Source organism: Mastacembelus armatus, chromosome 15 (genome assembly GCF_900324485.2).
Source record: "Mastacembelus armatus chromosome 15, fMasArm1.2, whole genome shotgun sequence".
Classification (NCBI taxonomy): domain Eukaryota; kingdom Metazoa; phylum Chordata; class Actinopteri; order Synbranchiformes; family Mastacembelidae; genus Mastacembelus; species Mastacembelus armatus.
In genome coordinates, this window is record NC_046647.1 from 19,831,051 (window position 1) to 19,966,141 (window position 135,091).

The window sequence follows — 135,091 nt, forward strand, 5'->3', positions numbered from 1 at the left end:
GAGATATTCATTATTTGACATAGGCAAGACAAGAAGACTGATGGCAAAATGAAAAGAGAGTAATAATATATTTTAAAAAGATAATACATAACGATTTCTGTGGGTTACAAAAATAATTTAATTTTAATGGCATTTACGTATAGGCCTGCTGATTAACTTTCTGAGTTTTTTTTAAACAGATGTTTTAAAATATTTGTGATAAATGGCAGATTTTAGAAAAGCATGTTGGTTTTATCACCTCCACCTTACAGATGGTGGAGATGGAGACATGAGAAATGAGATTCAGGCATAAACATCACTCTAATCTTTAGAATATTATCTGTCCTTTTGCACTTTCTACAAACAGCAGTGATTCATGCTGATTCCGACATCTGCGGTTCCAAACAACCGGATGCTTGATCCTTTTCTGGGAAAAATTCTCTGGCAAATTGAGACATTTCAGATTTTGTCAATAACAAATGAATTGGGATAAACTAAAGGAAGATTGTGTAATGAGTGAGGTAAAAGCAAAAGATAGGACTTGTAGAAATTTTAGCATCAGAAAACCTAAACGAGCTGAAACTGCCTTTGGCACAGCACTGACTGTCCAGGAATCCTGGAGCTTTCTTAGAATTTTTTCCTGCATTTTGACAAAAGCAGCCAGACTCTAAATTTTGGTTGGTGGTCTGTAATTCCATGTACAATATTTTCCAATTTCTCAGGGACTACTGGGGTTGAATTTTCAGTGCTCAATGTTGCTGATTTTCCAAATAGACTAGGAGGCTGCGACATGTCCTGCACAGTGTTTGTCCACACAGTAACCAGGTGTTAGTTAGTAGTAATATTAGTTTTAACACTTGAGAGAGTCATTTTCTCAGCATGTTATTGATATTCAAAAAAGACTTTTCAACTGCTGTAACAAAGTCCGAGATAAACAGAGAGAGTGAGTAAGAGAACAAATAAGTTTATTTATTTATTTATTTATTATTACTTACAAGCTAAAAAAGAAAAATCACCAGAATTTAAAAACAGGAGGTTCTTACGATCACAGGAAGGAGTGTTTTGTGCCCGATTTAATTTCCTCAGGTTTGTTCATTTCTGAGGACTGTCTGGACACATTTGGCTGGAAGTGAGGGTACCAGTCGCAGTGCAGAAATAGTGATTTTAGTGTTATTCACTTTTGGCTTTGGCAGCTTGTGTGTTTTTGCATCGAAGCTTTGAGAGCAGATAAAATCCACTACATTTACACTTGAACAAAAAGTAACATCTGGCTGCTTCTTAGTGTTTTCCATTTTGTGTTATGTTGCATTTTTCTTCTCTAACTGTGAAAAAAATCTAACCCTGAATGCCAGATGTTTTCCAAAAGTTGTTTGTAAGTGCCCTTTAATTTACACACGTGTTGGGAATCTGACAAACAGCTGGAGAAAATGATGAGAGCTAAACAAAACAAGGCTTGAACCATGTTCAAATGTTTTGTCATGAATGCACTTCCATAAAACTGGGCAGAGTCCAAAAACTACCCATGACCCCTTATCACCATGGATCTCACCAAAATAAAAAGGAAACAATCTCTCAGGTTATTACAAGTTTATGCAGTGGGCGATTAAAGGGGAAGCCCACTTTCATTTACAGCAACAGTTTGACTGAGATGTTTCCAGACAAGGCGAACACTGGTTCATGGAAAGTTGCCCAGTACAACCACAGTCTTCTGCTAAACACTCAGTAGCAATTTGGTTTTAAAGTGCCTTGCTTACAAATACCCCAAAGGTAGTTCTAAAGGAAGAGTATATTGTTAGGGCTTCAACCCAGATGCTTTGAGGGGAAAATACAGTGAGACAGAAGGAAAAAAAGACATTTTGGCCAGGAAACAGAAACAGGAGTGTGGTTTTAGGGAACTTGGCCTGGGTCCCCTCCCCTACAGGGACAAATTGATGTCAAGTCTCTGTATCCAGGAGGATTAAGTTTGTGTTTGCTTTGCGTTCAGACATGGTGCTGAGGACAAAACAGCTTGAGTCCCCACAGGTCTTCACAACTCACAAAGACCTGTTTAAACCCGAACAGTGAGGACACGGCTAATCTTTTCATCTATTCTCTGTCTACAAACAAACGCACACAGTGTTTTAAATGACCTAAAGCCAGAGCTACCGTCCTCACACTGCAGTTAGAAATGCTGCCGGTGGTTTGATGATCACCATAATGCCAACAAAACAACATACAGCCCTGTAGTTGTAGTTGAACCTTTTCAGCAAAATGTGTAATTTGCCATTAAATGTCCAGGTACATTGATCACAACAGTGTGATAAAGCTATAAATTATTGTGCAGGATGTGTCCAGGATTTCTAGTCCACCTTCACTCTGCTCTTCCTCACTAACATACAGTAGTTTCATAGTGTCAGTCCACAAAGTAACGTCCACATGTGATTTTACTTTTGAAATACTGGAGACAAATCAAATCAAATATTTTATGAGTATGTGGTTACATAACTGTTGCATATCTTTCCTCAACAAGTTTTACTCCCTTCTAATCTCCTGCACGACTGATATGAAAATACTTCACCAACTCCCTCAAGTCTTTTATTTTGCCTCACTGCTTCTTTTTTCCAGGTTTAAGTTGTGTCCAGATGGTCAAACACAAACTTAAACCAGTTTTCTTTTCAACCTTTCAACTCTGATGCTTCATTTTTCTCTGATGCTCAACGGACCATAAACCCCTCGTCTTGGACTGCATTCCTCCAGCCTGCGTGTTTTTTTTTTTAGAGCGCCTCCCTGTCCATAATGCCATATAACATAAACACATTGCGTTTGATTGGTAGACATAAACATTGACTGTGGCTGGAGCACAGTTTAACGCCAGGCCACAACTCACGGCCGCTGTTAACAGGCTCGCTGGCATAACGGAGAGAAGCCAAGGTCGATTACTCAGGGTCACAGAGAAAGATGAGAGAAGAACACTAGAAAAAGCATGTTGAAAAAAATGACACCTGCTTTTTAAAGATGAATAGATGGACAGGCAGAATGGATGGGTCAGGAGACGACAAAGTATAGACTGTTTTCAGATAATATGAGGCTTGTGAGGAACGGTGTGTATGCATAGAGAATTGACTGTGTCATGTTAAAAAGTATAACCTATAAGGTGCAGATCAGGGCCCATTCCTCCAAACTCTCAAAGTCTCTCCTTTGAGTACTTTTGCACAATGTATACATGCTCATTGACATTACTGTATTCTGTTGACAGTTAAGATAGTATGCGTTTTAAGTATTCTGTGCTGCAGCGATTGCAAAGCAGCCTCAAACTTGTTCTCATTCTCCCAGGATCAAATATTGACTCTTTGCCAGGCGCAGGGTTTTCAGTGGGGAAGAGTGTTACAACAGTTGCATCTCTGCCCAAACATAACCTTTGTTTTGGGGCTAGTACCCTATTGCATTTCAAACCAGTGCTAAAGGGTACCCTTACTCTGGGACGAGAACGCGTTGACAATTTGTAGTAGCAGTCTCAGAATTCAGTCTTAGTAGCACCATTACTGTGCACATTTATGGAAGAGCTGTATCTCGGTGTTAGTAGATTATACTTGGTCACCTGCAGAAGCAGAATGGGCTTTATTTGTCATAAACCTACAAAGTAATTAATGGATGCATCATTTACCACAGTGTGTAGGTAAATGCATAGCCAGATACGATGCTTTGTCAGGATGTGTTTAGAATATATTAGTTTATTTGTTTTACAAAGCCTTGAGTGTCGGGATTTCTTCAGCTTGATAAAATTCAACATCAGTCCATGTTGTCTCTTTCTAACATGACAGTGTGTTGTTGTCTGTTTGCAAATTTTCAGTGTCATATTCTAATGAGAATAAACCAACAAGAATAGATTGGACACACATTCCAGAGAGTTGTGCGATTTAAAAGTTAAGAAATCTGATTGCCTTCAGTTCATAGTCATGCTCAACTGTAATGTACTTGTCCCTTCTTTAAATGGTGGATATCATGTTTGGAAACTTTGAATGCAAGTTCAGTTTTCAGCATCACGTGCTGGCTCACACTCCAACACATGTACAGACAGTCCATTTCCGGGTTGCCACTCAGGTTACCCACAGTACTCACACAAGTGCTTCTTATGTACCTTGAAATTGTGTTTGGCTCATTGGTATTCCATTTGGAGGTGATGACCCTGCTTACCAGAGCCTAATAAATTCAGCTGTGCTTTAGTCAGTCAAGACTCACATACTTTGGCTTCATCCATCACAGAGCTTAACAATAGACATGTCTTCAGCTGCATGTGCACTTCTAAAAGCTTTTCATGTGAAAACTGCAGACCTGCTGGGTGTGTGTTAGGGAGCGTATTCGTGTGTGTGTGTGTGTGTGTGTGTGTGTGAGTGCGCTGAGGCTTGGGAGCATGTGTGCATGTGTTTTGTGTGTCCTCGGGCCGGCGGCTCTTTTAAATCTCTTATCAGATGGATGTGTTTGATAACTCTGCTGCCAAGGATTTCCCACATATACATAAACAACCATTGGCAGGTTGCACTGACAGAGGCACGTTGTTGAAACTCTTGCATGTGTAGGAGTTCTGTTTCAGTGCTCTTATGTCACCCGCTTTCTAGTTCAGTCTTTCAGTCATAGGCTCAGCTGATGAAAAATGGTTTCATAATCAATTTTTCTCTCTCGCTGACACCACTGCTGGTTTATTGAAAAGCCACATGACAGTTGAAGGAGGGGCGTGTGAGCTGCAATGCTCCATCCAGATAGACCAGTGATGTCTTCATTGGTGTCAAGCTAGCTCGCAGTTTGGCTGGTCAGTGTCTCATGGGGCTGCATCAAACCATTTGCATAACAAGCGTTTGTCCTAAGACCAACGCCTCGACAGATGTCAGGCTTGTGAGCGAAGTTGTCCACATCTTTCCATCATTTCTACACTCCTGTCCCTTTTTGTCGTGACTCTTTCTCTGCTTTTGCAACAAACGTTGTTTTGAGGCGCACCAAGGCTTTGCTGGAGTCTCGTGTTTGAGTAGTCCATTGATAGTCATAAACCTCATGTGAGGACATAATAAAAGTGGATCATTTTTCAGGGGGGATCATATAAGATTTCATACTAGATTTTATTGGAATGAAACAATTCTTTTATTTTGGTCTCAGCTAACAAGTCACTGGGGGTATTATAAATTAAATATGACATATTATGAAGTGTAATAACCATGTCCCTTTTCCTGTCTGTAAAGCTCACTGTAGCTCTAAAAAGTGTTATCTAGGTAAAGCTTGCTCTTGGATTAGTGTTACTGGTACAGTGCTTGATCTGAGTGATCAGGTACAGAGCTTGTCCAGTAGACATCGAAATGCTGCAAGATTTTTAGAGAATTTAGATGACTGCACTAGAAAAGCAGAATAAAACATAAATTTACAAAATACAAGTTCAAATCTTTAACCTTCATGAATATTTTTTTTTTAAATGTTGCAGTTCTTACAATACAAATAAATGTCAAGGTGTAATGGTATTAAATAGAGCAGGCAACAATAATGGTAGTATTTTTATGGCCAAACTGGCATTTTATCCAGCCTATGTGTATACACACAACAACTTCTGAAAACTGGACTGTGGACAGCAGCAGCAGCCACAAGCACCACAGTCTCAACATTTCACACAAGGCAGACATTAGAAAAAAAGTATGGCAGCTCCAAGACTCTGCTTCATATTTGGTTGGAATAGTAAGTGGCCGTTGGTGCTCCCTGCTGTTTTACGTCACAAGGGAAACATCTTTATCACAGCGTATATTATTCCAAAACACAGCTTCCTGCATGGAAACGATCTCCCCTGTCCTCAATTCGCCTGTCTCTCTGATAGACTACATTGCTTCTTATAAACTGTCCATGGTCCATAAATTGTGCAGTGCAGAGCATAACACTGCACAGTGTCGGCCTGCAGGGACACGCACATTCACAGCCCCCACCTCTTCTCACTCTCCTGGCTGAGATTTGCTTAGTAAATTGTGCGATGAAATCCCTGGGTTTAGAGAAAAGACGAGGAAAAATTGGCATGAAGGAAAGTTTTGAACATGCCATCTTTGTGAGTGAGTGTGACAGTTTTTCAATTTTTGAAAAACATATCTATGATGTTGGTAAAGCTGGGAAAACGATACTGTAGCTAATGTAGACAGAAATCCTCTTTACTTTCTGTATTGTAAAATGCCTTATTTAAAATAGATTACTTACCATATTTTACATAGATTAGATCAGATAAGTGTTCATTCCAGCTATACATTGGGTGGGCAACTCCTGTTTACATGCAGACATTCTGAATAAACAATAACCCATAGCATTAATGTGACAGGTGGCTTAAATGTAAATGCTAACATGGCCACTGTCTTGATCCTGTGAATAAAATGCTTTAAATGATTAGGTAAGGCCTTTACTGGGAGGAATGTTTATGATTAGTAGTAGCAGCAAAAAACACTTTCCATTCTTTGTCCAACAACATATAACCTGCAGCAGTTATCAGAAGGGTTATGTGAGAGTTAATAATATAATACGTGCAATCATTTTAAAGGTGCTAGGGGCTTTAACCTGGATTGTTGGTGTGGCATGTATGGCTCATTTTATTAATGGATGTCTACTAGTACTATCTGAGGCTCAGAATTGTTTTTGGCTTTGGGCACAGGAAATAAACCCAGAACAGGAATTATTATAGTGCTCTGTTATTATTGTGCTCTATCACTGTTATTATAGTGCTCTAATTCTGTAGTACCACTGAGGACCACAAGGACGCTTTATGACTAAAAGTCCCTTTAAAAGCGACAAAACAGAATGTGCACTCAGTAATTAGTTAACCTGAGAGCAAAAAATAATGTGTATTACAGTTTTAGCTGCAGCACTTTCCTTAGATTCACAAAGGCAGAGCTGGCAAAACTGGGTATAAAAGACAGAATCACAACCTGGTCCACAATTACATCACAACTTGTTGAAACATTCACAGTAATCAAACTATTACTTAATTAAAGAAGAGTGTAAAGAAAGTTGAATCACAAGGGATGGACTGAAAATAGCCTGAGAGCAGTGCATGTTTTACTGAATTCATTAGTTAGTCCTATTACTTTGTCCACCTCCATACCTCTGAACTAAGGTTACAGTTAAATGACAAGGTCAAAGCTCCTTTCATTGTTACAGCTGACCCTGCTCACACACACACACACACACACACGCACACACACACACACACACACACACACTCCAGGCTGCATTTCTAGCTGCGTACAGAAGCTGAGACAAAACAACAGCAGAGATGAAGACGCACATTGTCACGGTTGGAGGGTGGAAACCGGCTGACAGGGTGAGAGCGCGTGGAGCTGACATTTTTCTTTTCCCATCACTGTTGTGAGGCTGATGAATATGCGATGGGTAGCACATTCGCGGTCTTGGCTCTATCAATTACTACAGTGAGTGTGTAGAGGGGAGATTTTTCACAAGCTATTTCACTTTCCATCTTTGTTTAGACTGAATTCCACATGCAGATGTGATTCCAGCTATAAAAATATGTCTCCAGTGTTAAGATACAAGATTATTTTTAATGAAAAGCACCCCTTGTCTTGCTTTTGGAATTGTGACAAATATGTTAGAGGTCTTTGCCAGTTCTGACTGACATAGAAACATTTGAAAAATGTCAAATATTTTGTCTTTTGTTCCTTCATTGAGCTTTTTATCTTATTATAGTAAGATAAAAAGTTTAGTGCCCTACCTGCTCAGTATATTGTGTTGCACTTTTCAATCAGCTGCTGCAGTGAATGAAATCTAACCATATCCTTATTTATAAATAATAAACCGTATTAATTTGCTCACTTACGGCCCAGTGAGTCTCTAAAAAACGCTCCCAGTCACCAACACCTCCACCCAAAACGCATTTTGAGATGAGAGCATAGATTGGACTGTGATGGATGGTGAAGTAGCCTCAATATATAAATAAACTAATGACAGATGTGGCTCGGGGCCAACACGTTATTAGTATTGTGCTGTAGCTGGAGCTCAGCCCCTCTGTCCTGTCCCGACTTGTTTCCTCGCTGTTTGTTTTTGAGGCCAGGCAGTCGGTCCCTGCAAGCCGCTCAATGGCGCGACTGTGCAGAGTGAAGGCGGCACTTCGAGTCGAGCGCCACACAGCAGAATTAAAACTCACCCATGCAGTTAAATAGCTAATTAATGAGGCATCATCAGGATTTCAATTGGTCAACAAAACAATAATAACAATCAAAAGTCTTTTTAATGTCAACGGAGGAAGTGAAAAGCATGCGTTAATCCCTGATTTTCAGATTAAATGCGTGGGATTGGTGAAGACCTTTTTTTTACTCGCATACAATAGCGCTATTATGTTGTCACCCTGGTCTCATATCTTAGCAACGAGACTGAAGGTTTTTACTGGATCCAGAGTTCTTCCTGGACTCGAACCGCCGGCTCTGGACAGCTGAGTCACTGTCTCAGATTTCACTGGATCCCACCGCTGGGAGAAATTATGAATGAGTGAAATTAATTCTTGTAGAGGAAAATGCGGGAAACGATGATTGTAAAAAAAACAAAACACTAAGTATCTAGAAGCTGCACGATTATGGTACTCGGTGCCAAAGCTGCCATTACTCTATCCACTAGCGGGGGGGTAGGTGGCAACGCAGAAGGCTGTGGTGCGTGCGTGCGTGCGTGTTCGTGTGTGTGTGTTTCTGTGTGTGTGTTTGGGAGAAGGGGCAGGTCGCTATTATTGGATATCACCAGGTGAGCTGAGGAGCCGAAATCCCCCCTACTCCTCCGGCTCTCCTGCCCTGCCAGGCGCTGCCAAGGTGACCTTCCAGAGAGGTAGAAAGTGAGACGGGTGGGGGAAGAGGAAGAGAGGGGAGGATATTCAGGAAGGTGCTGACAGAAATATCTCTAGGCACGAACCAGCCGCGGTTTGCTTCTCTGCTGGAAAGGTGCGCTGCCAATGGCGTCTCCCTCCCAACAGCAGGAGCAGCTATTGCAGGGAAAACACCGAGGCCAAAACATGTTATCCCAAGCACCGGATGTCTCTGGTCGTAAGCCGTGCCCAAAAGCATCCCGAGCTAAGATTCCTGCTCTAAATGAGCTGTGCGTAATTTCTCCACAAACCAGTGGCACCAGGCTGTTTACCTGCTCCTAGCTCTCTGTGAGCCGGGCTCTCTGTCACTGCCTGTGTCTGGCACACACTAGTACGCATGTCTGCAGTCGCTGGCCCACATGTCCGCACTTATACCTGCTGACAGCCACCCCTTGTGCGCTGTGACGCGCAGCGCGTTCACTGAAGGATTGCTGAACGTCGCCCAGCAGCCTCAGTGTTGCTCCCCCCAACTAAATAAGAAGCTTTACGCGCGCCTGAAAAGGCCTTTTTTATTATTCCAGTTTGGTTTTAGTGTTGAAAAGAAGCGTATAAATGTTCCAAAGCAGCAAACGTTTAAATCCAAATGCTTACATACGTCTTTAACAGAATATAGAATTTACATATCTTCCATGTGCCATTTCTTTCTGTGCATATTATTCCTTTTTAGGTCATCAGAAGAAATCCCTTAAATTTGGCCTGTCGGGTCAAATATAAAAACTTTGGCCCCAACAGAGTTTATTTCACAGATGACTTTAATGTTAAATTTAATTTTGCCTCTCCATCCCAAAAGACGCAATTGTGCATGACAGAAATACTTGTGGTAGGAGATTTGCTAAGTGTGTCTGTGTGGCTGTGGGGGGGACTAGAAGTTACTCATGTCACATTAATTACATCGGTATTCCTTGTGCTCTTTGGAAGGAGAGTATCGCATTTAGTTTGACGCGGGGCCTCTGTCGGGCTCTGAAACTGGACCTCATAACTTCACCCCCCAACATGAAACTCTCTAAACAGCGTTGCGTTGCCCTGATGCGCCATATCTTAGAACTCAAAACATAGACTCAGTTTCTGCGCATGGAAACAGCAAAAGTACCTGAATCATAAAGTTTAAAATATTTTCTCGTCATATTGTCCTGTTTGTCCTTCTTCCTGCCCATAAGCTCAATTTGAACCTCTATGTTAGGTAGCTCCTTGTTATAGATATGTTTAATCACAAGAAGTTGTCTGACGTCTGTCAGATGTTCAAGAGCCTAAATCTGCGGCTTTAGTTCAGAATAACATTTTCAGACCCAATGGAACAAATAGCACACCACTTAATCACGTTACTTTCACTTTCTCCCTTTCTCTGCTTCCTTTGCGTTTCATTTTTTATCTGCAGTGGCTTGAGGTTAAAAAAAATGAAACGAGCGGTTCCCCACCTCCTCCTCTTCTTCATCTCCTCTCTGAAACCTCAGAGGAAAGCGGACCAAACCTTACTTAGCCTGAACGCAGAGGCTGCAGATAATGAGAGCCTGGTTGCATTAAATGGACAAACAGCAATCCGGCATCTCCTGACCCCTCGATGCTCCTCTCGGCTCCATTGATCATCCTCCCTTATGAGATAATGCAATTACAAACATCAATAAGGAGCTGCGAGGGGAATCATTATGTGGTGACAGTGATAAATGATGCTGCAGAAAATAGCGGGCTCCTCTCAAACAATCCGTGCGCCCAAGGGGCTTTTGAGGGCCGGGGCCCCGTCGCCAAGGAGACAGATGACATCCAAAATGGCCCCCGCTCAACAGTCCTTCTCTCCTCTATTTCTCTTTCTCCCCACCAACAGATTTTTGTTTTTCTCTCCCTCCCTTTCCCTCCTTTTGTTTCAAAACCAGCTGCTGCGCGACCTTTGAAGGTGGAGTTTGGGGGGTTAGGAAAGTTGGTGCTTTGAGGCGTCTGGAGCCTGTAGTTCAGTTTGTGTTTGTGTCGATATTGATTTCATAGTAACTCAGATATTGGCATGTCATCTCGGCCATGTGTATATTTCCTGTGTAATCAGTTTCTCTTTGGAAATTTGATTGGCAGAGTGTCGTCGAGTCAAATCTTTACTTCTTTTTCCCTCGACTTGGACCTTTTAGTTATGAAGCCTGAAGGTTATAGAGGCCGGTTTATTTTACATAATGTGCACATTTTATGACCAACATTTAACTCCTGGCTCTCTGGAGGAGAATAAAAGACGAATAATAATTTATAGCGCTTCCACTTGTGTCCAGTCAGTTTTAGTCTTGATTTTCAAATCTAATCTGCGATTTTAATTTGATTTTTAAAAAAGCTAATTAACTTTAATGTCTTTCAGCACATCAAAAAATGAAAAGATAAAAATGTCCGAGGCAGAATGCTGTGCGGTTGCGTTTGCGTTTCGATTGCGGAGAAATGAGCATGAAATGAAGATAAAAATCTGTTACTGCTCGAAAGTTTCCTGTTTCAGACATAAAGGCGGATAAATATGTGCGTTGTTGTGGGAGGAAGACAGGCCTGTCCGGGCACCTCCACTGCTCTGGAACAGATTTCTGCTCCATTCATTACTCTGACAGTTCACTCCGTGGTCAGTGTGCGCGCCTGTGTATAAGAGTGAGCCTCCCCTCATTACTAACTTCAAATTACGTTTTTACGTTCAGCTTTTAAAATTAGCACAAGTCAAACTTCACATAGTTTCGCGCATAAAAAGAGTTTTAAACTACACCAGACAGAAACGGTCAAAAGGCGACGCGTTTTTACATCTCAGCGGTTTGAAATGTAGGTCAGCTGTGACCAAAATGCTCCTGAACACTGGAAACGAAGGTTTTTACAAGATTAAAATAACTAAATACATAAAATAGACGACAAGTTGCAGCAGTGCCCATATAACGAAAAATTATCTTTAACAAATGCATTCAATCAATTATTTTATTTTATTTAACTAAGTATTTAGTCTTAAAATAATTAAAACATTTAAGATATCAAGAGTGAGACAAACCAAATCCTCAAATCAAAGTTAGTTTAATTTAATAAAACGTCTCCTTGTTGTATTTTGTTTGAAGGTATTGATACTTGGTTAAACTAAATTCTTTATGTCAAAATGTACTGAAAATTATTTCACCTGACTGGCATTTATTTTGAAAAGTCTTTAAAACAAAATCTAGTTGTAATATGTAAAAAAAAAAAATTTAAAAACACTTTGATTTGGTGTATTAATGCAGTGCACCTATTTGGTGCTCGTCAAGTCTTTTCCACTTTTATCACACGCCCAAACGCGTTTTTTGTGTCCTAGTAAGCGTTTTTTTTTTTTTTTTTTTTTTTTTTTTTGCGTAAAAGGGGGCTTGGTGCTGTGCCCCATCGCCTCGCGTCCCTGTCTCTGACAGTTACCAGGTCTCCCTAAAGAGGGCAGTCAAGCATGGGCTTTCTCCTCTGTCTCCACAGCTCCCAGCGGCCACAGGCTCAGGAATTCACATTTCACAGCTCGGATTTTCCAGCCATGGTGGAGAGGCGAAGCAATTAAAACGTCGCCTGGGTTTTTTAAGAGCGTGTCTTTTTTCCTTCTTCTTCTTTAGTGTAAATAGCATTCACTTCGGCGAAGGCAATAAAAACACAATTGCGCGGAGGGGAGAGAGAGGGAGAAAGGGAGAGTATTGATTTATACGCGTATATTGTTATGGATAAAACAGACTCTCCCTTGTTTGCTGTTTTGATAAAACAAGACGCTGACTTTGGGATTCAGAGCTGCTCTCTGAAATGTATCAATTAGACAAAACTCGCTCGGCTCTGCTGCTCTTGTCTCCTCCGCCGGCGCAGGCTCTGCCTCCTGAAGTGCAGTGTGTCCCGGAGACACATGGGCTTCATAGCGCGGAGCCCTTTGACTGCGGGCAACAAGGCGTGAGGGAGAACTAATCTTCCCATTTACATGTTTGTAGCAATTTTACCTAAATGAATTTTAATGCTAAATGAAGGATAATTCGCTTTCTCGCCGAGCCCCGTCTTTCCTCGCCTCTCCTCTCAGTGTGTGAGAAAATTACAGCAGAGCGCATGCATTAGCTGCACATTATCCACAGCAGCTGGGGGGTTGACTCAAGTGCATGTTCCTTTAAGTATAAATGGACCTCTGCTTTCTTCAATAGGCATCTGTTGACATGTAAACACATTGGTGCTTAATTTAGTTTCACCGCGTCACTTTTTCTTGGCTTTTTGGTCATTTATTTAACTATTATGCATGTAGGAATATAATGTGAGACTAGTCGTCCGTTCTGTTATTTGAACAAAAAAGTATTTATTTACAACACAGATGTACATATATACCCTTCAAAGTAAAAGCATAAAAATGATGACTGTCTTCAAAGGAATCTTAAAGATGTGCGTTATACATGTTTGAAGCAATGGATAATGGATGCATTGATAACCCACACAAGCATGTATGCACGCACACACACACACACACATACACACGCTCTCATACAGGCATGTTCCCCCTCACATACATACAGTCACAAACACACAGTGACTTTTACATTCTCTCCTGTCTGTCAATCAGCATTACATCATGTAGTTAAATCAAAATGAATGGACTGTGGTTTAAATGGTGTTTTCCCTCTGCCTCTCCTTTATCAGGCCACATCAAACGCTGAGGGGAAGAGGATCCATTGACCATGTGAGTGCGCAGCCTTGTGACATAAAACACATCAATAGGACACTGGAATAGACTTTCAGAGGCCCTCACTCATAGATACAGAAAAAAAAAAAAAAACAGGAAACATGTTTGTGGGACACACAATTGTAGTTTCCCATGCATAGTCATTTTTTAGAGTGTGAGAATTAGCTGAAGCGCTGTAGCCAGGCATGTTAACCATGCTGAACTCTACATTGTCTATCCTCACATGAACTACAAAATGGATTAAATCTGGCAATAGCAATTGGATTTTAAATTTGTACATCCGGAAGTCAGTCGGCTTTTCAGAAACTGTGTTCAGATGTCTGGGTTTGGAGTTAATCCAATTATTTGTATTTTCTATATCTATTCCGATATTCCAGCAGTGGAGGAACATACAACTGATATGAAGACATTTTAAAAATCACCAATGGATGGACTGTATGTTCAAAATAAGAGGAAAAAAAAACAGGACATCTGAATCAATATCTCACACTCTTACCATCCAAGTAAAGGCCTGTGAGACATGACAGCCTGATCGAATTGTCTGTTTATTCACCTTTTTTCTTGGAAAAATGCACTGAAATTTAATGGAGGGAGGTGACAGGAGGTCAAATCTGAAGGAGAGACGGCACACACATAGTGTGGAAAGAAAAACAGAAAAAGAGAAAAAAGTTCACATCCTTTTTTTTAAAAAAATCTATTAGAAACAACATAATATGCAGAACAATACAATAGCATTTACAATACTTAAATTCCCAGTTCTTGTGAGAGTCCAGCGTAATTTTACAACAGTATACAGTATATTTTCTTTCTCCACTCACTTCCCAAACTAGGGGTTGATATAGTTATACTTTTAATTTCTTTTCTCTTGCTTTCCCTCCTTCCACCTTTCAATCCACTATATTTTTAAAGGGCACCTCTTTTGCTTTGTTAGTGTCCTGTCAGATACAGACATTGGCTTTTCCTTGGTCCAATTCTATCGTCCCAAAGATTGGAGTGCTCTTCGTATGAAGTCTCTTGTGTTTGCCAAAGAGTCTAGAATATATCACCAGGGGCCACATTCGCTGGAGGTACAGGAAAGGACCCAGTGTCTCTCGTGTGTCATCTATGCTTGCAATCGCAATCACTTGGGTAGTGGCAAAGGGGTGAAGTGTAGTGCCCATCAGAGAGGAAGCAAGGGTCTGTCGGGACAGGGGTGATCTGTACTGAGTGAGGTTTGATTATAGCTTTCCATGTTGCAGATATCATTTGAATAAACTGTTGCCGACTCCTGGAGGTGGACAGAGGGGTTGCTGTTGGTTGATGTCATCAGGAAGTCATGGAGTCCCGTCCCCATGCTCTGTAGGTCTCTGTGAGACAGGTGATCTCCTGCTTTGCCCTGTAGTTCTGGGGAAAGAGAAGACCAGTGGTTAATCAGCGCAGCCTTGCACAGGTAAAACAATAGAGCTGAAGTCTGTTGTGAATCGCAGATCGAACTTAGGATTCAACTTCAAGTTTCAAGTCACATGAAAGCCTTTAGCTTTGGTCCAAGAATTATACAGTTCCCTGTAGGTTTGAACCCCATTTAAAGTCAGGTGATCACTGCTGATGTTAAACAACAAGGTTTCACCTGGCAGCACTGATACTTCAATGTATAAGTGAACAAACGAAAAACCCCAGTGTAGAGTATGTGCAAAGCTCTGAGCATGTTGGCATATTGTCTGGACTACTGGCACAGAAAGCCTTTAACTACGAAAGAAGAGTACTGGGGAAGTTAGGTGTCATTAATCATTCATTAAATATGACAATAGATCACACTAGACTTCACAGAGCAGGCGCTCATGTTACATTTTCAAGCCAACAGCACAAGAACATGGCAGGAACTGGTGCTAAGACCCCGAAGGAGCAATATAGTATGTTACAGCGGCTGCAAACCCAGCATAGGGTTAATCTGGGTCAGAATCCAGACCCCAGCCTGTCCTTTACTACAGATTGTGTGGCTGTATGAGGGACAGAGAGAGAGCACTGGAGGGCTTAGTGAGTTAATCCTACACCCTCAGTAATGCTACTTTAACAGTTGAAGAGGACTTAGAGACCAAACACACATGATCAACTTCAAGCGATACTGAGGTCTAGTATTTAACATTTCCTAGATAATCTGTTTAACTGTCCTACAAAGAAACTTGAATTAACCTCTGATTTATCTTTTGGTACTTTCCAGTCTGATCTGATGTGAGTTAAAAAAAAAAAAAAAAAAGTTGACATTGCATTAGAACAACTCAAATGACTTTTACAGTTTAATCTGATGAAAATGGCTAAATCAGAAAATCCAGAAGTCCAGATCTGGAAGTTACGTTACCTTATCTACTATATCAATTAAAACACCTTAAACTGCACATGCTTACAACTCACTTCATACAATAAAAACTGAAGTAAAGAAATCCATCTTCACCCTCTTTTCTCCCTACATCCCTCTCTTTAAAGCTAACAATAGCTGCCATCCATCTTTGCAGGTGGAAAGTCTCTGTTGAGAAACTGTGGCCATTGTTTTCAAAACCAAGGAGAGGTGAAGCTTACAGCCACCCGTCACCTGAGACCGCCCGGGGCCCGTCCACGTGTTCACCGCATGCACAAGAGAGCCACTACAGACAACACAAAGGTAGGCAGGGAAAAGGACAAGGATGTGCAGTGGGGGGAGGACAATAGAGAAGTGAATGTGAGGGCCCTCATTTGTTATTCCCTTTTTCCATCGGTTCTCACCTGGGCTGCATAAGAGAATAGGTGCAACCTGCATAAGAGAAGGGTGTGCTATTATACGAGCCGTGCTTGCTCCAGTTAGTTTCCTTTAAAGGAGTGAGGTGGTAGGGGTTACATATCTTTTTGGATCTAATCAAAGCCATTAGCAATGCTAACAGAGCATGTCGATGCTTAAAGTAATGACCCATTACATCTTTTTTGATATCTATTTGGCAAGTTTGTTCCTGTGACGTTTGTTTTCTGCAGTGTTACCTACAGAAGCAAAACATAACATGATAATGACCATTTACACAACACTCAAGAAATGATGCTGGATGCTCACTACTTTAAGTTTGTGGCTCTTGCATAAGAATCCCTGACGCCTGCAGTAAAACCACGTGTTCTAGTAAACACTATGTGTGCTTGAAAGAGTACACATTGCTAATAACCCTGTTCACTTAATAAGCCAATCAATACATTGAGCTGTAGGCCTGTTTCTTAGACTCCAAAGGGAATTCCAGAGGGGCCAAATCAACAGGGTCACACATTCACATGGACAATACAAGAGGGCACAAAATCCCCATTGGGAACTTTTTTTTTTTTTTTTTTGTTCCAATGTTTGTTAATAGTAAAAGTTCATCCACCAGAAAGAGAAGTTAAAGGTGGGGGGAGGTGACGGTGAGAGAGTGCATGGCTTCAGAAGAACGTTAACAAATCTGCGCTTAATGATTAGAGCAATGAATCCTGGGACAAAAGTCTCCAGCCGAGACTGGCACCAAAGGGGTTACAGGCAGCGTCCGCTCAAGCGTTCTGCCCGACATTTTAGGAAAAGCTGAGAGCAGTGAGGGCAAGAAGAAATTCTATACACTCTGTGCCATAATTAATTCTTCCACACTGTGATAACTATTGTCCTGAAACTGAAAATTACAGTTTTCAGGGGCCACCTTTGGCTAATTTCGTGGAAGAGGGAAAGCTGGGGAGAGGAAGAAGGGAAAGGGGCTAAGGGTCATCTGAGAGTCATTCTCATCACTATCAAAGGCTCAGCCCACTTCTGCTTCACTTGCTGGGCTTCATCTCTGCTGACAGGTGCATTGTTTCGCAAGGGGATATAAGCCCTGTAATCATCATTGGGTGGAAAGCATAACGCTCTTCACTAAGCAGGACTAATTGGCTTTAGTTTTAACTAATGTTGCAGTGTGACTGCTAGGCACACCTTCTGTATCAAGGCTCAGTACTCCCCAGCACAATAACCGCTCAATTTAGCCCCACGGTAACAAAACCTCAACTCTGCTAATGAAAATTGCTTATAAAATATAATGAACCTGTGCTCTCTTAATCAAATAAGATAACTGTCCCTCCTCCTCCCTCTCGTAATAACCTATTAATTTAATTGGTCATGAAAGAATATAACACATCACTTACATTTAATTGACCTAGAAAGGAAAGTAACATTTGACAGAGATAAGGTAGGAGCTAGCGATAGTTAGCTGATGAAGCTGTAAAGAAACAACTAGTTGTGATGAAGAGTAGCCATATTTCTCAATCTCTCCCCCAGTGTACCTCCTCTTCTCCCCCACATCCTCCTTCCGTTCCCTTTAACCCTCCCTCTTGTCATTTCTTTTCTTGCTCACATCTCTTCATTGGCCCCTCCCTCTTTTTGTCTATCTCCCTCTCTCTCTCTCTCTCTCTGTCTTTTCTGCCACTGTCTACTCGTTTTCTCTGCGCTCTGCCCGTCTCGCAGAGGATTCCTCTGGTGGCCCAATTACGAGATTCAGCAGGCAAATTGAGGCTGTTTAAAGCAAGGTCTGCTGGGAAGGCTAGCAGCTGCTGGAAAGTGGCTGCTTGGACACGGCGAACCAGCCGTCATGTTTACACACTCGCACACACAAACACAGACACACACGTCTCATTCTGAAGCTCTGCCTTTCTATTACCATGTTTCCCTACATTTCCAAAATGAAAGATGCCACTGGATGTGAGATTTTTTTGTCTTTGTTTCAACGTGGCACGCGCTTACGTGCACGTGCATTCTGAGGAGGGTTAATGGTCTCTATTTTTGTAAACTGAATAAGTCAAATCCATTGGTCACACCTCTGGTGATGGCATATTTAATTTGGATCTAGTCAATTAGGCCCAGCTAAGCTCCATATCCTGCTGGCTACCTCCTCCATTTTGCACTAGTTTGTGTCCCCTCCCTGTGCCAGGAGTAATCCTATTACCATACACACATATGCACATGCATACGCACACATATGTAGTTATAAGAACATGCATGTTTGTATTTGTGCACACACCCACACAGGGGCTAATGCATGTATTTCACATATGAATGTTTGTGTATGGTACACACGCACCCACACGAAACAATGATGTCTCAGAATGATTGGACTCGTAGCCACTTCATACACACTGTGCACTATGACAACACCAACCCTGTATACATCCAGAATTATGTGGGAGTCTATTTGGCCCTGGGGCGAGAAGGGGGGAGGAGGTGAGAGAAAGCAAAAGAGAGGCAGAGAATTAAAGAGAAACAGAAAAAAGGTGTTTGTGTGAAAAAGAGAGCAGGAAAATTGAGAGAGAGAAACCACAAAGAGCGAATGAGACAGAGAGGGAGGGGGGGATGGACGGGACTCCTCTAGCTGGTTAGTGTGTGTATTAATGTGGCTCATGCATCAACAGCAACCCGGCAGATTTATGACACTTGAGGGGCACTCACTTCTCTCTCTATCCCTCTTCTTGCACCAGTGACGACTGCTTACATTTTTGCCAATCAGTCTGTTGCTATGGCAACGCCCTACCTGCCCCCCCAACCACTACCACCACCCTCCCTCTGTCTCCCACCTCTCTCCCATTTCCCCACCCATTCCCTGTCCCAAACCATCCTTGCCTTCTTTCCTCCTCCGTTTGTCCCATTCACCTTCTTCCCCTGCTGCTCGATACACTGGGTTGTACCACTACATAAAATGCTTCATTAAAAAATGTAATTTATAAGTGCTCAAACATTCAAACTGTATTTACTATAATCATCTATTTGTAGATGGTATATGAGTATATATACGTCTGTCTTATTTATTTTACACTAATGTTTAGTCCTGTAGCTATTGGAGAGCCACACACACACACACACACACATTACATATGCAGAGTTACAAGGCTGTGATCAAAGACTGTTATCACCAGACCCAGGGTGGGACAGTTAGAGTGTAACAGAGAAATGTTAGCTTGGCAAGAACATTAGCCTGTTTACAACAAAAACATTTAAACACTGAGGCAGAATTATTTCCTAATAGGCTACATCTTTTAGCAGAATATCCATTTGTCAAACAAGGACTTGCACCATTTAAAACTCCCGTAACTTTTACTTTTTCCTAATTATTTTGCAAGTGTATGTTAGTAATGAATGTACATATGAACAATGTGCTGAAAACATTGCAGACATGTCTGTGAAAATTAAACAAACAGTGAGTGTCAGTGTGTACTCACATCTCCCTTTGTGTTGCGATTGGTCGGACTGGGGCGGGGCTACATGTAGTGCCACTGACCTTCCATGCCCATGTTCATGCCCATTCCACCCATTGGTCCTGAGAAACACAGAAAAGGTCAATTAAATGCAAACCCACTGTAAAAAGCTTTAATAGTTTTATTAGCTTAAAGGGGAAAGGTCTGTTAAGGTCTTATATAGCACTTTTCTACTATTTCCCATTCTCACACACAATCACTCTCGCTCACACAGGAGCAACCTGGGGTTCAGTGTCCTGCCCAAGGACACATGAGAAGCCAGGAATCAAACTAGCAACTTTTCTGTTGGTAGATAACCTGCTCTACTTTCTAAGCCACAGACATAAAGGTAAGTTTGAAGATTCCGATCAGAAGCATTTTTTGTTACATTTCTTGAATTTCACTTTTAATCCTAATATCAAGAAAAAAATTAAATGCCCTGACAATGGATTTTTTTTCTATATATTGTCTATGGCAGCAGCAGGGCTGAAAAAGGCCTGACCAATAATGGCTTTGGAGAGAAGTTAGAACCAAAGGGTGGGGATTTCTTTGGTTGCCTACTTTCAAAATTGAGCTTCCTCTTGCTGGTTTTTCCAGGATCGCCAACTATACCTTTAAATCTGGCAGAGCAAGTAGTGAGAAGAGGTGGAGGTTAAGTAGCCTGGCAGTTTATCCAAACCTGCTGACTTTGAGTACAGGGTGAGATAGGGTTAGAGACTTGAGAGAATCCGAGAAAACAGGGGATAGAGGAGGAGGAGAGAAGCTTAAGGACAAACTCTGGATTAGACCTGATGGCGTGAGAGCAGGACAGAGAGCGAAGGAGTGGGAGTCAGGAAGGAGATGGTTGTGTAATGTGATTGACCACACCTGTTCTGGTTTGTGTGTCCAAGGAGGGGGAGTGTGTGCAGTTTGTGTGTATCTTTATAACTGCACAAACTGCATTGCTTACACTTAAATCACTACACAGTGACATTAAGTGCATGTGTGTGAGAAAAGACAAGCAGCGTGCTGGTAGAATAAACCTCAAGCATGACAGGTACTGTAGGAAACACACTGATAGCTAGAGATTATTCTAGAAGATGGAAAACAAGGGCAAAAAAGGTGAGAAAGATGAGGCAGGAGTGAAAATATAAGAAAGAAGACTGATGAGATAAGCCTCAAGAAAGAGAAAAAGGAGGGCAAAGGCATGAAAATGAGCTAAAGACAGCGAGGGAGGAAAGAGGCACAGCCACGCAGAGAAAGCCTTACCAGGTGGTCTGATTCCCATGTGCTGCTGGCCGTCCATGACGAAGCCCCCCATCGGCTGGCCATCTGGATTGTAGGGAGCTCCTTGACTTACTGTAGATGGAGGAGGAGACACACGGAGGGATAGAGGGATCGGAGGGAGGGGATGGAGTGGTCAATTAGTGCTTTTAATTAAGGCTCAGTGGCCGAAGCGGGATCATCTGTTGGCCGGTGCACACACAGGGAGCCGCCGTTGTCTTTCAATGTCATCCTGCTCTATCTGTGCAGCCGGCTCTCTGCTTTAAGCCCCTGGTAGGTTTTAATGCGTCTAAATGTTCTAATAGGGATCGGACAGAGAGTTCATATGTACACTCTCTGTCAGTTCACTGTACTGGACCTGTGTTTTAAAATGAGATTTGAACCATGGTGGCAAAGGCAAAGGTGTTTTTGCAGAATAACTGATAGCAGACAAATATAACCACATCAGCATAAGTTAAACATATAAACAGAAGTTTTATATGGAACCTGAATGAATGTTTATTATAGCTTATTATGTAGAATAAAATGGCTCTGTTTTTGATCTAATTGCTGCTCCTATGAATTGTACAGATCAAAAGAACAAAATGAACTCTAGGCTAAAGCTGTAATCAGTTTCCATTTGACAATAAGTCTTTTTTGCTGAATGGCCTCAGACTAGAGTGGCTCCTGACTAGATGCTTTATCCTGTAAATACTGCCTATAACTGAGCAGCATTGATACGTGAAACCTGATAGGGTTCCTATGTTTTGCTCGCCTCCATTGTTCTGCTCTCATAGAAACCCACTTACCCTCGATTTAGGCTGTTTGGGGGTCAGTCAAGCAAAAGCAAGACCTCGGCCCCATTGAATGCCTTTGAACTTTACTGCACCCCTAATGCCACCCTAACCTCTGACCCCTATTACAGGTAATAAAGTTTACGGCAGTCCAAACCAAGCCATGCACCAGGGGGACCGCTCACTCACTCCCTGAAACAGCCACATATAGGGTTGAGGGGGTGGGGTGGGTAAAACAAGTCTGGAGCCAAAAAGCCAAACAACAGTCACCCAAAAAAAGAAATGGGTGTACGTCTCTTTATGTTTTGGTTTGAGCCAGGGAGGAATGGTTGAGTGTTTTTTTTTTCTTTGCCTGGGTGGCAAAGGGGGGAGGAAGGGGTTAAGAGCAAACTTTACTGAGAACACAGCTAGATTTGTTTATGGGCCAAGAAAAACAAATCCACTCATCATTAACTCATTTTTATCCAAATTATTATATTTTATAATTAATAAACTGTTTCTCACCCCAAATGGCACGTCAAAGTTGATTAATGGTTGCTGTTAATGTTGTAACATTTTGGTTCTTAATTTTAGTGGTCAGTCACGACAGAGAGGGGGAAAGCCTCTGGAGGTTTTGGACATTCCAGGATGAAGGGATCAGTCCTGCATTTACCAGCTGAGGGGCCTCCGGGTGCATGGAGTTTGGACAGCTTTTGCCTGCGCGACTTGAATACAGAAACTATAGGAGACTTGCCTGCACGGTTTGACTGGTCGATCATGGGCTGGACTATTCTCCTCCTCGCATTAATGAACCTGGAGAAGATGAAGAGAAAGAGGAAGAAGAAGAGGAGGAGGAGCAGAAAGGATAGGAGACAAAGACAGAAACACAGTTAATGTATTTCTTAAACAAGATCAGGCAAATATTGCTGACTAAGACCTTGAAAATCTTGGCACACAGCATGAAAACAAGCACAATGCCAAACCAGCCTCTCTCTTTTAGCTCACCATAACAGTGATATGAAGAAATTATTTTCCACTAAGCAAGCCTGAGCCCCAGTAAAGCCCCAACAGAGTCAGGGCGAAAGTCACATCTTAACAACCTTAACAACTGACGCAGTTATTTCAAAACACAGAACTCCATAACTTGTACAGACTTGCAGAAGCTCAGTGTATACACAGTCACAGCAGCCCAAACACTGGGGTCTTTTTGTGGGGTGAGGCTTAAACCAGGATTTTCTCTCTGCCTGTTTGAAACATGTCGACCCATCTCACTTCGTTGGAGACGTTCCAGCTCATGACGAGCTGAGATTGCTGACTGTTTAACACACTTGGCTTCGAGCGTGGCAGTGTGGGAAGTGTTGCTGACAGAAACATGTCACGTTGCCACTGGTGGAGAGGCATTGTTTTGGGTGATACTTTAAGACAGGTGCCCATGTGTTACCATGTGACAGCAGGAGCTTTGTCAATGTAGTTGTGTTTACACAGGAGCAGGATTTGGTACAAATACAGTAGCTGTGAACTAACCTCTTTACCTTGTGACCTCCAATAAAAGCACACAGTTAGACCATTTATTGTGGGCACGCACGCACGCACGCACGCACACAGGCGCACACACAGGCAGGGCTCTGGCCTTACTCAGCCCAGCCCCTTGTGAAATGACCCTTTGACCTGTAGTGACCCTAAGGAGAGCGGACTCTTGGGGCTTCTGACTTGATTTATGTGTTCCTGCTGTTGCCCCAGTGGACCCTTCTATTTCATGTCAAAGAAAGGAGTCTTAGCTGAACTTTAAGGAAACAATAGTCATGCTACCCTTCTGAATCTAAAAAGCTGGAGCATTTAAGGAGAAAAGAAGGAGGAACAGAAACAAAAGGACGCTGCATTGGTCTGACTCCTAATTAGTGAATAGACCCTCTTATCTTTTAATGCTTTAATATTCCCTCTTTAACTGCTTTATGGTGTTCCTCCTTTTTTCTGCCTGCTATCTGCCCTGTATCACCTTCCAAAGACAACTGCAGGGAAATGAAAACAGAGAGAGGCAGAGATAGATAGCAAGAGAAACACAATGATTTGCAGCCTAATTGTTTCCCTGCAATGTTTTACCTGCTCTGTTATAACCTGGAAGCTTCTTCAGAAAAAAAAACATACCTTTTTGACAGGGGTGCAAGTAAAATGATTGGAGAAGGACATGACAAACCTGTCAGCGATTACGCTCAAGGATGTGGCAATTCTGTTCTCTGTTATAATAAAATATTAGAAAAATATTAGAATTTAGGGGTAGAGAGACAGAAAGAACCGGGGAGGAATGCAAGAATGTACTGACATGGCAGAGCACCATCAAATGAGGGAATGTCTGGAGTTTTATCACCAACACCCCTCCCTCTCCTCCTCCTTCGCTACCCTGTTTTGTTGGGGGAGATATGGAAGGACAAGTAAGGGAGAGAGGGAAGGAAGGGCTGAGGAGGCCTGAGCATTCCTTTAACTCTCCTCTCAAGACCCTTTCTAGAAGAATGAGGTCAACTTGAGGCCAGCACCGACTAACTTACAAACTCTCCTTCTCTTCACCTCCTTCCTCTTGTCTTTCATTGCCTTTTCCTCACTCAGGTTCTTCCTTTCTCTCACTTTTCTTTCCTTCCTCTTCATTTCTCTCCTCCAAACCTGGTTCCTCCTTCCTCCCATAAAAACACTCGGCAGCAACAGCGGACATTGTTTTGGCAGTAAGTGTGCACTTCTTAGAAAGTCAGCCATTTCTTCCTCGTACAGTGGGGCTCTGCAATGTAATGGCCTTGGAACCTGATGTGACCTGTCAGAAATATGACACCACTGTTTGTTTCCTCCAGGGATTAAACTGATTATGTATCAATTAAGTAATAATCTTACAACTACTACTGCTGCAGCTACTACTACACCTACAAGGGCTGTTAGTATTACTACTCAAAGAACAACTACAGTGGCCCTGCCTGTCATAACTCCCTCCCTGTATCTGTTTCCTTCTCCTGCTCACTCCCTCCTTATCATTCTTTCCCTGTATGGTGGAAACTGGCAGTCCACCTCCCAGCAACAATCCCACATTCTAACCCACCAAACCCCCTCCTCTGTGCAAAATCTCTTGCCGGTTTCCTGTCCCCGTCGTCCCCATATCTCAGGCCAGATGCACCATGGGGGCTGGAACAAAGGATAAAATGCCTCTCATAATAGCAGCCAGGGGAACAGAGCGATGGAGAGCGGGAGAATGGGAGAGAAGGAGGAGTGAGAGAGTGGGAAAAAGAAGGCAAGAGGCTCTGGTCTGCAAACCAGACACTCTTGCTGTGACCATTAATAAGCTGACACAGAAAGACAGAGAGGGAGAGGCTGGGGTGAGGGAGAGGAAATAAGAAAGAGAGAAGACTCAAAGAGATAAAGAGTGATGGTGAGACGGAAAGAAAAGAGAGAGAGAAGAGAAAAGTGGCGCTCCTCTAATAGGGGGAGTGAGGCTTCACCTTTGCATGACCCCTGGGTGTTATAGGGCCAGTGTTTATAGCCTGTTCATTCCCCTGCCTCCCATCACAACACAATGAACTGCACTATTCAGCTCCGCTCAGCGCAACAATAGCTGGGCTATTTTGGCATGACACACCACTGGTGGTACGCCTAAAGTTGGGCAAAAAACATCAAAAGAGAAGGAGGAGGAAGGAAAACAACCTGAAATAAAATTTGTCCTTGTTTAGTTCAGGGAATCCAGCTCAGTGTGAACTCTGTTCACGGGTACGAGGCACATGTGCTTGACATATGCATGTACCCATGGTACAGTGGATCAAAAAACATCTTGGCCATATGTTATGCCTGAACTGAAGGCTCTTAAAAGTCATGTAAGGAGATTGGGTGAATTTTATTCTTTGTTGTTTTGCCTCAATCTATTTTTCCTTCTGAGACTGCTAATGTCTGGATTAATCCACCCGCCCCTCTCCCTCCTTCTCTGGAAGGAGTGGAACTGATTGCGACGGCGTCTGCCAAGCCCTTGCTAATGTCCTATTCTCATTACACCCGAGACACACACATACAGGCACACTGAGCTGAGGCAGCCGCACACAGGTGTACGCGAAGCACACGTGAAATGCCCAATTAAAAGCAAGAAATTGTCTTTTTCATCAGCTGCCTTTGTTGCGTGACCAATTAGGGGATAATTTAATAACGAGCAGTGGAAAGATGCAGATTGGATATACAAAAGGTTACTCTGCAAGCTCGTTGATTTAAATTCAGGCAGAGTTCTCAATTTCTGAGGCACACATACTCACACACATGCACATCTCCTGACAACCTACCACCAGTATTATATTAGTAATATAAGATCCACTAAAATGCACAAATGTGCACATACACATACTATATGTACACACGTCCTATGCACTCACTACCAACATTACATTAGTAATCTGAGAGAAGGTGCACACACGTGCACACTTAATACACAGCTGGATATCCCAGTGCCATGCACACGCACTAGGGCCCTGGCAGTGGATTTCAGTGCACACTGACTGAGGTTTACATGCATATTCAAATCTGAGAGCTGCTCAAAATAACTGTGTAACCACACACTCCTCCTGGCTGCCAATCAATGTGATTTAAAAGCACTAAAAAGAAAGTGAGCTCTGACGGGTAGAATCATGTAGCTTATCATCATCTTGTCACTGCGTGGCTAGCATCGATTGTCTACTGTTCAACCACAATTAACGCCTAGCCCATATATCCTTCCTACTTACTGGTGAACACACACACACACACACACACACACGCAAATTATAACACTTCTGTTATTTTATCTGAATTAATTTCCTTTGATATATTGGAAAAAACTTTTTTTAAGCAATTCTGTTTCTATAAGTGATTTTGTCTCAAATAAATCCTGCATAACATAATTATTAAAACCAAACAAAAATTTCACAGAAGCAGTTGCAACCACACAAATTCAGTCACCAGCCATAAATCACAACATAAGCAATCAAACAGCAAGATAACCCCCCCCACACACACACACTATACACACTAGTCCCAGTCCTACTGTATGTCACACAGTGTATCCCTGCACAGCTTTATTATCCCATCCTGTATCTGAGCACATCTCCATCTTCTTAAGTAATTAGTTATTTTATTATAGAGCTCATATATTCTCTTATGCACAGCGGGGGGTGGCAGTGCACTCCTGCACATTTACTTGGATACATGTGTGGATATGTATCTGAGGATACTCCGTTTGGGTGTTAGGGAATTACAGTTATGAGTTTCTAGTTCTCCTCAGTTGATGAGGTAACTCGTAAATCACCTCCTTCTCCTTTCCCTAACATGCCTCCGTCTCTGTCTGTCCTCCTCAGTGTTATTCTCAGGTCAGATGCATTAATTCGTTAATAATTAGTTAATAAACTAATACACCTGCCTTCAGAACACTTAATTTCAACCAACACAAGCACGCAAAACTACAAGTTTTAGTAACGGGGGCAATATTTTCTGTGTCATCTTGTGACTAACCTTAGACTAGTCTTGAGACAGTAATCCCTGAATGAAAGACTGATTTAGGAATTTTAAGTTTTGTTTGTTCGGAAAATATTTAAAACTAAGCAAAGAAAGTGTATACACATATATGCACACTTGTCAACGAGTAGCATCATTCTCGCTGTTTTCCCCAAAGCTGCCCAGACCAATCAGACTGCTACAAACAGCTACCTGTCTAATACTACACACAAAACATACAACCAGCTTCTTCCCATAATCCCTCCTGCTTCTCCGCCTCCTCAAACAGAAGTACTGTAGGTGGTGTTCTGTGGCAAAGGTGTGGTGACTTACATATTACCTTGGGGTTATGGAACTGTGACAAACATAGACATACATGCATGTTCACACATGCACAAACACATAACGACAATATGCAACACACATTTGACAAATAAGGTTGAATTGAGGTCATCAAGGAATCATATGACTGAGTCTGAGAGCTGCTGGGCTGCAGCTTGGCAGTTATTAGACAGGAGGCCTGCGTTTGAGTCAGCAGTATAAATCTTTACTGGCAGACCAACTGTTCCTGAACCATCTCCAAATGCATGCACAGCTATACACAACCACTGACACACAAACACATTTAGCACATGCAGGTGTGTTGATCCTGCTCCTAAAATATGAGGTGAATTAGATGTATCTAGTGCCACATATGGAGAGAAACATAAGAAAACTGTGTGAAATTTGAAAGGCGCTTTAGACTGAGAGCAGCCATGGGGGTCACTTAATCCCCATTACTGCACACATAAAATACAAGTATGTAGGTACACACACACTCCCTGTTTCTCCACTACCCAAGAGCATGTCCATTAAGAAAGCCATGAATCTACCACTAAAGCTGGTTTTACAGAGTAGAGCGACAGGCTGGGTAACCAGACACACACACACACACAAACTGGAGAAGACCTCACAGTGTCTGTGTCTTTAGTGTGTTTGTGTCTGTCTATGACAACCAGGTGTCTCACTAAATCATAGAAAGGAAACGTTGGACACTTGAAAAACAAACTCGCTGGCGCAGACTGGGCTGGATTTGCAACATTCACTGACTTCTAAACAGGACTTGCCAAAAGACAAAATACGAACTGGGAGGGAGCGAAATGGGCCAGAAGGGGTCAAGAAACTGAGACAGTGCAAAAGAGTTCAGAGTATAAGATACAAATAAACAGAAAGAGAGAAAAAGAACAAGACATCACAGAGCAGCATGTAGCTGTCACACATGAACTCTGTCACTTTCTTTATCTCTGTTCCTGCTCCCCACACATTCAGTCAGTCTTGGACTCAGTCAGTTACACATCAGTGCCAGAGAGAGAGAGCATGGCTTGAAGCCTGGCTTTACCCAGAAACAACATGGCTGTGCTGTGCTGCCCACTCAACAAACACAACACTGGACAGAGCTTGTGTCCTTTAGCCTTTGGGCTTGGATTTAAATGTGCGTGCGGTGACTGTTTTATTCTACATGCATGTGCATGTTGATGTGTAGATAACGACACTGACCCTGTCTGGTTTTTTTTTTTTCTTTAGACTTTTGTGTGGATGAGATACTGTGTTGATGCTCACCATGTACACAACAAATATGCAAATGTAATGACAAAAAAATCTCACACAGATGACCACAGGGCCAGCATTACTGGCAGAGCCTGTAGTGGGAACTGTCGCAAACACACAGTGGTTGACCTAAATCCTCCCATACTGCCCGTGTCATATCCTGTCTCTGCATGTGTCACTTCCCCCCACTGGCTCTCAGCAGCCATCGCAATGGCAATCACTCTGCCCACCCAGAAACTAGAAAGGCAGTTTTACTCAGTGTAGATCCTCAGTCAGCAAACAGCAAAGGATGACAGGTACAGAAAAAAAGAGTAACAATTCCTTTACATACCATCACTTATCTTAAATGCAAGGAAGTCACTGCCAATCTTATCTTATGTCTGTTAGATGTGGGAGTAAATGTCCTATTTTGCCAATATATTTAATTTTGTCAGAAAACACTTGATCTGTGTCTGCACTGATTGACTTGGACAACAGCGTTTGATGAACGCAAGAAAAGATCAGCATGAGAACGACAACAGACTAAGAGTAGAGAGTGCCACAGCGATCATGTGTGCCTTCAACACAGACTCTGGCATTCACGTTCTGCCGCCTTTTATGTTTAGAGCCCCCCTTCCCTGCTACAAAGGGAGTCTGAAAAGCAAAGGAGAGGAGTGGGGAGAAAAGAGGAGCGAATAGAAAAGACAGAGAGGCGAATGAAGAGAAACGCAGGTTTGGCCTCGGGCAGGGTGCTGTTAAAGAGCGTGGGGGGATTGGTGTTCGGTTTACAGAGCGTCTTTGCACATGGACACCTATATGTATATGTGGCACACCCACACATTTACACACATTTCTGTTGACATAATCCAGTAAAGACAGGGTCATGTCTGCACAGGCTAAAAGATTGCTGGAAAAGGCTGTAGGTAGCATCACACTACAAACCGAGAGAAGAAAACCCTGTTTTTGAAAAGATTTTCAGCTAGTGTTGAAATCTGAGGGTGAGGTCATAGCTAGTGAAAATGTGAGTTGAGTGTGTGGAATTTGCTGTAATGTCAAGGAGTTTCAGGCTGAAGCAGGTTGACAGAGCTACAATGTATGAAACAAGCTTTAGGGCATGGACTGAAACTGGGCCTGCTAATTCCAAAACACACACACACACACACACACACAGACACACACACACACACACAGATACACACCTCAATAGGCTTTCTGTGAACAAGTTCCAGCATCTCTCTCTGAAGCTTGTTAACATATTGAATCATACAGCTCATCTCAGTCTACCATACTCTCATATTTTCTCTGGTTGGTTCTGAAAAAACTCCTGCCTGTACAGTGGGTCAAAGCTGAACCAGCACTTCAGTCTGTAACCTGGTAAGTGCATACACTCAGAGTTATGATTAATGTTAGAGCTGTCTTTTTCACAATATTATCACAATTTCCAAAAACAGCAGCCAAATCCAAGAAAATCAATCCAAGCCTTGATTTCAATGCTTTATCAGCATCATCTACCTGTCTATAGGAATTTGTTACTCAACGGAAAAATACTGAGTGCTTCTTCTGCATCCACGTTTCCCCCTCACCTCACCTCACCCCACTTCTTTTTCCTCCCTCCTTAATTTGCTCTCCTTCCCTTCCCTTATTTCTTCCTCTCATCTGATCGTCCTTTCAGAAACCCGATAAGAGACATATATGCACGTGCCACGTCGTTCCTTTCTAAGTAGCTTCAACATCCGTCCACTCTGCCCTCTTAAATACTACCCCTCACTCTCTTTTTCCCTCGCTCGCTCTCTCTCTGTCCATGCTTTTAAGACGTTCGTAAAAGGAGATCTTATTGACAAAACAATCGCTCGGCAGGGCTTAAACACTGCCTTTAAAGGGGCATTATTAAATTGCAGACAGGAAGGGGAGGGGCAGCCAACAAGGGAAACCTGATGACCTCGCCATCGATTTTTACATCACCAGAGCGTTAGGAGAACTTAGCAGACAGATACTAACTGTAGCCAGAAAAAGAAGAAAAAAAAACAGGGAAAGAAAGACAGTTTGATGTTCATGTTATGTTTTGAGCTTTTAGCTGCTGCCTGTTTTCAGAGCGGTTTAAATGTGTGAGCAGGTAAGGGACTGTCTTGTTCAAGGACACGTTGATACTTCGGCTCTTGATAGACCTAAATCTGGGACACACTGTAACTTGATGTGAGCACTGACTTCTTTACTGATTCACATGTTGTACAAAAAAATAATTATGTTTCTGTCTCTTGACAAATTTGAGTGTTTGTTACATGATACTCAAATTGCTGTGGAGCATTGTTAGTAGGCTTTGGACTAGCTGTTCCAGGTGCATCTCAGTTTACATACACTTTGTTTAAATGTACTTTTTATTAAGTAACACAATCACACTGTAAATAAATGCATGTATGATTTGTTTGATTTTAAGAGGATACTGAATTTCTTGCCTCAGACAGTATTTCTGTCGATCGATCTTATTTTCATTTGTCACTGCAAATATAATGAGATGTAAACAATTAAATCTACTGCATGATCAGATCCTGTGGTATGGGACAATACTGGCTTTTCTTTGTGCACCTATTTATTACTGCAGATTTTACAGAATGATTTTGGTTATTCTGGTTATATGTTTACTGAAAAATGAGTCTATTGTTGAAAGTAGAAAGTGTTTGAATAAAGGTGTGTTTCATGTGGTCACTTATCAGTGTGTACCAGCTGACGGAAGTGTGGGAACAATGCACTCATGCTCTGTGTACCTACCTTACCTGTCTGGCAAGTGTGCATGTGACTTTGCGTTGGTGTGGATGTGCACAGGCCAATATATACATATGTAACACTGTTTCACAGTATGTGTGTATTCTCAATATGTGATTCTGCTGTGTAAATATGAGCAAGCATCACCCCCCCCCCACACACACTCATACTTTCTTCATTCAAATTGAGATTCCCTGGTGCAGAGTATTTCTGCCAATAATTCATGAGTGATCTGCGCCCCTTGCCGGCCTTTAGCATTTTTATTTAATCTGCTGAGCCCTACCGCGTGCTCACTCATCAATAATACACACCGACATGTGTGTTAACACATCCATGGTGTGTTTGAGTGCACGTCAGAGAGAGAGTATGTGGATGTATGAGAGATACAGTAGCGTGTGATTACAAATGTAAAGGAAATTGCACATGTGAATTAAAATATTGTGTATTGTAAATACTGTAAGGCAGAGAAAGGAAAAGAGGGTTTCATTACTTGGAAGTGACAGGGTTGCATTATGTATTTTATTTGTCACTTGTACATGTTTTTGTTGTTAGGTCAACAAAAGGATGACCCACAATTCAACTTCAGTTATTCAAGAACTGTTATTCAACAGCAATGGCCTGCATATGACCATGAAACTCACTTCCACTAAGTGTTGTACGCTTGCTGAAGTCCTCTTTGGCTTGATTTCACAGTTGTAGACCTGAGAAAACGTGTGTGTAACTCAGAATTTAGATATGCATGCTTTTTTCTAAGTATGTGTGTGAGTGAGTGTGTGTTCTTCAACTGCACCGACAAACAGAATCACAGATAGGGAAATTGACTTCACCAAATCAGTGGGTCAGGAGGTAACATCACCGGGGGTTGCTATGGAGACACCCAATGACGGGGCTTCCCAACCAGCAAAACAACACGCCTGCGAAATGGCAGTTCTCCTAATGTAACCTCTTTCCTCTTCTCTGTCTTTCTGATGATCTCTTTTTCATTCTATCCTTTCTTTCTCCTACACTCCTGCCTCTCCTCTTCTGCTTCCCTCCATTTCTTTATCTCTCCATCACCCCTTCTTTTTACTTTATTGTTTTCTGTCTCGATCACCCTTCCATGCTACAGTGTACCACTCTCTCACTCAAACAACCATGCATGGAAATATGCCTGTGGACAAGCATGCACACACGCGCGCACACCACACACACACACACACACACACACACACACACACACGCACGCACACACAAACAAACACACACACACAAACACAAACACACGCACATTTGTGTTCAACGAAATGTGAGGGGGCAGCAGGATCCCAGCATGCAGGGTTTAACAGCTAATACCCCTTAGATTAACCACCCCCAGTTCCCCTCTCTCACTAACACACACATCTTCCACAAACCAAGATTAACCTCCCACGATTTACACAGTGTGTGTTGGTCTTGCGTGTTGGCACACATACACACATACACCTTCAGGGTGTGTTGCTATCCCCGTACCAATAAAAATAACAAACAGAATGAGCGCAGACAGTCAGCCTTAAGTGACCATGCTACTGTTCATGTGACTGTCTGCCTCACACACATGCAAGCGCACATGCACAAACACACAGCCTGGCTTTATCTCAGCTGTAAGAATTGATCCCCCATGGATTTCAGAGAGGTCACGTGGTTTGATAACCTCTACAGGATTCCCTCTGGTCAGGAGGCTTTTTTCTGCCAGTGTGTGTGTGTGTTGTTTTTGGCCCGGTATAAAATGAATTCTCCATAGACTGATACACCATACCCTAATCTAACGTCTGCCTGTCTCTGAGGTCTCAGATTGAACAATGGCTGGGAATAATGTTAACATCATTAGACTGCTGGTAATGGGGATTTATCATGTCTCATCTCTTTTCTCTCCCTCTCTCCTTATCTTTCTCTCTTTCTCTTTATCCATTTTTCACTCCATCTGGCTCTTTAACTCTCTCTCCTCCTGCTGCTCTTTGCCTTTCTGCAGTCTCCACTTTCATGCATGTACCTCACAACTGACTGATACTTTCAAGGATTATTTTAAGGGCCACTCAGATCAAACACCCTCTGCCTGGGCCCTGCCTCAGCTACTCAGACTCCAGCCCCTTTAATTAGACATGGCTAATAACACTAAGCATGTGCTGATAGCCATCTCTCTGATACGTCTAGCTGCACAAGGACACTGGGCCCCTTTCTACCTTTTACAGTGCTACCTAAGGTTAAAACAGCTAGTTAGCAACCTTATTTTATGGCACTGGCCGGTCATGCTTGTGCCTAATTAACAGGCTAGTTGGCACTTACAGAGCATTAATTTGCAAAGGCATGTTAGCAATCAGGTTATGCACTTCTAAGCAAGGCTGTTTGCTAAAAAAAGACAAGTGCACGAACTTAATGCATTGTGAATAGGTACTAAATAATAATGTCTTAAAGGATATGTAGTCAGTGGCTACTCATTATAATGGCTTCTAGCAGGAAAGTGATCAAAGGAAATTATTTATTTATTTGTTGATTTAAGTTTTGTTGACGTAAATAAATATATAACTATTACTGAACTTTAGGAATAAAAGGGTAAACACAAACTAGGAATAAATGTTAAAGTATCAACCAGATGTTCACAGACCAATTAAGAGAAAAGTTAATCACAGTAAAAGGTGCTACAAAAAGCCACAAATCCCAAATTAAGTCAGTCAGAGCAAACCCCAATAATTAGTCTCAAAGCTACCGCTTTTCCAGTAATCATTTTTTTAAGCTGTCCATGTTGGATGATTTTATTGGGTGTTTTCAGATGGTAGTTTGGTTCCTAATTAACATGGACGCTCGTGTTTGGGCTGAGTTAGACTGTTTGGAAAATCACTCCAGGCCATATTTCTATGAATTGATCTAGCTAAGGATGATTTTGGTAAGTGTGTGTGTGATGAATATAGGGGTGGAGTGGAGGCATTAATTCCAATCATTAAGAACTAGGATAGCCTGAGGGATCAAACCCCTGAAATGTAAACTCTAAAATGACTTACCAGTTGTTCACTTGTAGAATGGTGAGGCCTGTGTCTTGCGCCAGCTGTTTCTTCTGTTCTTCTGATGGGTAGGGATGCTGCACAAGAGAAAGGAATCATATAAGAGAAAATGCTGACCACAAATTGCTTAATGAAGCTTCTTGTTCAGAAAAAAGGTTTGATGTGCTTTTTAGTAGAGAAAGATGTTGCAGGGCACAGGTTACAAAGGCACACGCAAAACCTGCGTAATGAGAGGTGGAAAATGAGACGTGTGCTCATGCTCACTGGTGCGTAGGTGTTAGTATGTGCCTGTGTGGATGTCTATCTGGATGTATACCGTAAGTATGTGAGTGCGTGCATGTTAACGTACCTCCCTCTCCCGATCATTAATGGAATATGAAATCTTGTAATTAATGGCAGCCAAAAAGGCAAGCCAATTAGAAAGTTAAGTGAAGTGGAGAACCAGCTCTGGTAATTAGGCAGCCTCTTACACAAATATATTCACGTCACCCCTGCTGCATATGTAATCAGTGAGCTGGGAATATGTAACGTTAACCCAATGGAATACAGAGAGAAAATGTAAAATCTCTTTACTGCTGCTGGCTGCTTTTATCCTCACTGCAGCTGCTACGATGCTACGAGTCGGTTAAGTTTGCCACTTCTGGAATCATTTCTACTGTTTAAATGCACAGATCATATGAATCCTTAAGTGCAGAAAGCTTTCTGGGTTTCAACCTTTTGAGTGCCAGCTTATTATTAGAACAGGCGTTTCCCCAAAATAACAAAATGCCATCCCAGCAGCTCATTTAGTCAAACTTTGAGGTGGACGGTGACGGTGGAACAGCGCTACATTTTTCTAATTTTACTTTTTGCCTTGTCTCATTTAAGTGATGGCTGTCACTTTGAAAGGAATTTGTCAATGGTTATTGATCTGCACTGATGTAAGACAAACTACTCTAAGAATATTTTTTATTTCTTTAAAGACACATAGGAATGCATGTTAAACAACAGTACGGTTGTTGGAAAGATAACCAAAGTTCACTTGATGTCTGCTGTTTAAACATAAACCACAGGCTCCACTCCCTCCTCATGGAGCCAGCTGAGAACAGTTAAAGTTGAGCCACCTGTTTAAATATATAGAATGAATAAATTGGATAAATGTGAACCCGAGGAGTGTGTTGATTTATATTAGAGTGGGGTATCACAGTTGCACGGAGCCTTGTTCATGGAGGACAAAGTCCTGTTCATGGCTGAGACAAGACATTGACTGTGCTGAACACCATAGGCAGGCCATAAAAGAGGAGGAGAGGAGGGAGGAACAGGGGGCAACGCAGAGAATAGATTGTTGGCGGGACAGTACTAACTGCAGAACTGCGTATGTTCCAGAACGGCATGTATATATTTAGGGAAGAAAGGAGAGGCATATAAATAACTGAGGAAAATCAGAAAAAAATCCTTTCTACTAAAGGGTTTTCATTTTGCCAACAAGGGGTATCTATTTATTTCTGTTAAGTTACAGTGAAATACACATAGAAACTTTGCTAATTCAACATATATTCTCTGTACGGTTTTCAAACACAGAAAGAAAAAGGGGAAAAGTCTTTTGGTACTTGCACATTTTATGGACAAAGTGCAGTTTAAACCATGAAAACAATCAATAACAAAATTCCCCTACTTCTCTTTTAGTTCATCAAATTAGCAAATCCAGAACAAAATTAAAGTTTGTGCCGGGAGTGTTTTTGCTGTTCAGCACCAACACAAGATTTAGAATTTCTATATATTAAGGACAAAGACAACCTTGACAGAACCTGGCAGGTCATTTATTCAGTTATTATCCCATGTTTTATTTGCCACACGTATGGCTACTCTGTAGTATATACAGTATGTCTAACAAGAACACACACATATAATAGCCGATCAGACATGCAAAATCAGTTTGGCGCCAGCTTTTTATTTTTTTATTAGAGTTATTCTGTGCATAATGAACAGGATTGTATTGAATGCTGGGGCAATCCAGAGAGAGCGAGGAGAGATTTTTTTTTCCCAGCCTTCCCTTGTCCATGTGATTGGTTGTGGGGAATGGGAACACAAGGAGGCTAATTTCATGCACTGAGTTATAATTGCATTGTCGCCTCTGGCCAAATTTGTGTCCACTTCTTTTCTACAACCATTTCTGTGTGCCTATGAGTGTGAGTGTGTGCATACATGTATGTGAAAGATCTGTTCATTCACATTTTGTGTGTGTGTGTGTGTGTGAACAAGTATCTATCATACAGTAGACTGAGACTCAGATAGCATCAGAATTAACTGCACATCTCAGGCACCAGTCACCTGTCTGTGTGTGTTGAAAGTCAGGCTTGTGTCATCTGTCGCATTGATGCATTTACATACAGATGCCACGCACACGCTGACATTACAAGGCTGATCATGTGAATATGTCTTTTAAGTTTTTCTTTCAACAAAGTTGAGTGAACATAAAATCTGGTGATCTGTGGCAGCAGGAGTGTGTGCCTCGTGATATCGGGGGGCTGTTACCATGCCAGGGGCCACAATACAGCACAAATAGACCCTGTTTCAGTGCTTTCCTCCCTCTAGCTTCCTAGCACACACACGCAGACAGACAGATATTCACAGCCATTCACATGCAAAATCTTGATTGCAGACAGCAGCACTGGAAAAAAATGTGTGTTGTGCAGTGTGCACTCTTCAACAAATCACCAGTGTTGAAAAGTATATTTACTCAAGCACAGAATCTAAGTACAATTTTGAGGTTCTTCTACTGTTTAGCACCAGTTATGCCATGAGAGCGCTGTGTAAACATTAATGCATCAGTAATAATAATCCAGGCATTTACAGTTGACCCTGATCAAGACCAGTCTTGTACGCTCTCAGGAGGCAGGGTCCGGTCTGGTTAGTGTGGTTAGTACTTGGATGGGAGACCGGCTCAGAATACCAGAGGCTGCAAGAAAGGGTGTTGGGCTATCTCAAAAATCTCACTGCTACAGAAACGACGAGTGTCTCTACTCAAGGGACCTTGTTACCGCATGTGCTCACCAGGACAGGAATTTAGACTGAGAAACAATAATTTAGTCAATGTAATAATATATAAGTCATTTGGGAGCATAATGATAACTTAAACTTTTGATATTGAAGGTATGTTTCTCTAAAAATACTACTTTTACTGCAGGACCTTTACTTGTTAGTGAGTAATTTACATTGTGGTATTTCTACTTTTACTTAAGTAAAGAATTTGAAAACATCTTACATCTCTGCATCCTGCCCCTAAAAAGCCTTTAAAATGCTACATACTGCACATTCAAACTGTTTTGGTCCTCCTTTTCTCTAAACCGCCAAATTAGCTCCTATGTGTCAAAACACTATTATTTAGTTTCTTGCTCAGGAACAAGTCGCCAAGTTTTAATATTGTCTGTGAGTGATTCTGGTGTCTTTTAATGGCCTTTGGCTGTGGTTCAGCGGGTTGAGACAGAGAGGGGGAGAGAAAGGCCTTCAGTGAGAAAAGCAATAACATGTTCTTTAAAAGAGCAGATGGAAAGTTTCTGCGCATCCTTCCCTCCCTTCCCTCTTCCCTCCGCCTATCTTAATGATATGTCTTCTCCAAATATACAACTCCTTTCATGAGAATTTCCAACCTCTTCTGGGCTCTGAGCATGTGGGTGCCAGGAGGGATGTGTGTTTTCACTTCTCTCCTCTGTGTCTTATCAGTCCCAGTGAGTGAGTGTGCAAGCGTGGGTGTGTGCGTACATGCTTGTTATAGTGTCTAAGTCCATTAGAGTTGAACATTTTGCTAGTGTGTATTCATATTAGCAAGTTAATCTGTGCAGGGACATGAGAGTGTGTGTGTTTCTATGTGCAGTTTGTTCCTATTTGAGCCACAGAGCTTGCTGAGCTAAAGAGTAAGTTCAGCCATGTATGGTCGTGTGTGTGTGCGGGATTGAGTGCAGATGTGTGTGTGTTTGAGTGAGTAACAGAGCATCAGTAACATCCCCTCCCTGTCTGACTGTCTTCCTCTCTGACCCCCTCAGACAAGAACAAGAGAGGGATAGATAGACGGCAAGAAGAAGGAGAAAAGAGGAGGAGGGAAAAAGAAGCAGGGAAGGAGACATGGAAATGGATATCTGGGGCCCCAGGGGTTTAACAAAGAGATAAGAGCCTAAATATTCTGCAAGACCCCTCTTTACTCCCCCTGTCCCATGCCTAAACCAGGAGAAAACTATTCTAGGCAGGGCGGCAGAAAAAAATATCAACCATTACAGTTACAAAAATGCTATAAAAATAGCAATCTGATTAAACTTGTGTATATTTAATATAGTGCATATAAAAAACATACTCAGTAAATTGATGTGATGGTGTTACACTGATTGTCATAGAAGTTTAAGAAACCTGAAGCGTGAGTGACTTCCAGTACGAGAGCGGCTGTTTGCTTGGTGTCATGCTCAAGGTCTTTCACAAGACACAAGGCTATTGTGTTCACAGAACCAAACTCTTAATTTCAGCTGCTAAATCAATAACTCACAAAATCTTTTACAGACACAAAAGGAATGAACTTTCTAAAGGTCATGGCTTCATAATTCTTATTTTTCCAACTTGTAAACCATGTAAAGCCTCACCTTAGTCTGTTAGTGTCAATAGGGGGGGGGAGAATAAAGAAAGAACAAGTCTGATTCAGTCTTTTGTCAGGGATGCCCCACTTCACCACGAGGGGAGGGCTATTTCAAAAATGTCTTTTATCTTGCTGCTGTTCTCCCTTCTCTTCATCTCGCCTCCTCAGCAAAACTACTGCTCTTCCTATTCTCTCTGGCTCTTTCTTCCCCTCACTGCTCCACATACTTTGATTTTACTGTTATTCCTGGCTTTGGCTCAGAAATAAGGTATCCACTCTTAACAAATGACACAGATATTGACATAAAATAACACAATGATATAGTTTTACACATTTTTTTCTGTTGTGGATTCTGAATACTCATACCAGATGTGTTAACTAGGTAATAAATTTCATATAGTTGTATAGAAATATATGTATTTTAACATATATAGTGTATTAAAAAAAAAAAAGCTGACATTTTACTGTCTTAATGTGTATGATTTCATCCTTGCTAACCAATTTACTTCAGCCAGGGCCCTCTAAGTCCTGTTCCTTCCTTGCCATTAGTATTACAGTGTTATCATCACATATATTTCTATTTAAAGCTGCACTACTCAAGCCTCTGTGCATCCCATTAAAAAGGCTCGACACGCCACATTAGCTTTATGAAACTGCAACCATGAAACAGGATGGAGTGAGGAATAAGAGAGAGGAAAATCATATGTTGTCACAGTCATGTGTCCCTCACTGACACTGCACAATCTGTGCATAAAACACATGGGTCAGCGTATTCTGCCTTAGCTTACTTCACACCCAGATGGTTGGGATTTGCCACAAGGTTGCCAGAAAATGCAATGATTCCCAGTAAACTTACGAATGTGCAATAATTTACTTCAATGTACTTTTCAGTGATTAATAGCATAGTTTGGGTTTTTCCAGTGGATCTATAAAAAAAAAAAAAAATCCCAACTGCCCCAACACTGTAAATCCTGCATCCTAAAACACCCAGCAACTTTATAGAAAACACCAACAACATGCATGGTTATTAACTTGCAGGTGTCTTTTGAGGTAAAAGTAAACAACCTTGACTTGACCAGGCCTGTTCCCCTCCTTGTTCCCAGGTCAAATCTCTGTGGAAACCAAGCTGCCCATCACGAATGCCTGACGGCTAATCCGGGGGCTTTTTTGGCTGGAAGGGCATCAGAGTATCATACCAAACTGTCTTACACACACACACACACACACACACACACATACAGTTAACTAGAATTGTAGCCTTGCTCTTGCCAGAAGTGTATGAAATTAACTTAAATAGGTGAGAAGGCAAACACATTGTTATGCTATCAACAAATGGCCAGAACCCTGAGTTTGAGCAGACTTTAAAACAAGTGTTCCAAACTGTAAGCCTGCTATATCTCATACAACAAGCTTCCAATTTCCTAATTTTTTGCTCATTCAATGGAAGTTTCATCCTCTGTGTGTGTGCTCACACTGCGCTGAGAACTACAGCATTTCAAATTCCTTTCTGTGTAGGTGGCATCGACTGACATCCCTTTGACTTCATTAGGGAGCAGGGGCCCGGCAACAAAGCTGGCTCTGGGAGAAAGGGGGGATTAAAGAAAAGAGAAAAGGGAGTGAGAGCAAACAAAACAACAACAAAAAAATAAAGCACCCCTAACCTAATTTCCTCTGATTTGGGCTGCTCCAATGCAAAATAACAAAACATACCAAAACAGATCTTAAGAGAGAGGGACAAAATGAACCAACTACAAGATGAGACTTTCAGAGTGCCCTCAGCAAAGTCTGCGCAGGAAGAAGACCCTCCGTCAAAAAGGCAGAAACATCGACTTTTATGGCATTGGACGATGATAAACCAACTCCAAGCTTGTAGCATGAATAATTCACCACAGCGTTTTGGTTTTTTTTTTTTTTAAAACCTCGATACATGCACCAGAAATGACAAAGAAACCCCCTTTTAAACTGTTTTTGTCATCAAATATTTCCATCTCTTCTGGAGATAAAGAAAAGGAGAAAAAAAACAGATGTTCGTGGGCTTTTCATTCATTAATGAGCCTTTTCTTTCTTAAAAAACAGCTTTTGTTGATTTAGGGAAATCTCACAGCGCTCTTTGCCTATGGGAACAAGACAAATCTAGTTAGCTGGTGTGGCAAAGGGTGAAAAGTATGTCATTAAATCTGCAGTACAAAGCGGATTAGACAATGTACAGCATTACTGGTTTCTCCGCTATGATAACAGATGATTAACATCGTTCATCACTTTCCTAAAACTCTAAGGGCACGTAACATAAAGCATGGCAGCAGCCGCTGCTCTATCTGTTGCTGCTGTGCTACAGGGTGTGAACAACGATCCATGTGCTTTGGGTGTGTCTCCAGCCTATGTGTATACTGAAGCTTATAGCATGTATGTACATGAGCAAGTCTCAAGTCTTAACAATGTGCTGTGTTTGACACAGAATGTAAAGGGTGAGGTTTGTTGATACTGAAGGAAAGCATCTCATATTGTCTGTACTCTGGTTGCTTTCACTAAGAGCGAGGGCGTGCTTCATTAGTCCTCCCTATTCCAGCTCAGGGGAGGCTAAATTTATTAAGGGGGGCGGATGTTGCACAACACCTGCTGCTGTGCTTCCCTCTGTGCAATAAAGGGAAGGGGGTGCAGCATGCTAGCTAGTGCTAGTGGTAAGAGCTGCTCGTTGGACTGAGGCTGATGAGCTGGGGCTAATTCAGGGGGTGATTATGTAGTTTGCTGGACCACTAAACCTCTTTAAGCCCGTAATTACCGCCTATTTGAGCGAAGGGAAGCACTCCAAAGCAATCGGTACTTGCACCAAGCGGCGCAGTGAACGGCAGCCACAGCTGGAGGTGGGCTGCCTCAGGGCTGCCTGCGATGGAGGGGGTGTGTAAATGGGGAGTAGGAGGGATCCACAAAGCCTCATCCCAGTCAGGTATCACAGAAAGCTGAGCAAAAACAGCAGGGTGCACCTCAAAGCACCAGCATGCTAGCTTCAAGCTATGGTGCTGAGGTAACATTCTAACAGTAAACTCAAGAGCAAATGTTCTCTTGTTAGAGACTTGTACAATACACAAAACCTGTTACACAGCTGCAGAGAAACATGTTAATACAGGAGAGTTCAAAGCAAACAAGGACACTTCCTAACCACATAAACCTTTTGGACTGAATTGCACTTTTAAGTATGTGGGGACGAGGATTAGATATGTCATTGTACTGAGAAATAAAGGGCTTTTTTTAGATTCTGTGTCCATGACATACAAGAGGGAATCAGATTCTCAAATTGCACCTCGACCATGGGGGAATCCATTTCATTTCACCTGACTTTCAAGGAAATTTGACTTTATGTAATGCCACTGAAATCTGATCTCTCTGAGGAAGCAATTTGGGGACCACAGAATGTTCTAATAACCCTGGCGTTATTATTATGTTATTATCATAATTACCCTTTTGCCCCCAACGTTTTAATTAGAAACTCACCGTTGGCCCTTGGGGGGGTGCAAAGAACCTGGGTTGGGGGGATGCTGAAACTAGGTAAAGGTATTTCACAATCGCTCCCTTATGCTTTTTAGAGCGGCAAGCATAAAAGGGAAGCAGGACGCAGCCGATGCTGTTGAAAGACGAAGCTTCCTTGCCCTGCCTCCCCCCTCTGTCTTTCTCTGACATCTCTGTCATTCAAAGTAGACCTACACCCCTCCCTCATCCTTCTATCTCCCAATCTTTCTCACCCATCTCCACCCCCTCCACTGCTCTGTTCTATATTTAGCATTTTGCTTAACTATCTCATGCTGTCTCCTTTTCTCTCGTCTTTTCTTCCACCTCTGCTTAACTCCTCTACCATTAGCACTCATCTTTTCCTTTGATTTAAATATCCTCGCCTCTTTCTCCTGTCAAATGCCTCCCTCCATCTCCCTCTTCTGCTTTCTCCATCAGTGCACCGCTTTTACAAATCAATGACTTAATCTGTCGTAACAAACAAGCGAGCACCACCCTCTGCCCTGTTCGCTTCCCCCTGCCATCACTAACAGTAGAACAGCGCGCCTCAGAGAGTGGAAGGAGGGAAAAAGGAAGAAGAAAGCCGACAAATATGAAATATGAAACTCTATATAAAGGAGACAGTGTGTTGGGAGACAGAAATGAAGAAAAAGAAAGTCATGAGGAAAGAAATAAAAGAAAGTCAAGATAGTGACAAACGAGAAAAATAAAAGTATGTGTGCAGGTTTTCCCACCACATCTCGCAGCCCTCAGCTCTGTCTGACTCCTCTACCGTGAGTTATTGCCTGCCTGCATTCACCACCTGGTTTGCTAGCTATGGTTTCTCTCACTCCAGTGGTCTCACACACACACACACACACACACACAAATGAATATACACGTACACACTCATGCATGTGTCACAGTTGCACTTACAACACACACCTGAACATCACCCACCACAGGGGCACCTTGGGTCAGCTGACCAAGTGTAAACACACAACCAGCCTATGGCCATGCTTTCCATGTCACCCGTCTCTATTGCATCATGAGCTTTACAGTGTCACAGAACTTCACTCACACCAATATAAGACAGGTAGATGTAAAATGATGAGTTATTGATAGATATCACAGAACATCTCATCTATAAATCATAGCTCTCTTCCCAAAGCCTCTCAAACAACACAAGTGCACCAATACTGCTATGATATCATGGTTCAAGGCCATTAAAATGTAAGGCAACAGCGCTGTGTATTATAGTAAAATGGAGTGAGAGGGAGTCATGGAAGCTCGCAGGAGAGGGAGAGAGTCAGAGAGGCAGAAGGCATGCATAAACGATAGGAAACTCATGGTTTTTCAGAAAAAGCGTTTTGTCTGAGAGGGAGACAGAGACAGAGTGTAGGGGAAAGAGAGAGGGTTCACGCATGGGAGAGAATACAAGTGGGAGGAACTGAATTGATAAATTAGTTCAGCCAACGCGCAAACTGATTACCACAACGGCAAAGCCACAGGATCCATCGAGCACACACATGGAATGAGACACAAAGACACACACACACACGCACACACTCACTCACTGCACTTACAAAAGAGACATGACACACACACAAATAATAGCACAACTGCATATACAATCACACTCATATGCGCGTGCACAAGCACACCAAATGTATCTAGGGCAGGCTGCTGCAGTCGCTGTAAGTAAAAGGTATTGAGCTGCTGACTCCAGCTCAAAAAGATCCCACAATCCTCGGGATCACCAAACACAGCCAATGGATAATGGCTAACAGCTAGCGCTAATGTGATTTCACACTTAGCAGAGTTAATATATCACTAGCTGAACAAAATCATGCAACACACAGCTGTGCTAAACTCTAATTCTTCAAAGGTGGTGGACATTCTACTGCCAAAGATTCATTTAAACTAAAAAGAAAGTATTTTGGATGTGATGTATTTGCCTACAGTGAGAATGAGAAGCTAGCGTTGCTAATCTTCAAGTGTTGGATAGAAGCATTCCATCAAGCCAACCACAGATTTATGATGATATTTTTCTTCCACACGTCAACTTGCCACTCACTTTTCAATAAATACCACAGTGATGGTGGGGAACTCCACACCCCACCCAGCCTCTGACGTCACCGCTAAGGGTGTGTGTGTGTGTGTTTTCATCTGAATGTGCATATGCGTGTTTGTGTCTGAGGGCTGAGTGTGACCCTCTTCTTCAGATTTGCAGTTCATCGTAAACTGATTAGTGGAAACCAAACCAAGGGTGATTTTGCACATCTGAGTTATTGGCGTTTGTCCACTTTGAAGACACACATGCACATACATACACACATACACACACACACACACACACACTTATCACATACAGATGATAATGAAAAAAGAACTAGTGTGAAACACAGCTTCAGCATGAAGCCATCAATCATTCTGACGTACAACAATGAAACCACACACTGAACTGTTTCATAGTTTCCCAACTATGAAATTATAGGAGGACTGGGGGCAGGTGAGAGGAAAAGAAGAAGGATGGCAAAGAGAAAAGAAGACAAAGACAGTGAAGGTAATTGAGAAATCAAGATGGGTATTAAAATTCCTTTGTTTTTATGTTTAATTTCTATGAATTAAACACACTGCACTTTAAAATTGAATTATCCACTGGGGTGAGACAAAGAAAGATAGTTTACAACATTTTCAGCTTTAAATTTTCTGAATGAAGTTCCTTTGAGCATGAACTAATGTGTGTGTGTGTCTGTGTGTATTCTAAGAGCCGTGTTAGATCCCTTGTGACGGGTGATCCCCTCCAGTGCTACTGACCGACCTTGGGGGTCTGTAAAGTTCTCACGTTCTCAAGGAAACACACAAACCCACCTTTAACTAAGGCCACATCGACACACACTCACATACTCGCTTTTGGTCTAGATCTACAGCAGACATTTGGAAAAGTTCAAAGGTGGCATGAATTAAAAGTTAACTGCCCTTGAGGGCTTTTAAATACAGGGGTAAAATGATACAAGAGAGAGAGGAGAAAGTGGAAGAAAATGCTGAAATAAAGGGCTGTCAGAGAGATCCTGAAAGGTCTGGTCTCAACTTGTACATATAATTATTTGCAAGTAATTTTTCAGACTGCTTTGAGTATGAGATTAGCAGCAATAACACTGATAAAACAGTCAGCTTAAAAGAGAAAAAGAACAATCACTGAGCATACACAAGCTGACCTTAAGCTAACTGAGCTATTTTCTCCTTTGATAGAACACGTTCATATCACCTACAAGCCAAACACCATTATTCTTCAGTAGTATATACTAAATGGACACTTCATCTTTGACTTCTCTGACTGACATGTGCTCAGCCTGAGCCATTGAGCCAATGGGCCAAGAAACTGAGCCAAGAAATATTTCTATATAACTAAGATTCAACTAGTACGACTTCCATACAGAGTTCTGAATGGAAAGGCCCCAACTCTTAATATATTAGAATTTGATATTTATACAACAGAAATTTAAAAGAAAATCAAAGTATGTAGACTCAGATTCTTGGCAGGATGGAAACACCCCTAAAAGCGAACACCATAAAAAACCTAAACTTCTGAAATGCATTAAGGTGTGTTAGCTGAAGTAGGGTTCATAAACCACATCCTTACCAAGCTAGGGAAACATCTTGTTCAGGTTTTCTAAATAATAATAGTATTGAGAGGGATAATCATTCTCAGCATAAGGTGGACCAGTACAATAAATTACAAGATAATGCCAATACCACAACAATATTTCTGTTATACATCTTCTGAAACGCCTACATCTGCCATCTGTCTTTCTGTCCACCTATAGTATCCCCACATCCATTCATCTACTCATCCATCCATCATTCCATCCATCAATCACGAAACAGATGGCCTTTCAGGAGTCCATGTCAGAACTGATGGCCCCCCCTTGGCCATACCATTACCCACAGCCACACCTCCTGCCCCCTACACCTCCACCAGATGGACCGGCCTCACTATCTCCCACTCCCAAGACCCACTATCTACCCTCTTGGAAAAGACAGATCATCGGTCTATCAGCTTCATGGAATAGTTGCAGAGAGTAGGTGTGTGAGTAACAAGTCTGTGTGTTTGTGAGGGTCAGTCCACAAAGAGAAGCCCCCAAAGAGAGCTGTCTGCCTTTAGTCCCTTGGGCCTGTCAAGAGGGATAATTGATGATGTTTTCATTACAAGGTGTGGGCTAATGTGGGGGTAGGGGCATAGTTTGTGTGTGTTTGTGTGTGTGTAGAGGGGGTAGGCAGGTTGACTCAGCTGCCTCCTCTTTGACACCAACTGCTCCTGTGATTGGTATGGACAAGGCATTGCTTCCAAATGCCCTGATACAAACACACACATCCTAGCCACACGCTCACAAACTAAAGAAATCACACATATTTACACAAACATTCACTGTCACAGAGACACACACAAACACACAGCCCAAAGCTAATTCCTTTCCCAGAGATAAAGCATCAGACGCTGAATAAAAATGCTGAGAATAAGACCAACTTGTTCTCGTGTTTTCCTCTGCTGCTCTGCCTCGTCATAGTGTCACGCCAGGCCTTTGGCAGATCTGTCCGTCTGTCTGTCGTCTCTTAGGACCTCTTTGAAATCCTAATGCAGTGGCGCCTAAGAATCTGACTACCACTTAGATTGAATTAAGACCTAATCAGAGACACCAGGCCACATAGGCCACCATATTACTTTACAGTATCAAGATGGACATCGTGCCTTTGTTGTTGTTCATGAATAAATGAATGAAAACACATAAGGAATCAGCTGATGTTCCCTTCCTGATGTCGTTTCAAAGCTATTAAGAAGGAGACTTAGCGGATTGGATGGTCAATTGAAATTATTTTTCATGAGCAACTTCATTTGTAGAGCGAATAACTAAGACAAGTCTAACAACTATCACAGGACACCTGTGATACATGGATTTAACTCAAGCATTGTACCTTTGTCATATTTCATGCACATTTCTCTTCCCCATTTCCTTCTTAAGAATGTAACTGAGTAAAGGCAAATATGGTCAAAGGTAAACTTAAGACATATGTTGTACGTATGAAAATAGGACCAGCAGGATAAAGGCCCTCCAGGCCTGTGTTGCTGCTGGTGACCAGGGTGCTGACGTGCCCAGGCTCCAGCAATAAACAGCTGAAGACTAATGGCATCTCAGGTAATGGTGAACCTTGACCTCCAGCAAACTTTTTTCCCCCCATTCTGCTGTTTAGAGGCTTCACATACTGTATCTGACTTGTGTCTTTTAATTGAGAAGTTCAAGGACTAATAAGTCTTTACTTCTTTACACTATGCTGCAGTAAAAACAGTAATGGTGATAATTTTGATACAATAATGTCTGACTGTAGCATATCTCCTTAGAAGTGCTGTTTTTTTCTGCAACAGCAAAGATTTGTTATAAAAATCTAAAAAACTAAATATTGAATGCCTGCCCATTCTCTGTTCTAGTCCATCCCAGTAACATCTTGGCTTTAGGTGTGATTATTAATGCATCCATCCATTCACCCATTCATTGCGTAATCCTCCCAACCCTCTCCCACCCAGCACACCCAGTCTGGATTCCTCCACCACCCAGGGCCCACGACAGCAAGGCTCCTGGCCTCCTCTGCCAGCGTATAAATGAATTATATCACTTTTCACACCTGTTTCTGCTCAAAACTCCTGCCGCACGCTGCTGTGGGGGGAATAGCACTCCGCCAGCTCAGCTACATCTGGGTACGCAAGCGGTTAAATTAGACTCTAATTGTATTAACGGGGGATTATGCCTTCCAGTTGGATTTTTTATAATCTCTCTCTGTGCATTTTACACGTTTTAAGGGGAGAAAGGATGAGGGAAAAAAAGCAGCTCATTGAGGGTTTGCGAGTTGGCTTCTTTTATGAGCTGCGATCACGGCTGCCCCTCGTTACACTAAGTCTGTGTACAAATAGGAGGGGAGGAGAGCCAGAATGAGAGAATGTTAGTGATAATGCGTATGAAAGTGTGTGTCCCAGTCTGCCAGGCTAATATACCAAACGCCAACCCCCCACACCGGCGCCCCCCACCACAACCCCCCTTACTTTTTACACACATACACCTATTTCAGTTTAGCAAGGTAACGATCTAAACGGGAATACAAGTGATGTGTGTGTAGAAGGGAGGCGGGTGAACTCCATCTAATTACTCTATCACATAATTTCACAAATTGCCTTTTCATAGGGGAGTGGAGAGCAGAGCACAGGGCGCGTTGGGGATTTGAGGCCTGAGCTTTCATTTACTACTCATTTCTTGTTAAATTAAACAAGAAAATACCATTTGTGAGGAGAGGAGGGTGCAGGCAGGGGTGAGTGGATTCTAACTGCACAATGGGAGAGATGAAGGAAACAGAGACTGTGCACCAGCTATTTGGTTTTCTTCGCTTTTAAAACAAAGCTATGAGGCAGCTCAGCCAGTTATCAGTTTAAAATGTATTCTACAACTTTAATTATTATTTAAAAATCATTACCACCCCTCCCCTACACTCAATATCTACAAGTTTAAAGATATCCTTTGTGCTGTCAAGCATATATGAAGGTGAGTTTGCCAAACGGAGAAAAGCATTTTGGCAGATTTCTCTAATTAAATGTTTGTTACTAAAACCAAGTGACTTGTTGTCACAACATATGTTTAATTAAGAATGTCAATGGAAAACAAACATCAAAATGAGATGAGAACAGAAGTGGAAAAGCCTCACCCCCCTTTATTTTGGTTCCCTACCAAGTTTACAGCTGCATGTCAAGCTGGCAGCAAGCTGCCTGGTTCGGCCATTGGTGACAGGCGATAAACGCTAATGTTTTGTAGTCACTCCAAGTCAGAGCAGCCAAATTCTTGCGATGAATTTGTCCCACAAGCACTGTCGACAACATATGATCTCACTGGGTGTGTTGGAGAGAACTCTGTAAGCTGCAACTCTCATCATCATCACAGATTCGATATCACTGCTCTCTCTTCTACCCATCACACAACAGACAGACTCGTCTATTTCTATCTCTGGCTCTGATAATTCCAGCAGCCCAAGAAATTAGAACTTTTTCTTCTGATTGAGTCCATGCTAATTAAGAAAAAAACATGTCAGAATAAAACTGGAAATTAGCATCTTTGATGGATAAGGGAGCAGAGATGCTGAAATGTCTTCAAAAAACAACCCTAACAAACAGCCACATGAAAACCACCTACCCTGCTGGTGCTCTCACAGCCTCAGTTTGCCACCCACCTTCCCTTTCTGCTTCGGTACAATGTGAACTCCCCTGAGGGGCTAAGTGTGAGGGCGAATAACAAAAAATATACCAAGGTGGGTATAGAAACTTATACCCTATTCTCCTCTATTTATTCTGGTTTATTCCGTCCCACTGCCTCTGCACTAGTGTCAAATTCTAACATATTCATTCATAGTTGAGAAATAGTGTAACACATCCTGACTCCCTTATTATTTTACGTGTGTGCATCTGTGTGTGCCTAATTGGCTCTGTGTCTATCTCAAAGAGCCCAGACTCACATCCTACATCCCTCTGTGAAACAAAAAACAAAGGCAGGCCGGCTGATGATGCGGTGGGTGAGCCAGGATCAGCTGCCCATGCTCATGCTCGTACCAACAGAGACAGAGACGCGTTGCCAGTGTAAGAGATACTGTAAATGTTTCTGAATTAGAGGTGCTATGTGCAGCACTTATAAACATGGACATATGGTGATTAAATTAATAGTGACACTGAAGAATGATTAGTATAAACAAAGAAGACCACTGCAAACATTTATCTGACACCAGTGGTATTGTTAATGCCAGTGTTTTACAAAATTAAGACCACATTTCTCATAAACAAAGAAGATGTTTCTCCTCCCTGCCTGGGTTTCATTGCTGTTTGGCTTTACTGACGAGTTTAAACACATTGGAAGTGATTTTTCCATTAACCTTTCAGTTTATTTCAGAGTTTTAAAAGTTGTTTGCTATGAAAAAACAGCATCTTCTTCCTTTTTCATGCCATAAAGCAATTTACCTCATGACACTGTGTGCTTATGTTTGTGCTTGTTTTAGTTCCTCTTTCTCTTTTGCCTGGGAGAAGGAAAAGGGTGATGAATCCCCCCTCATCCCCCACTTCATCTCCTCGCCTTCTTCTTTCCCTCGCTCCCTTGACACTCACTTATATCCTTCCCACTGTTTGAGATCTAACAGTGCAGAAGCCTCCCATTCGCCCAGCTCATGGTGTAATATGACACAGTATGTGGATATGTGTATTGCTGTGTGTGTATGTGTGTGTGTGTGTGTGTGTGTGTGTGTGTGTGTGTGTGTGTGTGCGTGTGTGTGTGCGTGTGTATGTATACATGTTTCACTAGGCATGTGTGTGCTGAACTGTGTTTCCACAGACAGGATGTGTGTATGTTTCAAACACCTTTCCTCTGTGGCCCCGAAGGTTTCAGGGGTGTATGGGTTGAGGTCAGGGAGTTGTAGGAGAGGTGTGTGTGTGTGTGTGTGTGTGTGTGTGTGTGTGTGTGTGTGTGTGTGTGTGTGTGTACTGTGATGGTGAGCTTGTGGGTTGTGAGGGAGGTGGTAAAGGTAAGATGGAAGAGAAACAAAAACTATAAGGCTTGTGAGATGTGTGTGTATATACAGTATACAGTGTACACATACACTATACTATGTATTTGTATACATGCTGCATTAAAGTGTACACAATGAAAAATGTTTGCCATTAATACAGAAAAACACTGTACAACACATACCAAATAATTAAATAAAAAGTGGAGCCCATTCTAAAGTTATAATCCAACAACCAAATTACTTTCCCCAGCATCCTCCCTGTTGGCTTGTGCAATTCAAACCAACACCCACTCAGTCAAACTCTATCATGTTCTCCACAAACTACTGACAGGCAGAATGTGTGCGACACAAGCCTGGCTAAAGTTTGAAACATATTTCCTTAACAACACCAGATTCAGATTGTTATCAGGAATTTGACTCAACGACAAACACAGATGTCACCATTGTTTGTTTTTGCTCTATCAAAGACAGTTTTACTACCTTTAAAACTTTTTTGTCATTGTCAACCTTGACAGTACACCAGAGAACTGCAAGTGACTGATAAAATATAAAGGTGTAGTTATATACTATCTATCTTAGCACAGAACATGGTACAATCAAGCCACTGGTGCTCATAAGAAACCAAATTAACTCATATGATAACTCCTGCTTTTGTTTTATACCTATGAAATAAGTCTAGAAATGCTAATTATAGCTGGGGAATTGATCATGTTTGAAAGAGAGAAAACTGTGGTAAACATGGTCGGCTACATTTTACTGGCAATTCCCAGTGTCAAAATACATTTTTCCCACACTATCTACCCTACAGACAATTTGTGATGCTGTCAGCTGGTGCTAACAGCATTGATATTCTCTGCTATAACTGAGTAAAAATAAAGCCAAACCACAGGCTTTTGGAGCATCCAAGGCATCTGTTAAATAATGACAGATTTGTTCTTAATAAGGTTCATCCATGTATGTGTGGCAGTTAAGGCCAGGGGCGTCTCTCCTTGGCTTCAACCTTATTCAGTTTCAGCAGATGAGGTGCGAGAGTGCAGGCTCATGAGATCGCCGGCAGATTACACAGGCCTGTGTCTTTGAAGTGCTCACCGTACAAAGCAGGACACACTGAGGAGAAGGGGGGGGGGGGGGGCTCCACTGGTGTGCATGTGGGTCTCATCCAGTGTCTCAGTGTCTTAACATGTGTGTGTGTGTGTGCGCACTGTATGTGTTCCTTTGTTTGTAAGATTATTTTTCATCAAATAAGAATGAAGCAAAGCTAGAAAGATAGTAAATGTGTGTGTGTGAAGTTGACTGTGCACATGTAATATGAAACAAATGCTGCTTCATTCAACTCACTGTTAGGTGCTGGAAGAGCCATGCTCTCATGATGTTGGTGGCCACTTTAGGGAAGATTCCTCTCTTCTTGTTTCGTTTCTTTTCTTTATCCGGGTCATCGTCATCCCCTGTGCTCGGCGAAGCCACGCTGTTGTCCAGGCCATCACCTGTCACATGACAAGAAACAGGAAGAGACAGCAAAGATCAGACACAGTTTGTTTACTTCCTGCATTCTCTGCGCCTCCGTGTTCAAAGGGAATAAATACGATTTCCAAAGAATTCTGGAGGGCTTTGTATGCACAGACGGAGGGGTATAGAGATGCAACAATGGCAAGCAGAGAATGGCTGGAAAACAGCACCTCATAAATGCATTCATTTTTAATACATTTATAAATAACCCTGCCTTTCATTTTTCTTCCCCCGCCACTTGAAAACACAGCAAGCACTCGCAGCTTTCTGCGAGAAAGAGCGGGAGAAGGGGAACACAAAGGACTTGTAAGGTCGCATTTCCCCACTCTCCCATCCAAACCCGCGCAGAATTGAAAATGACAGAGAGATTTAGTCTTTATTATCCTGAGGGGAAAATAGTTATTGAAGCATCGCCCTGGCACATTCTGCCATTTTACCTGAGGTGGAAACAGTAACACAGCACTACAAAAGGATAGGTTGCAAGGTGGGGGAAGGCAGAAAATAAAAGGAAAATAGGTAGAAAAAAGAAAGTCAGAGGCACAAACAGCGCTAACAAAGCTAGCTGCTTTTCATAACAATAGCGTCATGGATGCTTACAGCAACCTGTAGGGCTTCGATAAGACTCTATTAAGGCCAGTTAACCTCACCTAAGGGGAACACAGAGACAGCTTAGAGTATTTGAGCACTAAGAGGAAAACTGAAAGGACGCTGCTCCACGGGCCTTTTCTCTGCATTCAGACTCAACAACATGAACCCACACACACACATACTGCACATATTCAAAACTGCCCAATTACTGTACGCATTCTATACTGCTCCATGGAGAGAAAGAGGCTCTTTCCATCTGGGGCTGTGAAAAGCCTAATTGTTATTATCATTATTCAAAAATGTGAGCCGCCGTCAATGAAGAAGATAATCATAAAAGAAACATGAGTCGAGGTAAACAAGTGGCACCCCCACTGCTAGAAATTTCAGTAGCTGATAACTGATTTTTTGTCCCATACTGCCGCTCTCTCAACTAAAAGTAAGGAAGGAAGGAAGGGAAGAAGAAAAAAATGCAGAAGCAGGGCAAAGAATTGAATCCAGTTATTTATTGATTACACACAAAGCACTTCTAAAGCTTCTAGGTCTATTCACTGTGGCGGGAGTAGATAACTGCATTCAAGCAGGCCCGCGCTCCGCTAACTTGCAGAGGGTGACACCCAGCACCTAGCTAAATCCTAAGCCCCAGATTCATCGATAATTAATGGGGATGTTGGCGCTAATCCGGTTGGAGATGACTTTTTTCCAGCCTGCCACATCAATGGAATAATCAAGGGCCTAAAACCCAGGCCTTTGCTCCCCATTACCTCAGGCAAAAGAATTCCTGAAAGCATGCCTGGAGGGCACCTGAATTATATACACCATTAGGAGAGACAGGCTCTCAACGATCCATACGAAACAACACTCTTGGCTATCTCTCACTCTCTCTCTCTCTCTCTCTCTCTGTGTGACTGTTCTGGCAGAAGGCGATACATATGCACACATATTGAAGGCTTTTTAATGAACCCTGCATGGAAGTGGAGGTGTCGCTATAGAGGCTGGGGGAGGGATAAAACAAGAACTTGCTTTTCATAGATGGTGTGATACTGATGCAAACACCAGCCACTGCACATTAATAATGCACATATGCAAGTAAGCTGGTGGTAGGGTTGGACTTACTGTAACATCACCAAACGGTCAACAGTTGGACTCAGGCAAGAGCTTGACTGCATTTGACTCAGTCAAATAGTTATTGAAGCATCGCCCCGGCGATTCTGTGTCTGTGTTGGATAATCCTTTAAATACACATGTATATGTACAATACACACAAACACACAAACACACATTTTCAAGTTCTACATTCAACTATGTACTTGCATAGCAATTTTAGGATGATTCATGATGTTGATTATATTTCACATTATTTGATTGATGGTTCAGCCATTAACAATAATACAAATTCCCATTTGAATTTTCCAGAGCCCTAGGTGCTGTTGTGAAATTCAGTTTTTCCACTTCCAGCATCCAAAAAGCCAAAGATATTCAAGTTCAGCAAATCCTCACATCTGAACGCAAGAACTAGCCATTTTTACTTAATCAATCAATCTACTTAGGTTGTCATGACTAATCTAGGTATTGATTGTTTTTACACGACACACACACACACGCACACAATACCTCTACCCAGCACCTCACTCTGTCTAAATTCACACTCACATCACAAGCTTCAGGTACATCATTAGCCTGGGACAAAACACAGCTTGAGTTTAACAAGTGAGGTTTTTTTTTTCTGCCTACTGTTCAGGGCTAAAATACACCCACCGCTCTGTGTCTCTCATTCTCTCTTCCCCTCTATGCCTCGTTGCCTGGTGGAAAAGACGAGTGAGACGAGCCCAGGTCCTGTAATCTAAGACCAGATTTTCATTGGAAGCAAATGCTCTCAATCCGTCGTAAAGACCGGCTCATGTTCAGCAAAGCCTACAATAACAAACCTAGGGGCTTGTCCCATGCGAGTTGGGAAAACAGAAGCAAATGGCCAAAGAACCAGCTCAGTGAGCGAGTGAGTAAGTAAATGAGCGAGTGAGCGAACGAGTCAGTGAGTGAGTATGCATGCAAGTAAGTAAGTAGGAAAGCGTGGGTGAGCAGGCCGGCTCAGGACGAGGTGAGAAATTGTGAGAAGCATGGAGAGCAGGGGAAAGAAAGAGGGGGGAAAAGGAAGAGAGTGCACAAAGGGAGCAGAGAAAGCACAGGATAAGTAATAAAAGTGTAGATGCTCAGAGAAAACTATCATGACAAAGTACATGATTTGGGGTGTGTTGCCTCTACTCTTGCTACAGTTTTATCACATAATCCCATCTAACCCTAGTTTGAGTTTATTTTATTCTATACTATTAAATGTGTGTAAGGTCAGCTGCACTATATCAGCAATACTTTAAAGAGGTACATCATAAAGACTGAGTTATTTTAAAAACAACGATGTTCAAGTGGTAACTATGATTAAAATTTTTAATCATGACACTACAGGATAAAGGAACAACCCCAAAGAGCTGTGGCTAATCAATAATTAATGACAAACCAGAATGATGCATAATGTGAGAGAGGTCTCCGCCCATGTCACTTCATATCACTGAATCAAAGAGCATACAATCACTACATTTACTCCTGAGGTTCCTCTATACATTTACACAAAGTGATGAGAAAATAGATTTGCAAGAAAAAAGAAATTAACCATAATATAACAGATTTTAGGCTTAAAGCCAGGGAGCATTTCATCCGTTTCTCTTACAAATAATTCTAAGCAAGTCTGACCTACAGACACTTGCTTTACCTAGAAGGGGAAAAGGAAGGAGGAGGGCTGGGAAAGGGCCGTCAATTTTATTGGCATTTCCATTTTCACTGCAATTTGATACCAATCACCTCTGCAAGGTCTGGGGCTAATTTCTGCTGTTCTTTAACCCCAGCATGCAAGGGAAGGGAAAGGAGATAGACTGTGGGAGTGAGCAGTGAGGGTGAGGCAGGAAAGGTGTTGAAGCTGTGTCTGGCAGCCATGTTGGGGAAATGTCAATGGTCTTACCTCAGCTTGTGAAAGAAAGGGAGGGTAGAGCAAGGAGGGAAAATGAATGAGCGATGGTGAAGGAGGTTAAGAGGAGAGTGGGAGGAAAGGATGTGGAATATTCAGCAAGAGCGGAAAAGTGAGAGAAAAAGTGTAAGCTCAAACTGAAGGAGATGAGGGGGCTGAAAATAATGGATAGGAGAGGGATGCTGTGTGGAATACTGGAGTTAATCAATGGGAAAAATTCCAACTCAGTCAGTTGAATGGAGATAATTATTTTTCTCTGTTTTGGCCTTTGAAGCTTATATTTTATACCACAAAACTTTTACAATTAGACAATAATTAGAGATGATTTTAAATTATTATGATGGCTACTGTTTGAAAAATGAGACAACAGTTGTGATTTTTTTTCACTACATGGACTTTCCAAAAAATCCAGAGGAATCATTGTCATGTGATGCAACACTTCCCTGTCATGGAATTTTATTTTGGTGGTCCAGTCTGTAAATGTGCTCTGCAATCAAAGAGATTGTGAAAATGGCAGAAAGTCCAGCACACATTCAGCGGCTCATGTAGAGTTGCTTCATTTGACGCTCATCCACTGATGGCCCGTAAAGCTGATGGCTCAAATATCTTGTGCACATTCCAGACCAGACCCCAGACCAGTCTAAAAATGTTTTGCACTCTTGTATGAACGAGTGTGCAGAAAAACAAACGCCTGATATGTGAGCAGGGACCTAAAATGTATCCACATTAATTTCAACCTGACCTCAGTGACGTCAGTCCTCAGTCATAGTTCATCAATCAGCCAATAAGCCTTTTTAGTTGGTCAGTCAGACACCGTCCACTCTGGTGCTCAGCCAGCCAGTAAACTAGCTAATCAGCCAGTAAGCAAATCAGTCAGTCATAAAGCAACGTTGACTGCCAATGAGCCATTCACTCAGTCAGTCAGAAAGCTAGCCAGGCAGCTAGTAAGCCAGTCAGCCAATGAATCAGTCAGTCACTCTCTATATACAGGCTGCGAGGCTCATTAAGAGCATCAGCAGGCTGTAACCCTGTGCTGCATACAGCATGGGGCGGATAGACTAGCAAGCTCCAATCTCCCCATGAGGAAAAGCCACAGGCACAACTCTGGGCCTGGCCCACTGATCGGCCATGACAACATCTTTGCAACTAGTAAGAGACGGGGCTGGGATGGGGGAGAGGGGTGAATCAATGCAGGGTGGTGGGAGTGCATGTTTGTGTGTGAAGAATGCATGCATGGTTGTGCATTTGTCTGTATGTGTGTGTCTATCTATGTCTTTCTTTATGCATGTTTCCAGCCACAGAAGCTCTGAATAGTGTGTGTGTGTGTGTGTGTGTGTGTGTGTGTGTGTGTGTGTGTGTGTGTGTGTGTGTGTGGCAATTAGCGAGCAGGCCAGTGACTGGAAGGAGCCAGGGGCAGTTGAAATGCCCCGAGGCCAACCAAGGGAAGGAATATTTTATTAGTCCCCTCACACGCTGTATACACAAATACACACTTGTGCACAAACACACTGTGGGCAAACAGATAATGACGTAAAATCTAGGTTAGCTTCTACTAGCTTCGTTAGCATTTGCTAAACAGTCATTTTTATGCTCATTCAGCCTCGGTGGCTTTTATTTAAGTCTTTCTGCCACTTCATGTTTCATTCTTGCCTTCTCCTCCTTCCTACTTCATTACTTTCCTCTATCCTCTTTCTCGCTGTCTGCTGGAGTGTGGGGCAGGGTTAGAAGATATTTGCACAGTGCTGGGGATGTAAGAGTGAGGCATTGTTATCTCGCCTCCCTATATGTTTAAAGTTCTCCTTTTGAAATCAAACTGAAAGTGAACCATGATATTTTACTAAGTAAAGACAGCTCAGATTTAACCTAATCTGTTCAAAGTGTTTGATAACCTCAGTCTTGATGTTTTTTATCTACCTCTTTAACTCTCTTGCCTCTTTGTCTCCATCTTCTGTGTCTCAAGGCATACCCTGACATTATTAAGCAGTATCTAGGCTAATCTGTTATGATCTGATTATGAACCATCTTTCAACGTAGGACAGATTGATACTACCTGCCCCCTGTGTGCGGGCACACATGCCATTCTCAGGCGTCAGCCATTTTTCTGCTGCCTGGCAAATTAACAGCTACAGATTCACCAGTCAGTCATCAAACAGCAAACATGTCGCTCCTAGCACAATGCAAGAGAATTTAGCTTTCTCATTTTTTTCGTTATTGAAGAACTGCTGAGTTGGGGAATAGAGGTTATGAGCATTAGCTTTATGCCAGATGTCATGAGTGAGATCCTGTACAAAGAATCATTCACATATGGCTAAACATTTTTGGTGGAACCTGTGAGATGTTTTTGTAAGGTTTTATAGGCTGTGGATGGACTGAGAGTGAAACAGAGTGGGGATATGTCTTTTGAGTTTATGACACTGCTTTGCTTTTTAGGGTTATTTGCTGCAAGTGTGTCTTTCACTCTGAGTGCGAGTGACCTAGTGCCGATCCCTTATGGGCCACTCCTAGAGTTTCACACCCCAGAAAGCTCACATGACCCTGGGTTGGCTGCCCAGGCAAGGCCCAGGCCTCAGGGGCCTGCTCTCCTGTTCCACATGGGATACACACATCACATATTGGCCGCGATGTAATTCATACATACACACAAATTCAAAACATGATACACAAAATGCACAACCTGATGTGGATTCACTAAAGTGCATTTTTCTCTCTGGCACTCACAAACACACAAACACACACACACACACACACACAGACACAAACACACACACACACACACACAAACACACACACACACACACACACTACATTCTCAGAAATCCTCAGAGGGGCAAAGAAGGTCTCGCAAGAGGGAGGCAGAAAAGAAAAAAGTGGCGTTTATTGTATTCAGGCCATTCATAAGCTCTAGACTTGGGGAGGGGGAGTTAAGGGGGAGTTGCAGGCAGTGGGGGGTTCCCTTTGCATGGCTCCGGAGCCCCTCCCACTTCCAAATATTCCGAACATGCAGGAATTCCTTGCAACACGATTCAATGGTAGGGTCACATTTTTAAAAGCCTCAATCCCTTTACTAACAGACATATACACAAACACACTCAAATGCAACCTTTTCTTAGGCTCTTCCGTGAGGCAACTTTCCAGTAATGAATACTAAGGTATTTGAAACCAACACACACACACACATACACGCACATACTTCAATACAAAATACTCTCTGTGACCAATGCTGTTTCGCCTCCCTTTTATTCCTGAGGAGGAGGAGAGACAGAGAGAAATCCCCTCTACTAGTCGGCAGATAATGACATGCGCTGTCGACAAAACAACATGGCTAGTCTAGACTTCCCTACTGCGTTTGCCAGAGAGACACTCCACTATTCTCAGATCTCTGCTCAAAACTCCAGCCAACACATTTGGATCATATCACTCTGAAGCATAGACTGCTCTTTGTAAAACACAGACAACACGACAACAGAATAAATAAATAGATCAGGTAGACAGAAAAAGTTGTCATTACTGCAAAAGAAAATAATGGGGCTTGCCAGGTAAATAATGAGGGGAGAATTAAGTAATTGCTTCCTGTAATCAAATACAATTCCACTGATGTAATTACATTAAATCACAATAACAAAGCCTGTTACTTGATGATGACAGTTTTGTGGATAACACTGACAGACTCAATAATGACAGTAAAGGGTGAGTCATTTACAAGGGTTATTTGTAATTAAAGCACACTGGAGACTTGTTGTGAAAATCTGTGTCAAGTTTGAAGCTATTTTTTTTTTCCATTTCTGGTGATCTGATGAGGAGGAGATCAAGAAGCCAGATGCAGAGAGCACTGAACTAACAAAACAAAAAACCAAGGAGAGCAATTATATTTATTTTAAGTTAGTTAAAAGCATGAAAACCTCAGGTGTATTAGATTTGAGTGGTTTGAGTTCATTGTTGTATCCAGTGTTCATGCTGAATGAAAGTGGACATTTCTGCATACTTTTCCATGTGTTTCATATTAACATGCGATACTGTAGAAGAGTTAGATGGATATGTTGGTTTGCCAATTTTAGTGCTGAAATCAATATCAATTAGTCAAGCTAAAAAACCTAATTAGTTTCAAGCATTCAGTGTCTGAAGTTTCTTTAGTTTTATACAGTTGTAAAATAAATAGTTTAGGTTTAGACAACCAACAAGCAATTTGAAGACATCACACTGGGCTCTAGGAAATTGTGCTGGGTATTTAATAGAGTTTGTGACATTTTATAGACTACAGGATTAACCTTTTATGAAATATTAAATATTAGACCAGTGTTAATCATCATTTTCGTTGTAAAAGTTTTCCTGTGCTTCTGTGTGTTATTACTGAGGCTCTTCCACCATTCACAGTGGGGGCGGGGGGACCAGGCCTGTTGACATAGCCATAGGTGATGGCAAAAATGTCAGTGTAAATGTGACTGCTCTCTCTGTGCCATTTTCCCGTAAAGGGTCATCACCACAGGCTGCCTGACACGCTGGAAACTGCCTGAAGTGCAGGGCAACGACACGACATTAAACTGCAGTATGCCTCCACGCACAGAAACACACACACACACACACACACACACACACACACTGCAACCGCCTTTTATTCCCAGTTCCAGATCAGTCGAGAGAGAAAGAATGAAGGGGAAAGAGACAGACGGTACAAGCTAAAATGAAAGTGTAGGGCGATGAATTCACCCTTTCATGTTGAGCACTTTTGCTGTGTAACTATTGATTTTTCCCCTCTTGCCTTTGTGTTGCCGTTTTCTTTTTTTTCTAACCTGAAGATAGAAGGCCAGACTCAGTTCAAATGGGAGCACTTGTGAGGGGGGCCCACAGATTTTTTGCCTGAGAAGGGAAATCCTCACAAACACATACACACAGACTCCTGAAATTGTGCCTCTTTTGCTGCTTTCTCACTCTCTCAATTGTTTTGCTGCTTCTCAGATAGCTTTTGACACCTTCAACTCACAGAGCTGCAGTCGAACACAGCACACATCGAACGCACAGTGAGAGAAGGACAGAGAGCGAGAGAGAAAAGGACTATGGGAGGAGAGGGAAAGGGGGAAGGGATGGTAGAGAGGACATGGACTATAACAAAAGCTAAGAGCACTTAACAGCACAATGGCACAGCGGTCCTTTCCAAAAGTCAGCTGATGTGCTGAAGGACGTTCAAAAGTCTTTCAATGTAGATGTGGGACAAAGAGAGGGAACCTTCAACTAAACTAAAGAGAAACATCCTTTTGAAACCTTGACGTGGACTAACATTCAGTAAAAACATATATTTTCAGGACAAGAAAACTAGATATACACTCATGGAAGCCCTTTAATAAGTCATCAAAATATCCTTGTCATTAAACTCAGACTATAAATACGTCTTTCTCAGGACAGATACTTTAACTTTCAGTAGCTTTTTACTAAGCTGCAATATAAAGTCACATGATCTTTAACCAACATGAATTTACTGAAAATACTGAGCTACGTTTAGTGAAATTACATTTTGCAGCACTAACTTGTTTTACTTCTACCAACCAATCAAAACTTCCAGTTTAATTATCTTAAATGAAGTCAACATGTATCATTTCAGTGCTAACAATCAGTCTGTTCTGTCTGTAATCACGTCTTCATGTTTGGGGTGTAGCTCCATTAACCAAACTAAAGTTTCACAGCTTATTTTTCAGAGTTAGGAAGCACAGCCTTTGCCTGTGTGCACAGTTTCCACATGGTACCTATCTAAATGGCATAGCCTCTGATAAACACTTACAATGCACAAGGATTTTCCCACTCATACTAACCTATCAGTAGCAGCCAAACTGCAGTACGTAGTTAGATAAAGCAGGCATGCTAACCCTGCGGTGACACAAGCTAATAATAGTGCATTAGCTTTGAGTACGTTTTTTTGGAATAAGAGAATGTTGAGAACGATGAAGGAGTTTTAATATGGTCTGCACCCACCAGCTCGGGTTAGTGAAGGGGTGGTTAGGAAAACAGGATAAGTCATTATCTGAGCAACAACCCACTCTATTTAAATAAGTTTGGTTGCATTTACATTTTAGGGGTTTAGCTGATTTTCAGTGTGTGTGTTAATCGTGTGAAGGGCACTGGCTGTGTGGCATTTTTAATGTAGGATGCTTCTTAAAGGATTCTTCTTCAACAAATCCACACTTGTGTTGCAAAACGCCTCTGTTTCACAAGTATTAAGTTTGCAGATTCCCCCTCCAATATAACGCTGCATCTCCTCTTCCCCTTCCTTGTCAATGTGTCCTTGATAGGCACAGGATGTGTTGTGGGGATGTGGGGGATTTGTAGTCCTATCAGCCTCCCCATACGCAGTCCTGATAAGGCTTATGGTAGCAGAGGAAGAGGAAGTGAGTGGGTTTAGAGCAGACCTACTTCCTGTGGCGCATGGGCCCATGTGGACAGGAGTGATATGCACCCGTGGACGCCGACGCTCTCGCCGCACAGTCCCTGCAAGTCACTTCCTGAAAGAGGCAGCCCTCTCTAAGGGTGACTTCCTGTAAGAGTATGACCCCTCTGCCGAATCTCAGTGGAACAAAGACCTGGGGCTGCTCATGGGAGTTCATGTGTCCAATATATATGCATGAGAAAGAAGAAAACTAGATATATACTATGTGTGTGTGTGTGTGTTTAACACTGCCACTCAGGCCTTTACTCCAAAGGTTATCTCTAGTGAGAATCTCATCCCCGAGTCCCTGTCCATCTCTTTCAGTTTCACTGGCTTGAAGCGAGAAGGGACGATCAGGTTACATCCAAATGTGTGTGTTCACAAGTGTGTGTACGGTGAGTGGCATACTTAGTGTTGCTCTGCAAACACGCAAAGTAAACGCCCATGCTGCTCCCTGGCCCACCCTGCTTTTGTGTTTACCTGCAGGTATTTGTTATCTAGACCTCTTTTCTATCTCTCCCTCTCTAAACTTTTAAAAAGAACTTGCTGAGTTTTTTATCTCTCAGTTGAATCCCTGTAGCAGGTATCCATGACAAAAGGACCAGGGAGAGGAGGCCTCAGGGGGTAGCATGTTTGGTTTGGGTCAGCCCTGGGTCAAGCTTTGCCCAGATTACATATTTTACCTCCAACCTGCTCCCAGGTTACTTCATGCTTTTAATCAATGTACTAAAACAAAATATATGAACATGAAGGGGTCCCAATGTCACTGCAACAGCACAAATGGTTGTAAACTGTTTCCTGCAGGTATAAAAATCTGTGACATACTGAGAAACCAAGTTCAAGACATCTGATGTTCTTCATTCGGTCACGTCAATACCTGTGCCGAAGCCAGGTTTGAATGTCATAACTAAAGGCAGTTTTGAGTGTCATGTTGGTGTTATAAAATAAGCCCTGACAAAAATGAAAGTGTCGACCCATATTCAACGATTAAAAAAAAAAAAAAAAAAAAAATCCACAGGGACGCAAGTTTCAACCAAAAATGGTGCTTCTCCTGGTGTTTTCCTGGCATGAAATTGGCTTTGTGTGGGTGTTGTTTGGAGAGCCGGCTGGTAAATTCTCCCGTTCTTTTGTTAGAAAAAAGGGAGGGGGGGGGGTGTCCATGCATAATGGTCTTAGCCAGGGAGGTCTGGAACTGTGTCCATAAATTGAATTATTTCAATTTGAGGGAGAGAGAGTGGGAGAGAGTAAGAGAATAATGGAGAGTGGCCACAGCGAGTGTGTGTTGCATTTACATGCGAACATATGCATGTGTGTTGATGGAGAGAGAGAGAGCGAGACTCATTTTTATTCTTCAACAGGGCTCACATGTACAAGTGAGAACGTGAACCAAACAGGCCAAATGTTTCAGATGGAAGCTACAGTGGATAAGAAAAAGTCGTCACTGCAGTAACAACCTCCTGTCTGAAAATTACAAAACAAACCATCTGACTTTCTTGAGATAGTAAAACACTTTCATGAGCAATGAGATGTATTTTCTAAAATGTTGAACTCTGCGATCATGTCAACATGTGGAGCTGAAGCCATCTCCAAACAACCGATATGTGACTGTGTTTTTGTATGTGTGTGTGTGTGTGTGTGTGTGTGTTGGGGTAAGGTAGGGGGTGGGGTGAAATTATTCCTGACACAATATAATCGGCAGGAGACCATATGGTAAACTGGCACCAAGCTATTTATCCTTATCCTCTTTGGGGGCTAAAATTAGCACTTCGCTGTTTGTAGCTTTAAGCTGGACTCCAACCACTGTGATAGGGCTAATAAAGAAAGAAGGAGGAGGAGAAAACAGCCCAGCTGGCACAACTACTCTGTTTCCACATTTTTGTGTCTATAACTAACTTTCTCTCTACCTCCATCTGTTTTTTTGTCTCCCTCCTTTAATATCTCTACAAAAACATACCATTCAGACCAAACCGCCCTCATTTTGAAACCAAATCACATTAATCTGACCATTAGGAATTGTATTAATATCATGTAAGTATTGCTTGCGCCAGGTTCTCTTATGAGCCCATGTGTGAGGAAACTTAGGATTTCCTGAACATGGACCCCCTCGGCTAGCTTAAGAGAGTAAGATGATGGGACTAATCTCTTTATCAAAAGCTCAAATAAACACTGGTGCTCTGTGCATGTGTGTATGTGAGTTGCTTATTGGTGTGTGCCAGGGGCCAAACAATGCTTCTCTACTGCACAAAGTCTCTGTCTCTTTGCTCTACCCCTCCCTCCTCCCATTCCCGCTGTAGCCCCTCTCGTTCTTCAAGCACACATATCTATCAGAAATGAACTCTTTTTAAAGTGTTAAATGGAGCTTTTTTTATCTAGGGACTGTACAAAGAAGGGAAAAAAAACTCGTCGGGTCTTTCACTAATGTTATGTTATCCCGTAGCAGAGGTGATTGTCTGATTTCTCCAGCCTGCTATCAGGGTTTTCCCTGAAAAGTTAACATCTATCTGATCAGAGGCCTCCTGGGCCCTGAGCTCAGCTTCTCTTCAAGGCAGGAGGAGGAGGGAGACACAGACAGCAGCAAGAGGAATGACAGAAAGAGGAGAGAGAGTTTGAGGTTGTTTTATCAGCCAGATGTAATGCGTTGTGACACGTCAGTGATGAGTCGCTGTGATTTCACTGTCAGATTCCCTATGAACCTGTACTGTGCCACGATTAAGAATCACAGCAATTTCTGTCTGCAAGAGCCTGAGCCTGCGTCTGCGTGTGTGTGTGTGTGTGTGTGTGTGTGCATGCGGTTCCCAGTGTGGATCTGAATTAAAAACAGACAAAATAAAGAGCGTAAACTGGTGACAATGTGGAATTTGTCACCATTCTGCACTATGACACAGTTCCCATGGCAAGAACACAACACCCTTCACACGAACACACGCAAATAATTTCACAAGAGAATGAGAATCCTTCATCTTTTTACCACCTTCGTTTGCATGACAAGTGCATCACCACACTTCAACTTTTGCAAACAACATGTGCAAAGCTACAGAATTTTGTTCCAAAAGGAGATATCCAGTAATTTGACAAAAGTGCTATCTTCTTTTAGGACATGATTACACGAGAATGGTGCAAATTATGGTGCTTCAAACTGAAATAAACCTGAATGGAGTCTTTGGCTCACACTTTTTGAATACAGATTATGAATTTATATTCACTGAAAGAAAACATCTTCATGCTTAAAAGGGTAAAGCAGAAGTGGAACAGGACTCAAAAACTGTGCAGATAAAACTGAAAAAAGCCATATCTTTACCACATTTACAGATTTAACTCTTCTTGTCATAATCTCCCCACCCCAACACACAAGTCATCTCTACAAGGCAAAAAGTGTGTGTAAATTGTATCTTTTAGCAAACACCAGTAATTAGATATAGGCATTTGGCATTCACGCCAGTCGCAAATTAAAGAAGAGCGCTTCCTGTAAACAGACAGCGAGAATGTGTCTACATCATTAGCGTGCCACAATTATAACATGAGAGCTAAAGATACATTTCCCTCCCGCTTGCATTCCCTCACTGGAGCAAATGAAGTAGAACCTTTCTGGTTTGCCTGTTGTACTCTGTCTTGGAGCAGCACCAAACTACATGGTGTGATCTGAGCGCATTGATGGGAAAAAATAAAGACAATAAAATGCAATACAGTTAGCTTTGTAAGAAATGACAGTCATTAACGGTACCAGTGTTTTCACTTGAAAGACTTTCCAAACAGAACACATCCTAAACAAGCACAAAGGCCAAGTGAAGGCAGAGTAAGAAGGTGAGAGAGAAGCTATTTCATGTCCACACGTGTCATGAATGAATATGTATTTCATGCAAATTTTGCACACAAGGCATATTGTAATGGCCTGGGATAGACTTTGCATTTCTTTGGTCATGCAAACATGCACACATGTAACCAACAGACAGAGACAGGCAGACAGAATGAATGCAGGGGGGCGATTCAAAATAACAGAGAGCGGGGAAAACATTTTATTCACCTTCAAAATGGGCAAGACGTTTGTTTGAATATCATTAGAAAACTAAAACACAGAGATGGTGAGAGCAAAAGACAGTAAGAAAAGAGACAGAGGCTATGAGAGAAAATGAAGACATAGAGTCAATATGTGAAATTTAGGGCTGACATGATGATATGTAAATATGCTCAGGAACACTCTACACATAAATCCCAAAGTCAAACAGTTAAATAGCCTCTGACATTCTTATCAAGCCGTTTTATGACGATTACATTCTCACAGATAAGTTGTTCCTCTGAGCCAATAAAACACAACTTAGTGAAGCTGACTGGCAAAGCAGAAGATCAGTCCATGTGTGAAAAGGGGTAAAGCAGACAAGAGCAAAGGAGAGACTGGAGAAAGTCATTTTGTTTACTTGTATTTCTTCCACATGACCCCAGCGGCCGGGTGACACCAGCCTTAATCCTAAAGGCAAACTGGCCCCTCGCTGTGGGAACCTGATACAATTTCCTCTTTTTGAGGAGCGGCTCAGGCCACTCCAACTTTGCCTATGAAGCAATAAAAAGTCATCAGGGGCTATCATTTTCTGTGAAGCGAGTCAATATGTGCTGGTTGATGCGTCGGCTGCCGTGTTAGAGCAAGGTCATAAATATCTCAGTGAATCTGAGAGAGGAGGTTGTGATTGGACACTGAAAGGCCAAACATCTTTTTCCCAGGTAACCACAGATAATAATGTTTGAGATGCAGTCAATCTAGTTCAGCCTGAATGAACACTGCTACCAGTAACACCGCGCTGGCGAAGGATTTCTCAAGGTGTTTTGAGAAGCATTTGCCTTTATGCTTTTCATAAACAGCATCTGAACAGAAAGTTAGGTTCATGTTCTTGTTACTCTGAAGATATTACACACATGTTTACACACTCTCTACTTTAAATCCCTGTGGGACACAGAGTGAGCTAATGGTGGCCCAGCCACAACTCTTTCACCTCTGGAACAACAGGAGATACTGCTGTTTTCTAGCAGCGGTGCATGTGCCTCAACACACTCCCTAAAAACACTCTGCAGCACTTAACACACTCATCAGGGATAACTGCTGTGTCTTTCTCTCTCTTTCCCTCACTTACTGTACAATTTTCTAACACACACTCACACACTATTCCAGTCAGCTTCAAAATGTTTTCACGGCATTCACAACTTCCTCCTTATCTTACTCTCACATCTTTTCTCATCTTTTTTTTTTTTTCTTCTCACTTTTGTCGTCCTTCTCTCTCTTTTCCCCATGTTCGGTCTCTGAGGAAATTAAAGGGAGAATCGCGTTTGAGTCTGCCAGCTACTGTACTTACACACAACACCTCCAGTAATACAGACTGCAGACTAATCAAGGAGCCACATACCTTTTATCTACCCACAGAGCCTCACTTTTAAACAGATTACCGGGAAAGCTGGACACCAGTAAGACAATTACCGGACCGAGGAACTACCTCAATAACGTCTAGACAATGTCTAGACAACCCTACACACAAAATTAAGTATTAAGTTTTATATTCCTATTTTACAGATTTATGCATTTTTCATTTTTGGCCAAAGATAATTAACATTTTTGATATGTGATGTGTGATTTTATATTAGTTTCTGGCCACTTTATGATCACCAACTATCTGATAGTTTATCCACCATTAAAATGCAACAATACAAACAGAATTTTGAAACTGCAAGCTGCCAAATTTACACTCAAACTTACTTATTAAAGTGCTTTTGGTTCATTTAATGATAAGTCTTTAACTGATTACTGCAACTGAAAGCAGCGCCCAGGAAAGCAAGTCAGGGAGGGGAACACACAAACCACACAGACACACTCAGTCCTCTCTTCCAGTCTGCTGGACAATCGGACCAATTAATCAGTGACTTTGAGGGAGCCACGTAAAGCCGAGTGATTGGACGAGGCAGATCTAGCTTCTGATTGCCTGGCACCCCTGTCCATGCCCCTGTTTGCCCGCCCCGGCCATGGAGACTGGCCAATGAGACGACAGAAAGCAATAGCTAGTCTGTGGCCTGACCCTGTTGGAGGGCATAGAGGTCGGAGCGTGGAAGGATGAATGACAACATCAGGAATATTCCAGCCTGATCGATGGGAATTCACAGCCAGCAGAGGTTATAAACAGTGATTCAGAACGAATGGGGTAAAGCTGTGTTATTACGTGGTATTCAAATACACATCAAACCAGAAAAGTTGACTATCCAAATGTTTTTAGAGCCACATCCTGAAGAAGAGGGAGGCCTTGAGCCACATCCTCCACCAAGATGATCCCAGCTGGGATTTTGACCAGTAACTATGTGGGCAAATGTTTCTTTCTCTAGATTTTGCTTCACAGAGTATTTCAGCTTTATTTTTGTCTTTTACATATTTCACGTTTCTATCATGATTTTTTCATAAACGTTAAATTCACTCTAATCATTACATACTATAAATATGCCAAAATGCACATATCCCCACTTTAGGTCAATCAAATGGCAAATATCACCATAAATTCTGCTATGAACATTACTCCAATTACAAAGAAAAACCCCTAAGAGTTAGATATCTGACCAACAACCAGACACCTCAGGACACTACTCAGACACTTGAAATGTATGCAGACGCTAACACAGCCTTACAGGGAGCTGTTTGGCTTGGCATAGTACACTCTACTCTTTACAAACAGGCTGAGTAATTGGTGATACATATCTAATATCATCAGTCATCGCCTCACTCCCTGGATGTTTCTGACAAGCCGAGTGAAACCCTGTAGCTTTCAAAAACACAGCAAACGCTCCACTCTGCTCGACTCACATCCACATCTCTGCAGCTGCCCAATTCAGTGCCTGAATGTTATTCTGTCTCCCTCACACACCAGGCCCTCGGAGAAGCCAAAGGGTGTCCTTACAAATTCACACAGGCAAAGAGGACTACTTTATACTAGGAGAAAAAGAGAAGGCCCGCTCATGTCCGTGAGGGACCCCTTCCACCCCCATCACAGACTTATATGATCTGTTAGCTTTTCCTCTGCCCTTCGAGCATTACTCTTCACAGAAATGCATGATCCAAGGCACAACAGCCACAATGAGGCTCCTCCAGAGGACTTCTGGGTATTAAACAAAGAGGTCTGTTGGTAGGAACTAGCTAGCAAACAGATGGGCTAATAGAGTGGGACTAATTAACTACAGGGCAGCTCTCCGACTCTCCCTGTCGAAGCTTGCTGGATGTTTACAAAGATATCCCAGAGAAAGGGAGGAGAAAAATAAGAGCCTTTCTTCTTTGTCTACTCTTTAGGGAGAGAGGAGACACCCAGGACTCATTTTAATGACATGTGTGAAGCAAATGTGATCCTCCCTTCATTTTTTTTTTTTAAAACTGTCAAAGGAATTTAGTGCTAAAAAATACCATTGGCATTGTGGTCAAAGCATAAACACCATAACTAAGAGCTCAGAATGAGCATTGTCACCACATGTACAAATAAAACAGGATTTTCTTTTAATTGCTCACATTGTCACTGAGACACTGAAAAACATCTGCTGATGAAGAAAAGGCCTAAGAGTTATCATTAAATATCACATTATCCATTGTTTTATTTCCAACTGAGCTCAACAATGTGCACACACAGACCTGTTACATAACACAGAGACCTTCTCACAATTCCTACAGATCTTAGTGTACTGGTTTCCGGGTGGAGATGTAGATTTTTCTACCAGTGGGCAGTGAACTGTTCAGAGAAGGGGGCACAGCGGAGCATGTGTTTGTCTCAGGGATAGCCTCAGAAAAAAGGCTGAGAAAGGAGTTCACTAGTTGAAGGCCCTCAACCATCCAGCATCCTTCCTCAGAGCTGTTTCGCTCTGCTGGAGGGGAAGGATGAAGGGATGGAGGGATGAAAGGCGAATAAGGGCTGGACAACAGAGAATGAAACAGGGAGGAATTAGAGAAAGATTAAGTGCAAGAGGTGGTGTAGAAAACATGAGAACATGGATTGATAGACCCGGGAGAAAGGAGTAAAGGCGTGGACTGAAAGACGGATGAGAGGAAAAAGGAGAGAATAAGTAAAAGAAAGATGCCCATCAGCTGTGAAGCTTCACAGGCATGGGGGAAGAAAATGAAGAAAGAGGAAGGGAGAGACAGAAGTAAAGGTCAGTGAGAAGGCAGAAGAGAGAGAGATATAGAAGGAAATAAGATCAGAAATAAGAGTAACCAGGAAAAGGAATTAAGGAAAGAGGTAGGCAAAAGAAAAACAAAAAGAGGAAGAGTAAAAACAGGAAACAAGGAAGTGAAAACTGAGAAGTAAGATTACACAATAAAGGGAGTAAAGTATGAAGTTATAGACTAATGGAAAAAATAAGAGATGGATAAAGAAAAAGAGCAAAAAGAGTGAGAAAGAAAGAGCAGGAGAAGATGAGTAAAAAACTAAGAAATAAAACAGATGTGAAAAATGGAGGCAAAACAGACGGGGATCATGGAGAGCATGAAAGCAACAAAGAGGTGAGAGAAAGCAAAAGAAGAAGGATAAACAAATGCAGTGTTTTAGAGCGAGTGGGAGGCATGGAAGAAAAAAGGGGGAGGAGAGAGAGAAAAGCATGGGGATACACGAGGAGAGAGAAACCGACTGAGAGCAAAATGAAAGAGAGACGTGAGAGTAGGAGGGAGACAAGGGAGAACTGGAGAAGGAGAGGGAGGATGCAAAGATGAAAGAGTGAGAGAGAGAGGGAGGAGAGAGTGGGGAGAAGCTGTCGGGGAGAGAGTGAGCAAAATGCCAAACAGATAAATAACCAGCTTACTGGGATTACCAAGTGACTGACACACAATTTGCCAGAACCAATATGACGTGGCAGTGATAGCTCTTAACCCATATAAACCTGAAAGCAGTCCAAGATGTCCCCCGGTATTTACTGTTGTCACTGTGTCCTGAAGCTCTACACTGTTTGAGTGTGTGTGTGTGTGTGTGTGTGTGTGTGTGTGTGTGTGTGTGTGTGTGTGTTTCTACATGAATGTCATTGTTAAAAATCTCATTCCAAAACCATGGACATTAAGATTTTGCTATAATGGCGTCCACTCTTATGGGAAGGCTTTCAAACAGACAGGTTAAGATAATAGGAGCTTATTAATTGTGGAAAACATTTGATGCAATTTTATATAGAAACGATAAAAGGAAATAAAGTCAGTAAATTCAGCTGTGATGCAAAAGTTTTACATAAAATAATGACACACTGACTCTTTATTTGTTTGACATTAGACACTTATGGCAATAAAACTGAAAAAACAAGAAAATGTCTGATTTTAGGTCATTTTTTAAACTTGTTAATCATCTTAAATGAATCTATTTCTAATTTAGCAAGAATGTTTCAGAAGCTACATGCACCCTCATGCAACACTTGGACAAATCAAAGCACCTCATCCAATAAGCCGTCACACACAGAAATACACACACTATCTCACATTTTACCATCAAATGTATTTCAACAACAAACAAAAAACTACAATACTCAGGGAGAGTCAGAGGAGAGACGAGGGGATAGAGAGAGAGAGAGGCAGACAGAGTCAGGGGATGTGGGCCAACATATGGAGTGGGCCTATAATTGGAAAGATTTGAAAAATGAGGTGTCAGTTCGGTCAATAGAGGGCAAAGGTCGCTGAAGCAGGAGCCTAAACTCTGCACAGACCGCACTCATTACAGCGACCAATCAGAAGCATGCATACACACACAATATTACTTTGTCTTCATGTTTCAGTCTATAAAATTCTTCCTTCTTCAGTCTCTCATCCTCCACAATTTGTTTTTTTCCTCTCAACTCATGTTGTACCTTTCAGTCTCTGAACTCCTCTGTCAGACATTACTGAAGAGTGAGAAAGAAAGACTAACAGTGTGTGAGAAAGAGAGAGAAAGAATGTGCATTTGAAAGATGGAGAATATGAGACAAAGTGTGAGACTGACAAAGAGACAGAGAGTGTGCGTTCACTATATAAATGGCTGCTCGCTGGCAGTGGAAGGCATGGCGGCGCTCTCTGCTCCCACCCAGGCTCTGCCTCCTGGCACTGGCAACCCTGCAAACTGCTTGCCTTGACATCGCCTTCAATAATATATGAAGTTGCTTTTTTGCCGCCAGTTTGTTTGCAACGCTGCTCCACCACCACCACCACCCACAACCCATTCTCCCACTGCTGCCTCTCCCTCTGTCTGACTCCCTTTCTCACACACGCACACGCACACACACACACACACACACACACACACACACACACACACACACACACACACACACACACACACACACACACACACACACACACACACACACACACACACACACACACACACACTTATTCTGAAAATGCATATGCACCAGGCCTCAGCAGAGTTGTTCTGTGTGGTCAAAGAGTAAATGTAGACTGGGCTCGATTATTAGAACTTTTAAATCTGAGGCTAAACAGAATATCAATACATAAAACATTCAGTGGGTTTTAATAAAATTGAATGGACATTTATTTACCATCCAGATAATTTTATTCCAGAATTTATCCGAACGCACAGATTATAGATAGATAATACAGATGGATACTACTATAGAGTAGTAATGTGTGTGCCTTTAAAGACAAGACCAGTCATTAACATGGGAAAAAACATCTCCAACCTGTCAGGTCTTCATACTCTGTGTGAGCGCTGTATTTAATAATGTCCTTAGAAGTATGTGAACTGTTTCTGCGCCTCAGCTACCGTAAAGATCTACATGCAACCACTCAAACAACACTAAAATCACAACTTTATGGTGATTTTCATAAGACAACATCATAAAATTCCTGACACCTGCAGAATAAACAGCCATGAATCAAGAAAGAAAATGAGAGAGTGCAGAAGAGCCACGTACGTGGTAAAGAGTTCTCTATGGTCAACAACCTAATACAATATCAACTGCAGAGTCTGGGTCTTAATACATGCAAATGCACACAATCAAATACTATATGCTTAGATCTAAAGCTAACTTCATGCTAACGGACTGTAGCATGCAACAAGCAAGTGCCAGGGTGGCACCAGAAAGACAGAAACGTCTCTGTGGAGGTGGGTACCAGGCATCTGCCACTTCTTTCCTGCTCTGCTGATGTGTCCTTGAGCAAGGTAGGTCCAGAAGTGTCTCTATATACCTGACCATGACCTTTGACCTCTTTGTGAGTTACTAGAAGTTATGAGCTTGCACTTTCTTCAAATGATGTGGTAGAAACTTCGTGTCTTACCCTGTTCGCTGCTGTTGTCACCGCTGTGCGATGTGTGTCCACCACTGGACGGTCCCGGTGTTCCTCCGGAGCGTGTAGACGCCGTGTCATCGTGATCTCTGTTCCAGGACGTCTGACAGTGAGAGGGCACAGAAGTCAGTCACATAGTCTAATGAGAACTTCTTTCTTTCTTTTTCTAATGACAACTTTCTCTTTCTGTATGAGTGCTGATTTGCATTTGTGGTTTTTAAATTTTTATTCAATGGCATCTATGTATAATGTAAATTACATGGAAGGCAGCTCACACACACAAGCAAAAAGAATCACTTGCCAACTCTGAGCTCAGTCGCACAGTGTGTGTTAACCCCTGCAACAGTTCTATGGACCAAGGATTATCGGGTCTTGAAGAAGAGAAAGGCCCAGACGAATAGCTAGTGAACATGTTGTATTAGTTCCCAGCTTTCTGAGGCATGCAATCCACGACTGCCTCCATTTGGCTCAAACTACTAGCAGATGAAAATACAAAACAGCTACAACTTAAGATCGGCTGCAGCAAGAGCCAGGGAGTGATGTCATCCAAGCAGAGCGTACCAGAGAGAGGGGGACAGAGGTAAATAATTCAAAGTACTGCCACATAAATATAAATCCTCTGTTTTGTCCAAAAATGAAACAAAAAAAAAATGGATAACCAATCCCACTAATGTAGATTTACATTTCACTTTGGGAAGCAAAGCCAAGACGGAGACATAACCAAATAAGCTGAAATTTTCTTGCAGTCTTTTCTAAAAGAAAAAAACAAACTTATATTGCAAGATCAACCAAACTGAAGCTCATGTTAACCTTTACACTCCGAGTCTAAGTCTGTTCTTTCTCTTCAACTATAAGGAAAATAACCAGGTAACCAGTTTGACTGATGTTAAACTGAGACAAGTTATATCCCCTAAGTCTGTGTCATCAAACTGCGTGTAAGGGAGACACATGCACACACAGGTATGACATCTACAGTAGGCATTTACTGTATGCACACGGACGCTGTACACACATGGCACACTTTCTCATACAAAGCTGCTAGACATTATTGAAACTAAACCAGATGTTACCTCTTATCTCTCAGTGTCTCTGAAAAGCAACATTAGTGCTGAGGACAAGAGAGAAAAGAGACTCCAAAATAGAAGGAAATGGAATCTAATGTCTTATCACACACAGCTAGCTGACAAACAAACAAACAAAACACACACACAAACACTTACTCGAGCCTCCTCTACCGCCCGCATGAGCCTATCTTTGCTCTGTCAAATCAAATGAAGCTGATATCAAGGGGCAATGTGGTGTTTGCATCACGCTTTTAGGGCTACGTGACGAAATGAGTGATAGAAACCCACACAGAAGGAGAGAGGAGGGAGAGGAGAAACACACTGGGGAACAACTGGTTTCAATTGAGATACAACGAGCAACGCTACTTCGGCGAGGAGGATTTGGAGGAGAGTTTAGCTTTGTTAAAAAGTAGAGATTAATTCATGACACAGGGTTTGTTTTAAACAAAATGTAGAGAGCAAAAAAATAAAAGAAGAAATATACAAGTCAGCAAATTCAACACATTCGGGGTCTATTAGAGCCCGTTTGATGTTCCTAGGCTATGAAATTATAATCCAGTGCTTACATGGACGATATAATCGTTGTTTTCCCAATTAGGCTTTGAGGCTTTGCAATAAAGAGGAAACTCACTGCACAAAGGCATGACTGGGACTGTGATTGGGAAGATAAACATTGATTTTAACAGGGATAAGATACTAAGAGGATCTTTTTTCCACCTCTTACAAATTCTTTTTTGCTGACCGTACAACACTGAAAAATGAAACACCCGTGCATGACCGAGTAACTCCAGAGAACATCAAAAGTGAGGTAATCCAGACCACATGCTCAGCCCGCAAACAGTTAACAGTGGCTTTTTCCAGCTCTTCCGAAAGTGCAGCTTTTAAAAAATGAGCAGAACTTGTTTATTCAGAGCTCTGTGAAAAAGAATAGCACAGTACCCCGGGGACGTCGAACACCAAGAATTGAAAACCCAAGAGCCTAAGCTCGCAAAAATGGTGTGTTTTCTCCCATTTTCTTTTTGTTTTAATTCTGTAACAAATTCCACTTGAAAATATAATTAGAAAGTGGAGGGGGAAAAGGCAAAGTACTGCATTAGCTGTAATTGAACAAAAGAGCGCTTTGCCTGCTGGGAGGTGGCCACTGAGGCCCCATGGGAAAGGGGGCGGGGCTGAAACGGGGCCTGGTGGCATCTCCGCAGGGACGGGGAGTTTATTTATAATCACAGGCCCCGCTTGGACAGAACAGGCCCGGCACTGATCTAACACGCAATTAATACACACACGGCTGAGATCACACAATCCATACACACATACCAGTACGAGCAGCATGCGCACACACACCCATGCACAAATGCACAAAAATACTTTTTTGTTTCTCGGCTTGTACACACACATACACACACCCTCTCAAACAAATACTTTTAATCTATCTCATGCAAACATAGAACCACCGCACTCATAGCCCCTATATAACAAAAACACACACCTTGACCACAAGACACACAATGACAAATAACACACACCCTGTGCCAACAGGGCTACAGCACACAACGTAGAGGTCGACCTTCTAGATATGGGATATATAAATGTATAAGATGAAGAGATGAATAAACAGAGAGCAACTAGTAACTAGAGAAAAAGAGAGCTGTCCCCCTGCATACATAGCTACACACTCGATTCATTCTGTGTCTCGTTAATGAGCTGCCATCGTCTCGCTCTCTCACTCTCCTCCTCTCTTCTCCTCTCTCCTGTGCAGGATGTAGATTAATTCAATGCTTAATTGTTTAGTAAATTCAATTTTCCACATTCTATTCTGCCTAGCTTTAGCTAAAGTTCTTAAATCTGCCGCACCAAGCCGAGGGAACCCTGTTTGTGAGCCATGCATACCTTTTTTTTTCCTCCTCTTTTTCTTTTTTTCATTACCATTTTTCTTCCCTCCACCACCCTAATTCGCCATGAAAAGATTTTCCTTGCTGGAAATTCTGATTCCGCTATGATCACTGAGGCATTCCAATCCAATGCATTCTCATTGTGTCTCGTCTAAGATGCAAGGGGGGCTTCCCTTTCTCACTGTGCCAGGCCCCATATCATACAAGCGCTCATGCAAGAAATGTTGCCTTGCCAATTCATTTGCAATAATAAAGAAAATGGTTAAGGTTGTTGTGCTTTGCCCCCCACTATTCCTTCTTTCCTCACTCTGAAATATCTTTTGTGCTATGGATATTTACTTTTCACTCTATGCCAGCAAGCGTGCAGAAATAATCATATGTGCATACTTAACAGCACAGACATAAATATCCAAATAACCCCCCCACACATACACTCTTCAGTGGTGGTACATCTGAATCAAAGATGACAGTTGGGCTACTCCATCCCCCAGAATGCTTAGGTGCATCTGTTCTCTCCGGTTGTTTTCTTTAACACCATTTCTGACCTTTGCAACAGCGCTATTTCTTCCAAGTCTAAAATCTGCGAGAATGCCATGTGTTGCAGCAGCGAGATGGCTTGCAATAACTCCGGACACATTCTCCCACTCAGCTGAATGCTGGTGGGGAAGCTGTTAGTGAAAGGGGCTGAAAGGCCACCTATTGTAAACTCTTGTTTATGTTGCATTCCACTGTGACTAGATAAAGCAGGATCTGCCTACCGCCCAGCCAAGTGCTTTCCCAACTACCTCTCCTTACTCTGCTGTCTCCACCCCTCTCCTCCCCTCATTGCAATATTAGTGCTTCCTAAATGAAAAGAGGGGCTGATAATGGTATGCATGGTGCGAAAAAAAGGAGCGAGAGCAAAAGACCCCCCTCCCTTCCATTCTGTTCTGCACTCCCCTTCCTCCCTAACTCTTCACAATAGACAAAGAAAGAAGAAATAACCTTATAATTGCTGAAGGGGGCGAGGGAGAAAACTGGAGTTGGTCTCTTGAGTAAGTAAAGTATGCTACATTGAAGAGCCGTCAGGTACTCTTCAGTCGGCTCTTTAAAACCGGTGGGTTAACCTCATAGAGACAACCAAAGATAATTACATGTTTGAGATAATTACTTGAGCTTTCAAAGTCCATTTCGATGACACTCGCAGAAACTGACAAACTGATTTTCTTTCTCTGTGGCCTCTTCCACTTCAGCTCTTGCTACAGGCTCCTTGTTTACTCTCTGTGAGCTGAAATACAAACAAAAACATTAACTCGAGTGTTATCCCCTCCATGCTATCTAACCTCAAACGAAGCAGATTCCTTCTTTCAGTTGTGAATAAAATGGCAGGCATAATTTCTTAATGACATGTTTTGCTGTGGTTTCTTCGTTAGCTCTACTTGCAGCCTGTGCGCCGAGATGTTCTCGGTGGATTCCTTGGAGACAGGCTGTTGTGGCAGTGGCCATTGTCGGGGGCTTGCAGGGGGTTAAGGGGGAGAGGAACTTTCCATTAGCTAAGTACACATGTGTTAAGCCAGGTTATTGTTTACTTAGCCAAAGAAACCACAGCAGGCCTGGGGGACAGACACGGCCGCCTATCATAAGTAACACGAGACACTAGCCAAGAACTTTATTTGCAGTTGGGATCTTATGGCTATCTGTAACACTGAGCACTAGTTTCCAGCAATAATGTATGATTTAAAAACAACTAATAAATCAACCAAAAAAAAAACAGAGAACACGGTACAAGAAAACAAATGCACTGTGCACGTCTGAAAACATATGAAGGCGTACAAGAAGCTCCTGGCGTTGGTGTTCTTTGAAGTCACTGCTTTGCTTAATCAGAATCACCCCTACTTGCTATTCCAGCACAATAATGAAGAGGCTAAGAAACACACAAGTCACGTGGTCACCTCTTTGTATCACTTGTTGAATCCTGAACAGCCGCTCCACATTCACTCCCCAGTGGATAAAAAAGGGGGAGTTCAGGAGAGGGGAGAGAGGGGGTGTACAGGAGGGAGGGGGTGAGTGGGGGTCAAACTTCTCCTCTATTCAACTACAAAAGCTGCTATTACCAACAATCACCACCATGATTCAAAAGTTTGTTTTAAGAACAGCAGCGTGCCACTGTAGGAAAGAGGGAGAATGAAAGAGAGAGAGTGTGTGCGCCTGTCAAGTCGGGTGTAACTCGATCCATACTCCAACGAGATAGATTAGCGATAGTGGTGTACTGATTAGGAAAATAGTGGCTGACCCCAGCGGTCAGGGTTTCCATTGAGTTAGGGGAGTGGAGGGGGTTGGGGGGGGTCACTCTTTGACCACCAGAGTTACCTAAACCAACACCGCTGGGTCTCACTGACCTGGAAATCAGCATTTGTATGGCATAACAGTGCCAATTGTTGAGAGAAGATACCACGATAGCACTATCAAGAGTAAATTCTTACACAGTGACCACAACACTAAGCTCATACAAGCAGGGTTTGTTTAGAAAAGATTAAGCTGGACATTAGAAAAACAGAAACAACTCCCAAATGTATAGATGTTATTTCAGATTGTTGGTGAGTTCACATTCTTTTTACAACAGCAAAATATCACGCTCCGAAAACATCAGTTCTACAAAACCCTCTGTAACACAAAAATAACCTCTCAACTAAATTAACCCAATAGATCAACTGCTGAGAATTCACAATCGTTTACGACTCTCACGGCCACAAAAAGCCAGGCAGAGAATATTTTTAAGGGAAATTTCAATTATTTCCAGCCCCACTTCATCCTGCGTGGCTCAATCAAGTAGAGGAGCTCTTGAGACTTGGAGTGAGTCCTCAGCACTATTAGTAGTGTTCTGCTCTACAGCAGAGAGCCGGGCCCTTGCAGTTCATTAGCAAATTGCTGTGCCCCTCCCCGTGCTCTCTGCACAATTAAAGGCAACTGTGCAGATGACGTACAGTAGCATGGAAATACCTCCCCGCGTCTTTAGGCTGAGGTGAACATGTGTGCCAGACAAACAGGGATGCAATCAGCAGAGCCACTGCTGCCACACTTCTACGACGACAAGAGGACTGACACAGATGCAGCCACATTCAGTGTGGACACATTAAAGGCCTCTGCAAAATTCACTAAGAATATTATGGTTTTACTGTTTTTATGTTCATATGCAGCAAAGCAGAATGTACATGTCGAACTCAAACGTACTGTTCTAATGAAGAAATGAAGAGAACATAATGGGAAACTCTCCAGGGAGTGGTAGGGAAAGGGTTAAGAAAGTCCAACTAGTGCTAACCAGTCATTCCACTCACATAGCACCTGAGGGGGGTGCTGCATTTATCAGGCCAGTCTGAACACACACATGCTCAGAGCAATATACACACAGGCACACAAAGATATACACATATATGCATCCACTTGTAGACAGATCCATGCACACAGCTCGTGTATATTTGCACACGCACACCACCCCTGCCCATAAAGACACGGGAAGGTGAGCCCAAACTGGCTGGGCTGCATTCACAAGCCAGTGCAGAGCCTCTCTGACTTTTTCACCTCTCAGCTATGCTCTGCTTTCTTTTGAAAGGGGCACCTGGTGTTCCTCAATACTTGCCTTTAACAAAACGATGTAAAGATTGTTAAGAATATTCAAAAAAATGACAGTGATGATGCAAGGAGATATAAGCAAAAAAAAAAAAAAAAAAAAGTCAGCATGGCTGGATTGTTGAGTTTAATAAATTCAAAGTATTTTTTCCTCTGACATTTTTTTCTCCAGTGCTACAGTCGCCTCACTGGAATAAATTGGTTTATGAATAAATGAGCCTGCTTTCTCCGTCTTGTTAACATAGTTCTTTTGTGCAAATTCTCAGCATTTTTTTCCAGTCCACTTCAACTTTATGCCCGAGGGCATATATTAAAAATACATATGGAAAGAGATAATGCACACACAATGCAAATTCGTTAAGGATGTCACTGCCTAACAATTGTAGATAAGATGTCACACAAAAATAGCCCACAAAATTCAAAAAAGATATATTCAGCCGCATGTAAGTCATGAAGTGCAGGGCCATTACATTGACAAAATAAGTATTCAGCAGTAAGAAACATGCACGCTCTGCCTGTTTGGATATGCCCATTTATCCACAGCCTGCTGCTGTGGACAGTCACCATGTTATCCTTCTGGAACATCAGCCTGTCCCTCAATATTACACATCTGTCAAAAAGTTTTCCCTGTCTGTGGGTCATTTATATTATTCTGTCATGGTAAACATAAGCTTATGTGGTTTTGCCCTGAATTAACTATATGCAGGGAGGACAATCATTATATAAAAATAGGCCATGTCTTCTTAGAGTCAATTAAAGATCCACATCAGTGCCCCAAGCACAACATAATTTTCTTCATATACCTAGAAACCCAAGGGTTTTAACAAACTCCATTACCATATTTATATACCATAAGGCGTCAATCCATGTCCTGACCTATCTATAAAAACTTCTGACAACTGAATCCCCGGGAGAATACAACAAGCTGTTCAAAGAGACACTTAAATGCACAAGTGGCGTCTGTGTTATTTAATTCTGTTTCTGGATTAAATGAAGTATTATCTTCCGGGTGATCTTTCTGATTTCCATAATCAGACATAAGGGCCGGGATGCAGGAGTGCATGCGCGGCGCAGCGTGGTGGGGGTCTTCCCAGTCGGGCCTCAGTATGCTCCCAGTCCAGCCATTCAGCCCAGAACATAAAAGCCGATGGCTGTCTCTCTCTCCACTCAGACCAGCCACTCAACCATATGGAAGTCCGCGGATTTTAATTATTTAGTCTTATCGCTTCATTACTTTTTATGTCGAACTATCCAACTAATCCCTTTAATTTGGACACTTGATTTTTTTTCCCCTCATCGGTATCCAAAGATTATAGCCGCTACTTTCCCGAGCCATTCCTTACAGTGTGGGATAGTTTCACTTATTGAAACATGCTCCCATAGCCTGCAACCCTGTCCTGCGCACAAATGACTCCAGCTATTAAGGGTCGAAAATCCAGATTTGCATAATTCTAATCATCAGTTGCTGTTATCATTATTTAACGGCAGTGTATGGACCATTAGGGTCATGCCTGTGCGCACACTACAATGTCCCTGGAGTGCTAACAGCCAGTGGAGCACATAATGAAGGCTGTGGTTATCTCTGATATCTGCACAAAAGGAAACACTTCCTAATCTACCTTTAATACCCGCTGCTTCTATAGCTTTCAAAAATAAACCTTATTGCTGCTGAATCTGTGCGCTCTGAGCGAAATAAAGGAGGAGGAGCGGAGGGGTCCCGATAAGCAATGTGCACTCATGTCTAAGGAAAAATACTGACAAGACGCGTAATGAACCGTGAACTCCACAGTGGAGAAACCAAGGCACCTAAACCACAGTGAGCAGCCATCCTGCCGCTGCTCTCTCCCGGGCTGCTCCACAACAGAGACGAGCTAACGTTTCGTTTTGGTTCAGAAAGACAAAGGCAGGGGAGGTAAAACTGAGAGAGGCACTAAATTAAAATCGACATGAAACAGGTCAAGTTTATGGCGATGCTTTTTCGAGCTAATCTTCCCAGGTCGGTTCCGGGTTCAAGTCTTAATGGGCCAATAATAGCAACATTATTCAGAAATTTTTTCATTCCGATGGATGGAATGTAAAACGGCCTTAATCATATGCAAATAACAGCGCAGCGGAGTAGTGACCCAGAATAGCTGAATAGCCAGCAGGGAGAACACACACACACACTCACACTCTCTCTCTCTCTCACACACACACACACACAAAGGCAGAAAGGGAGTGAGAGAGAAATGTACCTGATCAAGGGGCACCGAAGATCTTGTGATTTCCTCGCTGTCTGACTTGGACCCGCCCTCCCTGTCGTCTATGACCAAGTCGATGGGCATCTTGCCTTTCAAGCAGCTGATGTACCGGTGACAGAAATTATCACACAGCTCGTGTACCTACAGAAAGAGGAGGCACCGGCGTCACACACTCAGCCAAAAGGAACATTATCACACAACAGTGACAAGTGCAACCACAACACCTCCCAACTCTCTCTCACACACACACACACACACACACGCACACACGCACGCACACTCACACACACACACACAAGGATTACAGCGCAGTTTCTGCATCTAAAATACTTGAAATATCTTTTAACATGAAGTGATGAAGTTATCGCGACATATTATCACTTTGACCCTGTGAGAAAATATTAAATGTGCTCAAAAAGTCTATGTTAATGTATTTATTTTGCTCTGAAACTGACCTCTTTCAAGGCCACACCGTGTCCAGTTCCCGTGCCGTGCCGTGGTGGCAGGGCGCTCCATGCCGATTGTGACTGTGACACTAACTTTATTTTTCTCCTCTCAAAATAGAGATATCGTCGAAAATTGACAGTGACAAGAAGGCTCAGGGGCTACAGCGCACTCAACACCCGTGTTAAATTCATCATCAGTGCCCCGGGTAGTGGCCATTAGAGCAGGGTGACCCGCTTGACTGACATTTAAGGTAAACTGTTTAATTTCGTCCACTTATTACATTATCACTGCCAAAGCCGCGCGTCCTGCTGCCTGGCAAACAAACACGAACACAATCCAACTAAAACTTTATGTAACTGCACAAATTACAGCTTTTATTTACAACGTGTCACTGCAGGATCTGCGACAAAACGCTGTGCATGCCAAGAGATAAAACGTTTACAGCTTAAAGTTAAAAACTAACACTTGGAAGAGTTTGATGATGTTTGTTAATGTTTGTTAATGTTAAAGTTTAGGGTAAAGTTGACTGCGCAGGCTCCTGTGGTCCATCTGATCCGGAGACAAATCAGTGTTTTACACCCACTACTCCCTCTATCCACAGATGGCTGCCTGGGGCCTTTTGCCCTCCACAAAGAATCGCTGCTAAAACCCGCACAGTTCGCCTATATGTTTCACCTTGCATGCAATTTCTGCCAGCATTAAACTTCATTAAAACATGCAGGGAGATTTGGGCACAGAGATATCCGTTCCAGTTGTAACAGCTTGCTTCGTGATTAAACGCGGAAGAGAAATGGCCCCATGATTGATTTTGACGCTAATTATAACCGACTAGCAAAAATACATTTATGCAAATACAGCCCATAGGTCTGAAGTGGCAGAGTGGACAGAAATGGCGAGAGAATATTACCTTCTCCAGCTCCAGAAGATGAAATCGTAAAACTTGAATGGCTTGAATCATCTGAAAAATTAAAATAACAATAAAAATGAGCTGCTCACATCTCTTGATATTAAACAGACACGTTTTTCTCAATACAAGTAACTGCAGACGAGGAAAATATTCAGATGGATGGATTTTATGTGGAACTGATATTAAACTTGGACGTTATTGCAATATGGAGAGCAGGCACACAGTACACACTGGCGCTGCAATAAGCCTCAGAGTCAGAGATCTATTAGCCACCAACTCATGTCCCGCTCAAGGTGCCAAACTGTACAAAGGGAAAAGTATAATATAGAAGTTTCCGGGCAGAGCTCAGTCAGTTTGTGTCAACTGTCTAACGGGGGCCATGATTATATCAAACAGCACAAAAAGTGGAACATCACCTCCTACAATGTTGGAGATTTTCAGCACCACATGGCTCTGACACACATGTACAGCCTGCCGATATACATGCAAACAACAGCTGCTACGTGCAAAACAATGGAAATCTAATTAGAGGAAAGAAAAAATTAAAATTCTGTATCTTACCAGATTATCCAATTCAGGATTTGATGAAAATAAAGGCTTTTCTGCACGAATCTAAAAGCAAAAACATTTTCATAAAATATAAGAATATAAACTATTACAAAGTTAGAAATTGCATAACATGTAAGATTAATTATAACATACACTGAAATGATGGTGTATTAATTTACGCACAACTCACTAAATGAAATGAGAACATTTATAACTTTTTTTTTTAATTGAATGGCATTTTATTTTCTGCCCAAGCAGATTTAACTTTATGCACAGAAGTCAGAGCTGAATACTTTGTTCATGCAGGTAAGAGCTCAGCCAGTCCTAGCATGCAGATTAAAAGAAGTCAAACTCTCCTGACCTGTTTTGCAAACACTGCTATGTCTTCATTGAAAGATTCCGATGAACAGACGTCTCCTCCCGCCACCCCGGGCTCTCTGGGGGTGCAAGTCGCTAATTCACATTTCTCAAAAATCAGTGCAAGCAAAGGGAACAGTGGGTGCCTGGGAACACACACAATAGCAAATGTCACCAGAGAGAACAGCGCCGGGGTCAAGACTACTCCAGGCTAGATTTAGCCAGCCATGCTACTCTTCAACAACTCGCCCATGGGGACTGCTGCTGCAGCCCATTCTATTATATTATGCAGAGGCTCGGAGAAAGGCTGCAAACAGCGGGGAGACTTCAGTGATTAAATCTAGACGCGCCTAATACCATAAAAGCTTTAGAGTCAGTCAAACAATTTCTTGCGCAGGTCTCCGTTTGGACAGGCGTGTGTGTGTGTGTGTGTTTGGCAAAAACCTCTAAATGTGTAGGCGGATAAATGTGTGAACATTTGTGTAATTTCTTGTTTAGGTCATCAGAGTAAATATGTGCAGCCTCGTCAGGGCAGTCTGCCTCCTAAAGTTGTGTCTGCAAGCACAAGATGGTGAAACTGCGTCAAGTTTAGGCACCGTGAGTAACATACTGCTGAGATATTTTAATTCACTTCTGTAAATGAATAAATGATGCGGGATATCCCTTAAACATTTTAGATTTTTCTTTTATCTGCTTTTTGTACATTAATTGAAATAGTTAAAAGAGAGACGCTAATTATTTTGCTCATGATAAACGATAAAAGTAAAAAAGAACCTAAGCAAGTTAATTAAAAAAAATAAAAGTTCTAATTAAATCTGACTAATGGAACTGAGAATAATCTCATAATTATTCTTAGGAGTCCAAATATATTTTTCAGTGAAATACTGAGCAGCAGGACTTCCGTGAGACAGCCTCACAAAAGCCAACTGGGTAAATATTTTTACCCTTCCAGTAAATATTAAACCTTATACCCAGCAACACGCGCTAAACACGACTGACTGTAAAAGTATTAAATTGCAAAAGTGCAAAATCCTGCAAAAATAAAAGAAGAGCGAACAACGTGCAGCTACTCTGTGTGTTTGCCCTGTGCAGCAGTTGGAGCTGCTCTGCTTTGCTGAAACACTTCACCGGGACACACGGCTGTCCCGGGCTTCTTCCTGTTACGGGACTGACTTTGCACCCACTGGCCCATCCCGGCTTCCCCCTCCGGCCCGGATACACGCCTGCCCGTCCCCGAGTGAGTTTCCCCACGGACCGGGAGCTTGTACATACCCGTATATAGCGTCTTTATCTCTCTTGAGAGCGTCGTTAACGGTGGAGCCCATACTGGGAGGCATGGTGTTGGTGTGGGCGGTGTGCGGGTACTGGTGAGAGTGCAGCTGGGGCCCGTGGTTGAGGTGCACCGCCTGCATGGACCGGGCGCCGTGCGGGTCTCCGTACATGGTGGTCGGGATGCCCACCCCGTCCATCGCGTAGTGGGGCAAGTCTTCGTACTGCACACAACAAAACACGCGGATCCACAGTGAATACACATGCACAAGAATATATCAGACTCTGGGTATAACTCTGCTGCAAAACCACACGTCAGGAAAATATTCTCCGAGTTATTTGAAGGAGGAAAAAAGAGAGAAAAATCTTTCAACTGGGCGAAATAGTTTCAACAGTTTCTTAAAACCAGTCGACATGATCTAACGCTTTAAAATTAAATGAACGTGGTTTCCTGGTGTAAGTGCACCGAGTTGCCTTTTTCTGCTTTCTTTCAAAATACTGAGACTTTCAACACCTGCAAAACAAGAGAAATAAATTCACCTCAGTTCTTTTACAGTTTTCAAGAAAAGAAGTTTTGAAGTCTGAGGGACTTGTCAATCAGGACGACACTGTTTCTAACAGCAAAGCTACAGCTTTTATTCAGAAAAGAAAACTAGTTCTGTCATTTTCACTGTGTATTTTGTAGCTCACAGGAAAACACTTGAGGGATGAGGGATTATTCAATATGTGCAAAATGACTGGACTCACAAAGGCTCATTATAGCAACATGTCTGTTGTCATCGTTATTGTGATTATTTAGCAGGGAGTCGTTTTAACAGAATAAGTTTGGTGTCCTGTGTTTTCACTGTGTACAACATCTAATGGCTTTAAATGTGTGAACTACGATGTTTCTAATTTTAAAGACTCATAACTGTGCAGCATCTTATTACCCATCAAACACGCTGTGACTGCTGCGTGGAACAGACGTAAGAAAGCGCCTGTTGTGTTTTTCAGACGATGTTAAACTGGAGCCGGATATTCAAACTTTGTTGACCTGTCAGTTTTGAGTTCAGCAATGTAATCTCGTCTTTACGCTGCTGTTTGGAGGTTTTTAAACAAGCTGTCGGTTTGTTAAAACGCAGACACGTCGTCTCGGGTCTGCTAAAGCTGAGAGAAAATTCTTCATTGGAGACTTGCGTCTTTAACAGATTAAAAAAGAGGCTTGAATTATTGATTGCGCGCTGTAAAAGTGCCGGGGAAAGAGTAAAAGCATTATCACTCAAAGCTGAGCATTTCGACGCTGAAGGCAAAGAGGTGCAAACCCCAGCGTGGTGCAGCTTCAGTGCCAAACTAAGCTGCTAAATGTGTCCAGTGTGTGCCGAACATCTCTGCTTTTACCCGCTTTACTATCCGTGTGAAGACCCAGCCGCTGTTCTGAAGCAGTCCTGGAGCTGATGAATCAATGCGCTTGTCATCACCTCGTTACTAAAAACTGCCTCACTGGCATTATGCTAATATTGCGCGTTTTAGCATACTTCACGATGTAAAGCCGAGCGGTGCAGAAGTTCTGATGGTGGAATTGGGATTTTTGTTTTGTTCACAAATGCGTCAGTGAGAATCTTAGCGGAACAGTCTGAGCAGAAATGTGGAGATTTGTTTTGCTTCTATGCCCTCCCCCATTTTGCTTCCAGTAACTGGCCTGTCATAACTAATCTAAAAACGTAGCCGATGTGAGATATGATCACGCTTCTAGTGTCCCTCGGTGGGCCGGTTTGTGGAGCAAACGAGAGCGGCCGTGCGTAATACCGTGCCAAAAGACGCCAAACATGAAATTGTGTCTCCATGTGTCAGAAAGACGACAGAAACTTTCGCCGCGAGTGTGTGTCCGTGCGGGTATGTGTGTCATTAAGCCACGTTACAGTGCAGGATTGCATTCAAGCACAGTAGACTTAGAGAAACTTTTTTAGGGGGGATTGCCCTACGTACCCGTTGCGCCATAACCCTCCTCACTCCCTGGTCGTCCTTTCAGTTTAGATAAATCCCGTCTGAGGCCAGGATGGACATAAAATGAAGAAAGAAAATCCAAATAAATGGGAAGATGTGTCAGACAAAATCCCGTATGCCTGTTTTTCCACGGAACGGTGAAGCCAACCCCCGCTTTCTGCACAAGTTTAGCCCAGGCGCTGTGAATAGGTCCTCGGCTATCCTCGGGGCAGCGGCGCCAGACTCCTTTTCCAAAACCAGGGTGAGAATAAAATAGCCCCTCAAACAAAACTGGCGACTCTCATGGCTTTTTGCCACTCCGCCTGTCAGTCAAAACGCGAGGGCTTGTCAAAAGTACCGGATGAATGATGGTCCGACGCGCGTCTCCACGGGATCGGCACCACCTAAATGTTAATGGTCACAATCACAGTTAAAAAATGAAGCAGCTCTCCTCTCGTTTTCTTTGATCACTCTCGACTCCCGGCTTGATTTTCTTATGCAAAAGCGTCTAGAGGAGATCAAGAGGAGGTGGGGTGATAATTCTGGCTTAGGCTTTCTTAAAGGAGCCACGATCGATGCTGTACGTGTGTGCGTATATGCGTGTGTGTATGAATCTCTGTGTGTGAGTGCGTGTGTATGCGTGAGCCGCCTGCCCGTTTGTGTACAATGGATGTGTGTATTGAGCTGAGGAGGAGCGGAGGATCTGGACCAGACTGCTGAAACCCGGAAGTAGTGGTGGCCATAACAGGTCGCGTCTTACACAACGCACCGGGCTGCAGCAAGTCGTGCGGAGAGGAGGGGGGGTGGGAGGACCCTGCGAGCCCAGCCAGCTGCACTGCGAGCTGGAACAAACACAGGGATGAACACAGAATATCCACCTATGGCTCCGGCTTCTGCCTTATCCTAAAAACTGACTTTGCTCTTTAGTTTGGACTCGTTTGTAAACACTGGGACGTCTGCATTTCGGCGATGACGCTTCAGCAGCCACTTCTCTGCTTGTAAACAATTTATTTAGGACTCATTGAACCTGCTCTCAACTTTGATGTGAGATATTATCAGGTATGTTATCAAGAGTCTGTGGTCTAAATTATTCCTGACGTTTGGGCTGGTTCTAACTCTGCAATTCATTAGAAATGTTTCATTTCAGATACATTAGAGTAAAGGTCTCATTTTAATTGTTTCACAGGCCGGATAAGCGTCTGCTTTGCTTTCAGCATCATGTCTGCATGAAATCCTCACTGTTACGTTGCAGCCAAACGTCCGGTGCTGCAGGTTTTGGGCCTCTAGCAACAACGTCATCTATGTAACATATGTATTTTCCACGTTTGCATGAATATGCATGGGATTAGGTTTAGAAAGGCGCGTCCCAGAATGCTCTGGAGAGTGTTTACTGTAAATAACAGATCAATAATTACTTTTACAAGTTATTTAGGAATTGTCCTTGTTTAATTTTAATAATTGATTGATTTCTATGCCAACGCAGAATTAGTTTCCATCTTGACAGTGATTTTGGACTCAATGCTGAATTCTGAAATAAGTCATTAAAACGTCATAGCAGCTTTTCAAAGCAGCTTTTATGTCTAAATAACAGTTCACATGTCGTCCGTCCCTCTCCCCCACAGAAGCGCTGAATGGGTCGCTCCAGTCTGCCCGGCCTGTCCAATGGCAAAGAGGCACAGGCATTGGAGCCCCCTATTGGCTCCCTACATGATCGATCCGTGGCTGATTGATCGGTTTTAGGCCACATTTGCGCAAAACAAAACATCGTCCGCGGACAGAAAAGACACACTTAGCGTTTCCTCGCGGCTTCTACAGGCTCTAATTTCCCCAAACACTTAATATTGGACCAAGATCTCAGTCTCTCCCTGTCCTGCTCTCACACACACACCAATGTTCTTTTCATATCTCTTACTTAATTACTAACTTCTAAAAGCACTCACACTTTGAATAAACTTTTCCAATGGCAATGCCAACTTTTATTTTCCGTCAGAATAATTAAGAATCAAAGGTGTGTCTCTTTATACCGCTCACTGTTCACTCTTTTGGAGGTGCAGAGATTGTAAAATCTGGTTAAATATTGATGAGCTTTACTTTATGGAGGAGAAACTTAAATTCTTCAGAAACTTCAAGAAAAGTAAAAGCAATGATTTGTAGAGTAAGGTGTAGATGTAAATTAAGAAAATAGTTTGAATGTACTACTTTATCTCGTTATATTTGATTCCTCACCGGGATAAAAAAAAAAGTGACTAATCTTTTTTAATTAAGAAAAGAGTCCATCCTCCTCAAAAACTACATAAAATATTTAGGAAATACTTCATGGCATATGGAGGAAGAAACGCAGTAAGTTCAATGGACAGGAGACATTTAAGGGAGGACTCACTGGTGAAGCTTTTCCAGAAACACCAACAGATTCTTGCTGATTTCGTGATTATTTTCCACACAATAATCACCGATTCGAGGTTTAGCTAACTTTTGATTATTTCCCAGCCAATCACAGAGGAAGACACAGTTTGTACAAGAGCCGCTTTATCTCCTGATTATGCTCATAGCTGGTCGGTGACAGCCTGTTTGAAGTTGTTTCCCCCGGTGCAGTGCGTCCACTCATCGATCATCTGCCCGGTGCCAGAAACGGTGTCATAACATGATAATGCGGCTTCACACATTCGGCGTTGATTCCAGTAGTAAAAGCCGAGCGGTGTGATCCGATGGGACAATTTTACAGGCACACAGTGACAATCACAGCTTCCTGCAGTCCGGCCGCCGAGGTTCCGTGGCACGGACCGCAGAAGCCTCGAAGCCGCATAGGACGCACGGACATTTACGCACAGGGACACGGATCATATAATGAACTGGGCTGACTCTTAGTTTGTTAATTCACTTATTCATCGGTGAGTAAAAGCTTAATTCTCCCTCTCTTTTTATTTTACTGCATATGAAATCATTAAAACTCTTATTTCCACAGATATTGTTGGAGGAAAGTTCATTCAAGCAGAAGCTTCTGTTTAGATCCACTTTCCGCCAAATATATACAGGACAATACGTCTCAGCACCACACAAGGTACACTAAATGTTAGTGATTCATTGAGAAGAAATAAGGCCAAATTAACATGAAAGGGGATCAGATCCGCGCCTAGTCACTGTAAACCAACTACTGTGGCATTAGAAAGCAATTAAGGTAGTTCAATTAGCGTCTACAAAAGCAAACTGAAGCTCCACTTTCTCTCCTGAGCTGCTCTTTCGTGAGGGTCAGCGCATTTTGGCATCCTAAAAGAGAGCAGGGGGGGCAAATACCGTCATTTCTGTTTAATCCGCTTTGCGTTGACGGTAATGCTTCAGTCGTTTCAATAAAATCAGCAGGTATTACTTTCAAACGGCTGAATGTAAATTGACAGCCTGTTTGCTGAAACAAATGAAAGCGTTAGTAAACGGCCTGTGCGCCTTGACTTGGGCTATGGAGAGACAAAGAGAGGCTGCAGCCTTTATGTTTCTTTATAATTACACGAACATCGTGCAGAAAATGTGTGTTTGTGGTGTGTATTACTAATAGGTATTGATGTGCATTACTATTTTAAGTCAGCACCAGCATTTTTACCTCCAAGAAATGCTGCAATAAATAATGCAAATTAGAATATTATTTTTAAAATTAGGTTATTTGCAGTTTAAAATGAAATAAAAAGTAATAATAATTAAAAACAACAAAAAACAGCTGCAGGTCAGAGACGTGACTCAGTGTGTGGCTCTTGGGAGCCGCCTGTTTAACTGCGTGTCTGTTTGAAGAAACCAGGAGTAACTGGCGGCCTGAGAAGTCAAACTGAGGTCAAACTTTTTGCAGCCCTGCAGCTTTGCACCCAAACGTGTTGGGATCTGCAAAAAGGCCACCGCGCCTCTCTGCTTTGTGTCACTGCTGCAGCGCACAGGCAGCCAGATCGACCTGCTGCTAAGTTTTCACAGCGTATCTAATTATGTGAAACTACTAGTACATTATCGCCTGTCAGAATAACCAGCCGGATTCATTAGGGTGCTTTTACGAGCTTAAATTATTCAGTCAGAAAAGGCTTTGTACAAGCAAATGATTTCTTTTGCCTTGGAGATTTATTTATATAAGTTAGAGCAATGAGCTATAATATGAGGTAGCAAACTGTCACATGAGAAAAGCACACATGTATTATACCCTGGTTTCCCATCATCGCTTAGAAATTGTATCGAATGAATAAAAGTTTAGAAAATTATTTTAATGTCTCCAACAGTGCGTCCCAAATTACTCCAACAAGGGGATGGTGTGATATATGTATTTTTATAAAAGTTTCATTATTTTTTTAAGACTGTTATCTCTGGATTATAACTTCATGGCTCCAAAAACATCACGGTGAATACTGTGGATTGTGGTTTGTAGCGTTTGTTGAACAAAAGCTATCGCAATATTTATTTAAACCATGAAATCAGTGACCATTTTTATCAAGGGTAGCTCTTTCCTCTGGGAGTGTTCACGTCTGCAGGATCCTGCAGTTAGGCCAAATGTTATGACTGCTCTCCCCTCACACACATTAATGCTTAATCATTTGCGCCTTCTACCGGAGCTGTTGGAAATTACACGCAATGCAGACCTGCAGAGGAAGAGTTCAGCTCAGATAATTAAGATAAAGAGCAGAAGTCCTGCGATCTAAATCCTTTAGGCTTACTTGTAAAGTAAAGTATGTTTTTCCTCTGTGTGTTTTACTAAATGCAGAACAGCTTGAATATATAAAGAAATAAGCTGTTCTTCAGATTCTCTATTCATGTAAATAAACTCACATGCTAATAAAATCCACAGTGGTGCCAGTCGTCTTGGTGTGTTGCCTTTTATTGTGAATGTCCAGTGTGTGTCTATTTATTTGTTTGGCAAACAGACGGAGCTGCTCATTTCTATTGCTGCTCTAACACTGGAAGTGACAGAAATAATATTTGAGTTAGAAATGAACTTGTGACTGACAAACACATCTGCAAACATAAACACATTTCACGTGAATGCAAAAACATAAAAGATGGAAGAAGATTAGCTAAGTTTGGTGCACAAATGAAACAACACTTCCTTTCTCTGTGTTCCTGTGTGTAAAGGTACAGCTGCCTCGTAAATGTTTTTATTTAGCTGTGTTAGAGCAGACTGATAAGACTCTCTCATATGTAGGTGTTGTATTGATGGAAGCATCACTGCATCACACCGATAGATACATATGTGAGGAACAGCTGCTTTTCTATCGAGTGACAACTGTGGGGAGTTAGATGCACACATATATATAGACCTGAAAACGTATACATTCAAGCACACACACACACACACACACACACACACACACACACACGCATAGAGCACAGGCCTGTAATAATAACAGTGCTCAGTGCTGCCAGTCAATTTTCACATTGTGCCACTGGTCACCAGGTCAGCAGCTCCACTTTTACTCTGAAAGGCTGCTGAGTCTGAGTTAACCCCTCAGACAGACAGAGAGCTCATCACCATCACATGCACACCTCCTTCCCTCACTCTCTCTGTGTTCCCTCCCTCCCTCTACAGCAGCATTTGTCACCACCGCTATTATTTCAGGTGTGCTAATGGCGTCGCAGACACGTTTGCTGAGAGAGGAAGAGACAGGAAGTGAAAAGAGGATCACAGAAGGAGAAATAAAAAATCAGAACGAAAGGAGTACTGTCATCATCATGACACGAACTCCTCTCTCCCCAGAAAATTAAAGGGTGAAGGATTTGGGTAAGGGGTGTTGCGTGTCGGGCAGTCTCACCATTCAGAGTGGAGTGGTAAGGGTGGCAGTGGGTGGATGGGTGAGGATGGAGGGGGAGGGGGTCTCACACCTCCCAGGGAGACTGTGAATTGATCAGCACCTTAGAGGGAGAGAAAGACAGGAAGGGAGGGAGGGAAAGTGAGAAAAAAGGAGAGCGGCAAAGCAGGGAGATGAAGGATGACGATGAGGAGAGAACGAGTGGAAAAAGCTGGGTGTTGGAGCCGAGCTATAAAATCAGGAGGGGGAAAAACAGAGCGATAGGAAGGGAAGGCTGCAGGAGAGGTGTGAAGACTCATCTTTTCCTGGATGGGTGTGAGTTTAGGCTGGAGCAGAAAGTGGCCTGGGAGCACAGCATAGCCTAGTGGTAATAAACCAGCAAACCCCATAGAGCAACAGCCACCACCAGCTATAAGGGAGCTATACGAAGGGCTTTGATTCAAAATATAAAATAATATATTGCTGCTACACCTTTACATACAATATGTCACTGTGCTAAAATCAGGACCTCAGTTTTTATTTGGTGAATTTGTCAAATTAGTTACTGCATATTTTAAATGACAAAAAACTAGATTAAAGATTAAAATGAAACCTACATTTTTTAATAAATATACCATTAACAATCACTTACAGTTTGGCCTTTTACATATAGAGGATCTCTATTTGGTCAGTAGAATTTTTATTTTGAAAACCAAAGATTCAAAAAACCTCCATCATGTTGTTTAATGTCTTTGTTAATTTATAAATGACTAGGTTGAGCAGAAAACTACAATAAAATAAATAAACTTGTATTTTCTTTATTTGTGACAGTGGAATTGTGCACAATGGCCCCTTTTTGATTTTCAGAGTAAAAGCTTTCGCCTACATATTTTTGTCTGAGCATCTGGTAGAACGTAAACACCTTTATCATGACCAGCATTTGGCCTGTTGCTCATCTGTATATCCCAGCCTGCGCGCGCGCGCACACACACACACACACACACACACACACACACACACACACACACACATACCCACCACAAAATCACTGCATAGTACTCACAGAGTATGTCGATGTAGGAGACAGCATTTTTGCTGTTTCTTTAACTGAACCACACTATGAAAAATAAATAGCCAATTGATTAATTGCCAATACATATGTTGTGTAGGTTATTTCAAGTTCCTATTCCAGTTAGCAAATCATATGACTAATGTTTTTCATTATATGTTGGATAACACGTAGGAAAAGTTAGTGGATAAATCGGTACTGGAGCTGAAATCAATTTTAGGCATATTTTGTCACCTTTCACATTTCTGTAGCTATGTCAGAAAGAAAGATGTCCTCTTTCTTTTAAAGTCACATAAAAGAGAGATTAATGCTGATAGAACTGAAATGAACCAACTAAAATCTCACTTTACATAAAGGTCTGTAATGCGTGTGAATGCCAAGCCAAAAAGATGCAATTTAATTTTAAATGATCATCAGATTCAGCTGTCATTAGGTCCCCTGGTGAACTTCTGCAGAAGCAAAGCTCATGCACACTAACAGCTGCTTTCTTATTGTTCCTAATCTTGACATGCAATAAGCGAAACCCAGTGCCAAAAGACCCGAGGTACCACGCCTGACATTTATTCAGCCACGAGTCTGCTACTGATTTGAAAACCAACTGCAGATTCTTAAAATCTATTCAAAAACAACCGGTTAAAGAGTTTTAACTGTGTGCTGTTCTTCAGATGTTGTGATGTCACTGTCATGTGCATTTCAAAATAAATTGTAATCAGTTAATAAAATGTTAAGATGACATTGAGAGCAAATATTTGGCATATCGGGTGAGATACGTGAACTCCAGTTCAGCAGCAGGGCACTCGTGCATCCCGGCAGCAGTGAATCAGATTACCAAACACACTGATTGACTGCAGCGGTTGCTAGTGAACCTACAGCCATCTCTCCTAAATAAAGTTATCTCCACCGAAGTTCATGAAGAGGTCAGCGGTCACATCATCTTGTCCGAGATCCCTCGTATATTGTACGACCCTGCAGGATCCTCATAAAGAAGCTTTCAAAGCATAAATCCCTGTCATAACAACAAATGTCAGAGATGCTGCGCAGTGCAGAGGACTGCCTCTGCTGTGCACTGACTGCTGCAATAAAGGGAAGCAATTATTCTACTCCTGTGTAACAGAAACCCCACCAAGGATTTTCAAGCATCGAGACACAAACTTGTTTTCTGTGAAAGTTCTTCTAAACCTACATGCAAACTGTCAAAGAATCAAGGCAGTATGATTTGTTGTAAATTAATTCCACTTAGCTTTTGTTAATTATCACAAGTGTCATAACCATCAAAAGACAACAACAGACGACTTGGCACGCGCTAATGTTTGACACTTCTATCTTTGTACTCTTTGTTCTCTCGCTCTTTCTTCCCTCTTTTGTTTATCACACATTATACCACACCTGCCTCACATAATTATTCTTCCCTCTCACTTTTTGCTTGGTCCTTGAAAATCTAAAAACTGCCTGGACCTAAAAATTTAAACATTTCTATTTGAAAGAGCCATTTATTGAATCAGCTCGGCAGCAAATAAAAGTCACTACACTGAAATTAAGAGACACCGAATTATGCAGGATCTGTATCTGCAATCTTTCCCATAAATTGGTTTGTTTTTTATGAATCTGTTTGCAAGAGTAAATGTACCTTTTATATGCTGTTTATTTAACTCAGCAAACCTCTAGTCTGTATATGTGTTACATGTTTAAAAATGTTCAGTCTTCATGAGGGTTAAACTGTACTGAGAAACTGTATTGTATACTGCTTTAAAAAAAGAGCTCAGCCAGTGTGGAGTTTACATAATATATATATATATAAAACCACATTTTTTGATAAGTCATCTTGCTATGCAAAAGGGCCTCCGATATAAGAATTTTGCTGGGACTGCAAAGTTTTGGTCTTTTGCATACCAACACTGAAAACTTGAATATTCTGCAAAATCTCCATTTTGAAATATTTGTGTAATTCATCAAAGATAGAAACAGAGCAGCTGTGGCTGACCGCTTGTGCTTTCTGAAAGGGAAAAAACACCATTTCAACACAGAAACAGTGACAGAGTTAATCAATTCTGAATTGACATGTTAACGGTGATTACACTGCCTGGATTTGCTTCTCACCACCAAACCACCAGAACTTCCACTGCAGCACAGGCTTGTGTTCCTAAGGCCTTGGTATTTTCACCAAACGAAGGAATAAAACCTAAAATCAAACGTCTTGTACAAGTAAGCTGTCACAAACTCACAGCACAGAACACAGTCAACGTCAGCAATCTGCAGATGAAAACATATGATTAACAAATTAAATATGATGCTTCTGTAATTCAACATCATATAAAGTAGCTAAAATTTGACTCAGCTCATCCAGCTACATTAAAATCCTGCTTACACAATAATGCATTTCAATAATAACTATCCAATGATATAATATGTAGAAGAAAACACCTTGTCCTTCTCTGTCACTGTGCATCTCCTGCACAAATCTAGTTTGCAAGAAGTAATTGCAAATATTTTTTGACCTGTGCCTGTAATGGTTTAGTGTTTGTACCGGTAGAAATATAAATCTGCTGGTGATTTAGGAGCAGTGTGGGTTAATCTGCATCTCCTGAGGGAGTTAACATCACAGGGCTGCACATCCACATTTTAGAGACTGACCTTTCACCTACCGGGCATTATAAAAGAGTTTGGTGAGGTCACATGTCCAAAAGCATTATAGATCACATGCAATTTCCCTCAGACACAAAGATAGGTAAACTGGGTTTGCTCATGACACATGCAAACGTTCCTCAGAAAACCACAGGTAAACGTCTCATCTGATTCTCCAAAGACTACATTATCTCTCATGAAAAGCACATGAAATATGCCCAAATGCAAACATACACACCCACACACGCACTCGCAGCCTGTCGGAGAGTCAGTCTCAGGCTGACAACATCAGTGCAACCTGATCCGCCTTAATAAATGCCCTTACCTGCATTTACTGCTCCGTTAAAATGCCCTCTTGTTGTTCTACCAATTCACTACACTATAATTGCACAGAGACTGCATATGGTCCTCATCTACTGCACAGCGCAAGATAAAAGCCAACAGGCTGCGAGTGTGCAATGTAAGGGAGAGGTGTGTGTGTTCATATATGTTACTGTTGTGTGTGTGTGTGTGTGTGTGTGTGTGTGTGTGTGTGTGTGTGTGTGTGTGTGTGCTTGTGCATATGTGTGTGAGCATTTGAGGGCAAATTGGACTGAGCATAACTCAGGATAGTTAGGAAAACTACATGATGTCACTGTTATTACACTGTAAACGCAGTTGATTTGGCTTTGAGGACATGTGCATGTGGCCTCTTCTGACGTGCACCGATTCAAATCCTGGTTTTGAATGAATGTGAAGTATTTATACATCAAGTCAAATTGGTCCACTAATTAGTCACTTATTACATGTGTTTTATTACTTTCCCCAGAATATTTAGGTCAGTTTTACTCTAAAATGAGATAAGAAAAGGCTACTCCAGAATAATTAAACACACAAAATTAAACATCCTCCAGATGTTTTTAAAAGGACAGTAAGTCACTCAGCTGCAACACTTACACAGACATATTGATATATATTGACAAAAAGACGAACTTAAGGAGATGATTTTGGCAACAAACTAAATAAACTAAATAAATAGCTCAACAGCTGGATTTAGAGTGATAGGAGACAACCTCACATTGCTTCCCTTGTGTTAAAGCCAGTGCCTTTGCTTGCTCTGCCCAGTCAGGTTTATGAAAGTCAGGCGGATTAGAGCGCAGCTGAGGCTCAGTAAACCAACACTCGGCCCTCAGACTCACACCACCATACATGACTTCCCAAACAAATCTGGATGTCCATCCCACCCTTCTTTATTTTGGGCTGCTTCATCATTCTCCCCTAGCTGTTTTTCATCTTCGCAGGCATCACTAACATGGCCACACTGCACAGCTCAGTCCAAACACACACATATACTCTGCTCCAAATTAAAATACCAGGGTTTATTGAGCAATACTCCTCTAATGGTTTCATCCACCAATGGTTTTATCTTTACACACTTAAACACAGATACAGCCTCTCATCTCCAACCAAAAGGAGCGGGTCTCCCTCTTCTTACGTAAGCTGGCAGAAAATCTCCTAAATCCCTCTCTTTTGCCGTTGTTGTGTTGCGTCTCGGCTGACGCTCCCTCTCAAAGAGCATCTGAGACCAGGGCAATTAGAACCTGAGCAGGGCCTTGGCGCATTAGACCATTTAGCATAGAGGCTAATAAGGCTGGCTATCGAAAAACCTAGACCTATTGGCACTGCAGCACTGTTCAGTATTGACAGAGACTTGGAGCATTGATTGTTCCTGCAAGAACTCAAATTAAATGTCTTCAGATATAAATGTGAAGAATTTTTCCTCAATATTTTAAAAAAGTAATATGTTAAAAGCCAAATAAACCCAGATTACTTCAGCTATAGCCACAGTGATACAGTACAGGATCCGCTGTCTCTGTATTACATTTTGACAGGGGCATAAGTGCTCAAAGTTGTTAAATGACCAGTGGGAGACAGGTGGAGGAAAGCTTTAGTCCTACAACTGATCCAGCAACCATGTAGATGCAAGAAACAATGAAAGGAAAGGTCACAGAGACAGAAAGAGAAGGAGTGAAGAAGGCAGGAGAAAGAGAAACAGAGAGAATGAAAGAGCAATGGAAGAGAGAAAGAAAGAGCAATGGAAGGTTGCTGCTAATTCTTCCATATCTAAGCCTCTTTGCAGAAACTCCCTTTGTCTTCCAAGTCCCAGTCATTAGAGCCTAATCCTATCAACCAGGGGCTAATCTGAGGGCAGAGGGTTCAGCCCCCTCAGCTCCACAGGCCAACACTCACACACAGGTACACAACATAAAAAACACTGTGATATTTCCACGCACTTACACACATGAACACAAGGAACTGTACAGATGCTGCAGACAAACACACAAAAATAATGAGAAGCCCCTTTTTAATAAACAATTTAAATCTGATCTATTATAGTATCATGTAAAATCAGTAATTTACCTCAAAAAGTACACAAGTGCAAACTTTTTAGATTTTCTGATGATCTCCTTTAAGCCTGTGTGAAGCAGAGACCTGTGCAGATGCCAGTTTGTGTGTGTGTGTGTGTGTGTGTGTGTGTGTGTAAGAGACAAGAGGTGGGGGCATCGGTTTCCCATGCATTCCAGCAGAGCCTCTCCCCTTGCCATCATCATTCTCCTCTTTATTTCAGCGCTGACTATGCCCAAGATTAGTTATTGATCAGCGGGGATATAAATTATTCTAAAGTGAAAGCCCAACAACACAGTCATTATAGATCGACTATTGACTAGCTCCAATATATCATTCCTTTCCCACTGCACTGCACCCCTGCCACCGGCCGGAGAAATGCTCAAATAATGAGATGGGGGATTTTTATGACTTGGGCACACTCTGCCTGACCTTTCAGGGAAGGTAGACAGATAATATCTGTATCGGGTTCTCAAATGTGATGCCATTTGGACAGTTTGGCCAGAATGAGCTGGTAAATGAAGACAGAGAAAGATTTTGATGGAGATGAAGCGCCAGTATGAGAGGTCGTCTGAGGTTTCTAGTCAAAGAGCAAATGAAGACTTTGTTACTAAATTAACAACAGCAGCTTGTCTAAGGTGTTGCGAAAATGACAGCAGAATCGGCCCCGTCTTTGGTTGACAAATGAGTTAAAACTATTTTATGGACAGAAATGAACAGAAAAACATATATTTTTAACTTATATATATTCTAGCTCAGTAGCAAAGCTGTACAGCCAATACGTTCATACATGGTTGCAACTAATGATTATTTTTATCATTGATTAATCAATTTTTTTCAATTACTTAATTGTTAAGTCAATACAGTGTCATAAAATAGTTATCTCATTACAATCTCTCCGTCACACAAATACTCCAAACCCAAAGATATTGAAATTGTAACAACATAAAACAGAGTAAAGCATTAAATCATCATAATTGAGAAGCTGGAACCTGCAGATATTTGTATTTCTAGTATTTATCACTGCATCTGTTGATGTTAGAAAACAATGGCACAATTTACTATCATACAAGTCAGTGAAATCAAACGGCAAAAGATCTCACTGGTCCATGCACATCTAAGTATTTTCTGATATTGCACTGCTATGGTTACGCTTTGGTTAAGTTTGACCACAAAAACAACTCTGAGATTTAGATTGTGGTTTGGTTAAAATTTATAGCATCTTTGTTATTCTGGTTATAAAAACAACCATGTGGGTACAGTTTGGTTTGGTTTTATTAATGTCCCTGTAAGCTGGTGTAAAACTTCAGCTCTTCCTCCTAGGGTCCACACAAATAATTAAACACAACAAAAAAAACCTACACTTACAAATAAAACAAAAAAGTGCTACAACAATGGTCATGGTTTACAAAAGCCAACAATCAGTAGTGCTGAAGTTGGAAAGAAGCAAAATCCAATGTGGTAAAATCCAATGTTTTGTTAATCCATCCATCCATGTGAACTTCCCCCTAAGTGGACTTTCTGTAACCAGGTCACCTGACTTCCTCCTTTCTACTATGGCTGCTACGGCACTTTGTCACGTGAACAAATGTTTGTTTGTGGCATGAAATGACCGATGCTGTGGTTTTTGTGGGACAGCCTCTCATTGCTTTCTTCATACTCTTCTGTCACAGTGGTTTTGCTGTTTACTGTCTACAGGTATAACGAGGCAGATGCATTGTTACTTCCTTATATATTATTCAAAGCGGTGTAAGCAGTTTGCAAAACACCTTTTGCGTCCCTGTTGTGTTGAGGTTTGATCACACTTTGTTTTGTTGTTGCTTTGTGCACAGTTGTGAGGAGGCAGAGATGGAGCTGGCTCGAATGGGGGGATTTTATCCACGGAGGTGTCAGTGAGTTTAGCAAAGTGTAAAATACTTAAAGCATCATGGTAACACAATCCCCTGCTGGTCACAGTATAAATCACCATATATTCTTATTGGCCTAAGCCCTTGTTATGAGTAAATACATCCACAGGCACGGGAGGCTGGCAAGGTTCATGGGAGATTCATCCAGCAATAGTGGAGGGAAAGTCACTGTGTGAGAGTGTGTGTCTGTGTGTGTGCGTACCACATACCGCTTAGGGAGGCTAAGGAGAGGATAAGGAGATCAGCAGAGGGGGAATATCATGCCTCTTAAGCATGTATACACTTTCTAACTTTTACTTTTTCATCCAAAACCCAAATAAATCCGCAGTCATCTAAGCATGATAGAGGCCCCTCACCCTGTTCCTTCCACTATAATAATCAAACCGTCCATATGTACAGACTGGCATCCCCTCACTCTGGCAAATTTCAAAGAAAACCAAATATATTTAACAACTGTCTATTATTTCCAATAACTGATGTTTGTTTACAATATTTCCTACTTACTGTGCTGGAAAAGCTTGTCTTATATGAACCAAAACCACAAAACATGAAGACATTTTCCATCTCAGGCCCAAATTATTTATTGCTTTCAGTTCCTTGTCTATTTAATGGATGAATTGGGTTAACGGACAGAAGACAGGGAGGAGGAGAGGGGAAGGGAGCAAAGGAAAGAGGAGGGGTGAGAGAGAAAAACAGTTTCATATTTCTGTAAGCCTCAAACTTTTGGCAAACAGAAGAAAAGAGAACTTGGCCCTAATTCCATCTCACGCTGGCGTTTGTGCATTCTAAGTTCTCGGGGGCGGCTCTGGCGGAGGGCCTGAGCCCGTAAATTGGATATTAGGGGGCGATATAAAGGAGCCTGTGTGTGCTCCCGTCCCGGGGAATTATTGCCTCCAATATCCCTGCGTATGCGTCTAGGGCTTCCGAAGCCAGGCCAGATAGATCCTCATCTCATAAGGAGGCCAATACTATATCCATCGCTCCTTAACTTTTATGAAGCTCCCAAGCTCTACAATGGGATTTGCTAGGGTGTCTTTTCCCCTTATCCAAGCAGGGAGGATGTGACAATGCAGATATAGCTGCATTCTTCAGGCTGCAAAGCTCCGACCTCCTATTTTGAATACAAGCATTCCAAATTGTAAGTGGGAGTCTTCTTTTTCTCTGTGAAGGCAGCTCCGTAGTGAGAATTCCCCTGGTTTTAGAAATGCTCCTTCCCTCACTTTTCAGCCTTTTCTTCCTGACTCTCACTTCTCTCTCTTTTTTGAAAATCTTTCCTGCATCTTTTTTTGTTTTCTGCTCCCCACTTGTACAGCTCCTGACTGTCTTTTTCTACCTCTGTCTTTCATGAGTCTTGTTCTCTCCTACGAATGGCTTCAGTGACTATTCCCCCCCTCCCATCTCTCCTGCCTTGCCCTTGTGCGCCCACCCCCATCTTCCCTTGGGTAATCCTAAGAAGGGGCAACACCATCAGAGGGTGTGAAATTAAATACATTACAGCATTGCGGATTAAAGTGTTTCAGAGGCAGTTGCTCATCCACATCAAACTTTAGCTTTTTAAGGCCTAACATTTGATCTAGGTTAGAAACTGAGGCCAGAGGAAGGGACTGGGACACTTGTGGGCCCCAGAGAGCAGAGAGAGTCATACTCACTAGAGGAGATGATCGTGTTCAGAGGTACACAGAGAGAAAGCAGAGGGTGGTTTAAGTCTGATCCTGTTGCCAAAACAGGAAAAAAGCACTTCTAAATAAAGGAAATTGCAGTGAGGAGTTGGACCTAACATTTACAGCGCCGACTGGAAGTGCCAGCAAGCGGGAAAATAAAGCAGCAGTGTGTTCTGCTACACAAGGCACATTATATATATATATACATATATAAATATAAAGGATATCGTAATTTGGAAATTGGACTGCTTGCACACTGGGCTGTGTTCAACCAGTGCAAACGCAGGTAATCATACCTCTTTCAAAAGTAATAAACGTTAATGTGCCATTTTCCAGTTAGTGAGAATTACTCACATCGCCCATCACATCATCACAATCTGGGCCACACATGGCTGCCATCCTACCCAGGACCACTGCTGCACACTGAAGATGGACTAAATAAGACCTGCACTGCTCCAACTTTCAGCAAGTTTCTACTACAAGATATCGCACTGAATGACAAGAAACCTTTTATGCATCGCATACAAATAGATTCCATTTGTGCACTGTACTAGAACAAAACACATTTCAAGAGGACTACTGAAAAAAATTTGTGGTGTTAGTATATGAAGATTATATAATTATTTACCATTAATAAAGTATGTTAGCTTTAAGTACAGCATGATACTTGCAGTTTCAGGGAGTTTCAGCACTTGTTTGGAAAAAACAGTTATTAGAGGAAGACTTCTGCTCTGACATATGTACAGGAAACATGCGTGGCTAATATAAATGAGCCTGACTCGTCCTTCAACCCTCCCTGACTGCTGGTCGAATAAAACAAGCAATTTTAGGACAGTTTGTTCTGCTGTCTGGTTCTGACCAGATGGACATCCATGAGGTCTTTCCTGCTGATGAGGTCAGATGTGAAGGGAAGTCGGTCCAGCTGGGATTGGTCCTTTACTCCGTCTCCTTATTCTTCTCCTATTCTAATGAGTCTCCAGGGACACTGGCTCTCTCTTAATCCACTCATCTATTTTGACTTCCTCTGTATGAGAACTGTAACCTCAGAAGTCCGGTAAAGGTCATGTTCTGTCAGCTTTACTCATTGACATCTACTGATGCAACTCTGAGTTTTGGTTACACAGCATCAATGAATCATTGGGGGGGAAAAAGATATTCCAAGGTGGCAAGACTTTAAAATCAGAGGCCCCAAAAATAGAAAGACCTTTATAATTATTTAAGCATTACAGCAATAAGCAGAGCTCATTACATTTTTGTAAGTTTTATCCTGGTGAGGCCAACTGAGCGCAGGGATCTTTTCTCAAGATAGACATATCCAAAGCCGCACAGAAGCCAACAGCAGCTGTCTTTAAGACTAAACACAACAACTACTTAAAGAACTAAAAGCCACAACAGAAACATCTGTTGGTGTCTAGACACAGCAACTTATTAAAGCCTGAGAGCAGGATGCACTTGCAGTGCCTACTAAGTGAAATGAAAATCACTTTATTTTTAAGTACTTTATTTTAGAAGTGTTGGCAGCACTTCCATACGTCACTGACATGGAACAGTATGAACACTTCCTCCCAGTAAAAAAGTTTTGTGAAATTTTCCACTTTTGGAGATCTTGTGATTCTTTCACCACTTCATTCCAAAATGAGAAATTCACAAGTGACCCTAACTCTCTTTAACACCAGTGTTTGTTGTTTCCTGCCAGTAACGCCTGTTTGCCACGTGGACATTGGCTGTTGACTGAGGATAAATGAAGTAGTGGGTAATGAGTCTTCTGAAGAAGAGGCTGGGGCAAACAATTTAGTCCACAATCAGGCAAACATCAGCTCTGTGTAAAAAAAAAATAAAATAAAATAAAATCTAAACCCTTGTTCATTTGCACAGTGAGGATGCCAACATAGGGGGGGCCCATTGGCCAGCTGTACTGGGAAGTCACCTACATGTGAGCGCACATTCCTGGTGGACTACTTTGTAATATGAACGCTGTATTTAGTTATCTTTCATGATAGGTTTTCAAGGCCGCAAAATCCTGTCTGCGAGTCTTACACAGTGCTGTGCAGTGTTGTGGTTTCAGAGAAGCCTTTAAATGTAAGATTCTACTATTCCAACTATTCCAAATATGGATCGTATTTCATTGTCTCACCAGTAGCTTAAACAACACGCTCCCACCAACACAGACCCCTGCAAGGCTGTTTTTGGTCTGGATCCCTGCTTAAGGCTTCTGTATGACTCAACTGAAGTGCTTTTTGGACGGTTGAACAGCATGTGAAACCCCCTCCCACTGCATTTTCCCAAGGTCAAAACTGAGGTGGATGTATCCAACAATCTTTTGCTTATGAAACTAACATTTGTGGCCTCTTCATAAAACTACAGACCAGCTGTGTGTGGGTAAGAAAGTAAGCTGGATTTGAACTTCTCTCAAGCTGCTTGTCAAGTCTGCCCTTACCTACAATGGCAGCTTTAGGTGCGTCTATCAGCACAGCTAGTGCACTTTTGCCTTAAAACACGTTCAAAGAACAAATCTTATGAATGAATTTGTTTTACTCGTGAATCTTAAAGACAGTAAACTCACTCAAATCCCAGTGCCGAACTGATCTATGTATCTGAACAACATCCATTCGTTTTCTAGTTTTATGATGTGCAACTGTTACAACATACTTTCTGTTGGATGCACCAGAGCAATGATGCACCAGACCTGACTGACATGACATTTGAGTCATGTTAGGATTACTGCTAGAGAAAAAGGACTTATCTTTAGTTATGAATTATTGATTGAAGGATTTTAAGACACAATATATTCTCTATATCAGGTTTCAGATGAAAAAAACATATTTATCCTTTATGATCTCTTATCTCTCATAGGTTGAGAAAGGTAGTAAACACACACACACAAGCAACCCATCCATCTCCTACTTATCTGAGCATGAATGACCAAAATGACATACGCTAAGTTCCCACTAAAGCTAACCTGACAATGTATTTACATCACCACTTCCTAAACGAAAGCTGGATGTGCCTTTGTGTACAGGCTGACTGAAACATCTAGGTTGATGCTCCTGTCATCCTACATCCACTGTACGAACAAGCTTTCGCCACCGACAAGTCAATCATCCTCAAGCTTCCCCCGGTAAACAAGCATCGCTGAAAGAGCTGCCACGTGCTAACCAGCCGGCACACCAGGACACTCGCTGACGATAACACCGAAAGAAAAACAGATTAAAAGAGACAGAAAAGGGAGTAAAATAAAGATAAACACAAATAGAAAGGGGAGCAGTTGGAGGGGATGGGGGGGTTAGGAACACTGGCTGTGTCACTTCAGTGAAATCTAAATGAGAGTGTATAATATGGGCCCTTCATAGAATTGATCCAGAACATTCCCTCCTTCACTGGGCTTTTCTTCCAGCTCAAATTGAGGGATTACCCCAGGAGGAAGTGCTTTGATTAGGCACAATAGGCATCTATCCTCTGTTGATTTGTGGGATTGAGGAAGCAAATCCCTGACAAAAAGCTGATACACAGAGCGAGGGCCACTGGATGATGCCTGGCTGAGGTGAGCTGGGGGGTTGGATAGTCCTGCAGACAAACTGCCTCTTCCAAAAAATTTTTGGCAGACGGTGAAAAAGGAAGAATCAAGGTTGGGTCAGAGGTCAAATGTAAGGGAGGGGGAAGGGATGTCTTCTGAAGATCATGGCAAAGGAAGATGAGAGAAAGAAATCAGAGAAGCAGAGACAGCTGCTTCTGTGGGTTCTTGGGAGACTGTTCTCAAACGTTACCCGGTGAGGTTTTAGTTTTTGTGTAAATCAAGAAACAATGAAAAGTAAGTTCTGAGTAAAAAGGTCATCATGACAAACATCAAGATATGATGGTTGACTCCAAAAACCACATTGCCAGGAGATTTTTACATTTCTGCTGGAAAAGCCTGCTCACTTTTGTCTTCAATGACTTCTACAGCTGTCAAAACCACCTGTGCACACATTAAAACGTTCAAGGACATCGTCTCAATGACAAAAACCCACAGATAAACATGTTTCCTCAATCTTTAGCACAAGCCACATTACACCACAATGGCAATAAAACAAGTAAACAGCCCACTGATTCCCAGAGTAGGTTCTAGATAGAAAATGTTCTTTTTGCTCCCATGAATTTCTGAACTTGGACAAAGACATGTGAACAGGTTTCTGTTACTCAGAGGTCATGAAATTCGCTCAACGCACAAAATCAAGCAACACAGTTGTGTGTGTTTTACCAAAGAGTGGCAGTGAGGTAAATAAGAGGATCATCCTGTTTTGCAGAACAATTACCTCAAGTCCTTTCATTGTAACTCTCTAATCTGCTCTCTCTTTCACCTCTTTCTCTGTGCTTACTGTTGCAAGAGACCATGGCCAGTCCCTCGGCCCATCAGGCAAGCCCAGTTATCCCAGATGAATCCGTGGCCCCTCTAAACACTGCTGTTATCCAGTTTCCGTTGGGACCTGAAGCTACAAGGGACAGACAAACGTGGGCTGGGTGGGAGTGCTGGTGGGGGATTTTTGTCGGATTTACACATATACGATTTCAGGGTTTAAAATAAAGTTCCACCTCCACAAGGCCAGAGCTCAGAAAATGGGCCCATCAGTGTCACTGGTGTCGGTTTGGGCTGTCAGTGACACCCAGAGGTGGAGTAGAAGCCAAAAGCACCAAGGACTCACAAAGTGGTGACTTGTACCTGTTAGATGCTAGAAGTGCAGCTATGGCTACGGTGAGCTAAAAGGGGCAAAACATCAAAGGAGGAGGGGGGTTCTCATTTAAATTCTTCAGTCCAGTCCCTGGGATTTGGTTTAATGAGCTGAGAAGCAGGGGTAGACAGCTGACTCCTCACTGTGTGTGTGTGTCTGGGTGCGTGCGAGCTGAGCACACGTGTTAGAGGAGTTTTCCCACCGCTGAGTCCCTTTGTGCACGTATGCAAGTTTAGTTTGTAGACTACTGTGGCCATGCACTGACACACACACACACTTCTCTTTTCTCTGAAGCCTCTCCAGCATCAGAGACTCCATCCACACACACGCACACACGCACACACACACGCACACACTGTAGAGATTTAGTGGTTTGCCAAACTGCAGCAGACTGGCTTTCTACTCAGAAGCCACAGCTCGCCCTCTCTCTGTCACTGCTGCCACCAAAACTGGTCAAAGCTGGCTGTTTCTGTGGCTCCAGGACTACTGGCAGCAAGTGTTGGCAGCCTTATATCTCCTCATTTTTTCTTATTCTTCATGCCTGCCTCTGTGTGTGTGTGTGTGCCTGTGTTGTATTCACTCAAACAAGTGGCATCTAAAATATGAAATTGCACGCCCTTGTATAAACCCTGGCTGAGTGACACCCTGAACGTTACACTAATCCATCCTGTTTATTCAGCCTTCTGATGTGATGTAGGGGAAAGTCACCATTTTTCTCTGGGGTTCGACACAGTGTTGGCTGCCATTACCCAGGCCCCTTTTCTTCTCCTGTTGCTCTGCTTGTTCACAAACATCATCACCCTAAAAGAAATGACACTGCAGCGCCTTTAGTCTCTGGCCGAGGAGACGGGACCAATAAGTAAGACTCGGGAGGGAAGCCTTTTGTTATGACGGTTGCTGTTTTGGCTGCTTGTTTCTATCAATCTGTGAAAGAGTAAGGACCAACCTTGCATATTTTGGTACATCTGTGACTGACTCAAATGCAACCAATTTTAATATAAAACCACCGTACCACAACACGGATTTATTTTGTCTTCTATTGCAAAAACCAGTAAATACAGCTTGTCACCTGAACTGTTAAAAACATCCTGAAAAATACTGTGGTCATCTTTGTAGATATTTTGTCTCTAGCCTCTGAACTGCTCAATCTTGTTAAGGAGTGTGACAGAGAGGTCCAACTTTGGCAGACAGAGCCGAATATGACACTAGTGTTAATCTTTAACCCTACAGGGGAAGCAGCCATACAGAGGGATCCCATTACATCTTTCATTGGGCCCCAGCGGGCCCCATCCTGAACAGAGGGATTACTGGAGGCTCTCGCAGTCACTCACACCACCAAACACTGCCCCCGACCAGAAATCCACAATCCTACTCTGACATCATCGCATGGGGACAGGGCTGAGGAGGAGAGTGTGTGTTTGTGTCAGCGGGAAAACAACATCATGCTGAATTTCAAGAGGTAAACAATTAGATGTCAAATTTTTGCCTCGGAACTGCAAATAAACAGGCTGTGGATCATTATTTGTTAATGAATGGCAATTGAGTGAAATTAAACTTATCATCAGCAGATGTGATGGCCGGGGCCGGGACGATGGCACACCGCCCAGAAGTGGGCCGATGTGGGCGGAGGGGAGGGAGTGCAGCAGGACTGAAAAAAGAAACTGAGCAGGGAGAAAAAGAAACAAGTGAAAGGGTAGAATGAGAATGAGGGTGGGGATGCATTTGTATGGGAGTGTGTACTGGAGAACAGGGAAGCAAGAAGAAGAAAGAAAAGAGAGTTAGCTGTTGGCAGTAACAGCTGCTCCGGCCTCGGTGCCTGAGTTTCAGATTGAACTCGAGGCTTGTGCTGTACGACAGTGTGTGTGAGCGCCGCTGCATGCGCCGTCCGTGTTCTGTCGTTTGCGAGATAGCGCAGATAAAACGACAGCTCTATTGAGCTCCTCTGTTGTGCACCTGTCTAGCAGTATTTTTCTGGCTTCATTCTCCTGGATTCCTCTGTGATTACCCAGCAACATGCTGCTCTGCTGTGACATCAGCCTGCAATTTACATCCAAATTAGAATCAGATGAATAAGAAAACAGCTTTTTTCTTTCCTGCTCTTCTGGCCATCCTTCACTCTTTCCCGTCCTCTCTTCCTCTAGCCCTCCATTTTCCCCCTCTCTTCCTCTCTGACTGTATTGAGGCCAAGTTAGTACAAATGTGACATGACTTCCACTGAAAGCGGGCTGGATGTCTTTATCAAAACAGTTCTCTGAAGTGGGCGAGCGCCTCAGTTTGGAAAGAGTTTTGGGGAGAAAAAAAACTTATATGACTCACATCAGAGTTCTTATGAGACCAGTAAACTCAAGTACAATAACTTCTCTGATTAAACACTTCAGAAAAATAAACTGCACATAAAACTGAGTCATACAGAAAAGAAAAAAAATCGTTTGAGCTAAAGTTCAGGACATCTCTGTGGATTTACTTACATTTTTTTAAGGCCGGTCTGCATTTGTCGAGCCTATTTGAAGTATTTCTGGACAAACTTAAGTCTAATTGTACCTACAGCCACAAAACAGTCAGGTCCTTGTATGAATGTAACCATTGATCAGCAGTTATTCATCCTTGTTATATTTATTTATTTTTACAGAGGTAGCAGCAGCATGCTGGGAAGAAATACCAGCACTTGGTCTGTCAATGAAAATCTACCAACACGTACAAATCCCAGTAATTATCAGCTTGTGGCTAAAGTGGCAAGTGTAACATGACAACTATTCCCAATTTCTATTAAAGCCACAACATACAACTTTTGTCACTTCTGTCAGACAAAACCATAAAGCAGCCAAGACAAAGCAAATGATGAACACAGGTAATCTAAATCATTTTACTGAAAAACTACAAAACCCCCCATTTGTCAGACAACCTGGGCTCATTTCCACACATGGTGTGTCTAACCATCAGACTGTACATGGTCTATTCTGCAGTTGCAGCCCATGTACTAGACCTCCACATGATCCATAATCAAACAAATATCTTCCATATTTCCATTAAACACACTCTACTACGCAAACCACAATTTCAAGGCAGACCACCATTTGCAGGTGGTCAGCAGACTGGGGCTTTAAACCCCAAACATCTACCCTTTAAGTTGCTGCTGCAGCTCCTCTTTGAATGCGGCTTCTCGTCTTCACTCAGACTCCACACCAACATGTTTGCTCTCCTGGCAGTGCTGGAGTCTGAGGGGACACACACTGCAAGCCTGTATGGCTGGTGGGCCAAGAGATCACAGAGACAAACATATGTTCACTGGCAGCCCAGAACCCTGGAGGATGGAGACTGGCAACCTTTTCACCTCCACACACTCTCTCTTACACACACACACACACACACACACACAATCATATACAAGAAAAACTTTGTGTGCACAGAAATAAACACACTTGTGCAAAAGGACGGAGAGATCAATATGCATTTACAAACACACTCTCTTGGTCCCTTGTTCATGCTTAAGCACAAGTATGTTCACACAGATGACACACACACACACACACACACACACACACAGACTCATGGCCAGCAAGCAATATTCTGTATTATTCATGAGGGAGAAAATATTCAAATAATCATGAGCTTCTGCTTCTGTGCCAAACACTGCTTCTTTGGTTCATAGAGACGGAAAGAGTAAAAAAAAAAGTGAAACGAAAGAGAAAAAATATTCCTGCAAACAACAAAGGACACAATCCAACATTACACATCAGTTCGACCAGATCATTTTTCTGCCTATATGATGTTTAAACTTCTTGTTCGGACCATGTGAATCTATCTGTGGACAGGACAGAATAAAAACAAATAGACTAAATATTTGATGACATTAAAATATATATGTTGACAAAAATATACTTGTTGGTACAGAATACAAAAATAGAATACACCGGCCGAGGAGAGGAGAGGAGAGGAGAGGAGAGGAGAGGAGAGGAGAGGAGAGGAGAGGAGAGGAGAGGAGAGGAGAGGAGAGGAGAGGAGAGAGGAGAGGAGAGGAGAGGAGAGGAGAGGAGGAGGAGAGGAGAGGAGAGGAGAGGAGAGGAGAGGAGAGGAGAGGAGAGACTTGTCCAAAATAGAGGTGAATTTAGTACAATCCTCTACAACAGATCTAAAAAGAACAGAACACTTATTTTACTGTTCTCTGGTAGTAAATAGAGTTTCTACACATAAACTCTGTCTGACGATGTTTCCACCACATGATTTTCCCACTAAATGAACTGCAGGACATCACCTCAGTGTAGCAGTGTGTCTCAAAGTGCCGAGGTGTCACTCAACCTCCTTCACCACCAAACAGACTAAAACAAACTGGCTCGGCGGACCTCGGCTTTGTTCTCCTCATGTAAGCTGTCCATCACTTTGATTGGCAGACAAGTGTCAGAGTGAGGGAATGTCACGGGAAGCTGGGAAGAGAGCAAAAGCCATGGCGGCAATCTCAATATTTCATCTCGACCCCTGAAGATAGGCTTGGCAGCCTCATAGTTTAAATTCTAATCGTGTTAAGCCACAGGGGCATGTCATTTAGAAAGCCAGCCTCCGACTCTCCGTCACTCTGCTTTCCTTCCTGGCCCAAACAAATTATTAGAAGATTCCATTATTTCTCCATTATGCATATGTGTTTGTGTGTGGCTGACTGTTACAGGCTGAGGAGAAAGAGCACGGGTAAATAGTCTTGGTTTAGCTCATCACGGGCCAATATGTCTGGTCCTGGACACAGCTGGGGTCCTCAGGGGTCCTCAAATTGGTCATCATTAGGGCCATAATGCTGCTATTTTGCTTTCACTAATGCCTCAGTGCAGCTAATCAGTGTGCAAAAAAGATGCCACTATGTCTGTTTTTCTGCCTTTCCTTGTCTTAAGTCGGCTTCACAAAGGACAAGTGAGGACCTCAGATAATTCAGGAATTACCCTCCAACCTCTGCGAAACTCATTTACAAAGCCTGATTAAATTTGCTGGTAATGTCATGGTACAACAGCCTAAAATCAGGATTTGAAGGGGAGGGGGGTTTACATTTCTAACTTCCAGAACAAAACTTCATGTTTATGTGATAATAAATGCTGGATGTTATGGTGCTGCTGTTATTGCTGGAAACAACTCTTTCCAATGTTAAGATTAATTAAGATTTTTAGAGATGCACAGGTGTAAATCAGGACATCATGACATCACTGCTGAGTGGAAAATGTTATCTTTTTTAACTTGGAAGTCCCATCTGATGAGAGAAATCGCTCCAGAACAGCTACTAAATGGCCCTATTGGTGAGGCTGTTCTGCCATTGCCTCTCACATAATCCATTACCGTCTGCATTTGATGAATTATGATACATATTTCAAAAAAGAAAAGACATTTTTGGCTTTCAGATTTGTAATCTTCTGATTTACCTGAACAAAACTCTGCATTAGTGCTAAAAATGATTTAAAAAGCATTTTTATGGACAAAGAGAGGAATAGCTGCAAGAAAAAGAGCATTTTTTCCCTATAAGAACATTAGAACAGTTCCACTGGATTTTCCATTTTCACAATGATTTTTACACCACAAAGAGTTATGGCTGATTCACAACGGATGTCCTGTGTTAAGTCAACTATGGACATGTCAGATGAAACAATACTGCTCCCAGGTGATTATAATATTTACTCACACTAAAATTCCTGTATATCTATTGTACTATGACACCCACTAAGAAATATTCACAAAAGCAGCTGGGACAAACACACACCACAGACACACAAGCACACAGAGCAATAAAGCCACCCTCCACGGACATCATCATGATAGCATAAAACACGCTGTACAGAAGGTTTTTCCATTCATTATAAATGCGAGCAGAGGGAGTTTTCCAGATCATGAAAGATATAAAGAGAATTGTATTGCATGAGGCGATAATCCATATTTCTGCCTTGGACAGTGTGTCAGAGTTATTTTTGGCAATGGCATCTGGCTGTTTTTAATGGCCTGCATATTTATAATGTCATGGTTTTATATTTTACAGCCTCAAACGGATTTCCTGCAGTCGCTGGGCCATAATCATGGTCAGTTCATAACTCACCAGGGATTACTGATGCACTTTCACATCAGCATAACATATCCCATTTGGTGCAATAGATGTCGATAGCCAATGCACCTTGCATTTACTGGATAAAATATATTGTTAGTGAGGGCGGCTGCAGAGGCAATCAAACCGCTAGAACTGGCAACTTTGGTGCAGCCACTTTAATCACTGTCACTTGTTTCGTTTAAATTTGATATGTGTAAGAATTTACAGTTGCCCTCAATGCTACTTTTTCTGTTGCTCTAAGAAAACCCAAAGAAAAATGTGGAGGACTGCAAACACAATAGCACCTAAATCACATGACCGAGACAGGGCTGCGACACATTAAGCCACAAACTGTGTTTTGATCTCAGCAACTACAGCACAACCATTCAGCTTCCTCATCTTCAGCTCTGCCCACACTTGTTACAATGTGAAGACTCCTGTCAGTAAATCAAGTCAGAGGGGATCATTTAGCCCTAATGGCTCTACAACAACTGGACCCCCTGTCTATCCAACAACAGGCCCCTCAGTGCTGCAGCCCAATGTGGCAAAATGTCACCTCTGAAAATTAGCCATCAAGCGGGGGCAATTTTCCCCCTAGCTAAATTGCTAAATAAGTAGCAGGGCTGTAATAGGTAGCAATCTGGGGCTAATCTGATGAGATCATTTGGAAAACGTTGGACTGGGGGTTGAGAGGATGGCAGCGGAGCTCTGTGCGTATGTGTGTGTCTGCATGCATGAGTGAGTTGTATAAAAAAAAAAAAAAAATTGCCTGTGGCTGCACAAATCAGTGCGTGTATATGCATGAGTGTGTATTTACAGGTATATGTACTATGATAAGACTAGAGTTAGTACTCTTTATGGTATCTGTGTGTGTTTGCATACATTCATGCACACTCTGTATTCTATGTGTGTTTGTGAATATCTTGGTATATAACGCATGTGGGTGTAACGAAGCCAAGCGTACGAACGTCATGTGGACACAGCTGGAGGGTCATGTGACCACAGACATGCAGGAGTGTGCGCCACTGTTAATGTGTGCCTGTGTGTGTTCGTGTGTGTGTGTGGAAGGAGATGACATAATGGCAGAGGTGGAGGGTGAATATTACTGTCAGTGGGCACCAGATGCCAGCTGGCAGGGGCACACAGGGAACGGACGGGGAGTGGGCTGAACAATTACTGTTATTCATAGTTGAGCCAACAGAGGAGGTCTTTGCCATTAAGTAGCGCACAGGGTCAGATTCATGCAGATACATGTGGATATAGGGCCAAACAAACATTAGAAAATAGCTGTTGATCTTACACTGGTAGGAACAAACACACACTATGACCTACAGAATATGTAGACAAATACACATCTTCTGTTTATGCACCTATTCAGGCAATTTCACCGACAACCAAATCTTGTCAAGGTTGTACAATCATCACATAGTTTGTTCTAGCACTACCTGTCTGTTCAGGATCATTATGTTATGATACAGTGTTGGATGTTAACACTAAACTGATGAAAACGATTGTGATTATTTCTACAGTTTGGACAATGGGTGTTCCTTTGTTTCAATAGTTGAGTTGTTTCCGTACAACCTCATTTTCTCCTAACCCACTTTTGTGGAGAACTACAGTAATTGTTATTAAGTTCAATCAGAATGGGGTCAGTACTGGAAGCCACTCGGCCCTGTGTTTAGTAATTAACATTTCACAGTGAATATCTCATTAGAGGAGACAAAGGTTGCTAATAGGAGGTTTGGCTAGTGAGAACAATCTAGGTGAGCGACAAAACCCCTCCAGTTTTAGTCTGGATGCAATCAGTCATGGAATTCGCTCGCAGCTCAGATATTTCTGGAGTGTAGTTCTGCGGTGTCTACGCTGCCTTAAGTCCCTTAATACTTTAACAATGTAATGTCCACACAAGAGAACATACTTACATAATATTTTAAACAGTTATTGAAAGAATTTGATATGGTGATACAGATACAGCAAAGGAATCTGCTACTGTGAGCCTCCATCCTGCTATAAATGGCATTGTCAGTCAGTTGGTCTACCACTTTGGTCTGAACAGAAACGTTTCAACAAACATTTTAAAATTTTTGATACTCTGTGAAACATCTGTACATGTACAAGATGAACTGGCACAAGTTTTAGTGCAGACGTTTGAGGTTCCTAAACAATGAATCTTAGAGACTTTGGCGATCCCCTGACTTTCCCCTGGCGAGAACGTCCTCTGTGAATTTTGGGGATTCTCCTACAGTCTGAACACACGACAACAGTACACATGTTTTTGCTTTTCGATTATAAATACACATCCTGATTGGAGTCAGATGAACCAGTCTGCCTGCATGATGCACAAACTTGGATGGAGTGCATGTTGGCTCCTTTGAGAATCTCTGTGACCTGCAGTTACCCACAATGCACTTCTCTGTGGAGGTCTGCAAATATGTTTACATGCACCTTCACAGAAGCAGCCTTACTGCGTGTCTGCACAGCACTTCAGCCATGTTTTTCTCTCTCACACAGTGTGGCAGAACAGGCACATTGTTATTTTATTCATTCTAGTTGGCTCACGTTTTGCTTGTGCCACACACCAGTAAATGTGACCTGAGATGTATTTTTATGTGGCAAACATATGTTCCTGTGTAGTACAGGGGTAACTACAGTGACTGTGTATTGGGCTCTGAATAGATTTCCAAAGCACGGGTGACGTACAGAAGAACCTTCTGCTCTGCTAACGTTCTGCTCACGCTCTGCCTTCAGTCAGCAACAGGAGCAAAGCACACCAATGCCAACACAAAGTCAATGAGTTCACCATCTACTGCTTTATCAGCTGCGGTGCCAACTTGAATACAGAAGTCTTTTTAGAGTTCTTCATAGTGTATGACAAATGTTGTGGCAGGAACTGGACATATGAGGGGAACGAGGGTGCTACAAAGAGCTGGTCTGGAGTGGATTCCTATCAGACAGTGCAGAGGTATGTGGTAAACATTTACTAGTGATTATCTGTAAGCCTGTAAATGGACTCAGATACTGCACAGATGGCAGTCAGAAACCAAGCAAAACCTCATACACTTCCAATATGATGAAATACAATGTACTCACATTTTACCCCCTGTGCCGTAGAGGAAAAAGACTGTCAGTCTCACTTTCCTTTAACCTTATTTCTCTTTCACCTTCATATGAATAGACAGATAGAGAGACAGTGCATTTGGATGGCTGCCTCCATTGGAAAAGCACCTTCTTTGATCTGCCAGACCTATGCTAGACCTCAGAGGCCTCATCTCCCTTGATAACAAGACAAAGCGGGTAAATGTGTTGATAGTGGCAGACGGTGCAGGAATTCTGGGCAAATGTGTCAAATTAGTTCTCACGTAAGAGCCGCATTTCTCTCCACCTTGATGTGATCTTTTGCTCCCTTATCTCTGCTGGTCTTTACACCCCAGTCATTCTATCCTTTACTCCTCCCACATACACGCCGCCATTCCTCTTGTGACCCTGCCTGCCGTTTCTCTCTCCTCCTATTCATTCACATAGATACACACAGGGAGTCAGGTGGGAAAAGGTTAGAAAAAAAAGGTAGTAGAGTGATGCAAGGTCATCCCTTGTGTATAGATCCCTATGAAAACCCCAACAGCAATTGTTGAATTGGTGTCAAAAAAAATCTGTTACTAATATCAACATCTGTTTTGTATTTCTGTTTGATTTTCAGGGGTAGGTTATGCAGGTCAGATTAATAGGCAACTTTAAATGGTCCGTAGTTGTGAATGTGAATGGTTATGTGCCAGAACTGTGATAAACTACTGACCTGCACAGGGTGCACCAAACCTCTCACACCCAGTGCCAGCTGGGATTGGCCCCAGCCCCCCACAACCCACTGAAGAATAAGCAGCAGGGCTAATGGATGGATGTTTGATTTTCATTATATTAGCTATGTTCAGTTTTAGTGTGTAAACAGAAACTTTTGTTGGTTTACCACCTACCACTAGCTTTCAAATCACTTCACAGAACATTTTTAATCATATAATTTAGAAATTATTTTGGTTATGAGTTAAGTGTGTGTCTGTTTGTGTACATGTGTGTTATCAGAAGCTAAATAAATAAACAAATAACTAAAAGGAGTCAAGACTGTGAGTGAGGGTAAGTACAGGTGGGAATATGCAGTATGCTAATGTGCATGACCCAAGGACTTTTTCCTGTGTGTCTGCCCAAGTTCCTGAACTTGCCTCATGCATTCTCCTCTACCTCAGCCCCACTCCAACAAAAGCCCCGTTATAAAGCACAGCTTAGAGCCTCTATATGATCCTGTATAAAACCTCTCAGTAATGCACTCTGTGCTCGCAGCGAAACCCCTGAGCAAGGTTATAGTGCTAACATGTACTGTATGCTTTATTTATGCACGAGCCACCCTTCTCCTATCCGGGGAATTCTGATTCTTTTCCCGCAATAAAAGTTGCATGGCCTTACCCACTCCAAAGGGAGTAAATGATTTAACACCAAGGCTTACGGTATGGTAAGTAAGCAACTAATGTTAATTCAGCCTTTTTCTGTTAGGGTATCAAGTAGGGAGAGTCACTACACCTCAGCTTTACCCTCCTACCACCCCTCAAACATGTAGAGAAGCTAGACATGGGCAGAGCGAGTTAGTTCTGCTGTATCATGCCACATCTCCACATGCAGTAAATATTTAGATATGAAGTCCCTGTGCCAGTTGGTGTGGGATAAAGGAGGAAAAGATACTTTTTCTTTGACAGCATGCTGAAAACCTTTTTCAGTTTATAAGGTAATATTAATCACAAACTATATGTTATATCAGAAATGATGTGTAAATCTGTGCACTTTGCTTTCCATGTATTTGTGTGTATATTTCAACATGTATATATTTACCACAAACAGCTGTGCTAATGTGTTTATGAGCCAAACCATCGTCCTCTGGCCCTGATCAGGACCGAGGCAAAGGAGGCCACATGTGCTACCTCAGCCTCCTCCCACCCCACATCAAAAAGCCTCAAAAATTCAAATCAACATTAAAATAGTTTTATGTGTAAGTAAGATTCAGTGAACTCCATTATTTTCCCCACTATTTGCTTGAATAATTCAGGGAAGATAGCTGAATTATGGATAAAGTGTACAGTTTGAAGAAGGGGTTCATGTGCAGCCCGGGGCTATAGCCTAGCTTTAATGATGTCTGGAGATGGTGGACGGGCGGAGGGAGAAGTCGTTAGCTTCACAGTCATTTTCTCAAGGATTAAAAACACGCTCTTAAAGCAGCAGGGTGGACCACTGAACTGAGGGTGACCAAAAGCAGTGAAAATGCAAAATTTGGAGAATATATATGGACAAACATGCTCAGGAGGAGTGTCTTATCTGAAAAGTAGTTCATGAGTGATACCATTTTATAATTAAATTGATAAAAAACAAATTAGATATGCAAGGTTACTGAGCTCCTCAGCAGAACAAGATACTACAAACTCAAAACTCTGGTTAAAAAAAAACTAAAAACTCAAATATGTATACAAAATAAAACAATACGAGTAAAATAAGAATAGTACAATACAAGAGCCTGAGTCAAAGCACAAACCCAGATATTTTGTCTTTTATATGAGTTAAGTTTGAACATACTAGATGAACATTAGGATTTTAAATCGTATGTTCACTCTCCAAAAGCTTCTGCATCACACATCCAGTGTGAGACACAACCTCTAGTTTTCTTCAACTCACTGCTACACTGTTTTAAAGTCTGGGATCTTAAACTGGCACAGCAAGGATTTATAATATTAGCCGGTAGCAATGACATCCAAAAACACACACTTACCCACTCAGACACATAAACACCCTTCAAATGCCAGCAGGGAGTCTTCCTGTTCCTACTCACTCCAACAGGGAAGCCAAGCACAGACTACTCTCCTAATTACCCACCTTCCTCTAATTATCCAATCATAAAGCCATTAGCAGTCTCACACCATATTAACATGGTCCCGCCTACATGTCAATTTGTGCAGGGCCAAGATACAACTAGAAGGGATTTTTCAGCATGTAACCTTACACAGTATCGTACAGGGTGAGACTGAGCTTTTCCCCTAACAAACAAATTTCTAAACAGGGTTTTAACAAAAAGGTTATTTATGTCACATAAAAAGTTGATTCATCACTATGCTTTAAATAATAATGGTGCTTACAGAACCGTATCTAAAGTTAGTGAGTATAGTTGTGTGTGCTGCTATTATACAGTTAAAATACTTGTCTTTTAATATTTAAATACTGTGATCTGTGATGGCCAGTGGAAGAAATAGTGAAACTATGAAAAAAAGTACCATACAACAAGTTAGGGCATTGAAAGGGTTATCAAAATGAATTAGTATAGAAAAAAGAAACCAGATCTATGAAAGTATAGAGTAGCTATCGAATTAGTTACACTCAGAGTCAACCTCAGACTCCTGTCTGTGTTGTCAGGGTTAGGGAGGGACCAGAGTCGGGAAAACTGAACTTACTCAACCTACTCAAATACAAACTAATCCACTTTGTCACTTGAGGCAATTTACCTAACTTTGTGGAGCTCAAAAAGAAGATCATAAAAGGGTTTTTATTCTGTGCACAATACTGGCCCAAATATTGGACAACCCTGTTTATAAGAGAACCTCCTTTTCCAGAAACAGTTTAGAGAGAAACACATTTTGAGTCATCCTGTGTTGTTACTGTGATACCGTTAATCCAAGAGAAGAGCATAATCATCACTGAAGCTTCTTGTCATATATAAACAAAACCTAAAATACTGGAATTACGAAACCCATGTTTGTCTCTCAGCACACACATTCTGCCCCGTCAGACTGTTGAACCAGTCACCGTCATTCTCTCTGGCAGTCCTGGTGTTTTCCTGAGCTCTTCGTCCGTGACGACTGTAATTTCTGATTGTTTGACAGATTTTGTCCTTGCTTCATTTCTGCAGTTAAGACGTTGGGAGACGCAATGAACTCATTTGAAGTCATCACGAGTTTATTTTCTCTGCGGCAGCGTTCAGGATCTCCTGCAGGTTGAACTGGGCTAATGAGGCAGTGTTAGGGCTGGCCAAGTCTGAATGACTCACCATAAACAGACATGAAAACACTTGTTAACCTAGCAACATTACGACTATGAACGAACCATAATTCAACACTTCGTGTCGGTTACAGCAGCAACAGTAAAACAAAAACAAAAAAAAATGTGCATTTGGTACAGTCTGGTATTTCAAGGTATATCTAAGAAAACTGGATGATGCTCAGGAAAGGTGAATGCTGGTAAATCTATTATTGATGCGTTCAGTCCCAGCAGCATGTTGTGCAACAGAGGATCCAAACTGTTCCCTCCTTTATTCATACTCATCAGAAGCATGGCAGGTTATTGGAGGGAATGGGGTGGATGAGAAAGACAGAGCACAGATGTTGGCCCAGCTGCAGCGCTGAGGAGATGCTCGGGTTAACAGGTAGTAGTAGACGTGCACAGTGTGTGTGAGAGGTATACTGGGAGTGCTAGCTGCAGAGCAACTTCATCCACCTGACTAATTTGGAGGTCAAAGCGGAGGTCAAATCTGCCAGAGTGAAGGAATGAAGGAAATGCACAACTCTGGAAAATGCAAAAGGAGTGCAAGTAAAACAAGTACATGAGCCAAGTACTTGAAAAATATCTATCACAACAGAGAGGATCTCTACTAAATCCTCACCCACATCATTACAGTAAGTGGAGGGCATCTTTTGTTTTTTTCTAACTAGATTAAAATTTTTATTCTCTTGATTCAACATATACTCTTCCATTCTCCCAGAAATCCCTCATGGTTTTCAACATCCCATCAAGCCCAGATATCCGCATCCGTAGAGCGATAGGTCCTGCAGTGCAACACTTTAATAGACTCCAGCAGAAGCTTTGGCAGAAACTCGAGCCAAGGCCGGGAATGAAACCGAGTCTGTCAACATTGGCAGAGGCACAAACAACCCACAGAAAAAAAAAAACTGTATCACCACACAAAATGTGAAGACAAATCCATTCATTCTGCCTTCCTACAACAGCAACTCCAAACACTGGCTCCACAATGACATTGTTTTATTTGATGACTCTCTCAATCTGTTTTTCCATGAAAACATCCCCACACGAGCAAGGTGACTGCAAATAAGGGTGCTTTGTCAGAGCAGATCCATGCCCAAGGTATGGACTAACAATGGAGGATCTCAGTGTCACTTCTTTATAAAGCCACACAGCTGTTCCCCCTCCCCTCCATACACAATCAAACCTCTGCCATTCAGTGCCACAAACCAATAAACACTGCCTTTGTTTCAGCTTGACACCATTGTATTTTCTTTATAAAGATTTCTATTCTTTGTCACAGACACTTTTTATTTTGTTTCCAACACAGCTGCATAGTTTTAGTTTTCCTCGTTTCAAACAATGATGCTCACTCATTTTTCCCTTTCCTTCTGCAGTAATCCTCATCCACATGATTAAAACTACAGTGGGGATTTCTAAGAGCAATTATTCTACTTCACCACTGCTATTAAATCATTTCATTAAGGTATAAAACTTGAACATCCTCTGAGTCTAAAAGATCAGTGTGTGTAAAGCAGCTACAGAAACCACCGGGATTACCACTGTGTCCTTTCCTGTATGCTCATAATCACAAAACAGAACCAACGCAGGGATTCACAGGATTGAGTCCTTGAAACACATGTCAGCATGTGACGCTGTGCACACCCTGCTGTTAGCGGCCTGATGAATGGGTAATCTGAAAACATGATCTGTTTCATCTTTTAGTATAAAAGCCAAGGTTAGTCTCTGAAAGAGATGCAGAAGATAGCAGGCAGTGCAAACTGACCTCAAAACCAGGCTTTGGTTTGATGCGTGTATACACACATGTATACACAAACACACACACACGCACGCACACACACACACACACAGAAAGCAGGAAAAAGACATCCATGAGAAAAAACACACACTCAACAGATATAGACAATCTAAAAATAGATTAAACATAAAACATTTCCATATGTTAAATAACTACGAAATATTTGCTGTACTGACTCTTCTCAAAGGTTGAAGGGCCAGTCCAGTGAATTGCTCTCTAGCACCCCCTGTTGATCTACTATTTCCCCACATCGCCTTTATGTTCTACTTTCAGTTCACTAAGACAGACGTGTAAAACATAGATTAGATCACACAGAGAAAAAATACCACATACAAAGTCTAATAGAGTTAATTGTAAAAGCTAAACATAAATAAACTGATAAAACACTAAAACATAAAGACACAAAATATCAATGGAAAAATATTAAATGTTTGAAGAATTTACACTCAAGATTCTGTCATTCCACTAAAAATACACACAACTGCGGATCAGGGTTGGGAATGACCTGAACAGCCGCCACTCCTCATCCCTCCCTGCCTGCATCTCCTCCTCCTCCTCCCTTCTCTTCTCTCTTTGGAGCAGTGTCGTCCCCCGTCATCTTCAGGTCATAATGTAACATGACACCGGCGGTTGCAACAAGGCCGGCCGGCCAACCCGAGCATTTAAGACCAATGAATATCATTTGCTCTCGGTAGGTTCCCTGGCGCTTTCAGATGCTACCACCGCCAGACCGAATCAGCATTTGCGCCTGTCATGTCCCTGACGTGATGGAACACACACACACACACACACACACACACAAGAGGCCAAAAACATCCCCGCACACATACACATACTGTACAGGCACACACACAGAGCTGCACCACTGCCTGCAGTGTGTACAAACACTTTCAAAAAGAGACTCAGCTCAGAAGACGGGCACACATGCATCAGCACATACACTCGCACACACACAGGATATTGTCAGCCTCGAGAGACCACTTTGTTGTTTCTGATGCTTCTGTCATCCTCGATTCACTTCACGCTGCTCTTACAAATCCAGAGATTTCTCACATCTCACACTTCTTATGCCCTTTTTAAAAAACCAATAGCTTTCAAGGGTTATCACCATGCAAACCACATTAGGGCCCTTTACAGGTGAAAGCAGCCTTGGTGAGATCCCCTCCCTCATTAGGGGGATTAAAGACAGGGCTGCCCCTCTCCTGGGTTAGGAACAGCCACAGTAACCCCTCGCCTCTCACCTCAGCTCTGGTTTCCTGGCTTAGACAACTGTTTAAATTCTCTCCTGCCTCTGAAAATGTCCTCCCTGGGGATACCCGGGCTTTGATCAGTCACCCCTAATGGACGCGCCCGTCCAGCTCCACACACACAGCCTTAACTCCACCCACCCTAGCACTGGGGGGAATAAGAGGGCCGAAAGGGGTCAGGGGTAATGCTGCTGGAGATAAGAAAGAGGAGGCCAAGAATGAAAGGGGAGGGAGGTCTTGTAAAGATCAACTGGGGTTGGGTAAAGGGGTGAATAAGTGAGAGGGTGGGCTAATGAACCCCCTGCACACGCACACACACACACTCTTGTCATTTAAGTAGACTAATTACCTGCCTGATCTGGTGTAATGACAGCACCTGCAATGAGAGGTCAAAGCGCACGATTGGGATGTGCTAACAACCTTGTTAAGGAGTACCTCATGTTAATGAGAGGCACTCATTAGTTTCATGCTAACAGGGTAGCACAGGATCTTAAAAGATCACTAGCAATGTGCATATTCTAAATCTTTTCATCTTGAAAGCCGTGGTGCACTGGACACTGGCTTCACAAGTTGGGTCACTCTTGCACAACTTAATGTATATCACATGCATTTGTGCACAGCAATTATAATCAGTTTGTGACATGCAAGAAAAACTGTATAAGGTTCATTTGCACTGGCAAAGGAAAAATGAAAGCAGACCTGAGTTTTCTAAAATGGACCTGATTTTACTAACCCACAGGAAAAAGCTCTAATAATTCAATGGTTTGAGCCACTCAAGCCTTATTACCCTAAAACATAAGACTGATTTAGTCCAGGCCTGTTTTCCCTGGTTTGAGTTCCTTACCTGTACATTTAGCAATGTCATGTAATGGAAACTAATCACTTTCCACACAGGAAATCATAAACCAGCTTTCTTAGGCAGTAAATGTTCTGCAGGAAATCTATTCCAAGACATCCAGAATATGAAAGCAGATCAGAGATAGAGGAGTTTCCAAGCTTCTATCTCGTCAAATTAACATTTAAGATAAAATGATGCTCTGATAAAAATAGGAGCATGTGAAAATTCTCATCCCACTTCAAGAAAGAAAAGCAAAACCGCCTGAGGCCCAAAGCCGTGACCAAATACAAAGTTTGCAGAAGTGATGGTGTAAATTTGGGAACATTTGAGAAAAAAGGGACAAGGCACTAATGCCATTTGATAAAACAGAATTGTCATGAAAATATTTAATTTTTCCTTATTTGAAAAAGGCAGGGAAGCTAATTTTGAATGAATTATGTAAGAAATATGCAAATTATGCTCTGAAATACGGTTCATGCTTCATTTCTGTAGAATAAAAACAGAAGCTGGACACGCGTTCATGTCTGTTCACCTTCTGGTGGAGTGTTAGGTAAGAAGTATGTGCACGTAGCATGAAGCCAGGCGAGCTATTTCCCAATTTCCAGGCTTCATGCTAAGCTAAGCTAACCGGCTGATGTTGGAGAGCGGTTTGAATCTTCTCAGCCAACTCTCCACCACCAAAAATGACCTTTCTCCTAAAACGTCCATCAGTATGGACAGCACAACTAAAGACGGGTAGATAGGTACAATACACACGGTTCTTCAAGGATCATAAATGTGTGCTTGAAGCATGTTTGAAGCGGCTCCTCCATGATGTCGCTGCAGGATCCTGAAACAGCAAATCCCAACCTCCTCCTAGTCATCGCTCTGCCAACGTGCATCTTCACTATTTGACAAACAAACTAACTGAGGTCAGCGTTTTCTTTAAATGGGCACCCGCACTTAGTGTGGCTAAGTATTAACGTTCTGCCTTTGATGCTGAGTGCTCATTAAGGTCAATGAGGTCAATTCATTTTCGTATGCCAACCATCTGCATTCAAACAGAAATATTACCCACATATCATACCATCGAGACAGATGAGTCGACTTAACATATCTCATCCCTCCAGCTTTGACAATGATGCCTGGCTAAACAGCTCTAAACAAACTCCCTCGAAGCCCTGATGAATAAGTGAAGGGATAAAAGCTACATCGATACCATTCTAACGCATTAACGTGCCAAATAAATAAATAAGTGGTGATGTGCAGGAGAGGGAGTGGGGTGGTGGAGAGATGTTGCACATTCTTTTGTACATTGAATCTATCTTATCAGAGCGTGCAAAAATAGCTTGACAGAGGCTAATTGTGCTTGTTACTGAATAATGGATCACAGCGGAGAGGGCCTTCCTGGAACTGGGGTGGGCACGACTGCTCCTTGTTCAACCTACAGGTTCCTCTGCATGGTTTTGCCTTCAGGTAAAAAATCTGCCACAACCCGTCTGCTCATCTTCCTTATTCCTGCTCTTCATCCTCTTCATCCTCCATCTTTCTCCTCCGTTTGTGAGTGGGTGTTCTTAAATGTTTGACTGAAGTCAAGTGAGAAATGAGGACTAGAAAACTTCTGAAGTGGCATAAGAATGAAGTCATTTTTTTAATCTCTTAATTTTTGTTTAATTTGCCTTTATTAAATCTGTAATGTTTAACATTTCAAACATATTAAAATGACTGAAATGACCTTTCATGAGGATCAAATATAGGGGCAAAAAAACTAATAAAATGTATCAGGGGCAGAAATGCCATCAATGATTAGTAAATTTCACAGATTTGTCAAATAAATCTGGCTCACTTTATCCTGTCTAGGAAAAATGGCCTAGTCCAAAAACAGTCAGCCAGTAACAAGATAATATGTCAACGTCACACAGTCCGATGCAGAAATAAATCAGCCAATATGGTGAATAACTAAATTTTAAAAAAAGTACAAATTGAATGTTTATGTGCAACTTTTCGATGGATTTTAAACCCAAATTCCCTGAAGAATAAATGAATGAATGCCCCTTCCCAATGCTGCTGGTATTCAGGCCACATAACGTGGATTCAGATCCCTCAGTTTAAGACACAACAGAACAATTAAATTCAAAACTTGTAGTTTCCTTAAACCCTGACAGCACAAGGCAAAGTAATCCTCTTACTCTGCACCACCCACAAGGCTTTGTTGGTAAATACCCGTATCAAGTTTGTTGCTTCAAATCTAATATGGCATCAAAGTTGTCGTCCATGTGACTGTAAAAGTTGAAAGCGTGAGTTTGCATCTTTGCATAAATGTCTTAGCTGCTATCGTTTCATCACAGGAATGTGTGCAGCTGATGGAAGACTGCATGCACTTATTCCCCTCAACAACTAAAGGCTTGTTAAAACTGCTTTGCCCCTGTCCGTCCTTTGAAATATATGTGCAGCTAATGAATCGTGTTCTTTGGGACGTTAAAACAGTCTTTGTTGTTGCTGTAAGAGAAAGACAATGTAGTTGTTTTACAAGAATTTAAACAGACATGCCTCTTTCCAGCCCGAGTGAGTTTCGTGCCTTTTTAGAAAGCTGTTCAAAAAACATCTACACATTCTGCAATATAAGTTTATCAATCTGCTTCTTTTTATTAATGAAAAGGTGATGTTTTGCAGATGTGTGTCACCCAAAAACTGTGCTGCTTATTCTGTAGCTTCTAAGAAAGTGTAAGATAACAGCTGTGATAATGGCTCCGACAGATATGAAATCGCTTAGACAGATAACTTTATCTTGCGTTACTGTGATTTTAACACTCTTTGCAGCATAAATCAAGATAAACATCTCTGATAAGACATCTTTGTTGAGTAGTGTATATCAGTTTCGCTTAATTGAAGAAAAATATTGAAGAAGCTTTGGACAAAATACTAACAGGGTCCACTACTTTTGTGTGTGTGTGTGTGTGTTTATACAGGCACACATTTTCATCTGCGGGCTCGCGTCTTTGATCACAGCTCAAGTTTATGAAATTTTCCTCTGGTAATTACAGACCCAGCATCTCTCATCTTCCTCATCCAGCTGTCAACAACAGGAGTTTTGCTGCAGTTTGTTTTAATGTGTACAGCACAACAATCACAATCACTGATTTAAGCTTTTATTTGGGGTGTCTTATTAATTCCTTTGTATCTCTTTCTCTCTATGAATCTGTAATTTAGTTATTTGCTTATCCAGTACATTAAGAAAAAATATTCTTAGAAAGGACGTCCATGTACTGTATTGTATAAGGTTTATAATCTAGGGTAATACAGACCTGCTGTACTTTATATTTCATAAGTAAACTTATATTTAACAAACTGGGAAGTCAGTGCAGTTTGATAGAATAAACATAACTATGAGACTGTATCCCTGTCAGCCCATGTTGGCTCTTAGCCTAGTGTGCACAGCAATTAAATAAAAGAGTATTAAATAAAATAAATTATTTTTATTTAAAATAATAAAACATATCTGAAAATGCTGCAACGGAAAAGCTTTCAGCTTTAAGACTCTGCAGTTTCCACTTTGTTTAGCTCTTATGCGCAGTGGCTCATTATACAAGCTGCCTGAGTCCAGCCAGGGCTGGTCAGTTGTCCATTTATTTGTCCATAAGGCCTGATGGGAGAGGAGACCACTCTTATCAATATTTCATATGATCATATGATGTTGTGTTTGGTCAATCTGCCTTTTATGGTCTCATGCTATCTTAAGCTGAAGCCGTCAGTACTTAAGGCCACAGAGGAAATCAATGGGCAGGATAACATCAGTGGCCTGCTGGTTACTGTAAGTTCAGCATGACTATGTTAACATTTCCTGTAATGTTGACATCACAATGTAGTTATGACCCACTGAGGAAGGATTTTAGATCCAGCAATATGTTTTTAATGGCACCCATGCCATAAAAGTGCAACTTAATGTTTAACAAAAGAAAAGTTCTGTTTGTCTTTCATTATATAATTTCTTTAAATTTATAGATTTCTTTATACTGTAATCATGTGAATAATAAGTTAAAAAACTCTGTCCTCTGTCCTATCTGTCTTATTCTGCCATGCTGAGATGAGTTGTTTTGGTCGCCATCAATGCATCCTAATGCTACCTGACATTTCTGAACTGCTTTAATATTCCAATATTATGATCAACAGCTCATAATGCGCCTGCATGAATAATTTCAGCGCATTTGGTGGAGGCCTGATTATTCTAAACAAGTTCTGTTCTGGGCTTGCAGGGAGCCGGGGATCCAAAAACACCATTAGCCAGGTGGTATCCCATGAATTAAAAATAACCGAACACGGTTTTCTAGTCTGGCTGCTGCACTAAACCCCCCACCACCACCCCCACCACCACAACTTATCTTCTGCCCCTACCATATACAGCACACACACACACACTGTTTCATGACAGAAGGCCGCCTTCCCTCCAACCTGATGAAGAAATCTACCGGAATGAAAAAGAAAGAGAGAAAAAAAAAAAATCTGCCAACTGATCTGGACAGATACACGACCTACATACCCCCACCCATCCCCCGCTGTGGTACGACTGTCATCTAAGGATGTTTTCACAATGTTTTACCATCCAATTTTTTTGGAGTGTACTTCAGGGACGTGTGAATTAGATGGCAAACGGGGAGAAAATGTGGCGGAGACACCTCAGTGGAGCTGCGTTAGCGAGCTGTCATAAAGCCTGAGACAGCGGCCATACCCACCACTGGCAGAGCACTTCCATAAAAGGCGGAATTAACATCGAAGTTAGCCTCAATCCAATTCACATCAACTGGTTCCCAGCGCCGAGTACTCAAGGACTTATTCTAATAAAACATCTCCATTTAAACCCTGTAGCAGGATTCATTTCTGATTTATGTTACATACGTGACCTTGCATCCCAATGGGCACAATGTCAAGGAAGACATAAGAAATAACTGCAAGGCAGCCTGGTACAGAAGAAAAGAGAAAGAGAGGAGAAGACAGATACAGCAAGAATGGGACAGGAAAAGAAAGCTTGGAGATAGAAAAGAAGTAAAAAGGAAAAAGAAATGAGTGGAACAAAAGGAAGTTAATCAAATAAACAGGCATGGGGATGAAATAAAGGAAAATACAAAAGAAGGAAGAATCACAGGGAAAACAGCCACATTACAAGAAGGAAACAAAAAAGATTAGATTACAAAGGGAGGGGAAAAGAAGAAGGGTAAGAAAACGGAAGAAGAAGAAAAATGTGTAAGGAAAATTATGGAATAACAAAAGAGGAGTGATGGAAAAAAACGAGAAGACGGGGCAACACACGAGTCACTGCTGATAAGCTGGGTACTAAAATAGAAGGAAAAAGAGAAATGAGGAGATGGAGCACTGATGCTCCACCATAATGCAGGAGCTTCCCAACAACACCCTGCATGCTCTTCACTGCCTGCTGTATATTTAATAGCCACTCCATCATTCTGCCTCCTTTCCTCTCTCGCCATCTCTCCATCCCTCTGTCATTCCCCCGCTCATCCACGGCTTGCCCAAGCAGATGGAGATTGTAAGGCTCGGTGGCGCATTCCAGCATCACAATCTGTCTCTGCATGCTGCACCCCAATCCAACGGAAAAGGCCGGAGTATTTCCTACATTCTGCGCCACATATGTGGTGCTTTAGCTTGTGCCCATGTTAGGGAAATAAAAATCAGCAGAACGGCTTGAAGTGGCAGCATGTCAACACAGACAGACACAAGGGGACAGGAGAATAACTGCTGGGGAATTAATCAGTTGGGGACGTTTTTCACTTATGCCATCCTGAATGAAGGGAGCAACTGCGATGGAGACCAAACAGAGAATTTAATTTACACCATTACAAACATGTTTATCTTTATCCCTGTGCTCTGTGATGTGGGGGTAAAGCCTGTGTGCGATGCCAGTTCAAAGCATTGTCACATTTAACTGTATCATAAACTTATCTCCCTCAGGGTTTTTTGCCATTGTCTGTCAATAAATAAAGGATATAGTCAAGCCAAAAAAAAAAAACATAGGGGGATGAAAACTCTCGTGTGAAACACTTTATTTAACAAAGCCTTTCTTAAGAAAGTGCATCACACAATATCAGGGACACAACAAGTCACACAACTGTCCATGTCACTGAAAAATATTTTCACATTTGTTTAATTTTTGTGAATGAAGATTTTACTTTCTCCAAACTCCTCCATCACAAACTTGTTTTGATAAAAACGCTTCATAAATAAAGCTGTCTTGACTTGCCCTATGGGTAGCATCAACACATCATTTCCATATTCACCTAATTGTGTCACTCACTCATCCTCAACAAAACAGCCTTTTCCAGGTCAGAGAGATGCTTCTCTTGCAAATTTCAAAGTTGAACACAAACCAGAAAGACGGAGAGGGAAAGTAGGGGAAAACATCCTGTGAGGTGGTGACTCTTGACACAGACAACGCCAAAAACTAGGTGGTGTGAGGAGATAAAAATTAAAGACACTAGACGATAAATTTTTCATTCACTCTACACACCCAAGGTGAAACAGGCGAGCTGCAGCTGCAGCATTTTGGTAAAATGTGTTTGGATCTGGCCTGCAAACACTGCTGAGGAGCCTATGAAAGATGCATGGGGCCACTGGAGAGGTATAAAGAATTTAGAGATATAAAGGATATATGACAAATAAATCAGGATGCAAATCTCACTGGGTGCCACTGGGAGTTCTCCAATGAAAACGGCCTGAATAATTGAAGAGGAAGAAGAAACATTTTATCAATGAGAAGAACCGTGGAAAATGCTCTTCCCCCATTTTTAACCATTTTTAGTGGCTCTTCTTTTCTTTTGGAAATGGCAAAGCAAAAAGGAATGCCACTGGAAAAGGCAAGTATGCAGGTATGTCATATTAAGGAACGTATTATGTATTAGGGAACGCTGCCAAAACTAAAAAACAAAAAATGAAGGGAAAAAAGTAACACCAGAGTGATACAAACAAGAAAATGCAAACCAGAATCCAGTTGCACATCATTCCAGATGCTCCAGAGGCAAATCTCTAATGCACATCTTCTTTTTCCTCAGCTCTTTCCTGAGACCAGTGGGCTCTTTTCCTAAACATAATGCTGTCACTACCTTTTTTTCTGCTCGGTAAAGATGAACTCATGACTCATTACCGTGCTTTTCCCTGCTGCTTTGTTTCTTCATTGCTTTTAACTATATGTCTCAGTGTTTTGTTTTTGGCATGACTGAAATGTTATTGCCAGAGCAGCAAACAAAATATGAAATCTGCAACCAAACCAGTTATTAAACTTAGTTGTTCTCACCAGAAAAAGAGCAGCCACAGCGAAAGCGGGGAAAACTTTACATAATGACGAGCTCCACATCGAAAGGGGGGAAAAAAAAACTATTCTAACGGGAACTCATCACCATGGTGAACCTGGGTTGCCAAGCACGACTGTCTTGGCAACAGCGTCACCAGGGATACTGGCTCCCCGTAGATGGGGTTCATTGATTAGAGTTGGAGCTCACCCCAGAGTCCTTGGTTTCATTAAGCACTGTAGATTTTTTTGGAGAGGGGAATGAGAGCCCAGGGAATTGTGGGAAGGACTCAGAGGTCATATTCATTAAGAGGTTGGAGGCCCTGTTCTGAGTCCAAACTGTATTTCACTCCCCTTCTCCACCTTCACGACGTCAATGGTGACATAATTATTGGATAACCTTCATTACAGAGATGCCTGTTTAAGACAAAGTCTGATCTTAGGCTGCTGATGCTGTTTAAACTAAACAGTGCTGCTTAGACGGACGTCACTGAGAAGCTGAAAGTGATTTACTAAGAGTTCTGCACAAAAAAGAACTGCCTTCTGAATTACAGCACATCCTGCAACATCTAAAGCCACAAACCCCTGCTTTCAGAACTCACATATTCTTCGTAACTACTAAAGTAGCATAACATTATTAGTTTAAAAAAACATCTGCAGGTATTATTTATCACTCCATCAGGACTCCATCAATCAGGTGTGAGTGACACTAACCAAACAACCCACCAACTGACAAATGCTGAATCCTGTTTGGTGAACCGTAGTATGTGTTGTTTTTTTTTTTTTCTTTGTTTTGTTTTTCAAATTAGCCACGCCTTCATCTTCTTCTTCTTGGGAAATATTGTGTGTTTATTATAGTAAGTTGTCATGGCCTTTCACACCACAGCATTTTTTAATTTTAAACCTTCTGACCCTCTGCATCACGTTGCTGGTGCCATAACAGAATGTAATAGCTGAAAACACTGAAAACAAAAGCCAGGTTTTGGTTTATTCAGTCAGAGAATCCAAAGTGCCATTTTTCACACTCAAATATCAAGTGGGAAGAAATCCATTTTAGAGGAGACAGAAATAAACATTTCTCCACCTACAGCAGCTTCAGTCAGACCAGACTATAATTCAGCCACAGCGTTTTGCTCTCAGACTGATTCATCATGGATCAATCCCACATTTGTTTGGGAATTCCTGTGAGGCAACATGACTGCCAGAAAACGTGTCCACGACAGTGTCCCTGGCATAAACGCCTAAGAGCCTGGAATGTGTCCGTCATCAGTCTAATTAAAGCACAAATTACATGACAATTACCTATTATAAAATATTATAAAAAGGTGTAGACAAGCAGATACATCTACCAGATGGGGTTTAGTGAAAAAAAAGTAATGTAATGTTTCAAGGATTTAACTGGCCGATCGGAAACATACTGTGGTTCCAGACAATGCCTTTCCTAATTGGAAATAGATAACTGAAAATCAAACACAGCAGAAACGGGCGAAGAAGAGACAGTTACCTTGCTTGAGATTTAACACATTTCCTTTGCTCTGCCTGAGCGGTCACAAGAGCAGCTGGCTCGACCCAGAGTCCTGAATGATCTGTCATCCTGAGTTTTATACAGGTATGCTGATGAGCTGACATGGCACTGTTGTGACAAATGCCTGAGCTCAGTGTCACATCTCATACTATGGAGTGACTGACACACCAAAGAGCACACACTCACCACTTGACACAGCCTTTCTTTCTCTTTACATTTCAAATGCAGCCGACTTGACAGACCTAATGTGCCCTTAGATGTGAAACAGTTTCTTCACTTGTAACTCCTATTGATGTGAGAAAGGAATCTGCATTTTGCTTAAAGAGAAAACATAAAGAGAAGCTCCAGCGATTTTGCACGTCAAGATCCATTTACTAGTCATGAATACGACTCTGCTTGTGAAAACAGTTGTAAAACGTCTTCTGTGGCTCTGAAGGAGCTTTGGCAGGTTTAAAGACACAGCCATGCTCATGGCATCTGGGTTATCTTTGGGTAAAAATCACCCGTTAACAGAAAAGCTGTGAGAAATGGGGGTTTGGTGTTTCAAAGACATCGGCCCTTATCAGGCACAAAGGGTCAAACAAAAAGATTATGGGAAACGCAGAATATTTAGAGGTTGACTCAAATTAAAGACATGTGGGACTCTGTTTATCACTTCCTTGTAAGTCTGATATATTTGTGGCTGCAGTAGTTTTTAACAACATTCAGACACAATGTAGGGGTGTTTGTATGTTTTTCTAGAGTTTCAAGTGAAAGAAAAAGAGACTGAGAAAAGCCCAGAATTCGTTCATGCCTGCATGTTTCTAATAAAAATCAAAGTTTGGAACTTTTAAACCACCTGTTGCGATGTAAAATAATTTCACATACCTATCACGAAGCTGAACAATGTCAGCTTGAAACCGAAGCTAGTCAAAAATGTGAGAGCCAA

At 42.0% G+C, this 135,091-nt stretch overlaps 1 protein-coding gene across 1 annotated transcript; it reads right to left on the reverse strand.

The window, feature by feature from the left end:
* Nucleotides 1-14,169: 14,169 nt before the first annotated feature.
* meis1b (Meis homeobox 1 b) lies at nt 14,170-89,001 on the reverse strand. The gene is made up of 13 exons (XM_026308773.2): nt 88,281-89,001; nt 86,319-86,539; nt 85,051-85,192; nt 84,702-84,752; nt 84,141-84,191; nt 82,781-82,927; nt 73,979-74,090; nt 52,550-52,695; nt 34,540-34,616; nt 22,473-22,531; nt 20,952-21,041; nt 19,689-19,786; nt 14,170-14,873 (listed from the first exon to the last, which is right to left on the reverse strand). Exons 1-12 carry the CDS (start codon nt 88,290-88,292, stop codon nt 19,728-19,730), a joined length of 1,167 nt encoding a protein of 388 aa, XP_026164558.1. The 5' UTR covers nt 88,293-89,001; the 3' UTR covers nt 14,170-14,873; nt 19,689-19,727.
* Between the last annotated feature and the right edge of the window lie 46,090 nt (nt 89,002-135,091).

What these genes read in the sequence shown, in the direction of transcription:
- meis1b (XM_026308773.2), bottom strand. An exon ending in ATCCTGAATTGGATAATCTG is followed by an intron (nt 84,192 to 84,701) that starts GTAAGATACAGA and finishes TTAATTTTTCAG; the next exon opens with ATGATTCAAGCCATTCAAGT. An exon ending in TGACAACAGCAGCGAACAGG is followed by an intron (nt 52,696 to 73,978) that starts GTAAGACACGAA and finishes GTCATGTGACAG; the next exon opens with GTGATGGCCTGGACAACAGC.